General features: G+C 47.5%; 1 protein-coding gene, 1 long non-coding RNA gene and 1 other non-coding gene across 9 annotated transcripts; 2 read left to right on the top strand and 1 right to left on the bottom strand.

The window, feature by feature from the left end:
* Nucleotides 1-44,692: 44,692 nt before the first annotated feature.
* On the top strand, nucleotides 44,693-106,816 carry LOC133059462 (uncharacterized). Of its 7 annotated transcripts, XR_009693564.1 has the most exons (6): nucleotides 93,201-93,528; nucleotides 98,329-98,401; nucleotides 98,837-99,013; nucleotides 102,674-102,848; nucleotides 104,808-105,740; nucleotides 106,649-106,816. It is a non-coding gene; the product is annotated as an uncharacterized LOC133059462 (long non-coding RNA). The 7 variants fall into 7 exon arrangements; XR_009693566.1 differs by lacking the exons at nucleotides 93,201-93,528; nucleotides 106,649-106,816 and adding an exon at nucleotides 44,693-44,888 and having other exon boundaries at nucleotides 98,329-98,397; nucleotides 104,808-106,579; XR_009693567.1 differs by lacking the exons at nucleotides 93,201-93,528; nucleotides 106,649-106,816 and adding an exon at nucleotides 95,632-95,745 and having other exon boundaries at nucleotides 98,329-98,397; nucleotides 104,808-106,579.
* On the top strand, nucleotides 68,215-68,288 carry TRNAG-GCC (transfer RNA glycine (anticodon GCC)). The gene has a single exon. It is a non-coding gene; the product is annotated as a tRNA-Gly (tRNA).
* A 9,404-nt stretch (nucleotides 106,817-116,220) lies between the features above and the next one.
* FGD2 (FYVE, RhoGEF and PH domain containing 2) lies at nucleotides 116,221-142,657 on the bottom strand. Its single transcript, XM_061146597.1, has 17 exons — nucleotides 142,525-142,657; nucleotides 142,062-142,282; nucleotides 136,386-136,617; nucleotides 133,921-134,001; nucleotides 133,095-133,243; nucleotides 131,197-131,353; nucleotides 130,859-130,997; nucleotides 130,275-130,333; nucleotides 129,880-130,026; nucleotides 128,824-128,916; nucleotides 123,042-123,121; nucleotides 122,926-122,956; nucleotides 122,200-122,292; nucleotides 121,370-121,501; nucleotides 118,455-118,601; nucleotides 117,144-117,290; nucleotides 116,221-116,799 (listed from the first exon to the last, which is right to left on the bottom strand). The coding sequence occupies exons 2-17, from the start codon at nucleotides 142,127-142,129 to the stop codon at nucleotides 116,584-116,586; spliced, it is 1,971 nt and encodes a 656-aa protein (XP_061002580.1). The 5' UTR covers nucleotides 142,130-142,282; nucleotides 142,525-142,657; the 3' UTR covers nucleotides 116,221-116,583.
* Between the last annotated feature and the right edge of the window lie 1,004 nt (nucleotides 142,658-143,661).

Genomic DNA, 143,661 nt, shown 5'->3' with positions numbered 1-143,661 from the left:
ATAGGAAATTTGATGTTTTGATTCATCAACCTGTAGTTGTAATAATAAAAACAAGCACAACCTGTGATGTCTCAAAGATTCTAACAAAGAATCAGAAAAATCACACTAATAATTAAATGACAAGTGCTTTTGGAAAGATGAAGGCCGTGATTATGCTAGCAATTCTCTGGAAAGGAGAGAATTGTTTTATGTTTATTTGAACAATAGCCAAATTAATCGTTAGATGGTTTCCATATTCTACCTGAAATGGATTTAATCAAGGTATTGTCAAGAGAATGACTTCAGCAATTTCTGTAATCACAGTTTAGAAGAGGTTTGAAAGGGAGGCCTATTCACTATCTTTTAAAGTACTGCTGAGTCTACTTGATACACTTATATAACTAGGTCTCTATCAGTTTTTCTCTATAAATTATTGTCAATTAATTGAATAGAAATAATTTGGGTCTGCATCTCTTATTTCTCTCCTAAAAAGAAGGATTACTGAATTTTTTAATTTAAAGTTTAATTTTGAAAAAATGTATCATTATTTTTTATTTTACTCCTTGTTTGGTAAAATAGAAAGGAAAATTTGGGAGAAAGCTGCAATACACTTCTTTCTATATCTTAAAATGTCTCCAATTATCTCAACAGTTGTAAGATTATTTAGAAAAATTTAAATTTCACATGTGTGGAATATATGTGAAAACTCCCTATAAATCCTAAGACATGAAACAGTCTAAATTTAAAAAGACTGATGCCTCTGGGAATTCCTTGGCTGTCCAGTGGTTAGGACTGTGCTTCCACTGCCAGGAACCCGGCTTTGATACCTGGTCAGGGAACTAAAATCCTGAAAGCTGTACATGGCATGCTCCCTCCCCCCCCAAAGACTGAAGCCTTGATGGCCAATAGGCACATGCAATGATGCCCATCATCTCTAATTATTAGAGAAATGCAAGTCAAAACTACAACGAGGACTTCCCAGGTGGCCCAGCGGCTAAGATCTGCCTGCCAGTGCAGGGGGTACTGATTTGATCCCTGGTTTGGGAAGATCCCAGTGCCGTGGAGCAACTAAGCCCACATGCCACAACTACTGAGCCGAGCTTTGGAGCCCTTGAGCTGCAGCTATTGAAGCCTGAGAGCCTAGAGCCTGTGCTCTACGACCGAAGTCACTGCAAAGAGAAGCCCACACACTGCAACTAGAGAAAGCACTCACAACAAAGAAGACCCAGCCCGGCCAAAAAAAAAACCAACTACCATGAGGTATGACCTTATACCAGTCAGAATGGCCATCATTAAAAAGTCTAAAAGTGGAAACTGCTGGAGAGGGTGTGGAGAAAAGGGAACCCTCCTACACTGTTGGTGGAAATGTAGGTTGGTGCAGCCACTATGGAGAACAGTTTAGAGCTTCCTCAAAAAAACAAAAAATAGAGTTGCTATATGATCTGGCAATCCCACTTCAGGACATACATAGGGACAAAACTATAATACAAAAAGATACATGCACCCGTATGTTCATAGCAGCGCTATATAAAATAGCCAAGACATGGAAATAGCCTAAATGTCCTTTCACAGATGAATGGATAAAGAAGATATGCCTTAAAAGAGAATATATTATAATACTCAGCCGTAAAATACAGTGAAATGACGCCATTTTGCAGCAACACGGATGGACCTAGAGATGATCACACCAAGTGAAGTAAGTCAGAAAGAGAAAGACAAAGACCATATGATATCACTTACATGTGGAATCTAAAATATGACACAAATGAATCTATCTATGAACAGAAACAGATTCGCAGACAGACTTGTGGTTGTGGGGGGAGCGGATAGATGGCGAGTTTGGGATTAGCATATGCAAACTATTACATATAGAATGGATCAACAAGGCCCTACTGTATATAACACAGGGAACTATATTCAATATCCTGTGGTAAACCATGATGGAAAAGAATATGAAAAAAAATGTATATATATATGTGTGTATAACTGAACTACTCTGCTGTACAACAGAAATTAACACAACATTGTAAATCAACTACACTTCAATAAAATAAATTTTAAAATAAATAAAAAGACTGAAGTTTCCTTTTTAAGTTGTAGTGCTTGTGGTAGTGGTGGACAGCTAGGAAATCCAGAATGTCCCAACAGCAGAACAGTCAGGAAATCTATGAAGTCAAGTTAGAACTGGTTCTTGTCATTGATAAGATGTGACATTTGTTTCAAGTTTATAAATCTTCCTTAGTCAGCTTCCAATTTTCTCAGCAAGGTTGGAGAAAGAAAGGGGTTTTGTTATTCAGTAAAGTATATGTAAATTCATTACCAATTCATTTTTTTTTAAAGAAATAAAACTAACCTAGATTTATTTTTTTATTTTTACATATTTAGTACTGACAGTTTGAGTAAAATTAATTGAACATGCTATACACAAAGATTTTATAGTTCCTGGGTATTACTGGATAGGTAAAAACAAAAAAGAGCGGCTTAGAATGTACAAAGGCTACAGGAAGCCTGGAGACTGTTATAGAAATACCTTATTAGAAGATGAGGAAAATGTATGCTTCAGATCAAAAACAGGCAAATGCACCAAAACTCTGCATGTTTAACTGATAAAGTAGAGGGGCTGTGTGTGAGAGAGAGAGACAAAATTCACATGTATGAAAGCTGATGAAGGGACTGTCTGTCATTTTCTAAAAAATAGAATAAAATTATTGATGCAAGACTTGGAAAAGCCACAAAGTGCACCTAAGTAAAAGAAAAAAAAATTCACTCGAAAAGATTTCATGGAACATCGAAACACTAAAAAGATGGTAAAAAAACATTTGTTTATTGTATATCTCATTTATCATTTAATAATATACAGCTTTATTTTTTTACATTTGTTTAGTCTCTATAACTAGATTATAAATGTACTGAGGGCAGAAACCATTCTTCCATTGAGCATAAAGGCTAAGGGCTGACAGTGGGTCAAGTGAGAGGGGCAAAAGAGAGACTGTGGTAGCAATCAAAATTGAACGTCAAAGATGTGCTAGGGGACTTCCCTGGTGGTCCAGTGGTTAAGACTCCAATCATCCAATGCAGGAACTAGGATTCCCGCATGCCCTGTGGTACGGCCAAAAAAAAAAGGCAATTATGGTAAATGACCAAGCCTATTAATCAAGCAAATATTTAAAAAACAAAGCAAAAACGAAGATGTGCTGGGTGTTTTTCTAAGCACTTTACATGAATCCTTATATAAATCCTGTGACATGGGCAGTTTTACTATCTTCACTGGCTTATAGGTAAGTAAACAGAGAAACGTAATTTGCCATAGCTAAGTGGCAGAGCCATCCCCTCCCCATCACGCCAAACTGCTTTTTCAAAGAACACAAGATGAGTTTAAGGGATTTAACAAGGTAAGTTATGATTAAGTTCTAGCTGAGAGTATATCATCCACAAGGGCAGGGTTCAGAGGAGGCTGAAGAACTCAAGGAAGGATATAGAACTTGATGTGAAATCTTGAAGGATGAGTAAGATGCAAATAGATAGGAGAGACAGGGGACTTCCCTGGTGGTCCAGTGTGTTTTTGTGTGTGTGTGTGCGCTCTCAACGCAAGGGGCATGTGTTCAACCCCTGGTTGGGGAACTAAGATCCCACATGCTGCATGGCGTGGGCAAAAGATGCTTTGTGTGATGTTCTCTGTATTCCCCTATACTTGAAAAGTGAATGAATAAAAGTTTCTTTAAATAAATGAAAAGCAGAAAGCCAGAGAGAAAAATCAGTGGGACCTCCTGACGTCATAAGGCAAAATGTGAAAGAGATGAAAAAGATGACAGATTTTATTTCAGTCTTTATTGAAGAAGAAACTAGGAAGAGTCTCTATTCAAATCATCTCTTGAAGCTTATGGTTTGGGAATAGTAGCTTACACTGTGGTTAACAAGTAGGGTGTTCAAGATTCAAATGACAAAGAAGACATGCATTAACATGATTGGATGAAATCCACTTGATAATTTGGAGAAACTTACATTTTCAACATATACTTCCTCTTTTCCAACTCTTGTTTTAGTTCTCTTTTTAGGTTAGGTTCTGCTAAAACAAATATGGACAGCTTACCACAGCCAGAACTAGAAAACTATACTGTAAACACGGAACCATTTTTTATGGCCTTGGTCTTCAGTGTATGTCAACATTTCTTTGAATGTCTCGGTTAGATCTTGGGCTCAGTTTAGAGAGCAAGTGAGTTGTGCTGTCTTCTTTACAGAAATAGTGTTACTTTTCCCTGGATAGGTTAAGCTTGTTTCTGTGTTCAGTGATGCTACATTATTAGAGGGACACCCACTCACCACGTAAAAATCAAACATCATTGGCATTCATCAGAATTTCTCTGAAGTCACTCTTATGAATGGGAGTTATGTTGGCAAAGTGCCCGTCTCCTTGTGCAGGGCTGTAAAGACAACACAGATTACATACTTTAGCCCAAATTACATATGTATCCCTGAGTTCGGCCTATCTTTACAAACCAACACAGAGCCGTTTGGACTTCTTGCAGCTTTCTGATCATTGCAGCCAATAATTTTTAAACTCACAGCAATTAGTGTACTAGTATTTTGCCACAATCATACTCTTCTGTTATCTAAGTGCTCACTGTCTTCATAGCATCATCTTTAAGAGTAGCAAGCATTACCTGAGTGTTGGCCATGAAAGGATTCATATTTCTCCAATGAGACCATAAGCTCTTCAAGTGCAGAGTTTATATTGTAAATTTTTCAAGATCATGTAGCTCCCTTTGGTAGGTACTAAACAAATAGGTTTTTTTTTTTAATGGAATTTAAATAAACCCCAAAGAGAATACGTTTAAGATCCTGAGTTTCCCTTGCCTTAATCTTTGCTTCTGCTATTTTTATTGTATATATTATAGCGACAAAACAAGTGGCTATTTGTGCTTTCAAAAATTAAGACTTCAGAACAATTTTTTGCCTTTCTTAGAAAAATACTTAAATTTTTCTTATTTTTAGCTGTGCTGGGGCTTCATTGCTGCGCTCAGGCTTTCTCTAGTTGTGGCAAGTGGAGGCTACTCTCTAGTTGCAGTGCTCGGGCTTTTCATTGTAGTGGCTTTGCTTGTTGCAGAGCACAGGCTCTAGGGCTCATCCACTTCAGTAGTTGCTGTACACAGGCTCAGTAGTTGTGACACATGAGCTTAGTTGCTCCCTGGCATCTTCTTGGACCAGAGACTGAGCCTGTGTCCCTTGCACTGGCAAGTGTATTCTTAACCACTGGACCACCAGGGAAGCCCAGAAAAGCACCCAAAGCTTAGAGAATTAGGTACAGTCTAATTTATAGGGATAATACTTAATACTAGTTGAGCACTAACTATGTGCTAAGCACTAGTCTAATTAATTTTATGTGCTATATATACTCACACATTAATATATGATAGATATTCATATGGCATATATATATATATATATTTTTTTTTTTTCTTCAATCCTCTTGGTTATTATTATAGCCAGGAAGGTAAATAACTTGCCCAAGGCCCACAGGTGAGAGAGGCACAAGCCCTGATACATAGAACATGTGCTGATTAAGAGATAGACAACGTATGGGGTAGCTCTTTGTGCTTTAGAGGTCACACTCAGAGCACAGAAGGCCACAAGCCAGATTAAATAAAATCAGGAAGCAAGGTAATGAATGGAAAGACAATAGAGCCGGTGGATAATTTCCTTCGATATTGTGCCCAAGAGAAATGAATGGGGATTGGAACAATGTTGAAAGTTAACGGTGTGAGTGAATGGTGACAAAGAGGAATGACAGCTGAAAATGAGAGCTTCTGGTAGTCAAGCATGGGGGCTAAGGGTTAGCCTTAGGGTGAGGGAAAGCTATAATCTATGGCTGTGAGACAAGTATCTCCTGTGTCTTGCATGGGTATTGACTGATACAGTCAGTTAATCTATAAATACTTGCTGAACAGCTACTATGTTCAAGGCACTGTGCCTTGTATTCTTGGAGATAGGTAGAAGCAAAAGACACAGTCCTAGTTTCCTCTTATGAATCTTTTTATCCTGATAAGGCAAGACATATAGAATCATGAAGATTGAGCTTGAAGCATAAAGATGAGCTTGAAGGAAACATAAAGAGCTTCTCATCTAATTGTTCTAGTTTTACAGATGACCAAAACCAAATCTCAGGGGCAGGAAGTGACTTGCCAAAGTTCCCATAGCCTTTTTAGAACAAGGGTAGAAGCCAGACTTGATTACCACTCCAGGCTCTTTCTATTTTCTTATATAGATGTAATTAGTAATGAAAGGTAGTATTTGCCAAGCAGAAAATGAATGGTATAGGCAATGCATTGTTTCTTACCGTAATATGTTTACAATTAAATGCTAAAATTTTTTCTGGGGAATTTTCAGGGGCAGAGGGACTTTCCCAGTTGTCTCCTCAGCTGCTTTAGCATGAAAACAGAAAAAGGCCCTCCGGCATGCTCTCGGAGCACCTGTGCCACCTCAGTCATATACATCACATGTGATCTTGACCCATCTAGTCCAGTAGTTCTGAAAGTGTGTGGTCTCCAGATGAGCAGCACCTGGAAACTTGCTAGAAATGCAAATTCTTGAGCCCACTCCAGATCCACTGAATCAGAAACTCCGGGGGTGGGGTTCAGTGATTTATGGTTTAACAAGCCATCAGCTTGCACTGATACACTTTTTTTAAAGAATGTATATATAATTTTTATTTATTTTTGGCTATGTGGTCTTCATTGCTGCAAGGACTTTTTCTCTAGTTGTGGCGAATGGGGGCTACTCTCTAGTTGTGGTGCTCTGGCTTCTCATTGTGGTGGCTTCTCTTGTTGTGGCTTCAGGGCCCAAGAGCACAGGCTCAATAGTTGTGGCTTATGGGCTTAGGTGCTCAGCACCATGTGGGATCTTCCTGGATCAAGGATTGAATTCATGTCTCCTGCCTTACCAGGCAGATTCTATAGCACTGAGCCATCAGGGAAGCCCCACTGATGTGCTTTTGAGCTTGAGAAACTCTATTTCTCTAAATGGCTCTTCAGAGAGCTTGTGAGCTCCTTGAAAGCAGAGATCATGTCTTCCATAGTTTATATTTTCCTAGATTATTACCAAACCTTGAATGCAGTGGTGAAGGTGAAAGTGTTAGTCGCTCAGTCACGTCCAACTCTTTGTGACCCCATGGACTGTAGCCCACTAGGCTCCTCTGTCCTTGGGATTTCCCAGGCAAGAATACTGGAGTGGGTTGCCATTCCCTTATCCAGGAGATCTTCCCAACCCAGGGATTGAACCTAGGTCTTCTGCATTGTAGGCAGTTTCGTTATTAATTGAGTCACCAGGGAAGATGGCCCTGGTGGATGTTCATATGAACACAGTGCATGTTTATAAATATTTCTGAAACAACTATGAGTGTGCACATGATAAGGCAAAGCATGCCATTATCCAACTTTCTTCCTGTAATGATTAGCACCTTTCGATTCACTTTATGTTATGAGCTGATTAGTGTCTCTCCGACCCCCCAAATTCATATGTTGATGACTTAGTTGCCCCCCTTCTGTACCTTGGAATGAATATTTGGAGATAGGACCATTAAAGAGGCAATGAGGGAAATCCCCTAGTGGTCCAGTGGTTAAGATTCTTTGCTTCCAAATCAATCAATGTGATACAGCACATTATCATATTGAAGGATAAAAACAATGATTATCTCAATAGATGCAGAGAAAGCCTTTGACAAAATTCAGTACCCATTTATGACAAAAAACTCTCCAGAAAGCAGGCATAGAAGGCACATACCTCAACATAATAAAAGCCATATATTATAAACCCATAGCAAACATTATCCTCAATGACAAAATACTGAAAGTATTGCTGCTAAAGTCAGGAACAAGACAAGGGTGCCCACTCTCACTATTCAACATAGTTTTGGAAGTTTTAGCCACAGCAATCAGAGAAGAAAAAGAAATAAAAGGAATACAGATTGGAAAAGAAGAAGTAAAACTCTCACTGTTTGCAGATGACATGATCCCCTACATAGAAAACCCTAAAGACATCACCAGAAAATTACTATAGCTAATCAATGAATATGGTAAAGTTGCAGGATATAAAATTAATACACAGAAATCCCTTGCATTCCTATACACTAAAAATGAGAAAATAGAGAAATTAAGGAAACAATCACAATCACCACTATGATGAAAAGAATAAAATACTTAGGAATAAATCTACCTAAAGAAACCAAAGACCTATATATAGAAAACTATAAAACACTGATGAAAGAAATCAAAGATGACACAAAGAGATGGAGAAATATACCATATTCATAGATCAGAAGAATTAATATAGTGAAAATGAGTATACTACCCAAAGCAATCTATAGATTCAATGCAATCCCTATCAAGCTACCAATGGTATTTTTCACAGAACTAGAACAAATAATTTCAAAATTTGTATGGAACTACAAAGAAACCTCAAGTAGCCAAAGCAATCTTGAGAAAGAAGAATGGAACTGGAGGAATCAACCTGCCTGACTTCAGACTATACTACAAAGCTGCAGTCATCAAGACATTATGGTACTGGCACAAAGACAGAAATACAGAACAATGGAACAAAATAAAAAGCCCAGAGATAAATCCATGCACCTATGGGCACCTTATCTTTGACAAAGGAGGCAAAAATATAAGTGGAGAAAAGACAATCTCTTTAACAAGTGGTGCTGGGAAAACTGGTCAACCACCTGTAAAAGAATGAAACAGGAACATTTTCTAACACCATCAGTTCAGTTCAGTTCAGTCGGTCAGTTGTGTCCGACTCTTTGCAACCTCATGGACTGCAGCATGCCAGGCCTCCCTGTCTATAACCAACTTGCAGACTTTACTCAGACTCATGTCCATTGAGTTGGTGATGCAACCCAGCCATCTCATCCTCTGTTGTCCCCTTCTCCTACCTTCAATCTTTCCCAGCATCAGAGTCTTTTCAAATGAGTCAGTTCTTTGCATCAGGTGGCCAAAGTATTGGAGTTTCAGCTTCAGCATCCATCCTTCCAATGAGTATTCAGGGTTGATTTTCTTTAGGACTGACTGGTTTGATCTCTTTGCAGTCCAAGGGACTCTCAAGAGTCTTCTCCAACACCATAGTTCAAAAGCATGAATTCTTCGGTACTCAGCTTTCTTTATAGTCCAACTCTCACATTCATACATGACTACTGGAAAAACCACAGCTTTGATTAGATGGACCTTTGTTGGCAAAGTAAAGTCTCTGCTTTTTAATTTGCTAAGTTGGTCATAACTTTTCTTCCAAGGAACAAGCATCTTTTAATTTTATGGCTACGGTCACCATCTGCAGTGATTTTGGAGCCCCAAAAAATAAAGTCAGTCACTGTTTGCACTGTTTCCCCATCTCTTTGCCATGAAGTAATGGGACCAGATGCCATGATCTTAATTTTCTGAATGTTGAGCTTTAAGCCAACTTTTTCACTCTCCTCTTTCACTTTCATCAAGAGGCTCTTTAGTTCTTCTTCACTTTTTGCCATAAGGGTGGTGTCATCTGCATATCTGAGGTTATTGATATTTCTCCCAGAAATCTTGATTCCAGCTTGTGCTTCATCCAGCCCAGAGTTTCTCATGATGTACTCTGTATATAAGATAGATAAGTAGGGTAACAATATACAGCCTTTATACAACAATATACACCCAGTCTGTTGTTCCATGTCTGGTTCTAACTGTTGCTTCCTGACCTGCGTACAGATTTCTCAAGAGGCAGGTCAGGTGGTCTGGTATTCCCATCTCTTGAAGAATTTTCCAGAGTTTGTTGTGGTCCACACAGTCAAATGCTTTGGCATAGTCAAAAAAGCAGAAGTAGATGTTTTTCTGGAACTCTCTTGCTTTTTTGATGATCCAACAGATGTTGGCAATTTGATCTCTGGCTCCTCTGCCTTTTCTAAAACCAGCTTGAACATGTGGAAGTTCACGGTTCACATACTGTTGAAGCCTGGCTTGGAGAATTTTGAGCATTACTTTACTAGTGTGTGAGATGAGGGCAATTGTGCAGTAGTTTGAGCATTCTTTGGCATTGTCTTTCTTTGGGATTGGAATGAAAACTGACCAAATTTTCCACCCTGTGGCCACTGCTGAGTTTTCCAAATTTGCTGGCATATTGAGTCCAGCACTTTCACAGCATCATATTTTAGGCTTTGAAATAGCTCAACTGGAATTCCATCACCTCCACTAGCTTTGTTCTAACACCATACACAAAAATAAACTCAAAACCATACACAAAAATAAACTCAAAATGAATTAAAGATCTAAATGTAAGACCAGAAATTAAAAACTTCTAGAGGAAAAAAAACAACTTCTAGAGGAAAACATAGGCAAAACACTCTGACATAAATTACAGCAATATCCTCTATGACCCACCTCCCAGAGTAATGCAAGTAAAAGCAAAAATAAACAAATGGGACCTAATTAAACTTAAAAACTTTTGCACAATGAAGGAAAGTATAAGCAAGGTGAAAGACAGCATTCAGAGTGGGAGAAAATAATAGCAAACAAAGCAACTGACAAAGAATTAATCTCAAAAATATACAAACACCTGATGCAGCTCAATACCAGAAAAATAAAAGACCCAATCAAAAAATGGCCAAAGAACTAAACAGACATTTCTCCAAAGAAGACATACAGATGGCTAACAAACACATAAAAAGATGCTCAACATTACTCATTATCAGAGAAATGCAAATAAAACCACAATGAGGTACCATCTCACACCAGTCAGGATGACTGCTATCAAAAAGTCTACAAACAATAAATGCTGGAGAAGTATTGTAAAGTAATTAGCCTCCAACTAATAAAAATAAATGGAAAAAAAAAAAATGCTGGAGAAGGTGTAGAGAAAAGGGAACCCTCTTACACTGTTGGTGGAAACGCAAACTAGTACAGCCACTATGGAGAACAGTGTGGAGATTCCTTAAAAACCTTAAAACAGAACTGCCATATGACCCAGCAATCCCACTGCTAGGCATACACACTGAGTAAACTAGAATTGAAAGAGACACATGTACCCCAGTGTTCATTGCAACACTGTTTACAACAGCCAGGACATGGAAGCAACCTAGATGTCCACAGGCAGATGAATGGATAAGAAAGTTGTGGTACATATATACAATAGAATATTACTCAGCTATTAAAAATAATGCATTTGAATCAGTTCTAATGAGGTGGATGAAACTGGAACCTATTATACAGAGTGAAGTAAGTCAGAAAGAAAAACGCCAATACTGTATATTAATGCATATATATGGAATTTAGAAAGATGGTAACGACGACCCTATATGTGAGAAAACAAAAGAGACACAGATATAAGGAACAGACTTTTGGACTCTGTGGGAGAAGGCGAGGGTGGGATGATTTGAGAGAATAACATTGAAACATGTATATTACCCTATGCAAAACAGATGACCGGTCCAAGTTCAATGCATGAAACAGGGCACTCAAAGCCGGTGCACCGGGAAAACCCAAAGGAATGGGACGGGGGGGAGGTGGGGGGGTTCAGGATGAGGGGCACATGTACACCTGTGGCTGACTCATGTCAGTGTATAACAAAAACCACCACACACCACAATATTATAATTAGCCTCCAATGGAAAAAAAAAAAAGATTCTTTGCTTCCACTACAGGGGGCACAGCTTCAGTCCCTGGTTGGGGAGCAAATATCCTGCATGCTGCATGGCCAAAAATAATAATAATAATAAAATAAAGAGGTAATGAAGGTAAAAGCAGGTCATATGGGTGGCGTCTAATCCAGTATAAGGGTTCTACTTATAAGAAGAGAAGATGAGGACACAGAAGGGATGCACAGAGGAGGGAAGACCACGTGAAGACAAGAAGAGGGACTTCAGAAGAGACCAACCCTGTCAACATCTTGATCTCAGACTTCTAGTCTCCAGAATTGTGAGAAAAATTGATTTCCATTGCTTAGGCCACCAGACTGTGGTATTTTATTATGACAGCCCTAGCACAGTGAATACAAATTGTTAAAAAGCTTCTACAAAAAACACTGGAATCCAGAACTTCCATCCAAGCCTATGGCAAGACAATATTATTTATAGATGACTCTATAATCATCTTTAGATGTTAACCATTAAAGTGTTTGTTTAAGAAATTTCTCTTTCATGCTCAATATGAACATGCATTTTGGAGTCAGACAGAGGTGGGTTTAAATCCTGACTCAGTCACTTGGAAGTTGTGTAATCTTGACCTCTAAAGACTCAGTTTCCTTGTCTGTAATTTGGGGCTAATAATAGCTCCCTCCTAGACATAACTCAATAATTGGCAAGTATATCGTAGGCACTTGGTATCTGGTGACTTAAAAATGATAATTAACCAAATTATTCATGCTAGCCTTTTCTGGGAGATGGAATTACAGCAAAATTTTACTGGAATGCTTGAATCAGTTCAATAAACATAGTACTATGGTGACTTCTTAAAAGTCTGGATGAAATGACTATTTTTCAGCAGAAATGTATTGAGTCAAGGAGAATAAAAAAATTAAAATGTCACGAATGCAACAGAAAGATAATATCCAAGAATAGTTGAATTGTCTCAAACTGATTAATAATTAGAATGTATGAAGGTAGGAATTGCTGATTTTTTCTGGTGTTCCCAGAGCCTAATATGACACCTGGCACTTACTATAAGCTCAAAAACTAATGGTTGAATAAAAGAATGAGTGGCCTTCTGCAAGGACAGTTGTACAAATTATATAAAGATAATTCAACCCAAGAACATTTACGCTGAACTGGTGGCTCTGTAGCATTTTGGTGTCATGGAATCAAAACTTTAATTTTAATCTGGGAATTCCTCTTTGGGGAAATAACCTAAGAAAATAAACCCAAAGGGGAAACAAGTTTTTTTTTTTTTTTTTTCTTTTAATGTCTACAATTGTAGTAATATGCAAATTCCTGCTTCCCCTAAACCATTCTGACCGTCTTCACAGCCCCTCTCACCTGAGTGGCCCAGTGCCTCTTACTTCTGAGGCTTTGGGATCAGTTTCCCTCATTAAAACCTATTTGTCTTTTGCCTGCTTATCTTTGGGGCTCTACTCAACCAAGGAATATGATAAATTGATTTATACTGAAGTGCTAGTGAATGATAATGGTTGAGTGTGAGTCGCCTCCTGGATAACAATTGCATTTCAGCAGTACCTTAACTCTGAACAATAAGTAATACATTTCAGGCATGTGTCCTGGCCATTGGGGGAAGATATTTTAAGCAGGGGGATTTCCTCAAACCCCTCAAATTACACCATGGAGACAGCTGCCTATCCCACATGATCTGGCCAACTCCTTGGCATCCAGTTATCAGCACTCAGGGAACACTAGAGGAAACAGGCCCGTTCCTCTTCTTAACCGAACTTGGAAACAGTGGCTGGACTTTTTATGTCACTTAAAGGAAAAGGGCATTTACTTTGGAACCTATCCAGAAGGCACACATTCCCTGGGCTTAGGTGTAGACTCTCCTCTGCCTAATTTCTGGGGATGGCTGAGTGGTACCTAGATTAACCAAAATGAGTGAGCTCAGATGTGGAAACACTGAGAAGGGACTGGTAAGATACCGTTAAGCTTCATAGGTGAAAAGGTTCCTAGACATTGGTAAGAATTTACATGAGCACACCCATGAGAAAACATTGAACCTGATAATAAAAAGAGCTACCTTTTATCAGCTGTTAACTATATTAACTGTGCTAAAGTAGTTATATATTTTGAAAGATTTAACCTTCTGATATTGAGGAAAATTGGGTTGCTATCCATTCCAGATAGACACTGAAGCAAAGATAGGTTAAGTGGTTATCTCAGAGTAAATCTGGGATTTGAAGCCGTGTCTTTGAACTCCCAGGTTCTTGGTTGCAGTAGAATCTTAATTGTTGTTCAGTCCCTCGGTCTTGTCTGACTCTTTGCGACCCCATGGACTATAGTACACCAGGCTTCCCTGTCCTTCATCATCTCCCAGAGTTTGCTTCAACTCATGTCCATTGAGTCGGTGATACCATCCAATCCTCTCATCCTCTGTCATCCTCTTTTCCTCCTGCCCTCAATCTTTCCCAACATCAGGGTCTTTTCCAATGAGTTGCCTCTTTACATCAGGTGACCAAAGTATTGGACCTTCAGCCTCAGCATCCATCCTTCCAATGAGTATTCAGGGTTGACTTTCTTTAGGATTGACTGGTTTGATCTCCTTGCTGTTCAAGGGACTCTCAAGAGTCTTCTCAAACACCACAGTTTGAAAGCATCAATTCTTTGTTGCTCAGCCTTCTTTATGGTCCAGCTCTCACAGCAATACATGACTACTGGAAAAAACCATAGCTTTGATTATATGGACCTTTGTCAGCAAAGTGATGTCTTTGCTTTTTAATATGCTGTCGAGATTGGTCATAGCTTTTCTTCTAAGGAGCAAGCATCTTTTAATTTCCTAAGTGCTGTCACCATCCACAGTGATTTTGGAGCCCAAGAAAATAAAGAAGCTTAATAGCCTTCCATATTTCAGAATCAAGAATCTTAAAGCTGAGATCCTAGATACATCATTCTTGATTATCTAGACCCTAATTACTGCTACTAAAAAGGAGTTTGTTGCCTCAAGAGCCAGCTGGTTACATACAACTATACTTGTTTGGAAGCTTTTAAATGTTAAATTAAAATCTGTTTCTTTGTAACTTTAACTTGCCTTCTTTTGATCTTAATCTGCACTCTTGGAGAACTCAAAACAAAGCTACTTCTCTCCAAGAAGCCCTTCTGATATAGAGACAGATCCTGCACTACTTCCCCTCCCATGTCTCTGGGGTAGTCTCAGTCCCAGGAGATCTCACTTCTTACTGCTCATCTGCTCAACTGTTAGACTCATCAGTAACACAGGAAAGCTCCAAAGTGCCACCTATGTCTTTCAGAGACTCGGGGTCTAAATTTGGATAATAGGTTTGATCCCAGTCGTTTACTCAGGTGCCTGTGAAACATCACCTCCGTAAGCCAAGTGACCGCCGCCCACCCCCCTGCAAATAAAAGTGTGGAATTAATCTAATATAGCAAATAATCACTAGCCTTCACTTTCTATGTGCCAAGACCAGTGTTAAGTTCCTTATATACACTTTCCCTGGGACCCCTCCATGAGGCAAGTACTGACATTATCCCAGTTTTAGAGATGAGGAAACTGAGGCTCAGCTATTCTGAGGTCTTCTGCTCATAACTGCATATCTTTCTGTCCACATTAGTGTGAGGGTTGGATCAGGGCAGGATAGAACTTGTCCCCAGAATGAGACTTGTATTTTCCCATCTCTCTTTGCTTATTCATTACTGGCCTCTTTCTTCACAAGCATTTGATGAGCACCTCACACGGTTCAACACTTGCCCAACAGTGACTACAGTAAGGACAACATATGCAAAGAAAGCGATGACACCTTCTAAATCTGAACTTCAGGGTCAAGGAAGGCTTTTGAGAGGAGGTAGCAACTGATGAGGGTCTTGAAACATAAACAGGAAGAAAAGAGTCAACCAGTCAAAGGACAGGATGGGGAAATTCAAATTTCAGCAAGAAGGAACAGCATATGTCAACACTCAGAGGCACGCATTTGCATGGACAGGAAAAATACATCATATGGTAGTAAGCAGGGTCCAAAAATTTTGTAAGCATAAAATCGAGGGAAAGTTTGCACTTCTGTGAGGTTAAAGAAAAATCATTGCTTTTCAGTTCAATCTGTCCTGCCACAAAAAGCACACAAGGTAAGGAGAGTGAAACATTAGGTACACAGCTGACTGCTCACTGAAGTGAAGTCCAACAGATCATAAGGCAGGCACTTTCCAGCTGCCCCCCACAATACAGAGATCTGTAGTCTGCCCCTGTTTGAGAAAAGGGAAGGGTGCTCCGTAGAGGATTGATAGTCAATTACAGTTACATCTGAAATTCACATGATCACAGACAGACGTTTATCTTGTTGCTGAGTATGGCCCCTGTGATGAAAAAAGGAATGCAAAGAAATCCAACTGGACAGGTAAACACAGGGGATTATAAAGAGCTGTGTAGGGCTTCCGTGGTGGCTCATAGGTAAAGAACCCTCCTGCCAATGCAGCAGATGTGAGTTCGATCACTGAACAGGGAAGATCCCACACGCCGGAGAGTAACCACCAGTGCTCCACAACTACTGAGCCTGTGCGCTAGAGCCCGAGAGCTGCAACTACTGAAGCCCATGCATCCTAGAGGCCATGCTCGGCAACAACAGAAGGCATTGCAATGAGAAGCCTGGGCACAGCAGCTAGAGGGTATAGCCCCCATTCTCTGCATTGAGAGAAAAGCCCATGCAACAGTGAAGACTTAGCACAACCAAAAATTAAATAAAAAATAAATAATGTTTATATATATATAAAATAAAGTTGTATATGTTATATATATATATATATAAAGACCTGTATATGCCATCTGGTCGAATATTGATTTTATCAGAAGGATGATAGGAAGCCATGAAAGGATTTTGAACAGATCCAACGAAAGTGCCACTTTCTGTAAAAGCATTGCCTGGCCTCCACATTTGGTGGGGAGTTCCCTCAACTTAATGGCTTATATTTTTCCGTCTCATCTCTCCTTAGATCCAAGGTCCTGTCTTATATTTATGTGTTTGTGTCTGCGTTCTACTCATGGATACAGTGTGTGCTGCAAATATGTTTGTCATCTGAAGGAAAGAAACAAAGGGAAAGATGTCATTTGGGTTTCTCTTATTTCACAATTTTACCTGTCAAAATTGAGTTCATGATGTGGAAGAACTGATGAAGTTGGATAGAGACAACACAAACTTTTTAATGTGTTTATAAATATGAATGTGAATTATACAAGCATATTTATTCAAGCAAAACCTTTACTTCCTTTTTATTTTGGCTGAACCACACCCGGCTTGTGGAATCTTAGTTCCTGACCAAGGATTGAACTCTTGGCATTGAAAGCGAGGAGTCCTATCCACTACACTGCCAGGGAATTCCCAGAAATGTTTACTTTTTAATTTGCTTAATTCTACTGAACTCCAAAGTGCTTGAGACTGTGAGGGATGCAAACCAAGTGTATGCACTCTTAACTGTAATGTTAACCGTGAATGGAATTGACTTATCCAGTAAATATGTTTTGTAAAATAAGTGACTGTGCTAAGGTTCATTTCTAGGGCTAATCCCAGCTTCAGAATCCCAGTCATAGCTCTTAAACCTCTAAATCGCCATACCTCATCCGAAGGGATGATGCTTAAATTCTACAGAAGTCAAACCAAATTGAAGAAAGATCCCACCCTACAGGCCAGTGGTTCTCCAAGTGTGGTCCCTGAACCAACAACAGCAGTATCTGGGCACTTGTTCAAAATGCAGAAACGCACATCATCAGGCCTCGCCCCAGCAAGCCTACACAGTGAGAAATTCTGGGGTTGAGTTCTAGCAATTTGGGTTTTAACAAGCCCTCCTTGCAATTCAGATGCGGGAAGCTTGGGTTTCAAAACCTCGGCTTCCGGTCACTCTGGCTGGCTGCCCTTTGCCAGGGGAGAGTGGAGATGAGGAGTGCGGGAACCTATTCCCAATTCTTTAGGGAACTTTATTATCTATTGGTTTCCTTTGCCATTACCCTAATACAGATGGAACGTAAAGCCCATTAGACAAAACATGAACCAGACCTGTTCCACAGAACTGTGAAGTCAGTTTTCCTTGGCGTTGCCTGTGGTCATTAAAAAAAAAAAAAAATTGCTTCACTAGCCACTCTTGTCTCTGAACTTTTCCCTTTTCTAGTAAAAGTACAAATTCCAGCTGGAGCGCTTGACCAACAACATCTTTCTACAGAAGTTTCTGCCTTCGATGCTTTGCTGAGTTCCAGAGATAAGATAAATAATTTACCAAATGTAGGTTTCTGATTACTAACTCTATTAGCATTTAGAGCAGAGAGCTCTGGCCCCTAGGGAGTTTCATTCGTTCAGATGCAGCCCATCTGCTTTTGTTTTCTTGTGGGGAGTTTTTTTTGGGGGGTGGGGTTGCCTGGAAAAGCCAGGGAGCTCCCAGCATCCCACACATACTTTAAGGATGAACTGCTTAAATCTTATGGGTTTTACTGGAAATTCTGGGGAATGCTATTTTCTTATTATTTAACAAAATACACAGCTGCTAAGACTCTTTCCCCCCCTCCCTCTCTCCTCTATTTTTTTCTAAATGCTGAGTAAAAACTAAACTCCACAATTCATTTTCAAATATTATACAAAACTCGATAGCTTCATGAAAGGGTATTTTCAATATTGTGCAATTTATTTATCCTAAACCCATACTGCACACTGCAAGAGTAATTTCAGGGAATTTTATAGAAGGGATTAAACAGAGTTTCTCCTAAATCAAACAAAACTGGAGAACAAAAAGGAACAGCCTGTTACATCAAAGCATCATTCTTCACTTATACAATTCCTGAAGTATAGTACCAATATCAGTAGAGATAGATACAATATGGGAAGTTTGCATCTGTAGTTATTTCATGGGCTTTTTTTTTTTTTCATGTCATTATTATTTTATATAGGTCTTAAGAGTAGACTGGAGTAACAGAAGAAATCACAGCAAAAATAGCAGTCTGTGGATGGTCCATTACAAATATAGAGGAAAAGCTTGACAGAAACCCAAGAAGTGATGTGTTGGATATGGTAAAAAAAAAAGCCTTACTAATCCCTTTGAGATAACTTGATCAACAAGTTACTTTATCCCTTTTGAAAAGACATACTGAACCATGTGTCTGGATGGTATTGTGGGTCTTATTTTGGTAATCTCTGTGAGATAGAAATTGCATTTCATTTCCCAGGTAAGATTTTTGTATTTTCATGGATTTTCTTAATGCAGAACTAAGACTGCACATCTGACTTCCTATGGTGAGCACCCTGTGAGTAAGTTAAACAATAACATGATGTCATCTGCCTACAAACCTGTTTGCCTGCCAGTGATTTAGTACTAAAGTGATCGGCTCCCAGTACCAAGTTACATCGAAAGTCCCTTGCATGAAATGAAAGTTGTTGGTTGGTTTGGGGATGCCAACTCACTGAAACAAGTTAGCTGGGATACAAAAACAATGTCTTAGAACAGGGGACACCTCTAAAAGGTGAGGTGAGGTAAGGACACAGAAGGAATTCCTTGTGCTTCACAGCTCTGGGTTTGAAGCCATTAAAGAGTGAAAGGTGTAAAAATCCAACTTGCTACCTATTTTGTGTTTCTCTGGGAGATTAACCTACTTTCTTGCCTCATTTTCTTCTTTTTCCTACATCAGTTGGTATAAAAGCTGTGGTAGCTGGCAGCCTCAGATGACTCCGTCTGCATCTCTTAGCATAGTTCTAGGTCTCTCTAGGATGCAGAGAGTAATTTACCTCTATTTCCTTTGGTTTTCCCCCACAGCAGGTAGCAAGGCTGTCCTGTGACAGCCTGATGTATTCTCCCCTAGTCCTAAGAACTTGCAAAGCCAAGGGCGACTGAGTTAACAGTCGGAGTGTATGCTCCTTCTCGCTTTTTCCTGTCTTCTGACAGATTCAAGAAGCTGTAGAGATAAATCTGAGAAAAGTGGCATCTAAGTACACACAGACAGACAGACAGACAGACAGACAGACACACTATGCAAGAACTCGCACCCAGCCACTCACTCTCCTCTCCAGCTTGCCGTCTGCTGCATTTTAGAAGGTTTCATGTTGCTTCTGCAACATTTTTTTGGTTGGTTGGATGGCTGAATGAAACACAACCTTCTCGGCAGACATCAAAGCCTGTCTCCAGCATAGCAAACTCTCCATCCAGCCTTTCGTCTCTCCGGCTACATTCCAATTTAACCCGGGCTGCCTTGCATGATAATCAGGCCTAATTACCGCTTCATCCCCTGATTGTTGTGCTGAGTTTGGGGAACTGCAGAGTTCTCGCCTCAGTTTGGTCCTGCCAAACTCTCCCTCCTGGTCTTCAGCTCACCCCTTTGAGTTCTCAGCTCTAGCCTTTATAATTAGCAAATAGGTGAAAACAAGGACTCTGCCTTTGGATATGGGCGCTCTGTCCACTTAGTAAAACGAATTCCTTTTACAACTGTGGGAAGACCTCCCCGTGTCCAGGATCTTCTGAATACCACAGGAGCTTTAAGAGATTTATTACTAGGTTAAAGAGTAAAATAAAGGCCGTGAGACAATCTCCTCATTCCCCAGAGGTATTTCCCTACTTTCTCTCTTAACACACACACACACACACACACAATCTTTTTTAAAGTGTTGAGACCAAAAAAATAATAATAATAATAATAAATAAAGTGTTGAGACCAGAAGGAATATGAGGTGAACCAGGACTTGTGGAAACTTTTTCCTGATTCTTTCACTCGGTAGGATGCATTTGGATGCCGTCATTTCTCTAACTGAAAAAGGAATCATGGGAGAAGAATTGAAAAAATGAGAGATCAGATAATCTCCAGTTTAAACCGTCCAGCTTATGTTTCACTTTAAAATTCTTTTTCATGTATCACTGTAAGCATATACTGAGTGCCTGCATGTACCAGGCCCGGTGTAAGGTACTGGAGATTCAAATACAATATGACACAAGTCTTGCCCTTAAGACTTGCCCTTAAGAAGAATAAACGGAGCCTTAAAAGACTGGAAGCAGCTAAGCAAGGGAACGGAGAAGAGGGGGGCAATTAGATGCCAAAGTTTTTCAAACATAAACTGAATGAAACAAGGTCAACCTGGAGTTGATCTTTGTTGAGGCTGGTATTGAAACTTGCTGGGCATTATTACTATTCAGTCTATTGTTTACATGTTTAAACGTTTCCATAATGAAAATTTTAAATATTTAAATATCTGGGGACCATTAACTGTAGAACTACTGGGAGGAAGCTGGCTGAAATACAGAACTTCTGGCTCCACTGCAGTCCTACTCAGAGCATTTCTTGATTTCACGGGGTTCAGGAATCTGCATTTTAAAAAAGCTCCTCAAACCAGATCTGAAAGAGACACGTGCACCCCAATGTTCATCGCAGCACTGTTTATAATAGCCAGGACATGGAAGCAACCTAGATGCCCATCAGCAGATGAATGGATAAGGAAGCTGTGGTACATATACAGCATGGAATATTACTCAGCCGTTAAAAAGAATTCATTTGAATCAGTCCTAATGAGATGGATGAAACTGGAGCCCATTATACAGAGTGAAGTAAGCCAGAAAGATAAAGAACATTACAGCATACTAACACATATATATGGAATTTAGAAAGATGGTAACGATAACCCTATATGCAAAACAGAAAAAGAGACACAGAAATACAGAACAGACTTTTGAACTCTGTGGGAGAAGGTGAGGGTGGGATGTTTCAAAAGAACAGCATGTATACTATCCATGGTGAAACAGGTCACCAGCCCAGGTGGGATGCATGAGACAAGTGCTCAGGCCTGCCTGGTGCACTGGGAAGACCCAGAGGAATCGGGTGGAGAGGGAGGTGGGAGGGGGGATCGGGAGGGGGAATACGTGTAAATCTATGACTGATTCATATCAATGTATGACAAAACCCACTGAAATGTTGTGAAGTAATTAGCCTCCAACTAATAAAAAAAATAAAATAAAATAAAATAAAATAACATTGCATTCCTAGGATAAACCAAAAAAAAAAAAAAATTAAAAAAAAAAAAATAAAAAAGCTCCTCAAGCAAATCTCATGGTTCAAGCAAACTCCAAGAGATAGTGAAGGACAGGGAGGCCTGGCGTGCTGCATCCATGGGGTCTCAAAGCTTCAGACACGACTGAGCCACTGAACAACTGAAACTCGAGTTTCTTGGCAGAGGAGGCAGTAAGTGCCTGGAGGGGAGACGTAAACAAGAAGGGAAATCATTTATCAGAGAAGAAAAATCTTCCTTGGGAAACACTTGATGGGATCAGACAATTTCAGAACTAGGAAGAGGACCTTAGAGATCCTGAGTCTAGGCCAAAGCATCTCAACTTGTAATGTGCACAGAGATCACCTGGGGATTCTGTTCAAATGCAGCGGGTTTCAAGGATGCGGCCTGGAATCCTACATTTCTAACTAGCTTCCAGGTAAGGACCACACTTTGATCAGCAAGAAAAAGTGTTCGTCACTCATTCGTGTCCGACTGTTTGCGACCCCACGGACTGTACCCCACCAGGCTCCTCTGTCCATGGGATTCTCCAGGCAAGAGTACTGGAGTGGGTTCCCTTCTCCAGGGGATCTTCCCAACCCAGAAATCAAACTTGGGTCTCTTACATGGCAGGCAGATTCTTTACTGTCTTAGCCACTAGGGAAGCCCTTGATCAGCAAGGATTAGTATTTTATAGACAAGGAAACTGTCAGTGCATCTTTTTGTGTTGCTGTTGTCTTGGAAGGCTGAGCCTATGTAGGAGCCTGCTACTAGCTGGATATGGGGAGCAGGCTGCTCTTACATGCAGACTACCAACATGAGCCAGTCCTGGAGCTGAGCTATGGTACAGATTTCTCCTCAGCACCATAGGGATGGTCTGAGGAGCTACCATGTGGCCGTTCTGCCACAGTCTGTTATTTCTTATCATCCTCATTGTACCTACCAGGTATTCTTGGGATTCCAGGAGACTTCCTGGGCAAGCATGAGATCTATTGAATACATGACTCAATGTCCTCACAATGGACCCAGCCATTAGCATAGTTTTGGTCTGATGCTAGTGCACTGAGCAAGTTAGCTAACTCCTGCGAATTGCAAAGATGGTATGGATTAATAAACTGTTAAATATACTCCCTAATATAGGAAATCATGTTTCACACGTTGATTAGTAAACTTAGGGAACTGATTATCCCAGAGCTGGTACAGATTCAAAAGAGCTTTTACACCCTCCCTAAAGGATGGATAAGAAGCGAGTTTACTACCCTTAATGAAAGGGGATGCTTGCGGGAATTTCCTAACCTTTGAGGTTGAAGTCAAAGAAACTGCCCCACCCTCTTTTCCCTATCAGTGATAGAACTCTGGAGGAGTCAACTAAATAATTGGCCCAGGGGACATGATTTGTAATTGCTAACTTCCAGGTAGTGAGGAGCTACAATAGGATATTTCAACTCAAGAAATTTATTAGCAAAAATATTACCAGAACAACCTCCCTCCACAGACATACCCACCTACCATTCACTCATTCTTTGCCTATCACCTCAAATAAAGGTTTGTGGGTTTTTTTGATCAAACTGCTTGGCATGCACGATCCTAGTTCCCCTGACCAGGACTCGAGATCAAATTGGAGCCCCAGCCCTTTGCAGGGAAAGCAGAGTCCTCAAGTCCTAACCAGTGGACTGCCAGGGAATTCCCCAAATAAAGCATCTTTTCTTCTGGCCTCCGAACGGTTTCTGTCAGAAAGGAATGTCTCTGGGTTAGAACGCTCTGGGATCTTTCCCAAAGACACACACTTGTCTCCTTGAAACATCACATGTTACATTTTTATCTTTTTCCCCTGATCCAATGACACATTTTGCCTGAGCCCTCTTATCTAGAAATGCCTAAGAGGGCACAGAATAGTGGTAGACAGAATCTCCTAGGCTTCGCTAGGAGCTCCCCTCAGAGTGAAGTCTGAAAGCTTTCCTTAGGGGCAGAGTCCAGAGTCCAGGGAAAAGTTAATTTTGGGTTCTGGGCCTGTGGACTTGGGTTTTTGCGCCCGCGAGGAGTTGAGGACGTGGACTGAGAAAACTCTTTGGAGGCCGAGAGTGGGGAGGGGTGTAGGGCCTCCCTGGAGCCTCCGGGCCATTAGTAATCTGCTTTGTGAATGGAGTTAAAGGGGGAGGGGGATGCACATACTTGGAATTCCTTTATCTGGGTGGGCTCCTTCTCCACAGACTTTCAGGATGTGGGAAATGGAAGATGAAAGAAGCTGAGTTTTCAGCCTATCAGGTTACGGCGTGTAAAATGGAGAGGGAAAGCGGGGGAGGGGGCGAGAGGGGGACCAGAGAAGGCCGCTCGGGAGAGGGACCAGGGAAACCCAGTTTGGGAACTGGCCGGGGAGAGTGAGAAAGAAAGAGTGCTGGGCGTGCAGATCATATTTCACATCACATCAGAGCTGTGGAATTTCCTCTCTTCTAGGGGGAGGCCTGTGAAGAGAGAAGTTGGTTTAAGGTTAGTCGGTGATGAATAATAGCCGAGAGGCGACGGGTTGAGGGTGTTACTAAGTGACTGGTGTTTACAAGCAGAGATTTTTGTGGTGGGGAAAGGGAGGTGGGAGCCGGGGCCATCTTCAGTCTGAGCAGTTAACCAGATTCTGTGACCCCAGGATGGAGTCCATGTATGGATTTTATTTGTGTCTGACCCCTGTGGTATGCAGAGCCTTGAGCTGCGGGCTGCGAAGGGGAGCGAAAGGAATGGGATGGTAATTAGAAAAAGCAGGTGAGGGAATCTGGCGACCTGCGGGCACCTTCTGAGTTCTCTGTCGGGGAGTCCCCGGGGCGGTCCCGCCAGGACTGTTTCTGTTTGTATCAAGACACGTGTTCCACACCACTCAGCTGTCGTGGCCCCACTCTCCGAGGACCCTACCTCCCAAGAGAGGAGTCTATTTTTAAAAATTCCACCCAGGCGCTGTCCTTTCTTGTCTGTTATGAGAGAGCACCCACCTCAGAACCTCCACCCTGAGTATGAAAGTTATTCAAGTGAGGGTAAGTGGTTCCTCAGGCCAGAGACACCCTTCATTTTTTTTAGGGAAGAGTAAAAATAGTAGATGACCATCGGGTCAAGTCTGAACCGAAAACAAAATCCTGCTGTGGTAGAGATGGGCATAAAGTGTAGGGGGTGGGAACACAGAAAGAAAGTGCGTTGAGAGAAAGGAATGCCTCTTAAACCCCGATACCATTAACAGGCAATGTGTTGTTCTAACAGGATGATGGGTAGAAAGTTATTAGATGGCATATAAATCACCGCATACACAGATGACAGAAATATTGCTTGTTTTGGAAAAATTAGAATACGATAAAATGTGCTTGTCACAAACCATACCAAGCTTCATTTAATCTTTTTTTCTCTTGTTTCAGAAAGCTGTTTGGGATTTTTCAGTCTATCGGGGTCATCATTTTCAAACATCTGTTAGCGCCAATACTGTAGTCTCCTGTGAGGCTCAGTTAATAAAGAGTTCTGGTTGATAGATGGCTGGAGTGGACTTTTGCACTCTTCTTTGAATGCGGCTTTGGGTTGGGAGAGGGAGAAGGGAGAAGCCACTGACTCCAGTATTCTGGCCTGGAGAATTCCATTGACTGTATATAGCCCATGGGGTCGCAAAGAGCTGGACACGACTGAGAGAGTTCACTTCACTTCAACCATAACTACACTGAATGCACCTTAAAAATATCATTTTACAAACCATACACTCACATTTTCCCTCTCCTTTCCAAACACCCTGCCCTCTGCTACTTTATAAAAAAAGAAATATAAACTATTTCCTTTTCTTTGCATTATCTGCTCTCAGCTACCTCTCCAACATGAGCTGCAGCCGTGACTGGGCTTCCCTAATCCATGCTGTTCCTTTCTGATGACCACAGTCATTTTTTAAGTCTAACTTTTTTTTATTTTTGCAAGGTGTATTAAATAGGGGATGGGTGCTATTACTTGAACTGGTCCTTCTGGATTTCTTAGTGGTTTCCTAAGAACAGGTAAGGGTAGTCACTCAAGAGATATTTCCTTTGTGCCCAAGTGCAATAGCCAGCAGCGTGTTTTTCTATTGTTAGTTGAAATGAGAATTAATTTTCCGAAAGTCCTATAGTCAGCTTAGTCCATCGTAACCTGCTGTTGACCTTAGTGGTGGAGGATCTAAGGGCTTGAATGTTAAAATTAGAACTGACTTTGAGTACTGGCCTTATTTACCATCTGGGCACCTTATTTTTATTTAACGAACACTTCTGCAGCATTTACTATGTGCCAAGCGCTGTTGTAAGCGTTTTATAAACATTTGCTCGGCTAATCCTCATAGTAGTGTTATTATTATATAACGCTATTATAAAGTGTTATTATTATCCTTACTTTACAAATGAGGAATCTGACGCACAGAGACGTGAAGCCGTCTGCCACTTAATGAGCAGGAGTTGACGCTTGCCTCTGGAGCACATCCCCTATTAGGTGGGAGCTTTTTTTTTTACAACCATCAGCTTGCAACCTAGGACAAGTCCTTCGGCAGTGCTGGGGGCATGTGAAGGGTGTGAGACCCAGCAGCAGGGAAGACAGGGCCTTCCACACGTGAAAAGTCAAAGAGCAAAGCCAGAAGGAAGGGAGAGTTCAAGGGCTGCCCCACCCCTCCCATCCCCGCGTAGCACAACGCAGCAGGTCTCCAGTATCTTCTTATAATTCACTTCGCAGTTTCAGTGCCCTGCTGTTTCCGTTTCCTTGAACTGCATCTAGACATGACTCTGGTCCCCACCAGCTTCTGACCTCATTAGTCATTCTGTTTACAGGGTGGCCTCACCCTTCAGGCTGCTCTGATTTCCCAGATAGGAATTTGGCTGCCCTCATTGACTATGATTCAGATTTTCGCCCCAGCCACATTGCACCAGCCCTCCTGTGTACACAGCCCCTCTGGTTAGACTGGTACCCTGACATCACCCTTCTCTGTCCCTCCCTGAAACCCCTGTCATGGGTAAGACAGGGCTCTGGGATTCTCTCCACTCCAGAGAGCGGAGGCAGGGTTAGGAAACCCTGGAATGAAATTTGGGGGGAAATCACCGGAGGGTTTGGAGCTGAGGGGGGTTAAGGTGACGAGGAGGGCTTCTGAGGAAGGTGAGGAGGCCGAGCAGAATAGAAGGAAAGGCTGGAGGCAGGGGCGTCCGTGAACAGATAGGGTGATAGACAAGGAAGGCCTGAGGTGACGTGCCCGCTGAATACGGGAGACACATGACCTCACAGCACTTGGTCATTGCCTGGATGTGAAGGGCAGGAGGGTGGGGAGGCTCATGCACTGTGATTCTTCCAGGTTTCTCATCAGAAGCTTCTGGAAAGCTGATGCCTCAACCCACAGTAATGAGGTAGTTGTGAAGCAGAAGAACCTAGAATAGTGCCAGGTAATTTTTCTTTTTTTTGTGTGTGGGAGGGGGTGGGTTGTGCTGCATAGCACGCAGGATCTCATTTCCCGGACCAGGGATCGAACCGTGCCCCCTGTGGTGGAAGTAAACCGAGTCCTAACCACTGGTCTGCCAGGGAACTCCCAGTGCCTGGTAATCGATTATAGATCCAAGAAGTGTTTACACGGACTTCCCTGGAGGTCCAGTGGTTACGAATCCACCTGTGCAGGGGACATGAGTTCCACCCCAATCCAGAAAGATCCCACATACTGCCGAGCAACTAAGCCCCCGAGCCACAGCTACGGAAGTTCGTGTGCCCTAGAGCCCAGGGTCTGCAACAAGAGAGTAGTCCCTGCTCACTACAACTAGAGAAAGTTCACAGGCAGCAAAGAACCCCCAGCAAACACAGTAAAAAAAAAAAATATTTTCTTTTTTTTAAAAGAAGGAATAAAGCTTTGTTACACAATAAAGGAAAAAAAATGTTGACAGGATATATTTATGTTGGCTCTCCAGATATTGTCATTTAAATATTAATGTCCCATGGAGAGAGAAAACCAACAGCCTTGAACACATTTGTCTTAAGGGAAAGAGGAAAAACTGGTGGGAAGAGGCTGAGGAGGGGTAAAAGCGGGGAAGGAGGCGTTTCCTGTTTGAGTGCACCTGTTTGGGACATTGAGAGAGGAGCCCAGAAGCAAAGCCCATGTTTGCCTTTATTATTACAGTTCTCCTAGAACTTCCCTGTGTCAGGAGAGGTGAGGATTCAGGCTGCCAAGGCAGAGGGAGAGGCAGGGTCAACAGCCGACGGGTCTAGGGGACAGCCTTCAGTCAATCACTGATGCAGGAGTCTGGGGGGCACTGAGGGTGCCCCAGAAGGAGACCCAGGAGAGCACCGGCTGGGATTTGGGGGGGACGACAGTGAGCCCCGCTGAGCAGGCCATGGCCGGGGTTACCATTGTCTTTCCAGATCTGTTCCTTACAGTTGAGGTAGACAGCTAGCCTGTGGTCCCTCCCAACTCTAGAGAAATCCACTGCTATCCTATTACTCCGTTATTTCAGCCTCCTCCTCCTGCGTCACTTCATTTTCCGTCGGCTGTCTCCTTGCCATCACCCAGTTAATCCTTCTCTCTAACCCATGGTAACTTCTCCTTTTCGTCTCTCTCTTCTCCCTAGAAACTTTGGCCGGAATTATCATTATTATTATTTTTGAAACTTTGGCTGGAATTAAAAATGGTCTTCCAAAGAGGGAAAAACTCATTTTTATAAAAATGTTTTGTCCGTGTTTTTATCACATACATGTTTTTCATATGTCTTGTCTTTTAACCCTGGAGTATGAGTTGTTGGGAAGCAAGGACTGTGTCAGGCTCCGAGAAGGTGTTGTATTAATGAATAGGCTGAACCTTCCCTATAGATCACAGTTTGATTGATGGAGACAATAGTCCCAGCAGTCACCGTTTATTTGTCCCATGCTAGGTGCTGTGTTAATTGCTTTCTATTCGTTCTCACTGAATCCTCACAGCGACCCTGTCAATCACACATCAGCCTATCCCCATTGGACAAATGAGGAAATTAAGTAATGTGTCCAGTTAAAGCTGTGAGTGTTGGTTCCAAGCTGACATTTATTGAGCACTCACTACACTCCAGGGTCTGTAACCATGCTTCATACTGAATCCTCAAATACCACGAGGTAATTATTCTTACCATCCTCATCTTCCAGGTCAGGAAGCTGGCTCCAGGAGGTTAAATAACTTGCAAATATCACACTGCCAAGAAGCAGTGGAACCAAGGTTGTCACCGTGGGACTTCTAGTCTTTGCTCTTTGACCACTGAATTTAGTTGCTGAAATACCAAAAGAACCTCTGTGCAATTTGGTTTTACCCTTGCAGTGATCCCAGGGAAAGACCCTCGGGACAGCATTGTATTGAGGTTACCAGGTAAACTGTCTACAGAGAAGCCTTGTGGCAGGAGAGGGCTGGGAGGACGAAGTGGTTAATGTCTGAGAAGTGCAGAAGCAGCGAGTGGGGTTAGCACTGCCTCTGTGCGTGCCCTGGAAATGCAAACAGCCCTCGGCTTGGCTTCCCCCAGGCTGGCCCCGGGTGGCTGGCGGGAAGCCTGCTGGAAGGGAAGCCCCGTCCGAGGGAGCAGCCGAGGGACCCTGGAGCCGTGGCTTCCCCCTCTCTGACCTTTAGCTTGCGTTGATGAATTGGCAGCAACTGTGTGACATCAGGGAGACATTTTCTTCTCCGTGAGCTCAGAGCTTCCATTTAAAAATTCCTCGGTCACAAGACGGAGGTTGCAGAAGCCCAGGCACACTTGTGGGGGCGGCAGGTGATTGTGCACTTGCTCCAAATCTTCCACAAGTCTGCGTAATCCCAGGGATTCCGGGCAGCCTTGGGGACGGCCATGTAAGGTGCGATCGCTGGCCTGGTTTATCCTGTCGTGCTGCCAGCTCCAGGGGCCCTGCAGGGACTGGCCACACCAGGCAGCCGCCTGGGAGCTCCCGGCCTCCTCTGGCAGTTTCTTCTGTGGGCCCGATCTCTTCTTGTCCTTACCCCTGCCGAAAACTAGCACTGGGTTAAAATTAAGTGAGTTCAAGTGTTATCCAAGCATGTTTTTTGCTTGACTCTTGTGTATGAGATGGGGTATGTATGTGTGGATGTGTTCGATGGGGCAGGGGTGGGGGCCATGAGTAATCTGATGTCTAAAATTTCAGAGTGATAGAGGGGAACCATTATTTTAATACAGCAAAGATCGGAGCTGAAGGGAACTTAGAAATCTAAATACTGCAAAGCCCCATTTTACAGAAGGGCAAACTAAGCTCAGAGAGAGAGAGAGTGACTTGCCCGTGGCTTCACATCTCACTAGTGGCGGGGGCAGGGCTAAGAACCGTGTCCTTGGGCAAATTTGTCTTTCTCCGAGCCTCAGTTCCCTCACTGATGAAACGACACAGCGGGATTTGATGATGTTCAAGATATACTCCAGATCTTAAAACGTAAAACCATAATTGGGTGACTCTCCCAGGCTCCCTGGGGGATCCTAGCGGAGCAGGGTCCTAAACAAGGCAGGATGCATGCTAGGAAGGTGGGGATGGTTAAATGACTTTGGGCCAGGTGATTTCATCACCTCTAATACCACCTCTCCCTTCAGTCCCTCCCCTTGCCCTTGTCTTTGGAGACCAGCATTCGTCCTCCAGGAGCCACCCTCTGTGCTCAACCCACAGACATACATATTCTCTGATTTCTGCTAATTTACTGGACCAGTGTTACTCCAGCTTACGTGTCTGTAGCTTTCCTACTGCCTTCCATTGAGGCATCACTCACTGCGCAAAGGACTCCATGCTTCATGTTATCACATTTAATCCCCTTTCCTCCATCCTCTGACTTAGGTTATCTCATTATGTTGATGATAAAATCAAGGCTCATAGATTTCGCTACTTTCATATTCCAATAACTAGTAAGTGGTGAATCTCTAAAGTGACTCAAGTCGGACTAGAGACTTAGGCTTCACTTCTTATATTACCCCTCCCGTGTGGCCCACTCCGCACCCCCTGACATTGCCTCTCTGGCTGCCCTGAAGCTCTGACTGTGGCCTCTGAGTTCACCTGGATATGATAGGTGCTAACAAGACTAAGATCATTGGTGGGACTTCCCTGGTGGTTCAGTGGCTAAGACTCTGTGCTCTCAATGCAGGGGGCCAGGGTTTGACTCCTGGTCAGGGAAATATATCCCACATGCCACAGCTAAAGATCCTGCTTGCTGAAACTTAAGACCCAGCACAGTAAAGTTAATTAATTAAAAAGATTAAGGTTATTGGCTTTATTCTTGTAAAGACATAATCTTTGTCCTATATCAAAACCACAGACTGTTTGTACCCTTGAATTTGCCCCATTGTCTCACAATGAATAGTTGGGATTGGGACTCAGTGTAGAGAGAAGAGTGAGGATCTTTAATATCTTTTTATTGGACAAAAATCCGAGCAAACAATTATCATTTTGTTCCTCTGATCTTTCTAGGAGCTAAAGAGAATGCAAGCCCACCAAGTCGTTATCATTGATAAACTATGTCACACGAATTGATTGTGTAAGTTTCCTAGAGTAGCAGTTGGGGCACTCATCTATTACTGAATTCTGCAGTTTGGGTATTAAAACTATCTTCTGACCTCGATGAGTCATGTTCCTACGGCATCTCCAGCTGACCAGCAGGTCACATGAGGTGGCGTGGACTCAGCAGCTGAAAATGCAATAATACCCTGTTAGGCTCCAGGGATCCTCCAGGAGTGGTGATTCTTCTCCAGCAAGTGTTGGCAAGAGTCTGAGACTTGAGAAGCTCAGTGGGTAGGTTTTGGTGTGAATTATGCTGGTACCCTCAGGGATAAGCCATTCCTTTGTACATTCTTTGTTCATTCCTTCCCTAAACACCTACTAAGCACCCTTATGGGCAGGTTAGATCTGGGACTGCATTGGCCACTGAGAATTCCAAAACTGATAATCAAGAAGTTAACATTCTAACTGGAGGCCACCATGTACATAAGCAGTATTATACAATGTGAGAAATGCCATCAGAGCACTGTGGTCTCTTAATGGAGGAATAGTTTTGCTGGGCTGGGTGGGTGGGAGTGGGGGTGGGGCTGCTCAGGGAAGCTGTCCTCTGAGCCAAATCCTTAGATATGAGGAGAGGACAGTACATTCCAGACCCAGAGAGGAGCTGGAGCAAAGTGCAAAGGCTGGTGTGAGTACACCTGAATCAGGGGGTTGGAGCAGGTTCCACAGAGAGCCACGTAGACTTTTTATGCAAAGAACAGCTTTTGCAGGTGTCAGCCTATCTCATCACCATCAGCAAAGCTAACATGTAGAGAACTGACTGTGTGCCAGGCAGTCTGCTTACTGCCTTCCTCATTTGTTTTCTTTTTTTTTTTTAATTATTTTTAAACTGGAGGCTAATTCAATTCTTCTTTTTTAATACAAGAACCTTAAGAGGTAGGTATTATTCACACCATTTTTACAGGTGAGGAAACAGGTTTAGAGTTCTCTCTACAAGGGAACTAACCCAGGTTAGGAAGCATCTGTGATGTTAAACACTGCACTCCATTCCCACCTTTTTTTTTTTTTTTTTTTTGGAGGGGGGCACTTTTTTCTTATCCCTGGTGGCTCAATCAGTAAAGAAACTGCTGGCAATGCAGGAGACCCTGATTCAGTCCCTGGGTCGGGAAGATCCCCAGGCGAAGGGAATGGCAACCCACTCCAGTATTCTTGCCTGGAGAATTCCATGGACAGAGGAGCCTGGTGGGCTATAGTCCATGGGGTCGCAAAGAGCCAGACACGACTGAGCAACTAACACTTTTTTCTTAAGTGTACATGCACATCCAGGTCACCACTTGTGCAAGGGGGCACTCTTGGTGTGTGCCCAATGCACAGCAAGGCCAAACAAGCCAAGATGGAGTTTGGAGCAGAGAAAGTTTATTGTAGGGAGTATGGCCCAAGCCCTACAAAGCTCTTAGTTCCCTGAAGGATTTTGGCAAAGCATTTTTAAAAGTCAGGTGAGGGGGGAGTAGGTCGAAGGGTATGTGATCAGTTTGAGCACAGTTCTCTGATTGGCTGATGATGAAGTAACAGGGTGGTATCACAGGGGTTAACATTATCAGTCCTTAGGCTCCAGGAGGCCTGGGGCTATGTATATGTTCCTGGTTATCAAGAACTTAACATCTTCCATTTGGTGGGGGGTTTTCACATCTGTAAAACAACTTAGGGAATGTGCATCAACTGCTGTTATCTAGGTACTTCAGAGAGGAGACTGAAGGCAGGAGGAGAAGGGGACGGCAGATGAGATGGTTGGATGGCATCACCAACTTAATGGACATGAGTTTGAGCAAGCTTCGGGAGTTGGTGATGGACAGGGAAGCCTGACTTGCTGCAGTCCATGGGGTCGCAAAGAGTGGGACAGGACAGAGTGACCGAACTGAAAGCAGAGGAGGGGGGAAGGCCTGTCCTGAGAAGGCCTGTTTAGTCCTCCTCTGTTACACTGGGAGGTCACCCATTTGGCCTTGACCTATCTCCACAGTGTTCCAGCAAGTCATTTCTGCCTAAACCAAATCAAGCCTGAAGTTCCATTTGTTACTTTTTTCCATGAGAAACTGAAATTCAAAGAAGAACCAAAACATACCCATAAGAGTCTATTGTGCCCTTGCTACTGCTCTAGGCATATGCCTTGAGACCATGTTAGCAAAGCTGTGGTTATTATGGGAAAGTGGTCTTTTAAATGTGTATGTGGGGGGGGGGGGGGGCTACAGATGGATGTGAAGTAGGTTCAGATTTTGGAGAGCTTTAAATGCCATTTAGGTAGTTGGAATTTCATATTGCGGTGATGTGAAGAAAAAGGGGAGGGAGAGGGTGCCTGCTGTGCCCAGGCACTGAGCTAGCATCCACCTCTTCACAGCCCAACTTGGTCAGCAGTGAAAGTTTTTGAGTGGAGCTTGGATACACTTAGTTGAAGAAGATAAACCTGTATTGGATGCCTGATAAATTGGAAGGGAAACAGTTTAGCAGTGGAGATTCCATTGGAGAAGGGATAGTAAAATCTGGGGGTGATGGATGGGAAATTAGCTCCTGAATTATGATGGTGATTATGAACCGAAAAGGGACACTAATTTATAAAGATGCTAACACATGAGAAACAACTTTATAAATAAATTCTGATTCTGAAACATTTTTAAAATAAAATCAATTTTCCAAACTTGATGCTTAGATATTTGTTGTTTTCTTTTTAAAAAATTTTACCGTGGACCCCATTTGCATGGCTACAATACACACTCTTGCAAATCTTTTCTTTGAGTGCACTTGTTGCCTGCACCTGAAAGAAACTCACATACAAGCTTGCATCTGAGTCTAAACTTAGCCCCCTACCGACTTGGAGAAGAATCTAAACTTGGCAAAATGCCTCCATCTCTCTTCCAGCAGCAGTCTTAAAAAGTAGTTCTCTTCCTCCACCCCCCCACCCCCCACCTAATGAACTATATCTAATAGCCTCTCTTTAGAGAGTCCTTTGAGAAAGAGATGGCGTTTGTTTTTGACCTCATTATCCATTTCAGCCTGTCCTTGATGAAAATAATCGCCCCTTAGGCAGGTACATTCCTCACATGCCGCTCTCGGCTGGCGGCTGAGACGTTGTTAACCCCGGCGACCATGGGAAAATGCTGCTGTCGGCCTCGCAGAGTCTAAAGGGAGTTGGCACAAGATAACAAGGGGTGAAGAGGTCAGAGTGGAAGCCCCTTTCATCTTTTCAGGCTGTTTCCAACCCAGACAAAGGATGCCGTCCAGGGGTGCAAGGCCCACGCGGCTTTATTTTACGTCCTGGCTCTGGAAGGGGGTTGGGAGGGCTTTGCATGGTATCTGGATATTGTTTTGGAGGCGAATGCCTGGGTCCCGGGAAGTCCTCAACTCCTGGGGGAATGCTAAGTGGAAGGAAGGGCAGGCAGCCCCCACGTCGGCGGAAGAGACCACCCAGCTCCTCAAAGCAAGAGTGTGAAGGGTTTGAATGGAATGAGCTGTCCCGCAGGATTTATCATTCAGAGACAGTGAGATTAAGGGTGTGAGGCTGCTTAGCGGCTTCGCTTCGCGGTGGCTCCTGGATTTGCAGCAGGAGAGGAAAAGGGGGGGGGGGCAGTGGTGGTGGGAGGTGGTGGGGGTGGGGATAGGGAGGTGGGAGGTGGTGGGGGTGGGGATAGGGAGGTGGGAGGTGGGGGGGTGAAGATAAGGGGATTGGGATAGCGGGGTGGGAGGTGGGGGCGGTGGGGATAGTGGGGTGGGAGGTGGGGAGTAAGGATAGGGGGGTGGGAGGTGGGGGGTGAGGATAGGGGGGTGGGAGGTGGGGGCGGTGGGGATAGGGGAGTGGGAGGTGGGAGGGGTGAGATAGGGAGGTGGGAGGTGGGGGGTGAAGATAGGGGGGTGGGAGGTGGGGGGTGAGGATAGAGGGGTGGGTGAGGGGAGTGGTGGCAGCAGGGGACGGAGGGGTTGGATGGAGAGGTGAAGGCAGGGTCCAGATTTCCTCCAAGCTTGTTCACTCACTCACTTTGTGACTTTGAACAAGTCACTTGTCCCTTGTGAAATAAAGCGACTGGAAGGATACCAGAAGTTCCTCAAGAGACTGCGTTGGAATAACTGGAGTTCCGCTGCCCCACCTCCTGCCCCATTGGCTTTTTCAGCTTGCTTCATTGATTGATTGTGTTTTCAGTAATTGAAAGTCAGTTACTCTCAGTCTCACCAAAATCCTCCCCCCCCCCCGCCCCGCTCCCCAAAACCTCATACAATAATGACTGGGGTGGATTTCCCTTTGAACTTATTTCTAATATATATACTGGGTGTGGGTGTCTGTGTCTGCGTGTGTTAGTCGTTCAGTTGTGTCCGACTCTTTGCAACTCGCCATGCTCCTCTGTCCATGGAGTTCTCTGTGCCAAGAATACTGGAGTGGGTTCCTGCTGTTCCCGTCTCCAGGGGATCTTCTGAACCCAGGGATCAAATGCAGGTCTCTGTATTGCAGGCAGATTCTTTACCATCTGAGCCACTGGGGAAGCCCATATATACTATATATAATATATACTTACCTCTCCATAGTACGCCTACGATTTTGCATCATGGTTTTCTTCCCCCAGTAAATTCACGGTGCTGGATATCTTCTGTTTGCCCCTGCAAATTTTCTTTTTTTTTTTTTTAAATTTTTGCCCATGCAGATTTTCTCCCAGTAGCCTGCACCCTGCTCTGTGTCCCTAGAAGGCTGTTGTGCGCGCCTTTGCTCTCGTCTGGCTTCTGACTGGGTTGGAGGGATGTTTCCTGTCTGCCTCACTCCCTTCCAGATCCCTGCTGCCTAGCTGAGCCCCTCTATCAAAGGCACAGGTCCTGTCTGGGAACCTTCTCCGTGTTCCAGTGGGCCCCACTTACCCCTTCAGGTCTAGCCTGGAAGTAGACACAGCTGCCTCTGCTTTCCCAGTGCTGCCCACACCTTTGTAAATGCCCCTTCATTCAACTGTCTTCAAATTTTCCAGTTTTGAGTATGTCAGTTTTCCTGCTGAGACTGTCAGGGAATATATATTATTAGTACTTTCCAGATTCCTACACATAATCTATGTGGACTATAGCTGCATAGCAGTGTGTTGAGTAGATCTATATTACTGTGATGTTCAGTTGCCAAGTTGTGTCTGACTCTGCCACCTCATGAACAGGAGCACGCCAGGCTCCTCTGTCCTCCACTGTCTCCCAGAGTCTGCTCAGATTCTTGTCCACTGAGTCAGTAATGCTATCTAATCATCTTATCCTCTGCTGCCCCTTTCTTCTTGGCCTTCAGTCTTTCCCAACATCAGGGTCTTTTCCAATGAGCTCTTCGCCTCAGGTGGCCAAAGTTTTGGAGCTTCAGCTTCAGCAGCAGCCCTTCCAATGAATATTCAGGGTTGATTTCCTTTAGGATAAACCTGTTTGATCTCCTTGCAGTCCAAGAGACTCTCTCAAGAGTCCTCCAGCACTGCAATTTGAAAGCATCAATTCTTTTGAAAGCATCATTCAGCCTTCTTTATGGTCCAACTCACACCCATCTGTAACTACTGGAAAAATCATAGCTTTGACTATATGAACCTTTGTTGGCAAAGTGATCTCTCTCCTTTTTAATATGCTGTCTAGGTATGTCATAGCTTTCCTTCCAAGGAGCAAGCATCTTTTAATTTCATGGCTACAGTCACCATCCATGGTGATTTTGGAGCCCATATACAGTGTATATACATAAACCATAATTCACTTAACCTTATTTAATATGCTTCCTCTTTCTTCAGTATCAAAATCTCAGTGAACTACTCCCTAGACAAGAAGCCATGGTTTCTTTTCTTTTCTTTTTTTTTTAATAATTTATTTATTTGTATTTGCTTCCACTGGGTCTTCTCGGGCTTTCTCTAGTTGCAGGGAGCAGGGGCTACTCTTCCTTTTGGTGTGTGGAGAGAGAACCACTGCGTTGGCTTCTCCTGTTGCAGAGCACATGCTCTAGGGTGTGCGGGCTTTAGTACTTGTGGTGCAGGGGCTTTAGTTGCAAATTACTAAGTAATACTGCTAGAGATTCAAAGACAGGAGGGATGGAGATGAGGGATGGTTAGTTCAAAGAGGCCTGCTGGCAAGCAGGTCTCAGGATCAGGCTGTCTAACTGTCACCCTGGTTGATTTATCAATGTCCAGAAGTGGGCCTCATCTGATTTTGTTTGATTAGTATATAAAATAAGAATGCCAGTTTAGCTTACAAAGAGAAAAATGCCTATCAGCTACATCTGAACCTTTGCGTCAATATGTTCAGCATGTTATATCCAAGCAGAAGCCAGGTGGTAAATGGAGTATTATTTAGGGAGTACCAATTTTTCTACAAGGAATGATCAGATGACTTGAAAGCTTGAGGGCATCAGGCTGGCTATCCAAACTCACTCATACACAGGAGGGATGACCTTGCCTGTGGGCCTTAATATTCCAAGTCTGTTGGCCAAGACTCCCTTTCTTATGCCCTGATAGTGCTCAGGTGTACACTGTCAACTTAAACCTTTGTTAAGCTGCCTTTCCTTGCCCTTGCCCTTTCCTTTAAGGGATGATTTATAGTCATAACCTGCGCAAAAATCCTGTTAAATTGTTAAATCTTGTTAAATGCAGATTTGGATTTAGTAGGTCTGGGGTGGGGCCCGGGTGTTTGCAGTTTTAATGGATGCCAAAATACCTTCAACCTAGCCTTCTAAGCCACTGAGTCCTTCAAAAGAATGTCTTTCTTATCTCTGCTCTAATCCCCATTTCTTGGTAATGTATAATTTAATATTCAGATGGGCAATGTTTCAGGCCCTGGATGAGGAGCTGGCACTTTGTGGTGACTCCCTAAAGCAGCAGGGAGAGATCTCTGAGCAGGTGGGACCCCCACCTGGGGGTGGAAGGACTGAGGGTCGGCTGGCTCCAGCTTTGTGGTTTCTCGCCACTTCTCATCGCCCAGAAGCTGCAGACCAGCGACTCACCCTTCACTTTCATTTCAAGCAGGAAAATCTAATTTCCCCTTTTTACAGAGAAAGCAAAACAAAACTTATATGTTTTTTGTGAAATGACTTATATTGAGCCTTCAAAGTCAATCCCCTCACAATTTTTAATGAAGAGTTGAATCAGTTCAGTTCAGTCACTCAGTCCGACTCTTTGCAACCCCATGGACTGCAGCACGCCAGGCTTCCCTGTCCATCACCAACTCCCAGAGCTTGCTCAAACTCATGTCCATTGAGTCGGTGATGCCATCCAACCATCTCATCCTCTGTCGTACTCTTCTCCTGCCTTCATTCTTTCCCAGCATCAGGATCTTTTCTAAGGAGTCAGTCCTTCGAATCAGATGGCCAAAGTATTGGAGCTTCAGCTTCAGCATCAGTCTTTCCAGTGAAGAGTTGAATAGGATCAAGAAATTAATCACGAGTATATTATTAACACTTCTTCAACTTTTAAAAATATCTGACAGTTTCCAAATTATTTGAATATCCACAAGCTGATCCTTTCAACAATATTGGAAGGTAGAGTAGGCATTAGCATCTCTTTTCTGAAAAAATTAATTTTAATATTTATATATCTTCAGCTGCTTTGGGTCTTCATTATGGCACATGGGCTTAGTTGCCCTGTGGCATTTGGGATCTTGGTTCCCAGGCCAGGGATGGAACCCACATTCCCTGCATTGGAAGGTGGACATCAGGGAAGTTCCTATTATCTCTTTTTAAGTCTCCACTTTCTAGATAAAACAGCTTCAGAGAGGTCAAGTGACATATCCAGATTCAACTAGCTACTCTAGGTTCAGAGCTTTATTTTTTCCCTATGTACAACATAGTGATTCAATATTTTTATACATTATAAAATGATCATCACGAAAGGTCTAGATACCATTTGTCATCATTCAGAGTTATTACAGTATTATTGACTATATTCCCTATGCTGTCCATTACATTCCTGTGACTTCCTTATTTTATAACTGGAAGTTTGTACCTCTTAATCCTTTTCACCTATTTAACTCAGCCTTCCATCCACCTCCCCTCTGGCAACCAACCACCAGTTTGTTCTGTTTCTTCGAGTTTGGATTCAAAGGTTTTAGATGCTCAGCAGGCATTCACAACTGTTACCTTGTGTACTATCAGCCCCCATCCCTGACATGCATACCACATTTGCGCACAGAACGATTAAAAATTACCCAAGGACCCAGAGGTGGGAGCAGACTTGGGACTCAGACCCGTATTTTCCCTCTTTGTCTTCTCGACTTTTACCTTAAAAGAACTGCAGCAGTTGCTGCTTCAGGTTGTCTGTGATTTGACTCTGCAAATTCTCACTGCCTCTGTGCCCACCTGGGCTTTTCCCACCACACATCTGAATTAGTGCCAGAGCATTTCTCCAGGGTCTTCCGACTAGAACATGATGGAGCCCTACTATGTGCCAGGCCTTGTGCCAGGTTTTGAGAGTAGGGAGAACCTGCCCTCAAGGACCTTTAGGGAGACGGGAGAGCTGATACAAGTCGCGGCAAAAGTGTGAGGAAAGTGCGGTGATGCCGAGATATGCAGGGACCGAGGGGGAGGTGGTAGGCTGCTCCTTCCCGTTGGTCTTCTGGTTGTAGGATTCTCTCCCTTCACAGGCACTTAATGTTCTCTGTGTTCCCTGGTCAAGGTCCTTCAGTAATTTCAGCTTGGCAATGATTTTTATTTTTGTTTATTGAGATATGGTTGATTTACAGTATTGTGTTAGTCTCAGCCTGGCATTTATTGTCCTCTGTTATCCAGCCCCTGCATTTTACTATTCCCCAGGACAACCCTCTTTACCCTCACGACTTCCTGCTGACTGGCCCAGGCGCTTACTGCTGCATCTTCCTATGACCTAGTCAAAGAATCATAGCAATAACCCTAGCCCTACTTACTGCTTGACTGTGTCACCCCCCTCAAGCACTTTTTCATGTTATTTTTAAAAATTTACTTATTTTGTTGATATGTTCTCTTTTCATTTTTATTCAGCATAAGATTTTTTTTTTTTCGGCCAAGAGGCATGCAGGATCTTAGTTCCCCGACCAGGAATCGAACCCATGCCCCCTGCAGTGGAAGCCCAGAGTTTTAACCACGGAACCACCAGGGAAGTCCCTCATTTATTTCATGAGTTATCCTCATAACTCATTGTGGTATGTATCATCATCCTCATTTTGTAGATAAGAAAACTGAGGTTCAGAGAGCCTAAATAACTTGCCCAAGTCACATAGCCCAGAACATGACTAAATAGAACTCACCACCCCCCAACCTCAGGTCAAACCCAAAGTCACACCACTCTCGCTGTCTACTCTACAGAGATAAGGAGTGGGGAAATGCATACGGAAGGGGTTAGTAATCTTTCCTCACTCTCGCTGCTCCCACATCTGAAATACTTTCTCCTTCAGGGATCTCACTATTGCACTTCCTCAGAACAGCTTAGAGACCCTCCCTCACCTCAAGTTCCCTCAGTTGTTGCTTGTTCCCTTTATACCATGCGATCAGAAACAACTTAAGCTCCCATTGCCTCGGAATCGTTCTCTAGTGATTTCAGGGAGGTGCGTCTGAGCCTGACTACAAACTACTATGCTGACTTGATAGACGGCCAACATCCATAATAATAACTAACAATTAGTGTGGCTGAGAATGGAGAGAATCTTCCAGAACAGCAGCAGAGGCATTAAGAAGGCCTCACAGTGGCATTAGTACAGCCATAACTCTGGGCTACGGTTTCCTCATCTGTCCAGTGCGGGGCCTCCATCTAGATGTTCTTCAGTTAAGAAATAATCGTTGAGCTCCCCCCACACACCAGGCATGCCTCTAGGCACCAGGAGTAAAACAGACGAAATCCTTGCTTTCGTTCTAGTAGAAGGGGACAAGAGACAAAGTAAATATGTGAAGTGTGTGTGATGTCAGATGGTGGTAAGTGCGGTGGAGAAACAGAAAGCAGGGAAGGGGGAAAGGAAATGCCAAGGAGTGACATTATCTGACTTGCATTTTAAAAGGCTCACTAGCTGTTGGTGGAGAATTGACTGTAATAGGATAAGTGAATGAGCAGGAGACCAATGGGGAGGTAATTGCAGGAATCCAGATTGGGCGGGGGTGGGGAGGCTGTGGCTTGGTGAGGAACTGTGGTCAGTAGTGGTTAGATTTTGGATATACTTTGAAAGTAAAGCCAGCATAATTCACTGGAGGATTATACGTGTTGCTGATTCAAGGAGATCGGCAAGGTCTTTCTTTGTCTTGGAAGGAAGGAACACCTGAATGATGGAGTGGCCATTAAAGGCAAGGGGGAAGACTATGAGAGAGGCAAGTTTTGAGGAGACCCCCCCAAGAGGAAATATGGAGTGAGCAGTGGCTATGTGAGTCTGGAGTTTAAGGAGGAGGCTCTGGCTGGAGATATAAATATGAGGTAGTCATCAAGGTGTAGATGATGTATCAGACACCTCTTGTGAGCGCATGCTTAGTTGTGCCCAACGCTTTGTGACCTCATGGACTGTATGCAGCCTGCCAGGCTCCTCTGTCCATGGGATTTTCCAGGCAAGAATACTGGACTGGGTTGCCATTTCCTCCTCTGGGGATCTTCCCAACCCAAGGATCAGACCCGTGTCTCTTGTGTCTCCTGCATTGGCAGGCGGGTTCTTTACCCCTGGCACCACCTTAGGCATGCCTTTAAATCCTGTTGGTCCCACCTCTCCCTCCAGCTGATGTTGTGCAGCTGATGTTGGCCAGGTTTGCAATGGGTATGAACTGACAGTGCCTCACCCTTGCCTGCTCTGCATACCTCTTTCTTCCTGCCCAAGGCTGGCTGTAAGACAACAGTGGGAATCACTCAGCACTGCCACATGTACAACCAGAACCAGTGGTGCATGGAAGCTGGTGGATAAATGAAGATCCCTCTTCATCCTTGACTGACAGTTCTGAATCTCCTTAAGAGGGTTCTGTAGAGTCATGCATCAGTCTCCCACAGTGATGCTCAGCTCAGTAATGCCTCCTTGAATTTGTTTCTGTTTCTTCTCTGTCTCTCTTAGTCTGTCCCTCATTTCAGCTCTCTAGAATTTCATTCCCATATAAACTACACGCATGCAAACCTTTTATTAAGGTTCTGCTTCTAGGAGATCCTGGGATAAGACAAGCGGCATTCAACACTATGAGACTGAATGAGATCACCAACGGATTAACGAAGACTAGGAACAGATTCAGGGACTGAGCCCCAGGACCCTCCAACATTTATAGATGAAGGAGATAAGGAGGTCCTAGCAAAGGAGACCCTGAGAAATAATCAAGAGAATGTAGTGTCATGGAAGCCAAGAGAAGAAAAGTGTTTCAAGGAAGAATGAAGGGTCAGCTGATTCTTGCCGAGTGGTCGAGATGGAGTCATGATCATTCGGTTTAACCACAGTGGAGGGAACTGGTGACTTTAACAGGCAACAGTTTAGGTGGAGTTGTGGAGTGACCGAAATGGTTTTGAGAGAGAAGCTGGAAGGGATGTAGGGTCAAGAGACACTTCTTTTTTTCTTTGGATGGGAGAGACTATATAGAATATTTATGTATATGTATATGCTGATGGCAAATGATTCAGCAAAGAGGGAAAAACAGATGATGCAGGAGAGAGGAGGAAGCCTTGCTGGAGGGGGGAGGGGACGGGCTCAGCGATCAGTGCAGGTGTTTGCCTTAGATAGGCACAAACGACAGCTTATCCCCAAACTGCAGGAGAGAAAGCAGGGGTTGTGGGCAAATGCTCACAACCCACAACTCACCGATTTCTTGAATTGCAAAAGGTCATTAAGACTTTGAGTCTGTACCTCCCACCATCTCCTCTCACAGAGGAGACCCAGGGAGGAGAGACCTGAGTAGAAGCCAGGGCTGCTCTGCCCCACCCAGCCCCTTAGGGCTCTCCCCGTGGGCGGGATCCTGACCGTACTCTGTCACTTACCCCATTAGTCTGGTAGATCCCAGGAAGGATGCTGAGAGGGAAACAGAGAAACAGGCAAGCTTCACATAGGACCAACAGGCCACAGGGGTGAGATAATCTGAAGATCTATTGATGAGTTCATGGGATTTCCCTACATGTATATTGGAGTCGGGCTTCCCTGATAGCTCAGATGGTAAAGCGTATGCCTATAATGCGGGAGACCCGGGTTCGATCCCTGGGTCGGGAAGATCCCCTGGAGAAGGAAATGGCAACCCACTCCAGTATTCTTGCCTGGAAAAACCCCATGGACCGAGGATCCTGGTAGGCTACAGTCCATGGGGTCGCAAAGAGTCGGACATGACTGAGCGACTTCACTTCACTTTATGTTGGAGTCAGTGGTAATCACTGCAAGGAAGGAAGCTATAAGCTGGCAAACTGGGTTGAGAAAAATCTGCCAAAATGCAGGCAGATATGGGACTTCCCTTGTGGTCCAGTGGCTAAAACTCCGAGCTCCTAGTGCAGGGGGTCTGGGCTCGATCCCTGGTCAGGGAACTAGATTCCACGTGCCACAACTGAGAACTGGTACAGCCAAATAAATAAATATATTTAAATGCAGGCAAATATCATTAATCCCAATGCAAACAGAAGGGCATACATCCTTCTGGAATATAGATTCCTGGTTTCAAATAGTCCTTCAAGCCTTGTTCCCTAATTTGGGGTTTGGAAATATGGTCCCTCTCAGCTTAGAGTAAGCGCAGCCTGAGGAGGGAGCAGTGAGGTTAAGGGCCGGGCAGGATGGGGGAGCACAAACCTGCTGGTCACCTGAAAGGGCCTCACCAGCCTTGCCTTGACCTCCAGGAAACTTGTTTTTTCATTTTTTTCTTGACTTCCAGGAAACTTGTAAAACCACTACATTCTCTTTCCCCTAATTCCATTCATTTCACAAATACTCTGTGCTTTTTGAGCTAAGTGATGCAGGTATGTGGGGGGATGGTGGGGTGGGGATATATAGAACAGATGCATTGACAGATCCTACCTACAGATGTTTACAGACTTATAAGAATAAGCTCTTTACACATTTAGCTGTGATTTGATTCTGGACAGTCTCTGTTTTCCTGTTATTTCCTTCTTAGACAGAAGGGGTGTATAGTTTGGGATGATTATGTCTCTAGCCATTAAAAGCTAGCTCCCTGGCTGTGGACTCAAAAATATAAATTATGAACTGCTCTTGGGTACAAATTACTCCCATGTGAGCTTGCTGAGCGTGATCCACTTATCTCTAGGGTTGATTGCTAGTTAAATCCTGCCCAAGTAGCTGAAAGCCTGTTTGTTTTATGACAAACAGAAGAAAGGAGCCCTGCTGCAATTCGGGCCTAGGGGAGAACCCTAAGCCAACGTGCTACCTTCTAACGTGTTTGTTCGGGAAATCCTTAAGCTGGCACAGTCTGACGCCTCTCGTCCCCCTTCCCACCAAAGCCATATCCGAGGAGACCCACTTCTGCCGCTCGGGTGTGGAGGGAGGGCAAGCCAAGGGGACAATGAGGTGGATGTCAGCGTGTCATAAGCCAGGGCTGCTTCTCTGCAGAGACAATCAGGAACTCTTCATTTTGGTCTCCCTTTGCAGCTGTTTCCAAGCACCTGCAGTACCAGTGATTTCACAGAATCCTCACGTGTTCCCGGTGAGGGAGGTGGGGCAGGCTTTATCATCACTGAACTGCTGCTGAAGAGACTGAAGCTCCAAGAGGCCACAGGACTCGGCCCAGGTCACACGGTTAATAAGCAGCTGAGCTGAGACTCGAGTCCATGTCTCCTGACGGTGACTCGGACACCCGTGTGCCAGGGAGTCTCCGCAGCCCCTCCCCTCCCCCAGAGGGAGGGCTGGCCTTCCCTCCCAGGACAGGACGACCTCTTTGAGCCCCAGCTCTGCCTTCAGCAGCTGTATGACCTTGGGTGAGTTGTTTGAGAGTCTCTGGGTCTCTTTTCTCCATGTGCAAAATGAGCAGAACAATAATACCAGAGTCATAGGAAGAAATGAGATGCTGCAGCAGGGACCGAACACACTGCCTGGCACAGGGCAGACACCCAGAAGTGTTAGAGGACTTTCCTGGTGGTGGAGTGGTTAAGAATCCGCCTGCCAGTGCAGGGGATGTGGGTTCAATTCCAGGTCCGGGAAGATCTCACATGCTGTGTGCACCACACCTACTGACCCAGGGCTCTAGGGCCCTCAAGCCGCAACTAGTGAGCCCGCCCGCCCGAGAGCCTGTGCTTGGCAAGAAGAGAAGCCACCGCAACAGAGAGGAGCTCGTGCAAAGCCACGAAGACCCAGAAGCAGCCAAAAATAAAATTATTTTTTAAAATGGAAAAAAGAAGGCTATAGCACTTCTTTTTCCCCCCTCCCCTAAAAGTCTTTTCCCCTAAGGCACAACCTAAAGGCAGTTAAGAACCTTGGAGAAGCCTCTGTGCTTCCCTCCCTCCTCTCCTGCGAGCTGTCTCTTTGATAATGCTCCCTCCCATTTGTACGGCTCTTTTAACTTTTCAAAGTGCTTCCCCTACCAGCACCTCTTGAGATCCTCCCTACAACCCTGTAAGATAACAGAACCCGAAATCTTCTTAAAGGGCAACCAAGGTAGGAGAGGAGGATGGGCTGCCCTGAGGCAACGCCTCTGTTAGCTGGTTTCACTCTGGGTTACTGGGAATCCTTAATCTGTGGGTTTCCTTTGCTGCCTTTGGAAGTGGCAGAAAGGGACCTAACAATCTCTGTGAGCTCAGGATTACCCACAGAAGGAAAACAGTGCAGGAGAAAGTGGTTGGGAGTCTGGAATCCCCCCAGGCCATTCAGCCTCCCTGCCCTTCAAGACTTGGGACTGCCGGTTGGAAAGGCAACCCAGGCTAATGAGTAAATTCCAGCTGACTCCCTACCAGTGGGTGAGAGTTGAAAAGGTCAAAGGGCACTGCTCCTGCCTGAGATTCCAGCCTCAGCTCTGCCCCGGGCTATCTGAGAATTTGATATCTGACTATATATGACTCGTTCAAGGCACACCTCGGTTTCCTCATATATAACAAAAAGGCTAGATACATTAGACTGGACTTATAATAGGTATTGTCTTATCTGCCTTTCTGAGAATCTGAAAGGGACTTGCTTGAGGACAGCAGTGAACAATTAAAAAAAAAATTTTTTTTAATCATGAAAGTTCCTAAAACAATTTCAGCATCAACAGAAGAGTATTGTGAACCCATAGATACCCTCTGTACCCTCTGCCCACTTGATGGTTATTTTGTAGAGTTATTTTTTTCAGGTGAAACTTATAAACATTGACGTGCAGAAATCTTAACTGTGTAACACTGAGAAATCGATCTGCCCATGCAAGCTCCACCTCTATCATGACATAGAACCTTTCCACTTTCCTGGAACATTCTCTCATGTCCATCCTGGGCAAATGTGAGTTTAACACAAAGGGTTAGCAAATGCTCTCTTTTTGGGGCTGGCCTGGTCAGAGTCACATCTGTTGTCTTAAACTGTTATTCTGCTTCCTGCTTCTGTTCATTCCTGTCAGCTGTGTGTCCCTGGAGGTCATGGGCTTCTCCTGTCCGCACTCTGTGTCTAGTTCTCCTGTTACAAGGGCTCTACTACCCTGGCTTCAAATGCTTAGAAGCAGTTCTCTTTTCTTTTTCTTATATACTTACTCTTTCTGGGTGTTTCCTTGTGTTCCCCTCCATTTTCATGCCTATGACTGCTTCTCATACCAACTGCTATTTCTCTCCTTTGGAATAGTCTCACGTTTCTGTGTTCCCGTCCATCTTTTCTGAGCTCACTGTCCTTTGGTCTTTTGGTCAAGTCCTGGACACTTGATACTGAGCCGTAATTTCAGGGTCCAGCCCAAGGCACTTGGTCAACAGTGAGTGAGTGAATATACAAAGGGCCACATGGACTGGAAGCACCTGAGTCTAGTAACTATAACGTGGTCCACTAAGGACCGCAACCTGTCAGCCTTGCCATTTTTGGATCACATCTGTCTCTCTGTATCAAGCATACCACTATTTATCTGCCCCTTTGGAAGCTCCAGCATTTGAAAGGAAGGAGGCTGATTTCCTGGCAAAATGTGACCCAAAGGACCATCCTCCTCCCACCGCACCCCCGCCCATTCATTAAAATAAAAAAAAAAAAAAAAAAACAGAGCAAGCTGGGCTATCAGGGATACTTCCTGTTTTCCTCTCTTGAAAGCATCCTGGATAGATGAAACTGAGGGATCAAAGGGACTGTCTGCCTCTGGGGCTTGGGGACTGGCAGGATGGCTTTTAACCCTCTGCTGTCTCCTACTGTGAGTAGCATAGGCAGTTTAGGTCTTCTATTTCCTGGGAAGATTCAACTTCTTGGGGGCAAGGGCCTTGTTATTCATTCATCAAGCATTACTGTACCTACCAAATGTCAAGCTTTGTTTGAGGATCTGGATATTCAGCGATGAATATGACACAGTCCCTGGTTTCTTTCATCTCACAGCAAGGACGTCGAGTGCTAACATGATTAAGCACTTTCTCCATGTCAGGCACTCACTACACGCTTTTCATACATAAACTCACAACAAGTTTATGGGGTATTATTATGACCATTTTACAGATAAGGAAAGCGAGCCTTATGGAGGTTAAATAACCTGGTATGGGCGCATGACTAGCAGATGTCGGGGCTGATGTTAGAGTCCGGTGATTTGACAGTTGAACCCACCTTCTTGGCAGCTACACTATGTCTCACCCAGAGAACCTACCTCCTCTCTGAAACCTGGTAGTTACTCATGGCTAGTAATTTCTGCCAATGCAGTTTATCTCTAGACTTGGTCAGGTGGCTTCTGATGACCAGGATTCTTTGCATTCCACTTACTGTACTGAACTGGAATGAATGTAAGTCAGCCTGTGGCCCCTGAAGCCTGGAAACAAGGCTGAAAAACCAAGAGGCCATGTTTGACCCTGTTTGGGGGGCAAAGAGTATGTCAGGCTCTTACTTGCTCCCCTTCTCCAATTTCTGGAACAGATCAGTTCCCCTAGGGTTTGTTTGTTTGTTTTGGCATGGGGGGTGGTGATGGTGGTGTATTTTCTCCAAAGCCTTGAAAAAAACTTGAGGTGATGTTAGTAATAATAGTGACCAAGTGAACATATACAGAACAATTATTCTAGGTCTTTTGCATCCTTGCAACAATAGATAGTACTATTTTACTTATTTATTACCATTTTCTTTCTGGGGCAGATCAGAGGCTCAGAGTGATTAGTTAACACATCCAAAATCACACAGCTAGGCAGAGCCAGGATTTGATCCTGGGTTTGACCAACTCCAAAACCTACACTTTAATCATTGTGTCCCTGATGCCGAAACTTGGCAGAGGAAGGAAGGAACTCCCTGCTGAGGTTCCTGACAAATCATAAGAGGCAGGTGAGGATACAGAGTAACCTTGAGATCCACTGGGCAGGGATGCCTGGCACAAAAGGATCTTAAAGTGCTTCCGACTCTGCAATTCTATCTCTTTAAGACCCAGAGCTCCCATGCCAAGCCTACACCATGATCCTCAGAGATTTCAGGGGTGGGGAAACTGGATTGAACATGCTGACATACAACAAGCAAAAAAAGACCTCAGCATTTTTGCCTCGCCTGGGTGGCTCCAGCCCTTTTTTTTTTTTTTTTTTTTTTTTCTCCTCTCGCTCTCATTTATTTATTACTATGCTATTCCCTGGCCCCGCTGCTGTGTCAATACTGATAAAAGCAAATCGTCCCACAAACAGGTGCAGCTGAAGCTGCCCCTTGGACAGCTGCCAGGGAATGTGATCGCTCAGCTGGGGTGACCTGCCCCTGCCCAACCCCCTTCTCAGGTTCCAGTCCAGGGCATGTGTCCTTGGGCAGTTAATGTCAGTCTGCGTGTTCAGAGCCTGACATCTCAGTTGGCATCATGGACTCAAGCTGGTGGGTGTGGTGGGGTGGGGTGGGCATATGCAGGACTGAGGGAGCCTCCAAGAGTTATCAGCCTATCTATTTATTTCCTCTTTCTGTTTCTTCCAACAAATTCATCATCTGATAATCCTGTCACCAAGTCCCTCTTGCAACTATTTGAAAATATTTTCTAAGAATATCACTGCCTGATTGTTCTAGGTAAGAAATTTTTTTTTCAGACCTACCCACTTCCAAATTCACACAAACACTTGCAATTTAATGATCCAAAAGACATCTTCTGAGTACCTCCTAAGGCTGAGCTGAGAGGTCACCTAAACAAACATCTTGTGAGCCAACCTTGTTATCCAGAATGCGTTTTGATGCTTCCAAACCATGTGACTTGGACTTGTTTGAAAAAGATTATATTTCATTCCCCCTCCCCCATTCCCGTGTTTTGTCCCTAAGCATCCTTTCCCTACTTCCCTAGGGCACCCGCCTTTCCGGAAATGCCCTCGCCCAGCGGGCAGCCTCCAAATCCAGGGGAGGTAGGACTGGGACAATAAGGCGGTGGCTGGCGGGCCTGGGGCCGGGGGCTGGCTGGGTGCAGGGCAGGGGCTGGAGCCGCCAGGCCGCTGGACAGCCGCAGAGCAGCGCAGGCCGGGGAGGTGGTTGCCATGCAAATAAGGCGGCGCCGTGGAGGTTGGGGGGAGCTCCCCTCACCCAGGGGGCCTCCGGTTGCCAAAACAGACCATTCCCCAGAACAGTCGCCTAGAAACGGGCGCTGTCATAGCAGCCTGTCTAGAGGCCAGCCAGCCGCGCTGCCGGGAGGAGCTGGGTCAGGGGGTTCAGACCTCCGCGGCACCCCCTCCCCATTGAGTCTCTACCTCAGGGAAGGGAGTGGTGGCTTGGGCCTCTCCTTGGAGCTAGGGGAGGGCGTTAATTGGATTGGAACACTCCAGAAACACATCAGCTGCACCTCCCTGGGGGAAACGGGTGGGGGTTGCGGGGTGGGGGGCGGGCGGGGTGGTGGTGGGGGGAGGCTGCAGACTGTCTTTGTGATGACAGGTCTCAGCCTCACCCTCCCAGCTGCCACACCCTGACCTGGTCCGCACCAGCCTCTGCCCACCCAGAGCCTTTCTGGGGCACAATGGCAAGCTCTTCGTGTAGTGGAGGATGTAGGCGTGGGTCAGAGAATCGCCAAAGTGGAATCCAGCCATAATAAAGAGGGGTGCCTGATGCTCTCGGAATTCAGGATGGTGATCTGACCTGCTGTGAAGCAGTCAGATGGGATGCCGGTTCGCTGCTGCTGCAAGGCTGGTACCTTAGCTACTTAGTCCTTCAACACACCCTTTCTCAGCAGGCTTCCCTCATCTGACCCATCCTGTGCTGATATGCCATTCTGAACCTGGGAGCAGTGACTTTCCTATGTCATTTGTCACTAAGAGACCTTCTTGTCACTTAAGTGTGTTTCTTGTCTCTTGTCAACTGAACTATGGTATAAATCTCTAAGGGGGGCTTCCCTGGTGGCTCAGATAGGAAAGGATTCACCTGCAGTGCGGGAGACCTGGGATCAATCCCTGGGTTGGGAAGATCCCCTGGAGGAGGGCATGGCAACCTACTCCAGTATTCTTGCCTGGAGAATCCCATAGACAAAGGAGCTTGGCGGGTTACGGTCCATGGGGTAACAAAGAGTTGGACAGGACTGAGCAACTAAGCGCAGCACAGCACATAAGCTTCTGAAAGGCAGAATCCATGTAATTCTGCAATGCTACACCTTGACTGTGAAGAACAAGATAGATTTTAACAGATCCCTTTGAATTTAAGTGCCAGTGATCTTTATCATCCTGAGAGTCCTCTAAGGTTGCCTTTGCAGTAACTGTTTTAGGTTGCTTTCAGAGAATATTTGTTGTTGATTAGTTGCTCAGTTCTGTCTGACTCTTAGCCAGTATTGGAAAATACTGAATAAGAAAGAAAGAGTCAGTGGTGTCTGACTCTTTGCAACCCCGTGGACTATAGCCCACCAGGCTCCTCTGTCCATGGTGTTTCCTAGGCAGGAATACTGGAGTGGATTGCCTTTCCTTCTCCAGGGGATCTTCCTGACCCAGGGATCAAACCCATGTCTCCTGCAAGTCTCCTACACTGCAGGCAGATTTTTTACTGCTGAGCTACCAGGGAAGCCCATCTTTCCTATGTTTGTGGGTTTTCCCCAGATCATAAATCCCACTTCTCAAAGTAAAGGCCAGAAATGTGTTTTCTTAGACTCCCTTGCAGCTAAGATATAGATGTGTGACCTACGTTCCACCGATCAGATGAAACAATATGAGACTGATTTGGAAGAGGGCAACTGAGGAAGCCGGGACCCAGAAAAGGGGGCGGGAAAGGCACCTGGCCTTTAGAGTAACAGAGGAGATGCTTGGAGATCCACCCAGTTGAAGGGGATGGGTTGTAGAATTCATGCTGATTGACAGCTGCTATGGTAGCTTTGCTGGAAGAGCACCTCTGGATGGTCTGTCATCTCTGAATACTGGACCTTTGTAGCAATCATCCCTTATGGATTCTGTGAGCCTCTTAATCTTTTTAAGTAAGTTCCTTTTCTGTTAAAGTGGATTCTGTGGTTTGCAACTAAGATCTCTGTGACAGATGGTTGGACTGATGGATGAGCAGGTGGGTGGAAGTGTGGGTGAAGGGTGGGTGGGCACCAAAATATTGAGTGATTTTTCTGGGGGAGAAGAGATTATAGGCTATTTTCCTCTCTCTGGTTCTCTTGTTAGTTTCTTCTTCTTCTTTTAAACAATGGAATAATGTTACCAGTATAATAATAAAAAAGCTATCAGAAACCCAGACCTAGGCAAGCTCAAAGTCCAGTGCAGTGCAGGTCAGCACAGTGAACGTGGAAGCCAAGTCTGAACACTGGGTGTTCCAAGCCAGGATGAGCTCTGGAGATGCCATGACTTTGGACTCAGATCCCGCTGTCTCAGCCAGCCTGCCCTGACCACCAGCAAAGGGCCTACTTTCTCTTTCTTCCCCCTTCTGAACCCCACACCAAAGTCTGTGCCCACCACTCAGAGGCATGCACTTGGCTCATCTTGCCTTGTGACATTGTTCCTGTTGTTACCCAACAATCCCATTTTACCATGAGCAAGGATGACAAGCACATTTGTGACTCATCTCATATTGTTCTGCCCTCTCCCCGCTCTGGACTCCCGGCGGCACTGCCTGTCCCTTGGCTGGCAAGTACTACAACCTTGCTCTGCAGCTCTTTTTCACATGGGCACATCCCGTCGCCCAGCACAGACTCAGCTCCGCAGAGGCTGAGACTGCAATTAATGTGATTTTTGCACAGGTTTGCAGGATGAAGGATTTTATGATATGTCTATAGAGGTGAGAATCATATGGTTTCTTTTCACTTTGATGACTTCACCGTAGCAAAATTATAAGCTTTTGCAGACAGAGGCCTTTTCCTTCCTTCCTTCCTTCATTTGTTCATTCATTCAGCACATAGTGAGTAACTATCATGTGCCAGGCACTATGCTTTGTGCTGGAAATTTAATAAGGCATAAATCCTCTTCTTAAGGTGTTCACAATTTAATAGCAAGAAACAGATATATTGGCAAATAAACAGAGAAAAAAGTGATAGAAGAGTTCAGATAGGCAAGTGTGCAAGGTAGAGAAGAGAGTGACCAGTTGAGGACAGAAGGATCTTTTCCATAGGAATAATATCAAGTGCTCTCTCCAGGACAGCTCTGTCCTCAGTACAGTACTTGACCTATGCTCATTCACTTAATCCTTATAATTCAAGGCAAGTGCTATTATTACCCCCATTTTGCAGGTGAGGAAACTAAAGCCTCGAGAGGTTTAATATCTTAGCAGTTTGCATGCTGGTGAGCTGCAGGGCCGATCTGTGCACCTAGGGCTGTCTGCTCTAACAATGAGTGTAACTGTTGTGTTGTGCTGCCCTGAATGAATTCTGGAAAGGGGAGTTAGTAATCACTAAGGTGGCTTTCTACACAGGACAGGGCACGGAGCGGCTCATGCCTGTTCTGCTGTTCTGCTCAGGTGGGACATAGGTGCATAGGAGAATGGTGAAGTGCAGGGATGGCCACTCAGCGACGGGTGAGAACTCACTGCCGCAGTCTTGAACTTCGGCTGTTCCCTTTGTTTCTTGATGGCTAATTGCACTGGTTAATTGCAGTGCTGAAGAGTGGCAACCTAAACAAAATTGTGAGGTTGGCAGAATGGGCTTCTCCTCCTCAGGACTGGGATTAGGGGGACCCCTGGCTTTGGAGTCACAGGGACTTGGGATCCAGTCCCAGCCCTGCAGCTGACTGGCTAAGTGACTTTGAGCAAGTCACTCAACATCTCTGAACCTCACTATTCTTGACTGTTAACTGATGATGATAACCTCGGTGCTGACATAAGATTAAACGAGATAATGCATGTAGATCAGTTTAGAGCTACTGCCTAGCATGTAGCAAGCTGGCCAAAAATGGAATCTAAATTCCAATCCCTTATCTACAGCTCCAAAACCTAAAAAGCTCTGAAAAGGAAACACATTTGGCAACAAAACCTGTCCTGAACCAGTGCAAAGGTAAGTCTTTAGTTGCACCAGGTATCATTTGCATTTTCAGAAAGGGAAGTGCAACTGTACCTAGTATATTGATCCATGATCGATACACTTTATTACAGAAATATCAATGTATTTGAATATAGAATACAGCCCACTTCCTGCTAGAGGCATTACAAAATATGTACTACAGACACCGTGTTGCTTTTCTAAAATTAAAACCTAAAGCCCTGATTTACAGAGCACATCTCACCCCAAAGACACCAGATAGGGGTTTCGGATTGGGCATCAGCTTCCCTCTGAACTGCTCTCTCTACGTCTGATCTACTTCTTAATCCTGGTTGCTCAAATGGTCCTTGGCATCCAGAATCAACCATTTGTTCCAACAAATACATATCCATCCACACACCTTTTGGGCTTCCCACGGGCTTGCCTCCTGCAACCAAGTTTCTTTGCTCCCAATGACGCCTGCACTCTACTCTCTGACAACCCCATAGAATTTAGGGGCTCTTTTCTCCCATACCCTGATAGAGAAGATGGACTTCGGAAACGTGTCCTCCTCTGACCTGCTGTGGCGGTATGGTCTCAGCAAGTTATTACCTGCCCATGAGCTGCAGAATTATTGCTGGAAGTCCCTATTTGTGCTCCAAATATTGTCTGCTGACTGTATAAGCAATGTCTGGGATATAACTGTGCTGCTCTTTTCAACTATACTGAAGCTTTGGTTGTTTTCCTTCTATGAGTTTTCCACAGTTGACTAAAGCCCAAAATAACAACTCTCCTCATGTGCAGGATCACAATAATTTCTGATGGGAAAAAGGAGTCCTCATGTTGGAGCAAGCTGGAAACCCCTGAGCTGGGCTGTCAAGACCGCATGTCATTTCCCCTTTAACAGAGTGGGAGTCATGAGACCTGAGGTCAGGTTCCAGCCCCTCCCCTGGCTGGCTGGCTGATCTTGGGGGCAGCCCATGTGACTTGCAGAGCTTTGGTTTCCTCATCCTGGGGCAGAGATCATAGAAATTATTTGGCAGGATTGACAAGAAGATTAAATGAGATAATGAAAGGGCTTCGAAAGCTGAAGTGTTGCACAAACGTAAGGACTGTTGTCATCTTCTCACACATACTGTCAGCTTCTTAAGGGCAGGGGCATTGTCTTCTGTTTTTATTTTCAGTTCCCTCAGTGACGCTCCCCCCCACCCCCACCCCAGCCTCTATCTCCTGCCCTCAAACCAGGACTATGGAGATGACCTCGTGAAAACACTGAAGTGACTAGCACAGTGGCTTAGCACTTAGAAGTTGTTGAATACATGGCAACTGATCCCTACGTGTGCACTGTTGTACAGACAGGCAGTAGAGGGCCGAGGTTCTGTGCGTGGACCCTGGTTCGAGTCCTCTCTCTGCCACGGGCTGAGTTTGGGCAAGGTTGGCACTTACCTGCCCTGCCGTCCTCACCCCTTACAGGTGGCTGATGAGGACAGCAGCTAGTTCTTGAGGTGGTTGTGAGAACTGAAGAAGTTGAGACTATGCCAAGCCAGGCGCAAATCAAGCCCTTGTCGGCATCAGCTGTTATTATTATTTTACTAATTATATCCCGAGGTGGTGCAAGAAGATCATGAGAAAAAATCTAGCTCCTGGGTTTTGTTTAGAGTTGAAAAGGCCTTCAAAGATGATCAGAAGCTCAGGGCAGGTTCTTATGGTCAGCACAAATCATGTAGCTGTGAATACGCTTGAGCATCGTTCTCCCCAGGTGTGGGCTAGATCCCTAGACCAGACATTGTTGGGTAAAAAGTGTGCAATTTAGCTTTTGGATAAATATCACAACTGTCCAGCACACAGATGTTTCTGTTTGCATTCCTTCCCATCAGAACAAGAGAACCTGCTTCCTCATACCCCAGTGCACCCACATTTTTAAGTGTAAATCTTACTAATTTCTGACTTGCGAATATTTGCAAGATGCACAAAATTCAAAGAGGTACAAAGGGGCATACAGGAGCACACAGGGATTTCCTGTCCAGTGGTTAGGACTTCGTGCTTTCACTGCCACTGGTGACAGTTCGATCCCTGGTCTGGGAAGTAAGATCCTTCAAGTCACGGGTTGAGGCCAAAAAACAAAAACAACCACCTGAGTCGGCTCCCCAGAAACACAAACTTTAATCTCAGCCTCTCTGGTAAGTGGAAAGTGGTGTCTCACTAAATAAATCTCACTATTGTATTTATGTGAAAACAAACTGGAATGTATTGTAGTAGAATGTTGTATTTGAATGAACTTGAAGATAAAACTGGAGACTTCAAAGACATGCTCAAGGGTGGGGTGGAGTGGGGAGCTGCTTCCGGCTCTGCCCCCACCTGTTCTAGGGGAGAAACTTGGTACAACTCTGAGTTAGTCTATAAAATGAAAACCTGAGGATGCCCCCTGCTCCCTTTGATTGTACTGGGGCTTTCCACATCACCCCAGTCACCTGTTTGCAATCCTTCGCACTTGGCCACCACCTTGCTGTCTGACCCTGAGGCAGTCGCCTCTGCCCTGGGCTGCAGTTTTCCCTGAGGGTGGAATGATCTGAGAGAATAGCATTGAAACCTGTATATTGGTGGTTTAGTTGCTAAGTCGTGTCAGACTCTTGCGACCCTGTGGACTGTAGGCTCCTCTGTCCATAGGATTCTCCAGGCAAGAATACTGGAGTGCGTTGCCATTTCCTTCTCCAAACATATATATTACCATATGTGAAATAGATGACCAGTCCAAGTCTGATGCAACCCGGGCACTCAAAGCCGGTGCACTGGGTCAACCCAGAGGGATGAGACAGGGAGGGAGGTGGGAGGGGGGTTCAGGACGGGGGAGGAAACGTGTCCACCCATGGCTGATTCATGTCAATGTATGGCAAAAACCAGCACAATATTGTAATTAGCCTCCAATTAAATAAATTAATTTTCTTTCTTTTTTTTTTTTTAAAAAAAGGAAAGGTTGGTCTAGGCCCCCATTTCAGGTGTAATCTTCCAGGACTGTTCAACTAATTCACACTGAGGTGTAGATGACTGATAACAGCTTGATGTATTACCTCTCCTGTAGGTGGGACAATTTTAAGAGATGTAATTTCTCATCCCCAAAGAATGAATGTGCCTGTTGCAACTTCAGGCACGGTCACAGGTGAGGGGGGAAGCTATCGGGAGGGGAGGGGCACCTCTCCTGGCATTCGTCCAGGGGTCACTGGTTTTGGGCGGGGGCTGCTCCGGCCAGGGCGGGGGTGTCGGCCCTGAGGGGACGGACGTGCCCTTTGCTTTCCCTCCAGAACTCACATCACACTTGTCTCTGTCTGGCACTGGCCAAGAGTAGGATTTTGTCATACAGAAAAACGCTTCATCAGGGAAACCCTCGTGTGTGGCCTGGAAAGCTACCCTATCCCCTGGGGCAGGGGGTGCAGCGGGCAGGGATGGGGGGCGTTTAGCAGCTTGACTTCCAGGTTCGCAGGTCAGTTCTCATCCCCGGGGGAGTGGGCCGTCCATATTCTACCAGAGCAGGCGGTCCCTCCACACCTGGATCCGAGACATCTGCTTTTCGCCCAGGGAGAAAGAAGGTGCCAAACGCTGTCTGGTTTCATTTTCTGTAAGGAGGTTTGGTTTGGCTTCTGAATTTTCAGGGAGGGTGTGAGAGAGGGGGTGGGCCGTAGCCACCGCAAGCCCATCAGAAATAAGAGAAGCGTTTCTCTGAAGTCGAGGCCAGCTGGCTGAGCACAGAGTATAGTGCGTTAGCCCAGCGCATCTGCCTTCCAGTCCCCTCAAGAGTGCCACTGTGTCCCCACCCGCTGTCTGGGGCTCCAGGCAGTGGAAACAGCTTGGGGAGTCAGTCTGTGCTCTAGCCAAGGCTGCGGTAGGTGGGGATGGAAACCAGGGACGCTGGTCAGTGGCCCCACTCTCTTGGCAGCGCCGAGAGGTCTGGACCAGGTCCCCGGGGTGGACGTCCCTCGCTTTCCGTCAAACCCTCACCTCCACATCCCTTCCTCTTCTCTGAGCAGGTCAGTGTCTCAAGCCCTGTTGATGTTTAACCCATGAGCCTCACCGTGGACAACAGAACTCCAGGCCCTCCCTACTTAACTTGGGGTCTGTGACTAGCAGTCCTGGCCTCACTTAGGAGCTGGTTGGAAAGGTAGCATCTCAGGACCCACCCTAGGATACTGAATCCGAATGTGAAGTGTTACAAGATACCAAGATGGCATGTGAGTGTTTGGGAAGCCTTGTTCTAGATGCTGCATGTCCTGAGGAGGCAGGAAGGAGAGAAGGAAGTAGACACTCCCTGGGGTGACCTCCTCTGAGGGGCAGATACCCTCTCAGATCTGTTCAATGAGGGTGGGGGTTGGACCCAGCAAAAGGCTAAGAAAGGCCCTCTAGGAAAACACACAGAAATAGGTAGTTGCCTTTAATGATTTTTGGTTTCAACTTCATTTTTACTAGGCAATTCACTTACAAAGTTAAAATTCTAAGGTGCAGAAGGGTATGACAGACACAGTTTCTTTCCCACACTTATGTCCCAGCCACTTCCCCTCAAAGGTAACCTCTGTTACTAGTCTAGAGATATGAGATATTATGCAATAAAAGCACATGTGCGCGCTTGTGCATGTGTATGTGTGTGTTCTTAATCATCAGATCCTTTTTTAAAAAATTCAAATGGTAGATGACAACAGTGCCTAGACCTTGCTTTCTAAAATTATCTTTAAAAAATTATTTATGTATTTATTTTTATTTTTTGGCCTCACGACGTAGCGTGAGGGATCTTAGTTCCCCTACCAGGTATCTAGCCCTCATGCCCTGCCTTGGAATCATGGAGTCTTAACCAATGGACTGCCAAGGAAGTCCCAGTATATCTTTAAAAAATTTTTTTAATCTTTTAAAAGAATTTTGGCCGCTCCATCTGGCTTGCAGGATCTCAGTTCCCTAACCAGGGATTGAATCTGGCCAAGGCATTGAAAATGCTGAATCCTAACCACTAGACCACCAGTGAATTCCCGTACTTAATATATTTTGGAGCTCATTCTATATCCATATGTAAAGAACATCCTAGATTATATTTCAGCTGAATATTATTCTACTCTAAGGATACGTGCTAAGTCGCTTTAGTTGTGTCCAACTCTTTGCAACCCTATGAACTATAAGCCCACCAGGCTTCTCAGTCCATGGGGGTTCTCCAGGCAAGAATATTGGAATGGGTTGCCATACCCTCCTCCAGGGGATCTTCCCGATCCAGGGACCGAAACCATGTCTCTTACTTCTCCTGTACTGGCAGGCAGGTTCTTTTATCACTTGAACCTTCGTTTATATTGCCATGCCCCACTGATGTACTTTGAACACTTTTGTTTTAATGTAGCTTAATCTTAGAGTCTTAGAACCTGGGAGGTTATTCAGTCCTAGCTTAGAAATTCTTTCATAGAATCCTACTCCACTTCTAAGATAGGTCAGTGTTGCCTCCTCTGGGCAGCTCCACTTCCTTCTCCCATCATCCTGGCACGTACCTTTGCCAGAACTCTAATCACGTGATATTATTAAGGGAAAGGCATAACATTTTCCTTTTGTATTCTCTCACCCTGTGTTCCAACAGAGTAGGTACTCAATGGATGTGAATGAAATTGAACTGATCATCCCTGATAGGGAAACCCTCCACATTCTGCTTCTTGAATACCTCTAGTGACAGAGATCTCACTTCCTCAAAAGTACATTCTGCCTTTGAGAGACTGTATCAGAAGCAAAGTACGTTTCTTCTGTTAATAATACAACACAGAAATGTAATGGTTCTTCCAGATATATTTAAGATCTTTCTCCAAACCACTCACTTTCTCTGTGGGTCCTGCTTCCAAACCCTTCTCCTTCCAATAATTTCTTCCATACATTTTTGGGCTTATAACCCTTAAAAAAATGATGTGTGATCACTACCCACTTATTAGAATTTGTTGTTATTTAGTCATTAAGTGTGTCCAACTCTTTTGCGACCCCATGGATTATAGCCCTCCAGGCTCTTCTGTCCATGGAATTTCCCAGGCAAGAACACTGGAGTGGGTTGCCATTTATTTCTTCAGGAGATCTTCCCAACCCAGGGATCAAACCTGAGTCTCCTGCTTTGGCAGGCAGATTCTTTACCACTGAGCCACCGGGGAAGCCTATGATAGAGTGTGTATCTAACTCTTTGTGAATCTTTGGACTGTAGCCCACCAGGCTCCTCTGTCCATGGGGTAGAATACTACTCAACAAAAAGACTAAATTAAAAAGCAAATAGATTGACATACTTAACAACAATGATGAACCTCAGAATAATTATACTGAGTAAAATAAGCTAGATGAAAAATAACAAGCGTGAGTGCTAGGTGATTTCATTTATTTAAAATTCTAAAAAATGCAAACTGATAGTGATAGAAAGCACCTTAGTGGTTGCTCGGGGATGTAGAGGTGGGGAGGAGCAAGAGGAAGGATTATGAAGGGCACAAGGAAACTCTGTGTAGTGATGGTTATGTTTACTTGATTCTAGTGATGGTTTATACACCTGTCAAAATTATCAGATTGTATATTTTAAACATGTGCAGTTTATTGTAATTCAATGATACCGCGAGAACGCTGTTTAAAAAAAAAAGCCTAAGGAATCCCCCGGTGGTCCAGTGGTTTGGACTTGATGCTTTCACTGCAGTGACCTGCTTCAGTCCCTGGCTGAGACACTAAGATTCCATGAGCCCTGTAGTGCAACTGAAAATTAATGTCTGGAATTGGCCACATCCCCTCATTGACACTGATTGATGTGGTGCACAGTAGGACAGCTAGCTCCTTTGATTTTGTCACTATATTCTGTTGATGAAACCCAAGTTTATGTGAGTTTTTTTTTTTTTCAAATTTTTAAAATTTATGGCTGCACTGGGTCTTCATTGCTGGGTGGGGGCTCTCTCTAGTTTGGGTACTTAGTTTTTTCATTGTGGTGGCTTCTCTTATTGCAGAGCATGGGCTCTAGGTCTCGCAGGCTTCAGCAGTTGCAGCACTCAGACTCAGCAGCTGTACAGTATGGGCCCAGTAGCTGTGATCCACAGCCTTTGTTGCCCCTCGGCATGTGGAATCTTCCCGGACCAGGGATCGAACCCATGTTCTCTACATTGACAGGTGGATTCTTAACCACTGGACCACCAGGGAAGTCCATATGTGAGTTTTAGGAGTGCTATCACTGTCCTTTAAGTTCAGCAAAACTTATAAGACATTGACATCATCAATGCTGACAAGCCAACTCTCTTCCAATTTTTTAAATTAATTTATTTTTTAATGAAGATAATAGCTTTACAGAATTTTGCTGTTTCTGTCAAACCTCAGCATGAATCAGCCATACATATATCCCCTCCCTTTTGAACCTCCCTCCCGTCTCCCTCCCCGTACCACCCCTCTAGGTTTTTACAGAGCCCCTGTTTGAGTTTCCTGAGCCATCAGCAAATTCCCGTTGGCTATCTATTTTACATGTGGTCTCCTCCAATTTTAATGTGAATTGTGTCAATTATCCCATTTGATGTTCATTTCATTTTTTTTTCTAATAGAACAAGAGATGGCATGGAACAGTAGAAAGTATAATATGGACTTTGGGGTCAGATTCCTTTGACGAGATGTTCAGGGTGGATATGTTACTGAGCTTCTCTGAGACTCAGTGTCCTTATTTGTAAAGTGAGTCAACATTTGTGATCTCGCAGAGGTGTGACGATCAAAGGACACCTCTGAAGGAAATGAACTTAGTACTTGGTCCATCAGGGCACTCAGTGAAGAGAAGCTAATTTTATAGCTTTGAGATAGCAGGAAAGCGGGCAGCGCACAACCTTCAAAAGAATGAAAACAGTCATTGAAGATAGGGCAAAAACTGACTAGAACAGACTAGGTTCAAATGGCAGAAGATTCGCCTCTCAGTAGACATTGAGCATCATACACTCATTGTAATACATTAGCTAAATCACACCCCCCCAGGTGCCGGGACAGTTCCCAGGTGGGCCGTAAAAGACCAAAAAGTGAGCGGTGGTCCAATTCCTGGAAATACTTGCCCCTTCCCCAAAACAGTTGGAATAACCTTTCTACTCATTATCCCATGATATTACCCAGCCCATAAAAATGAACCACCCCATATTTCAGGGCTTCTCACCTTCTGAGATGGCTCACACTCTCTCTGTAGAGCGTGCATCTCCAAGAGCCACTCTCGCCTTTTGGGACAGATGGTGCTCTGCCTATGGAAAGTGTAGCTCCCTAAATAAACCTACTTCTTATGTGTCACTGACTTTCACTGAATTCCTTCTGCACTGAGACAGAAAGAACCTGAGCTTTGTTAAGTCCTGAGGCCAGGTGAGCAGTTTTAGCTGGCAGATTGTGGGTTCGAGGCCTGTTATAGCTTCATCACCCTGCCCATCACAGTATTTTAAAATTTTCATTCTCTGTGTGTCAGACTTCTCACCTTTGTAACATCTCAGTATCCAATTAGCTGACCTACACACCTTTAAGGGCCTTCCAGGAGGCACTAGTGATGAAGAACCCACCTGCCAATGCAGGAGACGTAAGAGATGTGGGTTCAATCCCTGGCTCAGAAAGATCCCCCGGAGGAGGGTATGGCAACCCACTCCAGTATTCTTGCCTGGAGAATCCCATGGGCAGAGGAACCTGGTGGGCTACAGTCCATAGCGTCACTAAGAGTTGGACAGGACTGAAGCGACTTAGCATGCACACACCTTTATCAGACTTTTAAATATGAACATTGAAATGGGCCAGGTCAAAACCAGCCTCATGACATACCACCACTGAGTTTCTCCAGACTGATCTGCACTCCTTGGGTTGGAAGTGATGAGGGTAGCCCTACATTTTAAAGTGTGGTGGCTAATATGCTGGCTGATGTAGGAACTGTTAGAGGAGCGTGGCATGAGAGTCAAAGCAGAGCAGCATAAAATAGAATCGCAGCTACTCAAAAATCAAATGTAGAATTATCATAAAATCTAACAATCCCACTTTTGGGCATATACCTGAACGAATTGAAAGCAGGGAATAACAGATGTATGTACGTCCAAGTTCGTAGCCAAAAATCACAGTAGCCAAAAGGTGGGAGAAGCCCAAGTGTCTACTGACAGATGAATGGATAAGGAAAAGATGGCCTAAACCTATAGTGGAATATTATTAAGTCATAGAAAGAATGAAGTTCTGCATGCTACAACATGGATGAACCATAAAGACATGCTAAGTGACATAAGCCAGACATAAGAGGAAGACATTATATGGTTCTACTTATATGGGGTCTGTGGAGCAGTCAAATTCATAGAGATAGAAAGTAAAATGGTTGGTTGGTAGGGGCTGAGGAGAGAGGAAGAAGAAGTTATCATCTAATGGGTACCATTCGAGTTGAGAAAATGAGAGAGTTCTGGAGACTGATGGTTGCACAACAATATGAAAGTACTTAATGCTACAGAACTGTGTATCTGGAAGTGGTTAAAACAGTAAATTTTATGTTACATTTATTTTTCCACCTTTTTTCTTGTTATTTATTTTCTTTCTCATTTTTGGCCATGCAGTGAGGCATGTGGGATCTTAGTTCCCCAACCAGGGACCAAACCCGCACTCCACACAGTGGAAGCTCAAAGTCTTAACCACTAGATCACCAGGGAAGTCCTTATTTTACCACAATTTAAAAACAAAGTGGAGTAGCAGGCTGTTCAGTGGTAGGGAAAGCCTGGCCCATGAGCTGGAGAGACAGCAGAGTTGGGATGAGCAGGAGTGGGGGTTGGCCTGGCCAGAACTGGGAGGAGATGGGAGAGGAGGTCAGCATGCCGTAGTGAATCCTGAAGTCCAGCTGAGGAACTGGGACTTGAGATCCTCACTGAGTCACTCCTTGGAGTCAAACCTTTGCCTCCTGGTTAAAATGAACACTTTCCTGGGGGTGAGTTAACCCAGGGACTCTACAGGGGCACATCAAGTTAATGCAGACGGGTTTGCAAGCCAGCCACTAGTGGTGGGTTTATGGTCAGAGTGGGGACAGGTTGTGCAGTCCTCTCGATGGGCAAGTCTTGAGCAGAAAGACACCCCCTCATTGTCCAGGACTGTCATAGCTGTGGGCTTATATTGCAATCCCTCCATTCAGGGTAGGAGGAATGTGCTGTTAACTGTTCTGTGCCTCAGTTTCCTCATCTGTAAACTGGAGACAATGTAACCTCGTGGGTCAGGAATAAAAAGAAAAAAGGTCCATGTGAAGAGTCTGCCACTTTCATTTTCTCCTTCCAAGGAAGAAGGCTGGCCTGTTGGCATGCTATTTCAGAGGAGGGGAGACAGGGCACAGCCCAGAGTGGGTCAAATTTCTTTAAATAAGTAAGAATGGGGCTTCCCTGGTGGCTCAGATGGTAAACAATCTGACTGCAATGAAGGAGACCTGGGTTCTATCCCTCGTTCGGTAAGATCCCCCTGGGGAGGCAATGGCTACCCACTCCAGTATTCTTGCCTGGAGACTCCCATGGACAGAGGAACCTGGCCGACTACAGTCCGTGGGGCCATTCATCAATAAGTAAGAATGAAGGGGGAGGGAGGAAGTAGAGACTCACAGAACCATTCCTCGTTTGGGCCTGTGGGAAGAGAGAGGCAGAGGTGATGGGCTCAGGAGTGGCACTTGGGGAGATAAGAAGACCCCTGTTTCGTAGATATACTTTCCCCATGGTGCATGTGCTTCCTCGGGAGGTTTTCAGAAAAGACCTATTGTGCTAATTTTTAAGCTGTCTTGGAATTCTGAGCTTCTTTTAAAACATTTTATTTTAAAAATTTAATTTAATTAAAAAAATTTGAGGGGCCACACTGTGTAGCATGCAGAGTCTTAGTTCCCTGACTGGGGATAGAACCTGGGCCCCCTACATTGGGATCACAGAGTCTTAACCCCTGAACCACCAAGGAAGCCCCTCTGAGCTTCTTTTGAACACTGTTCTAGGACTTGAGGTGACTCATTATATCTGGTTTACATTTGCAAAACACCCAGTGCATTGTAGGGGGTTCCACAAATGCTCCCAGTTATTTGGGGAGAAGACAGACCTGAGAGTTGAAGAGACAAGGGCTGGGTATTTTCAAAGAGCAGAACACTTCCTGAGATTCCAGGCCACTAGGTGAGGTCAAAGGAATGGTAGGCCCCCAAACCCTCCCTCCTCTTTAGAGCTGCACTGACCAGTATGGCGGCTACCTGTCACATGTGGTATTTAAATTTAAATTTCAAAAAAAGTTAAAAGAACTCAGTTCCTAAGTCAAGCCCAAGAGGCATTCAATAGCCACACACAGCTAGTGGCTACCACTCTGGCCCATGCGGCAGAGAGTACTTTCAACAGCACGGACTTTTCCATTCAGCCAGCTGCTCTAGAAAGATGAGGGAAAAGCCCAAGTGTAGGTTGATCTGTTTGTTTATACCCTGACTGGTTCCTAAAAGGATCTGAAGCAGCTGAGGACGGCCCGTGGCCCTGAGCCTAGTGCCCTCTGGCTGGAGTTGGGAAGGCTGGCGTGTGGGCTGAACTGGGTCACGAGTGGAGTAGCAAAGAGAAGAGGCCCCCGTGGGCTGAGCTCCGGGGCCCAGATCGGAAGTGGGAGGGAAGGCGGAGGTGGGGATGTTGTGGGAGTGAATGTCAAAGGACAAGGCCGTGAGCAGTCAGATGTTGAGCAATGCGAGAGCGAGGGGAAAGATCTCTGTTCCTCTTAGCAATATATGGTTATCTCACTTGTTTAATCAAGGAGTCCCCGATGCCCTTCTGTTCTCAGATGCAAATTCCAAATTCCAGCTAATCAGAGGCAATTACAGGATATGGCTGGCTGGGTGCAAGTTCTGACTGGCAGTACGCTGGGTAGGATGCCTGAATTCGTGCTCACCGCCCGGCTGTTGTGTTGGAGCAGCAGTCCCAGAGACGGCAGGGCCTGGAGACATCCTTCTCGGGGTGATGTGAGTGGAAGGTTCTCGCAGAAGGGGGCAAGGCCCTGAGTGTTTTCCTGTGGCACTTTCAAAGCAAAGACACTCTTTAGGGGGATGGATTCTTTTTGAGGGCAAATCAAGAGCTCAAGAAAAAAAAAATGTTTGCTCGATTTGACTTTTGTGTTAAACTCATTTCTTGGGATTAAGACAAGCCAAACATATATTAAGATGATTTTAATTTAAGCTTTGTTGGAAAGTTCAAAGACATCACAGGGCGAGATGGGGTGCCAAGGCAAGCAGCTTCTTACTGCTTAATTTGAGATAATATATTCCCATAGATTTAATTTTTACTTTTATTTTGAGGTGTAACAGACTTACAGCAAAAAGCGCTCATCTTTAATGTAGAGCTTGGTGAAATTTCTGCATATGTATGTACCTGTGTAGCCTCCACCCAGAATAAGATTCAGAACATTTCCAGTACCCTAGAGAGTTCTCTCACACTTCCTCCTGGTCAATTCCCCTTCCCAGAGGTAATTTCTATTCTGATTTCTACAGTGGTCAGTTTAGCCTGTTCTTTATTTATTTATTTATTATTTTGGGTTGCACTGGGGCTTTGTTGCTGCGCTCGGGCTTTCTCTAGTTGCGGCTAGCAGGGGATACTCTTGGTTTCAGAGCACAGGCTCTAGGCACACGGGCTTCAGTAGTGTCAGCACACAGGCTCCGTAGTTGTGGCTCTCGGGCTTGGTTGCTCCTCGGCATGTGGAGTCTTCCCAGACCAGGGATGGAAACTCATGTCTCTCATATTGGCAGGCAGATTCTTATCTACAGCCCCACAAGGGAAGTCCTAGTCTGTTCCTGAACTTCATACAAATGGGGTCATATAGTACATATGGTCCATGTCTGGCTTCTTTCACTCATAAGTCCATGAACTTTTTAAGGAAAATTTTATGAATACAGATCCACAATCCTTTGTCTAACACCACTGGGGCCTGATAGGTTTCGGAAATGCGGGATTTTTCATAGTTTAGAAAGGTGGCTTGATGAGATCACTTACACTGTATATATTATAAAATGTCCCCAGCAGGGTCTAAGGCAGCACTGGGTAAGCATACAAACATTTCTGAGCAAAGTCTATGAATATTCACACACTAAGTAGTGTAAATAAAGGCTGTAAATAGCCCCCCACCTCCGTTGAGGTTGGTTTTTCAGCCAAAGAAGTTCACATCGGGTCAGGCTTTGCAGTCAAATGCCTTATGATAAAACGTTTTCAGAGGTTTGGGGTTTTTGAACAGAAAAAAAGAATAGTGAACCTGTTAGTTCCCGGTGAGCCATCGGCTCTGTGGGAGGCAAGCACCCAGTTCCAGGGCTGATAGAAGGTTACAGAAAGCAGCCTCCCCCAGCCCCCTGGAAGTGTGCACCAAGTCGGGCCCATCAGGAGCAGACTTTCTTGGCTAGGGCTGTTGGAGTGTCCAGACATGAGCTTCCGACGCTGAAGAAGCATGTTTCTTGGGTATTTTTCTGAGATCTCTGCCTTTGCTTAGATTTTCAAAAGAAATCTACACAAATAAGGCTTACAGCTCAGTTAGAGGGTGCCCTTGAGGGTCAAAGTGGTGCTTAGTTAGAGCTCCTCTGCTTGGAGCTGGCTGTCTAACAGACTGCATCTCTGATGACAGGCTCTCAGTGACTATCAGGTGAGGCGTGAGAGGGCGCAAACATACACAGAGGTTGAGGTGCGGAGAAGGAGGGGGAAGGAGGAGAATTTAGGGTTGGAGTTAGGGATGAGTGTGAGGGGAGCCAAGAAGAAAATACACACAGGATCCTTCCCGTCCCCTGCGTATACTGTGTGGGTCTGAGCCCAGGAGAGTTTCTCCCTGGGGTTGGGGGTTATGTCTTGAGTTTAGGAGCCTACATGGAACATGTACTTTCTGTCCAGGGCTGAGGATGCAAAGACGAGTAAGAACTTCTCCCTGCCTGTAAGCCTGTGGGAGCTACATTGTACCCCTCTGAGGGCTTCCCCATTCCTCCCCTCTCCACCACTAAAGGAAACACACACACATACCCTAGGAGTGACCTCACAATGCAGGCCTCAGGCTCTAAACCTTTTGGGCTTTCCCCTACCCTCCTATCAGGACGCTCGAGTCCTAGGTCCCATGTTGATAAAGACCAATCGAAAGGAAGGAAGGCTTTCTTGGCTGACAGTGGCGTGCAGCCACTAAGGTGATGTGTTGCTCAGAGGTGTGGAGTGGCATTGCTGGCGTTTTAGTTCCTTTCCAATATCCCCCACTTTTTTTTTGGCCATGCCATGTGGCATGGGGGATCTTAGTTCCCTGGCTGGGGCCTGAACCTGTGCCCCCCACAGTGGAAGCTGAGAGTTGTAACCACTGGACCACCAGGGAAGTCCCATCTCCCCCACCACTTAGTTGTGCGACCTTGGACCAGTGCTCTGCCCTGAGTCTCAACTTCTTCATTTGTAGAATGACTCACTAGGTCTCCTACTCCCTACTTTACAGGATGTTGTGAGGATTAAAGGGAATAGTATGGAGGAAGTTGTCAGTGGCCAGGCTTGCACAGGTCTGGATTATGCTCACAACGTGTGTACTGTGTTCCCCCTCTCACAGGCAGCCCGCACTCAGCACCTTAAGTAGCAGTATGTTAGGGGTTGTCATTCTACCTGCTAGGCACCCAGGGGTGCTCCGGGGCTGTATGGCCTCATGGGTGACCCACTAACGTGTTCTCTGCACCCCTAAATGTGGTTTTACTCTCTGGTTGCAATAGTTCTTTGGAAAATAGTTGCTTGTTAATATGTTGATAATAGCCCAAGAAAAGTTATTTTTCATTATAGTCCCCAAGGCTCAATGCCTACAAGTGCTTTAGCTTAAGCTAAAGATTTACAGGGACTTCCCTGGTGGTCCAGTGGCTAAGACTCTGTGCTGCCAATGCAGGGGGCCCGGGGTTCAATCCCTGGTCAGGGAACTAGATCCAGCATGCCACAATTAAGATCCAGGGCAGTCAAATAAATAAATATTTTAAATAAATAAATAAGATTTTCAGATCCCACCCTCATCCTCTCAGATGCCCACTGTTGTGGGAGTGGGTTAAAACCCTTCCCCTCCATATAAGGGCTGGATGAGGAGCTCAGGCAAGAGCCACCAGCACCCTAAAACCTGAGAGTTAGAAATGGTCTTTCCCATGGACAACAGTCCTGCTTTTTGGAATGTTTCTTTACAACAAAGTGGGAAAGTACAAAGATGGTCATCACAGAGTTATTCTTAATAGCAGTTGACAGCAACCATAATGCCCACCCCGTGACAGATGCTGGGATAAATGATGGTGTCCACGCGAAGCTGGCTTCCGTGTAGCCACGACGAAGAATGTCACGGAACAGTACTTCTTACCTGAGGCTCCACAGACCCGAGCCCCAGGAGGATCCCTCAAGGGACTTCACAGTGAAATATGTCTAAGAAACGCCAGTCTCCTCCTGATGATTCAGAATACACATTAGTAAATTAAAGACTCTTGAAAAGTCCTCCAGGAAAGAAGCCCATTTAAACTGGCGTGAGCCAGTGCGTCCCAAACAGTCAGGGAAAGACACACCTATGAAAAGCAAAATGGCCATGGTGCTCTGTGAGACCAGTTTGGGGAACGCTGGTTATAGCAGACTCGCATGGGAAGAGCTGGCTGAAAAATGCAGGTTCTGAGAGTTTCTGCAGGATGATTCAATCTCACAAACCAACTGATGGTCTATATACAGATAGAAAAAGTCTAGCTGGACACATCCCAGAAAGGCAAGGGTGGTTGGGGTGGCGAGATTATTGGTGATTTCAATCTTCATCTGTTCATTGATTTGGGTTTTCTAAACTGCCTTTCTTTGCTGTGTGTAGTTTTTATAATGAGTTACAAAAGAAAAAAAAAAAAAATTGTTAAGAAGACGGAGTGATGGCTGAAGGCCCGTGCAGGGCGCTGCCCCACCTGGAGGAGCTGAGCGTCCAGCTTGGCTGGCGGCTGGCGGCGAGGCCAGGTCCTTATTTAGGCAGAGCCACCGAACTCGCATTCCAGCGGGGATTCTTCCCGGTGCATTCCTCCTCCAGCACCGCGCGTCCAGCTGCAGCCCGGCTCCTCCCTCCCAGGGCCTCCCTCGCCTTTGGTAGCCGCCGCCGCCGCCGGCCCGGGCCAGGCCAAACATCTGGACCTCATTAGGAGCCGCCGGCACCAAAGCCCGCACATCTGGCCGCCGCGCGGCGGAGTGCGCGTCAGGGCAGCAGAGGGGAAGGGGCACGTCAGGACAGGGCCGCCCGGAGCGCATCTGGACGTGGGAAGGTGGTGGGCGGCTGGCCGCAGACAGTACAGTACACTGCGGGCTGGTGGCCCGCGCCCCGCCCCGCCCCCGCCGGGCCAAGACGCTCCTTTCGGCGCTGGTAGAGCCAGGGGGCCCCTGTGACCTCCCAGACTGAGCCGGACAGGCCTAGAGGAGAGGCGGGGGCTCTAATCCAGGCAGGGTGCTCTCGTGCTCTCGCCCTTGGGCGGCCTGGGGCTGGGTTCCCCAGGGGAGCTTGCCAGGGCAGCTTCAGACCCTACTGCAAAGCAGAAATGGATAGGAATGGGGACTGCCTAGGCTCTCAGTGGCTGAGCCTTGGGGTCGCAGGTCCGGAGGCAGGGTCTTCTACATCAGGACTGTATGAGAAGGGAGGTGGGTGTAAGGAGACAAGATGGAAACATCATCCCCATTGCCTTGTCCAGGACACGCCCAGGTACCTGGCTCTGCCCCTGTGTGCCATTATTTGCCCCTTTGGGGCCGGCTCAGCCAAGTCTTGAGCAGCCTTGCTGGTTCTTTCCTTGAGACAGAGGCAGAGACTCCTGGTGTCCTTTCCAAAACAAGGCAGAGATCAAAGAAAACAGCCAGTCAATGAAACAGAAGATCTACCAGCTCAGTTGTTAACTCCTCCCCTTTGTCCTAGGGCCCCAGATCTTGGCTCCCACCTGGACAGTCCCTTCGCCCCAGGAACCCCCAAATTCTCCTTCTGCTCTCCCTGTCTCCGCCGCCTCTCACCCACCAGCCCCTGCCCACCGCAGAGAGTGGCTTACCCACGGGTCCGCATGCCCGCACGAGTACCCTCGGAGGAATCCTCAGAAAGCCCTGGTGGGTGCCAGTTGTAGGAGTGGAAGCCAAGGAGTACAGCAGAAAGTTCAAGGGCTTCAAACCCAACGACACGGTCCCAGATCCTGCTGACTAACCCCTCTGAGCGCTGGTTTTTTTTTTTTTTTTTTTCAGCCGTGAGATGAGGATAGTATCTTTTAGAGAACTGTTTGTCTTAAGTTTTATTTATTTATTTTTGTCTGTGCTGGGTTTTCTTTGCGGCTCAGGCTTTTCCCTAGCTGCCGTGAGTGGGGACTGCTCTTTAGCTGCAGTGTGTGGGCTTCTCACTGCAGGGGCTTCTCATTGCAGAGCGTGGGCTCTGGGTGCGTGGGCTCAGTAGTTGCAGCTCCCGGGTTCTAGAGTACAGGCTCAATAGCTATGGTGCACAGGCTCAGGTGCTCCACAGTATGTAGGATCTTCCCAGATCAGGGGTTAAACCCATGTCTTCCGCATTTGCAGGTGGATTCTTTACCACTAAGCCACCAGAGAAGCCCTGAGAAATGTATTAAGCTCTGTGATAGAAATATAATTCTATTGTATATTTCTCCAATAGAAATATAACATCAACACACATGTAATGGGAGAGGGTATTTTACACTTTCATTTTGGAAGCATTTTAGATTTATAGGAAAGTTGCAAAAATTATACAGGGAGTTCCAGTAAACTCTTCACCCAGCTTCTCCTAAGGTCAACATCTTGCATAACCGTGGTGCATTTGCCAAAACTAAGAAATTAACAATGACACATCAACTTTATTCAGATTGTGCTAGTTTTCTCAATCAAATGTAATTTTACACTTTCTACTAGCTACATTTAAAAAAAAAACAACAAGTAAGGGAATTCTCTGGTGGTACAGTGGTTAGGGCTGCTCGCCTCCACTGCAGGGGATCTGGGTTCCCGAAAGCCTCATGTCAAGATTAAAAATCAATCAATAAATAAAAATTCAAATTAAATAATTAAATTAAAAAAACAGGTAAAGTTAATTTTAATAATGTATTTTAGGCCAGCGTATCCAAAATATTGTCATAGCAGCATTAATCAATATAAAAGACATTATGAATGAGATAGTTGACATTTTAAAAATACTAAATCTTTGAAATCAGTGTGGATCTTATAGCACGTTTCAATTTAGAGACAATTTTTTTTGCTTGCTGTGTAGTAAGACTTCCACAAAACATATAGTTGAAACAGCACATTCACATACCAAAGTTGCTCCAAACATACTTGAAAGTTTTCTGATAACTGAATTAAAACTGAGTTAAAATAAAAATTTAGTTCCTTAATTGCGCTAGCCACTTTTCAAGTGCTCAATAGTCATGTATGGCTAGTGACTTCAATGTTGGACAGCTCAGATATAAAGAAATAAAATGATAACATATGAAGACTGGTGTCTAGCACATAGTAGGTATTTAGTAAATAATGTCTTTGCTATTATATTGGATTTTACCTAGATTGTCTAAAGGTAAAATCCAATTTTTTAAAAGATTTATTTGTTTTATTTGTTTTTTGACTGCGGTGGGTCTTTGTTGCTGCACTTGGGCTTTTTCTAGGTGCAGAGAGCAGGGACTGCTCTTTGCTGTGGTCTTAGGGCTTCTCACTGTGGTGGTTTCTAGAGCTCAGGCTTAGTAGTTGTGGCCCACAAGTTTAGTTGCTCGACATCATGTGGGATCTTCCCAGACCAGGGGTTGAACCGGTGTCCCTTGCACTGCAAGGCAGACTCTTAACTGGACCACCAGGGAAGCCACTAAAATCCAACTTCTAATCATGTCATCAAGACCATGTGTCCATCTGCCGAGTGTAATTCAAGGAAGCAGAGAGAGAGATAGAGGGACCAGGTAGAGGGACCCCCATCCCCCCGCCCCTCAGTGTTCTGGGTTCTTGCACACTAGCCCCATCACCCGTCTTACGTTCAGTGCTCCCGACAGTCTTCAGAGTAGGTACTAGGTACTGATAGCTATGTTCACATGTGAGGAAATCAAGATTGTGCGGGTGGACTCAAAAGAGGAGCCCTGAGTTCCCGCCCAGCTCTTCCTCCTTTTGTTCGCATATCTGGCTGCTCATTTTCCTCTCTGGGCCTCAGTTTCCCCAAATGGGTTAAGTAAATGAGAGGGAGGTTGGTTTGGGTTACTGGATCCACCTAGAACATTTTAGAATTATTTCAGGGAATTCCCTGATGGTCCACTACTTAGGACTCTGTGCTCTCACTCCCTAGAGCCTGGGTGCAATGCCTGGTTGGGGAACTAAGATTCCACAAGCCATCTGGTACTGCCAAAAAACAACAACAAAAAAGAATTATTTGTGCAGGCGACATGTGGCCGCCCTCACTTCTCAAAATTCACCCACTGCTAATTGGTCAAGGAAATAGATACGATAGAAAAAGACTTATTTTTCAATTCACATTTTGGGCAGGGGACCTGCCATTGTAGTTCTTAATATTTGTGTCCACAGATTGGGACACCCTCTCCCAGTCTCGAGGTGCCTAGGAAACCTAATTAATTATGGAATTATGGAGCGACACTTGTGCTAATATAGAATAGGGCCGAGGGAGTTAGGTGTCTCGGGGGATATTTATAACAAGCTGTGGCAGTCTGGTGAGTCACGGCTCTGCTCTCTGAGAGGACACACCTGCCTCCCAGGAGGGGAAGCTGCTGCTTGCCGGTCAGCCCCCCCGCCCCCGCTTCCCTGGCCGGATTAGAGACACACACACTGTTGGGGAGAGCCCTCCCTTCCCTGGGCTCCTGTGGGACACTGATCAGGGCAACCTGTCCCCCGCCCTCTTTCAGCAGAATTTCCCAACAGCCTCCCACTTCCCAGACTGAGGTGGTGCTGTCCACTGATGCTGCTGCAGACTGGCTGCACCCTGGGAACATCTTATTCCAGAGGGATTCCTTCCGGGAAGGCTTTCTACGGTCAAGTCCAGCTGTGCAACCAGGCTCTTGAGCAGCCTCCATCCGGGGCCAGTTCTTCTGGGATGCAGAGAGGCAAAGTCCAGAGTGGAGAGCGCAACACTGGGCCCTTTCTCTGTGTCAAGCCCTGGGGAGGGCCCTTGGCACCCCTCAGCTCACTGAAGTGATGCAATATAAGCTGAATGATGAGTTCCATCAACCCGTATTTCACAAACTGAGATTTACGGAAAAGCAGCTGGAAAGGAGCACACAGTTAAAAAGTTCTAAAGCCAGGATTCTAACCCAGGCCTAGGTCCTGTCTTATTTTTAGAAGATCATCTCAAGCTATTGGACTAATGGTACAAAATATGCATATATCATGTAACCCTTGAAATATTGAAAGGAGGGCCAAACTGAGAAAGTAGAATAACTTCCAAAATAAAAGAAGGGAAGCATTCAATGGCAATATATATAAAGAGGGAAAAAAGAATACAGGACTGATGGAACCAATAGAAAAATAGATTTAATCCTAAATATATTCACAACTGGGTCTTGCCAGGTAGCGCAGTGGTAAAGAATCCACCTGCCAATGCAGGAGACATAGGATATGTGCGTTTGATCCCTGGGTTGGGAAGATCCCTCGGAGGAGGAAATAGCAACCCTCTCTAGTATTCTTGCCTGGAGAATCCCATGGACAGAGGAGCCTGGCGGGCTACAGTCCATAGGGTTGAAAAGAGTCAGACACAACTGAATGACTGAGCACACACATATGAACACATATTTACAATTACACTAAATACAAATGGATGAAATGTTCCTGTTAAAAGATAAAGGTTGTCAGAGTGGATAGAGGACAGAGCCTGACTCTCTGGGGTTTACAAGAGATACATCCAAGGCATAAATAAGGGTTCAGAAAGGTAGAGGGCAGAGCCTAAGTCTACATCAAAGACCTCTGAGGCTGTAGGAACTGCCCTCTCTCCCAGATTTCAGCCTCCCAGCTGGTCCCTTTCTTGCCGTGGCCTCAGTCATCCTGTGAGCATGTGGTGTAGTAGAACGCACTCAGGTACTGGTATTAGATGAACCAACCATGTGACCCTGGACTTTCTAGGGCTACCTGGGCCTCAGTGTTCTCCTCTGTAAAATGGAACAATAACTAATACCTTAGAAAGCTACTGTAAGAACTGGAGACAATAGGTTCGTGGCAAGCGACACATTGGAGCTCTTATTATGTTTACCTTTTGTTCATATGGTGATCATTTTAATTGTGCCTATGTAATTGATAAGACCCTACGGGCTACCCTGACAGTGTGATAGAATTATGAAAACCTCTCCTCTGTGTTTTTGGGTGGTTGGGAGAGCGTGGTGGATGGGGAGTAGGGGTGAGCCCACTCTTGCTTCTGTGCTGGGAAGTTCCCCGGAGCCAAGATGCCCTGTTCCCATCTGCTTGCAAGCCTGACCAACTTGTTGCCCTGTCTTTGATTTAAGTCACACTCCTGCTCAGGCCCTAACCTTGGTGACTTCCCACCATCCATGTGTCAGGGTCCCTCTTGTCTCCAAGACCTTTGAAGTCTTGCTTTCTGCCCTCTCCTTCTGCCTGTGGGCTCACTGCTGCATTAAACAGCCACTCAGCCCTTCTCCTGCATGCCCCTCCGAGCCTGGCCCAGGGCTGTCCCCCTCCTCTGTCATTCCGGCTCACACTCCCTTTTCTACAATTATGGAATCCAAAAGCTCTGAAAATCAGACCTTAAAAAAAAAAAATAGGTTTGATATAAACTGATTTGGCTATGAAGCTGGTCTGCCCTGATGTGAGGCTATTTAAAGTCTTTATTGTGTCTCTTACTGCTCATACATCTTGCCGCAAAAGCTTTGCCGTGTTTAATTGAGGGTGCTGTCCAGACCCTGCCGGGTGTTCTGTAGCATCAGCACCCGTGTCATATGACCTTTCTGAAATCCGGAGAGCTCCAAAAACCCACAGGCGTCTGGACCCAGGGCTTCGGGTGAGGAGCCGTGAGCCTGCAGTAATGACAACCCTCTGTACGCAAGCGCTTAACCTATGTGTCCATCTCTCATCCTGGTCAGAGCCCTGTAAGGCGGGCGGTCCTCCGTCTCCCGCATCAGGGTACTGAGACCCAAGGTCATCCAGCTGGGAGAGTGGCTGCCCACGCTTTCTCCTTTGCATCTAGTTCCTCAGTTTCCTCAGGAGCTAGTCCCCCGACCCAGGCTTCCGCTCCCTGTTTCTGTCTTTCTGACGCTCCTGGAATTTCTGTATATACTAATGCCTAGTTTTACTCATTCGACAGTATCCATCCAGGGTTTCTCATACTCTGATATGCACACGAAATCTTAAGATGCTGACTCTGAATAGGTCTGCATGCGATAGTCTACATTCCTATCCAACTCTCAGTTGCTGTCAGAGCCCACTTTGAAGAGTAGGGGGCTTAGGGAGAGGTGGGGACACAGAGTTGAATAATATGCAATCCCAGCAGGACTTCCCTGGTGGTCCAGTGCTTAAGGATCTGTCTTGCAAAGCAGGGGGCTCAAGTTCTATCCCTGGTCGGGGAACTAAGATTCCACCTGCCACAGAGCACCTAAGCCCACGAACTGCGACTAGAGAGCCCACGTGCCATAACAAAAAATCCGCATGATGCAATGAAGATCCCGCGTGCTGCAGCTGAGACCCGACGCGGCCAAGTAAAAAGTAAATAATAAGTGAATTGATTTAAAAAAAGAGATTCAATCGCTGCTGTTATTGCTCCCATTGTAGAAGAGTTCTCTATGTACCTGATCCGGAGGTGAGTGCTATAATTATCCTCATTTGACAGATGAAGAAACAAACATGGAGAGATTAGGTAACTTGCCTAAGGTCACACAGCTCCTAAGTTGCAGAGTCATAATTTGAACCCAGTGAGTCTGTCTCCAGAGTTCACGCTGTTAGCTACTACACAACGTACAACTTGGAGAGCTGGGCCCTGTCAGTGCGGTGTGATGAGACAATCATTGCAGGCAGGATTGGCAATATGAGAGGGGAGGGTTAGGCTCCTTTTTGGCACATGGTCAATTTTCAGGGTAACTGAAACCCTCCCCTTTAAACATCGAAACTGATTTTCTTTAGAAGATCTTTCTAAAATGGATTGTACATCTTCCTGCTGTAAGTTGACCTTTTCTTGATAACTCAAGACCACTATTAGAATTACTGATGTTTGCCACAGCTTTATTTCTCACAGCTATTTCTGTGTGTGCTTCCAATAAACCGTGGGCTGAGAAACCAACTGACCAACCTTGTTAGAAGAATGTGTAAAGTAAGGGTCTGGAGGTGCAGAGTGAGGCTAGAGCAGGTTTTTTTTAAGATAAATATGTTTCATCTTTTGTGCATAACATTTATATGAGATTCAGTTTGGTTGCTTACTTACATATTTTTGCATATTACCTGGGTCATTGTTGTTTTTCTGAGGGTTGAGGGGACTGATTAAACATCCTCTATACCTGATTTTCAACCTGGAATATGATCAGACTTCCAGGGGAATTTTTAGAGCTGCCCAGAGTCCTCTTTTGTACTCTGAGGAGGGATGTGGGCCTCTGCGTTTTGAAAAACTGCATTTGGAACCATCAGCACTTATTAAGCACCTACTGTATCCTCGCAAGTGCTGAGTACTATGGACAAGAAAACCTGCAAACCCAGTCGTCATGCATTACAATGAGCTGAATAGACAAGTTGAAACACACGGCACCAACTCAGGCTCGTTCACCTTCAGAGAGAGGACTCGTGACAGCAACACTGCAGAGCAGTGAGGCCATCCCTGGGGAGGGAACAGGAGGCCACTTGGAGTGGTGAGAACAGCGTGGATATGGAGTCAGCAGAGCGCTCTCTGAGCTCCCTAACCTGCCATGAAACTCAGATTCTCCCTGAATATCAGTTTCCTCACCTATAAAATGGGAATAAGCTACTCTCCCTCCCACAGTTGTTGTGACAAGAGAAAGCCTCGGGAAGCGTCCTGTAAGCTGTAGAATACCACCCATATGGGTGGGTTAAGACTCCTGCAGCCTGCAGGGGACACAGACCAGCTCTGGTTACTTCCAGCCTTGACGGTCAGGCTGTGTGGTAGCCCAGGAGGGGGTCTCACCAGACAAACAGCAGCCCTCGGGGACAACCGAGTCCTCATTCTGGAGTCCTCGGGCACCTGTGTGCCAAACCCGATTATGAACTCTCTCTGCCTCGTGTCCTCTGCTGCCTCCTCCTTTCTGTCTCCTGGTCTCTGCCCACTCCCTTCTCCCCACAGATCCCTCACCTTCTGACCACTTAGCGCTGGTCTGGTTTCCAAGCATCCTGGTGAGCAAGCTGGCTTGGTGAGCCACTGTCCAACAGAGACGGTCCCCACTGGGCAGAGTTTTAGTGCTGGAAGGGCCCTCTGATCCGGCCCTCCTGCACACCCAGCCTGTGAAGGGCTGCCTTTGTGTCAGGTCGAAACTTGGCCTGGGCCGCTGTGGCCGGGGTGTGGGCTCCTATACCCCAGCGGTGCCAGGTAGCGTCTGTGGGGGCTGTGGGCGCGGCTTGCCCTCAGAGAGGGTAGTGCGGACTGTCCATCGCAGAATGCGAGCTATTTTTATGGCGAGAGCACAGCGCTGAGGCTGTTAATCTGGCCAGCAAGCAGCATCTTCCTGCCCACGTCTCGTGGGCCCCTCGGGGAGGGCCAGCCTCAGGACACACCGCGCAGCCTGTGAGAGGCTGTGGTGTCCTCGGTCTCCGCCTTCCACAGGTTTTCAGTGGACGACACTCTCTTCTCAGCGGCCTCTTCCCCCAGACACGGGCATGTCTGTGTGCGCCCTAATCCCATGATTAAAAACTGCCTGCAGCATTTCTGCACAAGAATGGTCACTGCAGTGTTGGATAGCATAGAGAAAAAATTAGCCCCAGTTTATTGTCTAGCAGTGGGGGAACTAGTTCCCTATTTGGGTATATTGATATGACAGTGTGCCTGTATGTGTTAGATTACGGTATCAAAGAAAATTTAATGACGTGGTGTAATATTAAAAGAAAGTGCCCATCTGGCATTATTTGTATGTGTGTGTGGGAATGTGTTTGTGTACGTTTATCTACACATGTATAAATCACATAGAAAAAAGACCCTGGCAGTCCAGTGGTTAGGACTCCATGCTTCCACTGCAAGGGGAGCAGGTTCGATCCCTGGTTGGGGAACTAAACCCCGCAAGCCTTGTGATGCAGCCAAAAATAAAATTTTAAAAGAGCAGAAGATTTTTATATAAAAATGTTAGCTTTGTTATCTCTGTGTGATATTCTAGAGCAAATTTTGTTTTGTTTTCTCATTTACGCTTTTCTCTTTTTGCACATTTTCCACAACAAATGTGTTACTTTTATTATCAAGGAGTGGGGGAAGAAATGTTAATATCTTTAAAACTAAAAACAAAAGCAAAACTCTGTCCTCAGGAAAGAAATTTAAAACTCATTTTGTATTCCATACTCTTAAAGGATTCGAAGCTCTCATGAGGGAGTTGTATTTTCAGGGAAAATGAAGCTTTCTGTTAAAGGTATAACGTCCTAATGGTGGAATTTCGAGTATCAGTGACTTAATAGAGAAGTGTTTGGAGGCAGGAGACTCCTAGTTGCCTTGAAATCCGCCCCCAGAGGCCTTCTTTCCTGGTTTTCCTCACAGGGAGGTGGTAGAGGCGGCCAGAGGTGAGCAGGGGTGCAGGTGTCCAGGGTGGACGGAGCCAGGACACTTCCCAGAAAGAGGCCCTTATCACCAACATATTTCAAAGGAATTAAAATCAAATGTTTATGTTGTCGGTCAAAACAGTAACTAAGTTTTTGTTTCACTTCTTGGGAAAATCACTACCCGCTTCTCTCCAAAAGAAAGAGAAGAAGGGGAGCCTTGCCAAACATTATCAGCCTGCCATCAGTGATGACCCCTGGGTGTGTGGGGGAGGGGACAGTTAGGAGCAGGGAGATGAGGGCATTTACTTTTTACCTTTTGTCCTTTATACAGTTAAAAAAAGAGCATTATGGGTGCTTTTTATTTTGTGCTTATGTGAGTCTTTTTTTTTTTTTTTGGTAGCCTTCAATTTTTTTTTTATTGTGAACACAAGGTACTTTAGTAATCAGAGGAAAAAATGTTATAATGAAAGGACCAAACAGATGTGGTTGGCCACTGGGTGGGCATCCTGCTGCTCCCACCTGCAGGCCACGACCACCCTCACTCACTCTAGGGCCAGCATCCTCAGGCTTGCAGCTGCCCACCCTTGGCAGGGGTGGGGCAGGGTTGGGGGGTGGGAGATGGGTCAGAGAGCAAGCAGCCTTGTTTTCCTCCCCTCTGCCCCCTCTGGCCTGTCTGAGCAAGCCTCTGACCCCTGGGCAGCAGACCAGGTCGGCTCATATCAACGTCACGGCCTTAGCTATGGCCCCAAGCCTGACTCTGTCTGTGCCTCCCTGCCCTGTGCCAGCTGCCAGGCCTCTCTGCTTAGCTGGACTCCAGCCCAGCCCCTTCTGACCAGCCCTTTCCCGGGCCTGGGAATGCCCCAGCGTTTCACTCACTGGCACAGGGTTACAGTACTTGGCTGGGTATTCGATGCTAAAACTACAGTCTCAAGAAAGGCATCTCCGGCCTTCACGAAGACTGTCTGCAATTTATTTGGCCTCGGAGATCAAGGCTCACCCTCTCGGTCAGCACAAGACGGACAGAGAAGGCTGAGTGAGACGGGGAGACTGGCTGTAATTCATGAGGCCACCTGCAAAAGCATTGCAGGATGTGGGGGCCTGAGACCAGTCATGCCTCCAGTGATTGTAATCCCAGCTGGGGGGCTTTGAACATATCTCTGAGTTGCGCTTCCCTGTCTGAAATGCAAATGATAATGATCTCTTTTATCCAGGGATTCCATCAGGAGCAAATACCTTAATGTATGTGAAAACGCTTTGTGAGCCAAAAGTGCTTAAGTGGTATTTAAAAAAAGCAACAACAACTTTATTTTTTTTTACAACTTTATTTTTATATTTTTACTATTTATTTATTTTTGGCTGTGCTGGGTCTTCACTGCTGTACGCAGGCTTTCTGTAGCTGCGGCGAGTAGGGGCTACTCTCTTGTTGCGGAGCACAGGCTCTAGGGCCCGTGGGCTCAGTAGTCGTGGTTCATGGGCTCAGTGACCCCGAGAAGCATGTGGAATCTTCCCGGACCAGGGATTGAATGTGTGTGGCCTGCATTGTCAGGCAGATTCTTAACCACTGGACCACCAGGGAAGTCCTTCAATGGTACTTTCTATGAAGATGTTACTTCACCTCATTCTCTGCTGTGAGCACCACTGTGAGGCTGCCTATTGCTGCAGTGGGATCTCTAACCACCTCGCTGACAGTCTCACGCTAAAGGTCTCGCACTAACGGCCCCATGCCAGCAGTCATGCACCTGCCCCACCCCTATTACAATTCCCCCCCTTTCTTTGATATTCCTCAATCTTGAGGAGAACACATGAGTATAATGTTTTGGATAGAGAGGTTAATCATAAACTTAGAAGAGGAACTTGGTTTTAGGGAGACTCAGTTTCAACCTCCAATCCTGTTTCATCCTTCCACAAGTCTTTCAAGAAATGGTGTGATGACCGCTCTGGCTGCTTCCTACTGAAATGGGCTGCTATCTTACCTTGATTTGGGAAATGGATACCTAGTTGGAAATATTCCTGAGTTCCAAGTCCTGATCCGAGCCTTGTATAACACTTTTATCTAAGGAGGTTTTAAACCTCTTGTTGTTCAGCCACTAAGTCATATTAGACTCTCTGCAACCCCATGAACTGCAACATGCCAGGCTTCCCTGTCCTTCTCTATTTCCCAGAGCTTGCTCAAACTCATGTTCATTGAGTTGGTGATGCTATCTAACCATCTCATCCTCTGTTGCCACCTTCTCCTCCTGCCCTTGCTCTTTCCCAGCATCAGGGTATTTTCCAATGAGTTGACTCTTTACATCAGGTGGCCAAAGTATTGGAGCTTCAGCTTCAACATCAGTCCTTCCAATGAATATTCAGGCTTGATTTCCTCTAGGATGCACTGGTTTGATGTCCTTGCAGTCCAAGGGACTCTCAAGAGTCTTCTACAGCATTCCAATTTGAAAGCATCAATTCTTCAACACTCAACCTTGGCACATCCCTACATGACTACTGGAAAAACCATAGGTTTGACTACACAGACCTTTGTTAGCAAAGTAATGTCTCTGCTTGTTAATATACTGTCTAGGTTTGTTATAGCTTTTCTTTCAAGGAACAAGCATCTTTTAATTTCATGGCTGCAATAACCATCCACAGTGATTTTGGAGTGATTTTAGCCTCTCATGTGGTATTAAGGTGAACATAAAGGGAGCTATTGGCCACTACACATGTCTCCTTTTTCCTGCTAATGTTACCAGAGGAGACCTTGAGGTCATAAGGTTGCACCTCCCATCTGCCAGCAGATGCTGCTTTGCAAATGGTTGGTAGCATCCCAAGCATGATATAGCTTGGGAAATTCAGGTTCTCAGCAATATGGGCATGAGTCTAAAATCACATCCACTATGGCTCCCCAGTTTTACCTTGGATGTCTGAACCACAGCTATTCCATTTTTGACTTTCAAATGTACTCCCCTCCTCGATGACTAAGGCAGATGTACAATGCATGTCCGAAAGGCCATAAACAGGCTGTTCTAGTCAGTAAAGTTCAAGTTAGATCATGTATCAGCCAGAACGACTTTCCATATCTCAAAATATATGCAGATTTTTCCATCATTTCCCTATATCTTTTTTTTTTTTTTTTTTTGGCTGTGCCACATGGCTTGTGGGACCTTAGTTCTCCCACTAGGGATTAAATCTGGACCCTGGCAATGAAAGGGTCAAGTCCTAACCACTGGACTACCAGGGAATTCCCTGTCATCTCCATTTTTAATTGCAAATTCTTCAGTAGACCAAAACATGTCCCTAGATGTTGGGGTGACTTAGCTACTTGCCCAGCTAAGGGTCTAGATCATGTCCCTTGGTGCTAGGCCTCCTTTATATTGATATTTGCCCAGATATTCACATCGGGGAAAACTGATCAGATATTGTGAACAGGCTCAGAGCTATGCTAATGGGGAAACATTTTGTATGTCATACATTTTGTCACTTATTCCCAACTGTTAACACAATCATGTGCTTTTAAAAGCAAGATAGTTAAAGCAGGATGTGTTCTTCACATATACGCCAAATAAAGACTAATTTGCTTGTAAAGTAAGCCTGGTCAATTGATCACTAGACCCCTCCAAAATGGTTTCAGTGAAACACCTCAGGAGTCTCAGACAATTCCCCAAAGGCTTCTTAAGGCCAGGAAATCCATGCCAAAGGCCTGCCGTCAGATTCTGTCTTAGTGGAATTCTTGCTCCCCAAAAATCAAGATTCCTGCACATGCCCAGGAGTCTCTAGTTTCTGGAGGGAGCAGCCGGAGAGAAAAGAAAAAATATTTTCATTTTACTCACAGAGGTATAATTTACCAAATTGCTGTAAGTCATGAGTAACTTGAGGGGTAGGGCTTCCCTATATCTGGAAAACATAGATCAAAATCAGTGACACGCCAGACAAAGCTCATAAACATTATAACCACATTCAGCAGTTTACTCAGTAACCAATCCTTTTGTCAATGTTTTATGAAGTCATTAGGTTTTCCATTAGGAATGTCAATTTCTTACCCAGTTCAATGGTATAGTCTGAAATTTATTAGAGACCTGTACTTGACAAAAAGTCCTTCCTATGAAACTTCTTAAAGATGAAGTATTTTTGCAAAGCATCAGACTGACTGTCTATTAAAGACTTAAAAATGCTTTCCAGGTTGTAAAGAAACCACCTGCCAGTGCAGGAGACTAACAGACATGGGTTCCATCCCTGGGTTGGGAAGATTCCCTAGAGAAGGGAATGGCAACCCTGTGCAGTAATTCTTGCCTGGAGAATCCCATGGACAGAGGAGCCTGGCAGGCTACAGTCCATAGGTTCCCACAGAGTCGGATAAGACTAAAGCAACAGCATGCACACATGCACAAGGACTTAAAAAGGCAAATTAAAGATTACAATGTGTTGACAAAGAAGCTTAATCAAGTACCTGTGATTTAACCGGAATTATGGCTGATAGATTATACCATGACATATCCGTATTTCAGAAACTTAATGTAATTTCTAGAATATCTATAGTAGTAGAATTTATCCATGGCATATTATCTGAGATTTATCACTCATTTGACAATGCTTCCCATGTAATTCACCATATCAAATAATACAAGTTAAATATTCCTCTCTGCGTTGCCTCAGGGGTCCTCTAAAACATCCCAAAGTCAGCTGGAAGTTAAAAGAAATATAATTAAAATTTGATATTTGGAACAGTTGTCAAAAAGTTTCAAAACACTTGGTCAAATAAGATCATAGGTCACTGTAAGACAATATTTATTTCTTATCCAAAGTAAGAAGAAAACTCAAAAACAAATACAGAATCCTTAAAGGTAAGGAAGTTCATATAATCTGTTATCAAATGTAGCATTCTAAGTAAACTTGTTCTCTTAGCAGAGAGGAACCAAATCTAGCCTTGTACTACCTAGTTTTAATAACAAAATCCATTTACCAAAATTTAATCTAATCTCAGTCTGAGCATACATAAAACTCTTTTTTAAACTCAAAACATATAAATAACTGTTTGTCATACCAGCATTTTCTGCTTGGAAACTTATGCTTTAGTTTTTCTCTCCTCAAAATGCAAAGGTAGGTAAACTTAGATTTGCCTAGCAACCAATGTTCCAATATTTTATCCTATTTGATTTTTTTTTTTTTTTTTTTTTTGGCTGTGCCATGCAACATGAAGGATCTTAATTTTTTGAGCAGAGATCAAACTTGTGCTCCCTGCCCTGGAAGAGCAGAGTCCTAACCCCTGGACTGTCAGGGAATTCCCTTATTCTATTTGAAATGACCCAGATAGTCACTGAATTCCTGCCATTTAACTTAGTTCAGTTTCAAGTTACCAAAATCTGGACAGGCTATTTTAGGTAAATATAAAGTTTTATCATATCAAGTTATTTTTCCTTGCTGACTAATTTGCAACACATATAAAGTCTGAGTTGATCTCTAATATACAAGACTGCCTGGAGAAATATCAATACCCTCAGATATGCAGATGATGCCACCCTTATGGCAGAAAGCGAAGAGGAACTAAAGAGCCTCTTGATGAAGGTGAAAGAGGAGAGTGAAAAAACTGGCTAAAAAGTGGCTTAAAACTCATCATTCAAAAAACTAAGATCATGGCATCCGGTCCCGTCACTTCATGGCAAATAGATGAGGAAACAATGGAAACAGTAACAGACTTTATTTTCTTGAGCTCTAAAATCATTGCAGATGGTGACTGCAGCTATGAAATTAAAAGACGCTTGCTCTGTGGAAGAAAAGCTATGACCACCCTAGATAGCATATTAAAAAGCAGAGACATTACTTTACTGACAAAAGTCCCTAGTCAAAGCTATGATTTTTCCAGTAGTCACGTATGGATGTGAGAGTTGAACTATAAAGAAAGTTGAATGCCAAAGAATTGATGCTTTTGAACTGTGGTGTTGGAGAATACTCTTGAAAGTCCCTTGGACAGCAAGGAGATCCAACCAGTCAATCCTAAAGGAAGTCAGTCCTGAATATTCATCGGAAGGACTGATGCTGAAGCTGAAACTCCAATAGTTTGGCCACCTGATGGGAAGAGCTGACTCATTTGAAAAGACTCTGTTGGTGGGAAAGATTGAGAGCAGGAGGAGAAGGCAGCAACAGAAGATGCGATGGTTGGATAGCATCACCTACTCGATGACATGAATCTGAGTAAACTCTGGGAGTTGGTGATGGACAGGGAGGCCTGGCGTGTTGCAGTCCATGGGGTCGCAAAGAGTCAGACAGGACTGAGTGACTGAACTGATTCCTAGGTAAAGCAGAAGTATTACACTAACAAACCAACAAGCTTAAGCTAACTCCAAAAGCAGATATCAATTCAGTACTGAATATTTCCAGAATCATGAGGACCTGAAATTCATTTTGGCCCATTTTGTAAATATCAGGAAGTCTTTAATTTGTAATCGTGTACTTTTAAGTCAATCAAATAGAGCTCATTTACAAGTTAACTCAGCAATATCGCAACTGAAAGTAGTCCAGTTTGAAGAAAGGACCTCAAGGGGCTGCACTTGGGAAACAAATTTGAATTTCCCAGCACACTTGCAGATAAGACAAATGCAGACATACACACAAAGAACAGAATCTAATTCCTGCAGGACAAAAAAGAGAAAGGTGAAGTCTAACAATTTTGTCAACTTTTTCAAACAAGTATCCTTCTTTTTAAACAACAAACAACACGCAACTGAAAGATAGGGAATCATGACCGCATGTGTCATGGCCATTCACCTGGCAAATGCAAAACCAAAAATAACAGTTGTCCTCTGTGATGAAAAAAAAAGAAAAAGAAAAAAAAACAAAACAAAAATAACAGTTGAAATAAGTTAAATTTACTTAGCTAACTTCAAGATTTCTCCTAGAAATATTTCTATTTTCTCAGGGTCAGAATTCTGAAAAAAGTATTCCATCAAGCCAGCTTTCTTTAACTGCATATGTGAAAAGAACCAGTTTTGGAATTTCGAAGGAGTTTCATCTTAACTAATTTTCCTCCAGAGTCTAAAGAATATAGCAACCAGGCAGTATCTCAACAAATCTTCCTGGCGACTCCCCTGGTGGTCCAGTGGTTGGGACATCACCTTCTAATGCAGAGAGTATGGGTTCAAGCCCTGTTGGGGAGCTGAGATCCCACACACCTCACTGTTGAAAAACCAAAACATAAAACTGAGGCAATATTGTAACAAATTCAATAAAGACCTTAAACAAACAAACAAAAATGATCCACATTTTAAAAAAAAGAAAAAAACCATCTTCTTCCTCTCTTCATTTAAAAAAAAAAAAACAAACCTCTCTCTCTCTAGGATCATACTAAAGATCTAGTTTTGCAAAATACATACTAGAAGAACTATCAGATGGAAAGAGGTCTGATTATCACGGCAGGTGTCATCAAATATCAACCAAACAAATGCACAAAAAGTGTCTCGAAGGATCACATTTCCCTAGCACCAAAAAGGGAGCTTTGCAAAAGGAACCATTGCAAAGGAAAAATCCCAACCAGCGCTCTAGCACAGGTGAAACCTGACACAAATATGGAAGGATACCTGGTGTCATTACACTTGAGCTCAAGCCCCGTTTTCCACCAAAGATGTCTCAGCTAGCCAATGCAAGTACTGATCCACACACATACAGCATACAGATAACTAGCCTAGTCCCACAGACAGAAGCACAAACCTGTGGGGTCACAAGCTCACCCCAGGGACTTCCCTGATGGTCCTGTGGTTAAGAATCCACCTTGCAAAGCAGGGGATGTGGATTTGATCCTTGGTTAGGGAACCAGGATCCCACATGGTGGGGGGCAACTAAGCCTGCAACTACTGAGCCCAAGAGCCACAATGAGAGAGCCCGTGAAGAGATCCTTCATGATCCAAGGAAGATCCTGCATGCTGCAACTAAGACCCAATACAGTCAAATAAATAAACATTAAAAAAAAAATTTTTTTAAAAGCTTACCCCCAAATGATGCACTCAAAAACACAAATAACAGATACTACAGGCCACACTGACAGACAGAGGAAGTGTAGTCTGCAATTCCACTTTCACTCCCAGACAGAGACCTCCACACCGAGTGGCCCAGCTTTCAGAAGAGAATGGGCCCAAAATGGTCTACTGCTCACAAGGGAAGCAACCCAATCGGAGTGGAGAGAATTCCCAGCCCAAGCAAGCTAGAGTGACTCACTCCGAGTGACACCGGATGTGACCACAGCTCTGGATGTTTCTCTGCTCCACACAGCCTCGTGCTGCGGGTGAGAAAAAAGTTTCACTGCTGCTTCAAGGCCTAGGCTGGGCCACTGGGCGGCCATGGCGAGGGCCCCGGAGCTCAGCAGGACACAGCCTGCAGCCCCCCGGCTCACCAGCCAGCCCGAGGACGGCGGGCCTGGAGGGCTCTGGGGAGAAGGTCACCGTCCACCTTTTACTGCACTCTCTGCCCGGAGGACCACGTTGAGGCTGACCACCGAGCGAGCGGGACCCCTAACCGTCATGCTAATGGTCACGAACTAACGGTCACTTGTGCTAACGGTCGCCGCGAGTACTAACGGTCGTCCGCTAAGTTTCGCGCTAACGAGACTAACGGTCTCTCACTAATGGCTCAGCGTGTTCCTTGTCCGTTTATCTAGCCCTTGGAGAAGTTTAACAAAATCCACTCGTTCTCAAGTGTTTTATTCCACCATTAACTACGTGTGCTTAGCACTCTGCTTAATCCACCTGGCAAGTCAAGAAATAGAAGATGCATCAGGCTCCTCACTGAGGACCTTGGGCTTGGTTTGGGGCAATGGAATGCTGAATGTTAGGTTTGCTTTCTTTCTGTCAATGACTGGGAGCTCGAATTAGGAGAACAGCCAGCCCGCAGGGAGATGAGGGCAAGGGCAAGACCCCCAATTTGGAGGGAGACGAGTCTGAGTGCAGACGGGGGCTCCTGCCTTCCCTGAGTTCCTTGAGACTGTGGGTGACTCAGTTTCCTTCACTGGGCATCAATTTCCCAGGGTGTAAACAAGGAATAGTGATGTCCACCCCGGTTAAGTTGTGGTGAGAGCAAAAGAAAGCGATAGGCATAAAGCACTTATCTTGGTCAATGTTACAAATCCCTCCAAAGTGAGGAAATCAACAAGGTCCCCCCTCCTTTTATTTGTTTATTTATTTGGCTGCGCTGCGAACTTTGTGGAATCTCAGTTCCCCGACCAGGGCCTGAAGCGTGAAAGCGTGGAGTCCTAACCACTGGACGGCTGAGGAAGTCCATCCCTTCCTTTTAAAATTTGTTTTTAATTCTTGTAAAAAGGCACATATCATCTTAACCATTTTTAATCCTACAGTTCAGTAGGGATAAGTATATCCACATTGCTGTGTGTGCAAGTTCTAGAACTTTTTAACCTTGCAAAATTGAAACTCCATACCCATTAAACAACAATTCCCCATTTCCCCCTTTGCCTTGTGCCTGGTAATCACCATTCTACTTTCTGTTTTTATGAACTTAACCACTTTAAATACCTCCCAGAAGTGAAATAACGGACTTTTTGTCCTTTTGTGTCTGGCTTATTTTATTTCTCATAATATCTTTGCGTGTCATCCATGTTGTGGCATGTGACAGGAGTTCCTACCTTTTGAAAGCTGAGTAATATTCCATGGTAAGTATATACCACGTTTTGTTCAATCCATTTATCCTCAAGGAACATTGGGTTGCTTCCACCCCTTGGTGGAATTGTGGACAACACTACAATGAACAAGGCTGTGCAAATATCTCTTTGAGACCCTGCATTCAATTCTTTTGGATGTGTCTACACCCAAAGTGGGATTGCTGGATCATAAGGTAATTTTATTTTTTGAGGAAGTTACATACTACTTTCCATAGCAGATGTATCATTTCAAAATCCCAACAATGGTATACAATGCTTCCAATTTCTTCGCATCCTTGCCAACACCTGTTGTCTTATATATATATATATATATTTTAAGTAGCCATCCTAATGGGTATGAAGTAAACAGGGTCTCTCTTTGCAAAATTATCATTTCTTCTCATCGGTCCAGCAATTCTGCAAATGAGTCTGATTGCAGGGTTGACCCAGCACTTGGTCAAAGGAGTGTGGTTTCTCTCAGAGAAGCAAGCCAAGCGGGGCAGGAATGCCGGTACTTTCAACCGGCTGAGAGCTGTCCACCGTAGCCTGTGACTCGGGCGGGGTCGGCGGGGGGCGGGGTGGGGGGATGTGTGCACACACTTGCTGCGAAGGCTGGCTAAGTCTACTACTGTGTTTGTTTTGGCTCCAAAGATGCCATCAAGGAAACAAGTGACCCTCCTGGGGGCCAGATCCCTTTGTGCGGCCCTTGTCATCCTTCTCAGTGACCTCTCACCACTGTTATCTTGCTCCTGACATGTCTCCCGAGATTCCCTTTAATGGAGACATTCTTGTTGAGAAGTTCAAAGCCAGGGCTTTCTGGCTGTATCTGATGAGCTTCGGGGGCAGTGCCTTGGATTACTTACAGAGACAAGTAGAGAGGTAGCTTACATGGGGAGCTGCGCAGATGAAAGAGGTACCCGCACTTGGGAAGCTACATCAGAAGCCCAGGTGAGGTGCAGGAGAGGGAGATGACCAAGAGGAGATTCCAGCCACGGTTCCCTGCAGAGAGAGAACCTCAGTCTATGAGGGGTGCAGCTAAGCAAGGATGCTGGTGCTTCCCCAAGACAGAGTGAGTGCACTGGCTAGACCATGGCTTGTGAAGTCAGAGGAGCCTGCGGTTTGAACTCAACTTGGCTCCACCACATACTGTGTGGTCTTGAGCAAGTTATGAAGCCTCTCTGAGCCTCAGTTTCATCTGTAAAATGGGAACAAGAAAGGATCTCAGTGAGTTATTATGAGATCGGCATTATTTGTCCCAGTAGCTACTGTTTATTAAGCCCCCAACTCCACCACCACCCTTTGTGCCAGGGGCTTTGTCAAGCACCTTCTAAGCATGCAGTGTGATACAGAGGTCAAGGGTGAAGGCTCTTGGGAACTGATAGAGCTTGGTTAAAAGCCCAGACCTGCTACTTGCTAACTGTGGGAACCCAGGCAAGACTGTTAACCTCCCATGGCCTTGCCCTGTTCATCTTTAAAATGGGGATGATAAATGGGAATGACAACGCTTGTCTCCCCAGGTATCACACGGTGCCTTTATTCAACAACATGGCTTTGTCAGTTCCATCCTCCCCGTGCAAATGGGAGGGGGTGGGATGGGGTGTCCTGAGGCTTTGAAACCGTCCTGGTGTTTACTCCAGCCCAGAGAAGAGACTCGGTGGAACTCGTGATTGGAAAGATCTGCAGGAGATTGCATGTTCTGGAATGAAGATGCCATCAGACTGTGACACTGCAAGAATGCTGACCTGATGTCCGGGGGCCAGGAGCAAGGACAGTTGTCCTGTTTAAAGGGGCGGGTCTCCCAATGAACCCACTGCTGAGTGCTCAGTCCCTCATTCCCCCTGGTAGAGTGTCCCGGCCACCTTTGTCCTTGCCTGCCTGCCAGCTGACCCCGGCTGCGGGCTACAGAACTACCTCTACCCAGCACCCCCTCGCCATCTAGCACGTGCACACCGCCTGCCTGTGGCCAGACTCCTGAGTCTTCATGCCCACTGCTTCCCAACCCCAGGTGCAAACCAGTCCCTGTCACCGGGGACTTTTGAGTGAGCCTCACACGGGGGAAGGGGGCTGAGATGGTCTCTTGTCATTACAGACAGAGCAGGAGAGGATTAGAGCTGGGGTGGGTGGGGGCCCTGGCTGAGCCTGAAAGGACGCGGGACCGTCCCTGGGAGTGTCGCTGACCTGAGCAGCTGGGCCTCAGGGCGCCGGCCTGGGCCAACTCTTTTCCCCCCTGCTTCCCCGCCTCATCCAGGGGGAGGCTCCGTGAACCAGCCGCCCAGCGTCTCCTCCTCCTCCTCTGGGCCTGTCACCATTTCCACACACAGCAGGGTCTGTGGGGGCGGAGGCTTTTTCCAGACATGTATTTAAGTGAGGAGAGAAAACAAGGCGAGTCGCCCAGGATTTGCCAAGTCAGTAGGCAGGAACACAACTCGAGAGGCCAAAAATAAGACGGCGGAGAGGGTCACCCTGCTCTTCTGAGCTGGGCGGGGGTGATGGCCCGTGCTGAGCATTCCACAATCACACTTCTGTCTGAGGGTGCCCCTTGATCCCGGGGCATCGGCCTCCTGGTCGGAAGGTGGCAGAGCCCTGATTGTGAGCAGTGAGTAATGGTGACTCAGGGAAATTCGAAAGGACACAGGGAACACCCCCGAAGTCATCTGGGGACAGGCCCTGGTTCCCCCTGCCGGTCAGGGAGCCAGGAGTTCTGGTCTCCCCTTGTAAAGGAGGAATTTCTGAAGTTTTCTCTGGAACTTTGGCAGAATCCTGTGGGATCTTTCAGAGGAAGCATTACGCTTTGGGTGTTTTTCTGGAGGGGAAATTACTAAGATTTCTTTCACCTTTGTAGCTATTTGTGAATTAGCTCCTCTTCTCTTTTAGCTCCAGATTATATTTGTCTCTTTATTCTGATTCGGCATCTGTTACCTTGTATGACGAAGAGTACTCCCGAAAGCAAGTAATGACAGTAATAATAGCTAACATTTATTCAGCCCTTATGGCATGCCAGGTACCCATCTCTCTGTGTAATTTTTGTGGTTCATCAAATCTGAGGCTCCATCAGTCTTCAGATATGCCATGTATGATGTACCACTAAAGAATACTGCCAATTAACCCATGGCATGCCATTGATTTTAAGACTGACTTGGCTTTCAGAAATGTTAAAACAGGAGCGTTGGAATCAATGAAATGCAGTAACTGATTCTCAGTTGTCATCCTTGCCTTACAGCCTTACCAAAAGGAACAGAGAGGTTGAGTAAACCTGCCTGATGCCACAGAGCGACTGTGTGGTGGAAATGGGATACGAACCCAGATTCAGGCTCCAAAACCTGGGCCCCTAACCACCGTGCTTCATTGTGTCTGAGAAGCGGTTTCTGTCTATCCCCCGGCAGGACAGAAGGAAGGACAAAAAACACAAGAGGGAAGGTTGGACCCCACCCTCTGCTCCCTCTTCCTCATCGCCCCCAGGGCCAGTGTTGATGCCCCTTCTAAAAACTGCTCATCCTCTCACTCCCAGCAGCTGGCTCCCTGGTTCTGTCCTTCCTTGCCTCTCTCTTGCCCCTGCTTGGACTTCTGCAGCAGCCTCTTAGCTGTCACCCTCCTCCGATCTTTCCCCCACACCTCCACACACACAGACACACACACTGAGACAGTCATCTTCTTAAAACGTGAATCTGGTCTTGTCGCTGTTCCAAAACCTCGGAGAGATCCACATCCTAACAAGCGATTCCTCACTCGTTTAGCTGTTTCAGCACCTACTCTGTGCGCGGCTCAGAGGATGGAAAGGTGAGCAACCCACAGCGTGGTCGGCAGCCACGGTCTCACGGAGAAGCGAGACTCCTCAGTGGGCTGGTATGACTCTGTGTGAAAATGTGTCCAGGGGTGGGAGTGAAGTGCTGGGCTGGTGGGAGGAGCACCTGCTTTGGGGACTCAGCGACCCCCGCATGGAGGTTGAGTGGGAGTTCACCAGGCAAAGAGCAGCGAGGATTCCCTGGCAGAGGGAACAGCAGGTACAGTGGGCCAGAGCTGACAGGCTGGAGCAGAGTATCAGTGGGGTGTGTCCCAGGTGAGTCTAGAGGGTTAGGCTTGGAGTGGCTGGGCAAGGCTGTCTCTAACTGCCAACACCTTTCCTTTGCAGCCTCTGCTCCCTTCTCCTCCTCTCCCCACGTATCTCTCTGCAGTAGGTACTCGATTCCCAGACAGGCATCTTCCTCTTCCTCCATCCTCCACAGGCAATGACATTCTGATCAGCAGACTCATCCTTCCAGACCCTCCCTGGTGAAAATAACCCTGACCCTTGACTTAGCTCTCTGGCCTCTTGAGCCAGGCAAAAGCCTGGAAAACTTGTCTTGCGCTCAAAGCGGGGGTGGGGGAGGTGGGGGGGTTGGGGGTGGATTTTGAAGAATTTTTAACAGAATTCAGCTGAGTAAAAGCCAAAGCTCTTACAAAGGCCTGTGAGACCCTGCACAGATTGGACAACCCGCCCCCCACCCCCACCCCAGCCTTGGACCCCGTCTTCCACTGTCTTCTCTTTGCCAGCTCTGTTTCAGCTACCCCTGTCTCCTTGCCGGTCCTCAAACACGGCCCCCATCCTGCATCCCTGCCCCACGTCCTTTGCACTTGCTGTTTCTGGTACAGCTTTCCCCTTCCTTATTTGTACATCTTCATCTTCACCAGATTTTGCTCAGATATCGCCTCTCAGAGCGGTACATCCTAATTCACTATTTAGAATTGCAACCCGTATCATGCTCTTCCCTCCTTTTTCTCCACAGCACTCACCATCTTCAAGAGCTCGTATGATTCACTTATTTGTTTACTGTCTGTCTTTTCCCATGAGAAGTGAGCTCCAGGAGGGCAAGGATTTGTGTCTGCCTGGTTCACTCAGTATCCTCAGCACTAGCAACAGTGCCTGGCATACAGTAAGTGTGCAAATGAGTAAATATTTGTTGGTTGAATAAATGAATTCTGAGTTGTGACTGTGTGCCAGGTAGGCTTGGCCCCGGCTGCCGTGGAGGCTGGAGGAACGGGATCTGGGCTTCTCCAAGGGTGCCGGCCAGGCTGGTTCTGGCGGGCAGTGGGACAGGTCCCTGACAGCAGGTGAGTCCTGGGTGAATCACGGCTAATGAGACAGTGAGGGCCACGCCAAGCTGCTTCCCACACGGGCGGCCGACAGGTCACTACCTGTCGCCAGGAAACTCCTCAATAAGGATTGAACAAGACCCTGGGCTGGGGCAGGAGGAAGTGCCCGCCACCCCTCGAGACCCCACCCATTCCAGAGGACTGAGTCGGCTCACCTGGGCTCCCCCCCACCCCCCAGGCCTTGGCGAGACACTGGTTTCTCAACCTTGGCTTTGAGATTTCCTTCCTAAAAGGAGTTTCGCTCGCTGCATCCCACGCCCCTCCCGGGTAGGGCCTGTTTGTCAGCTAAGTCTGTCTGGGTCATCCAGTCTGCAGAGGGAAGGCAGCCGGGCCTGGAAAACCCCAGGATCCCCTCTGGGCAGCCCTAGGGAGAGTAAGTTGACCAGAGTTTATTGAGTCGGGGCATAGGATCAATGCGGCTTTTAAAACCTGACTGAATAGTGTGGTGTGGTCTCCCTGACCGAATTCCACCAGGGTGCCTGCCTGAACCCAGGTGAGATGACTCCCTGCCCCGAGTCGGGGCACTGAGTTCCATGAGCCTCGGTTTCTTCATCTGCAGAGTTGGGCAAAGCCTTCTAGCCCGTGGGCAGCCCGCAAGGCCAGCATGAGATCATGGGTACACAGAGCAAGGAATGCAGGTGGGTAGCCAGGCCTCTGCCCCGAAGCCCAGAAGATGCGCTCGATGTGGCAGATGTCTGGGGAGGATGCTGGCCAGGCCGTCTCCCAGTGTCACCGAGTCTGGTCCCTCCCACATTTCCTCTTCAGTCGGGGCACTTGGTGTCCCTGTGGGCCCTCTGCCCAGAACCCAGAGAGCCCCTAGCTGAGTGGCCTCACCCCAGCCCTCTGTCTGGGTCTGAAATCCCCACCCTTATTTATTCATATCACAGTAACTTGTCTATCGCTTTCAATGAATATATTTATTGGCCAGCCATCAGATGTCCGAGGGGCAGTGCCCAGCTGCCAGTGCCCTGCCGATGGATGCAGAGATGGTGAGGGCTGGCCCGGTCTCAAGGGTGCACAGTCTTAGTAAATACACCAGCAGGGCACTCGGACACCCACATACCCACACAGGGCTCCGCAGGCACTCGGAGCAGGGAGTGGCTGGGGTGAGGTGGTGTTGGGCAGAGCCTCGGAGAGGAGCTGCAGCTTGAGCAGGGCTGTCCTTGGGCTTTGCTGACCTACATTTGCCATTTAACCCTCACCACAGCCCTGTGATGCTAGCAGCACAGGTATCATCATACCCATTTTATGAATGACAAAACCAAGGTTCAAAGAGGTGAGGGGACTTGCCCAAGGCCTGTGTGATTATGAGTGGCAGGGGCTCATCTGGAGTCCCAGTTTTCCAGTCTCGGTGCAGCAGTCTCCTGTGTCTTGCCTCGAGTTCTCCTCCATCATGAGTTCATCTGTACATAAACACTACACGGGTGCTTGGTATGGGCCGGGTGCTGTCCACAAGCTGGTGACTTAGAAGTGGCAAGGTACCGTCTAGGGGAAAAACCACACATGTACCCAGCTGCTGAAACCTTGCAGTCAGTTGTCCATTTAGGATTGCTCTGGTGATCTAGTGGTTAAGGTTCCACGCTTCCACTGCAGGGAGCACGGGTTCAATCCCTGATTGGGGGAGTTTCCCACGCCTTCCCACTTAAAAAAAGAAAAAGTCCGTTCAACAGGTTCACAGAAAACCAGACAGAACAAAATGGCCAAAGAGGACTGTCCTCATAGAGGTCTCCCTTCGGTAGGAAGGCAGACAGTCAGGTAAGTGAGCAGTGCCCTGAAGGAGCGTCACACAGGGTGAGGGAACTAACACAGTGGGTAGGGAGGGGCTTTCCAGAATAGGTCATACTTGCCTGTGGTTGTTTCTGAAATGACATTTGAGCGGAGGAGGCCTGTGGATAGCTGAGGAAGTGTGGCTAGCTGAGGCAGGGGGAACGGCAGTGCAAAGGCCCTGAGGCAGGAGCGTGCTGGGTTGTTCTGAGGAGCATCGGGCAGCTGAGCAGGTAAGGGAGGGAGCTGTGGGAAGCAAGGTCAGAGAGCTAATGGGAGTAGGGGCGGCACCGATCCTAAAGGCCTTGGAGGTCATAGTGAGGTCTTTGCTTTTAACCCTGTGTGAGATGGGAGCCATTGGAGGGCTTTGAGCTGAAGAGTGACCCAACTTGACTTAGGTTTTACAAGGATCTCTCTGGCTGCTATGGAGACAGACTAACGCGGCAAGGGACGGATGGGGACAGGGAAACAATGAGGGGCTACGGAGACCATCTGGGCGGAGATGGGCCAGGTTGGTGGTGGTGAAGTGGGAAGAAGTGGTCATTTGTTTCTGTTTTTAGGTCAAGCCGTGCAGCATGTGGGATCTAGCTCCCTGACCAGTGATCAAACCTGGGTCCCATGCACTGGGAGCACAGAGTCTTAACTCCTGGACCACCAAGGAAGTCTCAGAAGTGGTCATTTCTGATATTCTGAAACTAGTCCCACACTGGCTCCAGGACAGGAGGGCAGCTCTGCCCTGGCCTGGTCCCATCAGAGGTGCCACACCGTCCATCGGAAGCATGGCATGGGGCATGGCACCGCCCAGGGAGCTGTGGAGGCTGGACAGTGCCAGGCCCTTCTTCCGTCCCACCGTGTGGCCACATGGGCCTCCTCATTTCATTTCAAACATTGTGAACTGGGCCCAGCAACTATCATTCCCCTTCCTCCCGGGGCCGGGCCACCAACCTGCACAATGTTTTTGGGAAGCACATGGTTCATATGTATCAAGAGTCTTAAAATTTTCATGCCCTTTGACCCAGCAAGTCCCTTTCTGGGAGGTTCCCCTGGAGAAGTCACCTGAAATGCTGGCTGCGGTTACTACATCAAGAGCTTCACCTGTGCACTTGTGCTGCGCTTAAATTCATGTTTCCTGAGGATGTTCACCGCAGAAGGCAATGGCACCCAACTCCAGTACTCTTGTCTGGAAAATCCCATGGACGGAGGAGCCTGGTAGGCTACAGTCCATGGGGTCGCGAAGAGTCGGACACGACTGAACGACTTCACTTTTCACTTTTATGCACTGGAGAAGGAAATGGCAACCCACTCCAGTGTTCTTGCCTGGAGAATCCCAGGGATGGGGTCGCACAGAGTCAGACACGACTGAAGTGACTTAGCAGCAAGGATGTCCACGTCAAAGGACAACACTCATGCTACAATATCAAGCGGACAGAACATTGTGCAGGAGACACCTGTGCAAGGAAGGAAGTAGGCGGTGATTACCTCTGAGTGACTGGAACTTCCACTGAAGAAGAAACTTTGCTTTCTTCTTTACACTTTCCTGCTTTGTATGGATGTTCTAAGATGGACATGCTTTGCTTTCATGATAATTGGATTTGAAAGCAGTATTAAAAAAAGAAACAGAAAGGAAATGTGAGTTCCCAGAAGCTGAGGAAGCACAGCAAAGGCCAGGCCCGGAGCAGAGAACCAACTGGCCCATCCCTTTCGGGGAAAGGCAGCAGCCACGTGGAGTGAAGCAAGCCTGGTGCCCCGACAGCCGGACAGCCGGCCGCTGGGCTCACTTCCTCCAGCGCGACTGCCTGGGATAGAGCTGGAAACGGTGGTGGGAGTGAGCACAGCCGGGTCCACACCCCTTCCTACTGCCCAGGCCAGGGGGGTCTGTCCCCTTTCCTTGGCCCTGCAGCAGCTGGAGTTTGCCCCTCCATCATCTCTGCTTCCATCACATCTCACCAGAAGCCTGCTGCATTTATAATCTTGTGTCTCCCCCAAGTATGTACCCAGGGGTCCTCAAAATGTGGTCCCCATTCCAGCGGCATCAGCACCCGCCCAGGATCTTGTTAGAAATACAGATTCACGGGTCCCGCCCCAGACCCTCTGAATCTGAGACTCTGGCAGGTGAAGCCCAGGAACCCGTGTTTTAACAAGCCCTCCAGGGCTACAGTTTGAGAGTATGACACAGCCCCGCCGTGGTCCTTGGTTTACCTCAATTATGTCATCTTTACACATTGCCATGATTTCCACTTAAGAGCTGGGACTCTGAGACTAGACTTTATTTATTTACTTTTTTGAGCTCATACTTTTATTTCAACTTTTGTGCTCCATAGCTGCCTGGACTTCAGGCTCTCCTGTGGGGTCCAGGTTGGCGCTGGGCGTTCAGCATGCCACAGACACGGGTTGAGCCGGAGTTTGCACACGGTGGCATCAGAGCCCCGGCTGCTCAGTCGGGAGACCAAGACTGAGTCCCCAGGAGACCCAGTGGGTCTGGCCCCCTGTAGGATGAGGGAGGCAGGCTCCCTCCGGTGATGACAGCCGGTGGCAGTCAGGGTGGACACACACTGCCGTGGAGGGGCGCATTGCCACCTGCTGGCCAGAAGGACATCAGCAGCGATGCTGGCTGATTAACGCAGGGACCCACACTCATACACAACAGGGACACCATGACAAGCAAGCACGTGTCTCTTCCCACTGCGTGGGGGCGGACATAGCCACACGTGGATGTCTGGGCCTGTGGGCATGTGGGGCTCTCTGCCACACGGCCTGGCAGATAGCACTGAATTCACTCATGTACTCATTTCTTCCTTTACCAAACGTTCTTTCAGATATGCCAAGCCCACAGTTGCTGTCCCTGGCTGGGTGATGATCAAGAGACCAGGCGGTAACTAGAAGATGTAGGTAAGGGTCCCAGGAGAGATGTGCCCGGTGAGGTCGCAGAGACAGCCCCTAACCCATCTAGACTGGAACTGGGGGCAGGGACAAGTTGCCCAAGAGATCCAGGCCCTGCTGGGTCACAGCGTGTGAGCGGGAGATGGCTGGGTGAAGGAGGCGGAGGTCAAATAGAGCAAAGCCCAGAGGAGGAGCTGGAAGGGAGAGCTGAGACCCTGGCCACAGGGCCTTACACACAGGCCACAGAGTCTGGACTTCGTCCCCGCAGGCAGTGGGGAGCCATGGAAAGCTTCCAGCCGGGGAATGGCCCGGCCAGATTCTGGCGCCATAGCTTCTGACACGGCTGTACCAAAGCATAGGCCCTGAGGGTCTCTCAGCCCCTCCTAGGGCTGGGGGCCTTGCATGAGCTTTGTCCCTGGGTACCGCCTCTTCTCTCTTAAGCAGCAGCCCTTGGATGTGTCTGGGAAGGGGAGACCCCCCCGTCCCCCCGCAGTCTCCAGAGAGAAGCCTGTGTCCACTCTAGAAATGAAGCAAACAGCAGCCACCGTTAAGGCAGGCAGCCCTATGTGCCCAGAAGATGCCCATTTTCCACTCACCAGGCCGCTCGAGACAGCTCAGAGGGTGAGCGCTATTCTACAACATAGCTCCCTGCACCCCCTCGGGCGCCCCCAGCTCCCCCTACTAGAGGGTCAGCGCCTCTCTGCACGGACGCTAAGTGGCTGGCTGCATCGTGACGGGTGGAGAACACATTTACAGTGGGGGACGCTAGCGCTCTGACACAAGCAGGGGTCTGGGGTAGAGAGCCGGAGGGCGGCTGGAAGGGGACCCCGGGGCGGCTGAGGGGAGGGGAGCAGCGTGAGGACTCCCCAGAGAGGAGGAGGCAGGTGGAGCCGAAGAGAAAACCTTGGTGGCGTCCCAGTTCAGCTGGGCCACGGCTCTGTCAATGGCCGGCTCTCCACCGGCCGGGCCCCTGGCCTGGCCCCGGGCCTGCGGTTTTCCTCAGTAGAGCAGCGGCGGCAGCTTCCGAGAAACCCCACCAAGACTTTCCTGTCAGGGCAACTCCAAGTTCCTCTTCAGGAAGGGGAAGTGGGGGAGTTTCTCCTAAGGGCTTTCAGTTTCTTTCTAAGAAGCTGGAGGGTCCCAACCCCGCAGTGCAGAGCCAGGTGTTAAGGGCAGGGAGGTCCCACGTCAGGGGCTTTCCCACCTCGGGTCCACGGGTGGACCTTCCAAAAGAGGAAAGCAGGCCCGGGTTTTGCAGGTCCTTTCCTGAGCCCCCTCCTTTCTTCCCCTCCGGGCACACCCCCCTGCGCCCCTCCCTGCCCCCACCAACACGTGGAGCAAGTGCACAGAATGTGGCCTGCCTTCCGTCAAGGACCCGCCAGGTGGAAATTTATTTCCTCAGCCCTCCCAGCCAACGTCCTGGGAGCCCTGCTTCGTCGGGGCTCTGCTGGGTGACTCAACATCTGACCCAGACCAACGCCCAACAGGTGACACCCGCTTCTTGCCGATGCTGGGCCATAGAAGACCTCCAAACTTCTTTGAGGACACACTGTGGGAGCCCCAAGAACTGAGAGCCTGCCTTTTTTTTTTTAAGAAGGCCTGGCTTGGTGGCAAAGCAGAAGTCCTGATGTGATTATAAACAAGAGCCACCGTTGAGGCTAAGCACCTACCGTGTGCCAGCATTTTACATGAATATCTTCCTGTAACCACCCCCTCTGCCGGGGGCAATCCCATGACGAAGACACCATCGTTACTCCTGAAGTCAAGCAACCTGCCCATTCACCCAGCCCAGAAGCCCGTTCTTCCCAGTAGACCTCTTCTCAGAAAGGCGGAGAAGAAAGACTATCAGGCCCTCAAAGGAGCTGGCTGGGAAGTTGTGATCTCCAATATCACCGATCCTCAAAGCAAGCTCTGAGTGGTGACGAGCCAGCGATCTAGTTACCGCGGGCTTCGCAGCACGGCCACGGCTGGGGGTCTTTCCGGAACATCACAAACTCCTGTTTCCTCTTCTATTTTCCTCTTACAGGCATCGTGTTAGGGTTTCTGCTTTGCCAACACATGCGTTATGGGGACAGTGTGGGGATTCCCCCAAACCATGATGCTGTTCTGCTCAAAAACATTTGCCTAGAAGTCCACAACTGTGTGACTCACGCTGTTGAGATGTCAAGAATATTCACAGCTGCAGGGCGGAGGGGCCGGACCCAAACGGAAGGGGGCTCTCAGAGGGTGAGCAGCTCGGGAAATAAAGATACAGGACACCCAGTGACATATGAGTTTCAGATCAACTACAACATTTGGGATGCCCTGATACTAAAAAAAAAAAAACCCAAAAAAAACCTGTTGTTTATCTGAAGTGAAAGTGTGTGTTAGTTGCTCAGTCGAGTCTGACTCTTTGCGACCCCATGGATTGTAACCCAAACCAGGGACTGAACCAGTGTCTCTTACATCTCCTGCATTGGCAGGTGGGGTTTTTTTGTTTGTTTGTTTGTTTTTTTAACACTGGCACCACCTTGGAAACCCCAAGGACCTCCTAGGCCTTGGCTTTTCTGGCCTCGTTGAAAATCTGCTAGAAGCAAGAAGAGGTGGGAAGTAGCCAAAGAGCAGGTTTAGAGGCAAGGAAGAGACAGCTCTGCTTGGAAAAGTGCTGTTCCTCCTATGCTACAGCACCCAAGGAGACTGGGGCGCTGGGACTGGACCCTGGGTGCCTGGAGGGATCCTCTGGGGTCAGGCCACCCAGCTTTTCAAACACTCATGGCAACACCTGAGCCACAGGTGTCTGGGATCATTGCTGGCTCCCAAATTAGAAAAGTATATTGTAAGGATGGCTAAATGGTCTACAAAATGTTAAGGGCGCGATTGTATCTCAGCTCCTGTACTTTATGTAAAGTATATGTGCTGTGGCACGTGGGTCCATCTGAATACAGTTGAGGGATGTTGTTCTTGTTCAGTTGCTCAGCCGTGTCCGACTCCTTGCGACTCCGTGAACTACAGCACTCCAGGCTTCCCTGTCCTTCACTATCTCCCAGAGTTTGCTCAAATTAATATCCATTCAGCCAGTAGTGCTATCTAACCATCTCATCCTCTGTCGCCCCCTTCTCCCCCTGCCCTTAATCCTTCCCAGCATCGGGGTCTTTTCCAATGAGTCAGTTCTTCGTATCAGGTGGCCAAAGTATTGGAGTTTCAGCTTCCGCATCAGTCCTTCCAATGAATATTCAGGTCTGGTTTCCTTTAGGATTGACTGGTTTGATCTCCTTGCTGGCCAAGGGACTCTCAAGAGTCTGCCAGCGATGTAACCTCTGAGAGTAAGATGCCCAGGGCTTTGAAGCTCCACATAGAGCCGTTCGAGAGATGTGGAGACAGCGAATTCCTCCAGACCACCAACTATATTCCAGGGTCTGATGGCAGTGTAAAGGTGACTCTTTGGAGATAGAGATGAGGGAAGGGCAGGTCTGGGAGTTGGGGAAGCCCCTTCAGAGAGGGTCCCGCCGGTCCCTGATAGGGGACCGCTGAGACTCAGCAGGGGCCTCGGGGCCAGGCTACAGCTCCCAGTATGGCTACAGTCTTGCCGGGGAACTGGAGGTCACATCTTGGGGCAAGCCCTGGGTGCTTCCCAGGGGGGATGCGCGCTGGAATTACTTCCTGACCTTTGCCTGCCAGAAAGGCCAGGGATGCTCACATGTAGCCTGCAGTGGTGGCACCTAAGGGCTGGGGTTACCCCAGGCCCCCTGGTCACCATCAGCTCCATCTCTCAGAGCCACCACCAGAGGTAATAGTCTTTGCTGTGGACAATGCATGTTTTCTCAGTCTTGCCTAAAAGTGTACCTTTAGGAAACTTGGTGAATTAGTTTGTTCAGGCCGCCGAAGCACAGGACTCCTACTGGGGAGGCTTCAACAACAGAAATTAATTTTCTCACAATCCTGGAGGTTAGACATCTGAAGTCAAAGTGTCAGCGGGGTTGATTTCTATTAAAGTCCCTCTTTTCCTCTTTGTCTTCTTGTGGCCTTCCCCCTGCCTACATCCTAGTCTCCTCTTCTTTCTTTCTTTTGGCTTTTTGTTTTTTTTTGACTACTCCATAGCTTTCCGGATCTTAGTTCCCCAACCAGGAATTGAACCTGCACCCTCAGCAGTCAAAAGCGTGGAGTCCTAACCACTGGACCGCCAGGGAATTCCCTAGACAAAGAGCTTTCTCTCTCTTTCTAATCTCTTCTTCTGATAAGGACACCAGTCATGTAAGAGTAGGGCTCACCTGTTGACTTCATTTTACCTTGTGTTTTGCTCAGTTGCTCCATCGTGTCCGATTCTTTGAGGTCCCCTGGACTGTAGCCCACCAGGCTCCTCTGCATGTGGAATTTTCCAGGCAAGAATGCTGGAGTGGATTGCCATTTCCTCCTCCAGGGGATCTTCCCAAACCAGGAATCAAACTCCCGTCCATCTCTGCGTCTCCTGCATTGGCAGGTGGGTTCTTTACCACTAGCACCACCTGGGAAGTTCCCATTTTACACTAATTATCTCTTTACAGACCCAATATCCAAATACAGTCAGTCTGAGGAACTGGAGATCAGAAGAACTTCAACATACAAGTTTGGGGGAGGACACAATTCAGCCAACAATACTTGGTGATTTCTAACTAAAATTGGAAGTGAAGACAGTGTGCTGGCTTTGGAAATGCAGGTTGGAGATTGGCCCCAAGACCAGTCCTCAGAGATGACCAGCTTTCCTTAGACATTCTGGAGCCTCCCCTGCCTACCCAGCTGTTTTGTTGTTGTTGTTGTTGTTTACAAGCCTACACAGTTTTGATCCTGGTATTTGGAGATGCAGCTTCTGGATGTGGCCCCCACTGGCCAGTGGACTGGGAGGGGTCAGTGTTGCAACCACAATGCTGGAACTTAGAATAGGGTGAGCAGCTCCCGACTCTATGATAAAGGTCTGGTAATCATAGTGCTTGAACAGATGTGGTCTTTAAAAACAAAGTTTCAAACTCTCTACCCTGAGCTGCTATTTATAGGATCATTCAAGAGTCTCTCAAAAAAAGAGAGGAACTCCTAGTGCTTGTGTTTTCACAAAAGTTTTTTTAATTGCTAAGTCATATCTGAGCCTTTGTGACCCCATGGACTGTGGCCAACCAGGCTCCACTGTCCATGGGATTTCCCAGGCAAGAATACAGGAGTAAGTTGCCATTTCTTTCTCCAGGGTATCTCCCCCACCCAGGGAAGGAATGAACCCAAGTCTCCTGCTTGGCAGGTGGATTCTTTACCACTGAGCCACCTGGGAAGCCCTTTTGCATAAGTAGTACATGTTTATCATTAAAAATGGACAAAAAAAAAAAGGAAAAATTAACGATAATCAGTAATCGGGCCTCCCAGAGATAATCACCGTTAACATTTGGGTTTCTATATCTATCTATATCTATTGATGTGTCTTATTAATCTCTACCTTCATCTACATTTATATAGCTGAATTTACTTTAAAGATAAGAGTAAGCTGTGCCATTTCATAACTTCTTATCCATTACTGTATCATGATCACCTCACTAGGCATTGAATTGTTTTCTAAAATGCTATTTTCTATGGTGGCAGATACACGCCATAAGCTACTGAAAAAATTTCCTATCGTTGAATAATTGGGTTATTTTACCATTTTTATGATATTGAATGAAGCTGCAACAACATCTTCATAGTTAAATCTTTGCCATGATTATCCACTATGAATAAATTCCTAGAGGTGAAATTTTTGAGTCAAAGAGAGAGCACTGTTTAAAAATTTCAACTTTATTTTTTAATGGATAGTATATTCACAAGGATATAGTATTATATCCAAATTTAAAAGGTATATCCCCATCTCTATTCCGAAGTCAACCAGTTCCCCTGCTAAGAGGCAATTGTTGTTACCAATGTCTTATGTTCTTTCCAGAGATATTTTACATATATATATATACATACACATGTATGCAGTATGTGTTTATGTGTATACACACACATAAAATAATATGCATATGTATCAAACCCAGGTCTCCTGCATTGCAGGCAGATTCTTTACTGTCTGAGCCACCAAGGAAGCCCTCTCTACATGTACATATATGTATATGTGTAATTTTTTTTCACAAATGGTAATATCCTCTGTATACTGTTTTGCACTTTGCATTTCTCACTTGAATCATCTTGGAGGGCTGTCCCATATCAGAACATAAAGAACTTCCTCATTGTTTTGAGCAGCTGCATGGTATGTCATTATATGTATGTACTTAATATATTTAAATAATTCCCTATTGATGGACATATAGATTATTTACTAATTATATATATTGTTTACTAATTATATATGAATTACATATATATTATAACAAATTACCCCCAAAATATATTGACATAAAACTACAACAAAAATTTATTTTCTCTTATGATTTCTTCCTGTCAGAAATTTGTGAAGGACTCAGGTGGGCACTTCACACTTGGGGTCTCCCAGGAGGCTATTGTTGACTGAGGCCGAAGTCATCAGCTGACTCACCTGGGACTGGAGGATCCTTCCGAAGTTTACTCACTTGTATAGCTGGCAAGTTAGTGCCATCTGTAGGCTGGGTGCCTCAGTGCCTCTCCACATGGACGTCTCCACAAAGATATAAGAACATCACTGCTGCCGTGTCTTGTCAGTTGAAGCAAGTCACCAGGTCAACCTAGATTCAAGAGGAGGTGAAATTGGAAATTCCGTCCAGTGATTAAGACTCTACATGTTCATTGTTTGTAAGGGGCACAGGTTCAATCCCCGGCTGGGGACCTAAGATCCTGCAAGCCAAAAAAAAAAAAGAGAAAAGAAAGAAGAGGTGAAATAGATTCCATCTTGTGGTAGCAGAAGCAGCAAATCCAGTTGCAAAGAGGTGTGAACACAGAGGTGCGGGTAATTCTCTGGGGGACCATTATTGTAACAATACTCCCTAGGGATGGTGCACAAAGTTCATACACTGGGTCAGCACACCCCACGCATGCACCCAGAGATCTGTGAACTTTGGCCTCACTCTTGGCAACAACCTGCTGCCTCCCAGCTTACTCCTCACCCCCTTCTCAGCCAGTCCAGCTCAGAAGATCTGCCTGAATATAGACTGTGCCTCTGGTTTGGGGCCCTGTTTATGCCCTTTGGCCTTGCTCATGCATGTGCGGACTTTGACTCAGGTTACCTGCCAGCCTTCCCGCTCAGCCTGGCCTCCACTCTGCTTCCTGGAACTCACAACCCCACCCCATCAGCTGTCCTCTGGCAGGGTCTGGTCTGCCTCCCCGCTGGGAAAGTTCATACACCTCCAGTGGATTCTTCTTGACCAATTTCCCGAGAAAACTGCTTAATACATCTGAAAGTACAGTATGTGTCTTTCATTCGCCCCAGCCAAATAAGCTCCAGTAATTCAGACCATTGAGAAATTCCATGCTTTACGCTCCACATTTTAGTCTTTTTTTTTCTCCTTTAGAACTCATGAGTTACTGAGAATATAAACCCATGATGTTATTTGATAAGAGCTATAAAAGGAAAAGATAATACCAATAAGATAGACTCTCACAAAATGGTTTATTGGTTGGACCAAGAAGTTAACATGAATCACATTTTCCTAATTGAATCATACTTTTTGATGTAGTAGCTGGACTTGTTGCCTAAAGACCCTCAGAGGGCTGTAAGACAGAGCATAGAATTATTTAGTAATCAAAGTTTAGATTTTTTGTAAGGGGAAGCCTTTTGGTAAAGATATTAATTTGCTGGTTGTTAAAATGATTTTAGTGTTTCAAAGAAACAAGGTGTACAACAATTGCAACTTTAGTGAAAAAAGATACATTTATTGTAAAAAGGGGGAGAATCTATACAACAAAACATAAAACATAATATAATATGTGTGTATCTCCTTTCTTTGGAAATATCTATAAGAAACCAGTAATATTGACTCTTCAGAGAAAAAAAAATGGGTGTGTGACAGCAGGGTAGAAGGAAGATTTTTCGATTTATCTTTGTTCCTTTTGAATTTTGTACCAAATTAAACCAAAACGGTGGGAGCAGATATCACCTGGGAGGGGACACAAGGGAGTTCTCCAGGGTGCTGGAAATATTCTGGTTCTTGATGTGAGTGGTGGCTATATGGATGAACACACACAAAAAGTTGTCAATCTGTACACTTAAAATCAATGCACTTTATTATGTTATACTTCCAAGAAAGCGATGTCTATTAATGAAAAAAATTAAATATATTACAAATAATTTTTTACTTTGTGCTTTTCTGGCAGGGCACACGACATGGCATGTGGGATCTTAGTTCTCCAACCAAGGGTCAAACCCACGCCCCCGGCAATGGAGGCACCGAGTCTTAACCACTGGACCACCAGGGAAGGCCCCAAAATAATTTTTTAAGAAGAAAAATAAAGCCAGACCAGGCAGGCTGCCAAAAAATAAAGTCAGACCTTGCCTTGCTCCACAAAAGTAGGTATGTTTCTGAAAATTTACTTAAGCCTGTTTCTATAAAGTGAAGCATAAATTCCAGTCGGCTTCCATGATAATGTCTGAGATGTGTTTGTGGACGTACTGTGGTGCTGGTCTTGATCTGAGCATTGGAATCCTGCTGCGGTAAATTCCCCACCCTCTGAGTCTGGGCTTGATGATTGTGAGAGAGGGACAGGTGATGAGTCTCCCTGAAAGGCCTGAGAAACAGGAGGCCAGCAGAGAGCAGAGGAAAAGGTTATTAACCGAGTGCCTCTGCGTCTGGGCCCTACACGCCCTGGCACAACCAAGGCAGACAAAGACCTCTTCTGAGAGGCAAGAGAGAAAATAAAAACTGGAAAACAAAACCACATATGAATAATCCACCCATACGCTCAGCATGTTTTAACATTTGCAAAGTCCTTTGACACCTATTATTTCATTTGACCCCAAAACAGCTCTATGAATGGACAGGGCACATGTTGGTCATCCCGTTTTACGAAGGAGGAAGGAAGCCAAGGCACAGAAAGCGAAGTCACATGGAGGCACCAGAGTCAGAACTCAAACCCGTGTTTTTACAATTCTATGTCCGATGTGACATACTGCCGCTTCCCAGAAAGGTCACAGAGTATCCGGAGTCAGTTCCGGCTTCCCCCACTTACCGGCAGTGTGATTTGGGGTGAAATGCTGAATCTGCACCTCCCTATTCCCATCTGTACAATGGAGCAGGTTTGCAGATTAAATGCACTGGCACTCTGAAATCATATAACAAGTGTTCATTAAAATTTAGCCCTTGTTTTTGTTCCTGGAGATAAAGAGAGACAGAATTAAAGTGCCAAAAATGAGAAATAAGAGAATCACGGAGAGAAGAGGGTGAGGAGAAAAAAGTCAGAGGCAGAAATGGCTCCAGTATGACAGTGACAAATGGCTCCAGCGTGTCAGTGACTCAGTAAGAACAGGAAGGGCGAGACCAGGTCGAGGTCAGGGTCAGGCCAGGAGCATCAGTAGCTAGGTGCCCTCACCTCTACCTTGGCCTTCGACGTGCAGAAGCTCATTGTTTGTATAGGCCTAAGGCCAGCTAGCAACTGGCCCAGGACTGAGTGTGAGGCCAGAGGAGAGAAGAGATGGCATCTGGGCCACCTTGAAGCTTGGGCCGGTGAGCAAGGTGGATTCGTTCAGCTACTTCAGGATTCCAGACCCTGTGGACAGTGGTATGCCGGCAAAAAGTAGCAACCAGATCTTTGTTGAGAGATGAGGAGTAAGAGAAGGACTGATTTGTCAATTTCCATGGTGTGAACACTCCTACCACGGCCGATTGCAAGAAGGAGTGGGGCCTTGGGGTCCAGTCACAGGGAAGGGACAGGCAGCCAGGAAGAACAGACAAAGGCGGGAGGCCACGGTCAGGGTTAGGAGACCTTGTCCTGGTCCCTGGGAGCATCCACAGAAGTACCACATGACCTTACACACACCCATTGCACCTCTCTGACCTCCACTCACCTCAGTGGAAGAGGAATCACACCTCTAAACAGCTAAATAAACCATGTTAGTGACCTGACAGCACTAGTGAATCTTGGCCAGAAGGTATTTCTTGGGCATTTACTATGTGCTAAGTTCTGGGATACAGAGATGAATGAACGAGCTCTGAGAGGTAGCCAGGGCCCAGATCATAAAAGGCCTGGGGGACTGTAGGAAGGAGGCATCACATGGACTTCTAACAATGATGCCACCTCTGGAGGGTTGGGACCAGGACCCTGGATTGGAGTTTCAGGTGGGAAAGAACTCCTATGTCTGATGTTTGGAGCGCGACCACCAAAGCGCTTCCCAGGCGGCACTAGTGGTAAAGAACCCTCCTGCCAATGCTGGAGACGTAACGGACGCAGGTTCGATGCCTGGGTTGGGAAGATCCCCTGGAGGAAGAAATAGCAACCCACTCCAGTGTTCTTGCTGGGAAAATCCCATGGACAGAGGAGCCTGGTAGGCTACAGTCCATGGGGTCGAAAAGAGTTGGACACGACTGAGCGACTAACACTGAAGGCAGAAGTAACTAGACTTGTGAACGGAACAGATTCTCCCAGGAATTAGCTACTGAGCGGGCATGTTTACTCAGTCGTGTCTGACTCTTTTCGACCCCATGAACTGTAGCCCGCTAGGCTCCTCTGTCCATGGGATTTTCCCAGCAAGAATACTGGAGTGGGTTGCCGTTTCCTCCTCCAGGGGCTCTTCCCGCCCCAGGGGTCAAACCCACGTCATGTGCATTAGCAGATGGATTCTTTACTGCTCTGCCACCTGGGAAGCCCACACAAAGAGCGTGAAAGTGAAAAGTGAAAGTGAAGTCATTCAGTTGTGTCCGACTCTTTGGGACCCCGTGGACTGTAGCCTACCAGGCTCCTCCATCCATGGGATTTTCCGGGCAAGAGTACTGGACTGGGTTGCCATTTCCTTCCCCAGGAGATCTTCCCGACCAAGGGATTGAACCCGGGTCTCCCGCATTGTAGGCAGACGCTTTACCATCTGAGCCACCAGGGAAGTTTAATAGCAACTCTCATCTATTGAACTCCTCCTGTGGACCAGGGGTTTCCCTGCATCATCTTTGGTTTTCACACCAAGACTGCAAGGGGGCATTGCTCAACCTATTTACATAAATAATGGAAGCTCAGAGAGTGATGTGCCCAAAGTCCCACAGCAAACCCACCACAGAGCTGGTATCTGAGCCTTTTAGACTGTCATGGTGCCCTTCCCAACATACCAGCTGCCCCTAGGACTTTGGAAGGATTAGAATACTGTCTGGCACATAATAGACACTTAAATGATTATGTTTGCAAAATATTTACTATTACAGGCCCTTATTTCATTACATTTATAAACTTCCGCCAGCTTTATTGAGGTATAATTGACAAATAAAAAATTGTATAGATTAAAGATGTACAACATGATGTTTTTGATACATTTGTCAACTTAAAAAAAAAGAGTTGTAAACACTACACACCCACCAGAATGATTAAAATTATAAACAACAACAAAAAATTATAAACAAACAAAAACAAAAGCCCTGACTGTGCCAAGAACTGGTGAAAATGTGAGCAATGGAAGTCTCGTCGTTTATGATGGGAGCGCAAAATGGTACAGCCACCCTGGAAGACAGCTTGGCAGTTTCTTTCTTCCTTTTAATACTCTTTTTTAAAAATATATTTTTAAAATTAATTAATTTTTTGGCCACACTGGGTCTTTCTTGCTGTGTGTGGGCTTTCTCTAGCTGTGGCGATCGGAGGCTATTCATTGCAGTGCACGGGCTTCTTATTGCGGTGGCATCTCTTGTCCCAGAGCACAGGCCCCCAGGCCCCCAGGCTTCAGTAGTTGCTGCTTAGCTGCTCTGCAGTATGTGGAATCTTCCCAGAGCAGGGCTTGAACCTGGGTCCCCTGCACTGGCAGGTGGATTCTTAATCGCTGGACCACCAGGGAAGTCCCAGCTTAGCAGCTTCTGAGAGTTAATCATACACTTAACCATATGACCCCGTGATCTAATTCTGGGTATTTACCCTAGAGAAATGAAAATGCATGGTCACAAAAAAAGAACATGAATGTTTATAGTTCATAGCAACACTATTCATAATTGCCCCAAACTGAAAATAACCCAAATTTCCTTCAGCTGGTAAAGGTAAAAAACTGTATATATCCACATGGGAGACTCTACTCAGCAATGGAAAGGAACAAAGTCCTGGTCCATGAACAACACGGGTGAGTCTCAGATGCATGAGGCTGAGTAAAAGAAGCCAGACTCAAAAGTCTCCATACTGTGTGATTCCATCTATTTGACTTTCTGGAAAAGACAAAACTATAGGTCAGGGAACAGAACAGTGGTTGCCAGGGGCCAGAGGGTGAGGGGAGGGGGTGACTACAAAGGCAGCAAAAGGAAACTTCTCAGGGAGATAGAGTTGTTCTATGTCTTTTTTTTTTTTAATGTCATTTTTTTAAAGGCCATGTCGTGTGGCTTGAGGGATCTTAGTTCCCCAACCAGGGATCAAACCCACACTCCCTGCATTGGGAGTGTGTCATCGTAACCACTGAACTGTCAGGGAAGTCCCTATCCTATTAATAAGTCTTGATTGTGGTAGTGGTTTCATGACTGTACCTTTTGCCAAAACTCATAGAACTGTTTTGTACAGGGTGGATTTACTATATGTAAATTACAGTTCAATATATCCTAACTCACGTAGTGCCACAGTAGGACCACTTCCCACACACCCCACTCAGATTCACCATTGCTGGGAACCCTTGGGGACCAGAGTCAGGGCTCCCAAGCTCAAAAACTGGTCCTGCCCTTTCTGAAGGGACTCTTCATCAGAACCACTGATGAACTTTAAAATGCTGATGTCACAGCCCAGTCTAAATCAGGGGATTCTCATTTAACGGCCTTGGGGTGCAGTCTGGGCACTGGGAGTTTTTTAAAATCTTCCCATGTGATTTAAATGACCTAGACACTGAGCTCCCTAAGAGTAGGGATTATGAGTTATTCAACTTTGTATTCCCAGATTCTCCATAAATATGTGCACTGCAGCACACAGAAGCAGACAGCAGAGTGTGACACCGTGAAAGCCTGTAATAACCACGTGTGGCCACCACTGCTCTGAGTGTTGGACACATAGTCATTCAGCTGACTTCTCCGAGCTCCCCAGGGAGGTAGGATCATGGTCACCCGCCCCCGCCCTGCTTTACCCAGCCCAGAGTAATGAAGTCTCACCCAAGACAACACAGCTGATAAGTGGCAGAGCTTTGTAGAGGCCTGGGCCCACTAACCACAGGGCATACTGCCCCCCAGTGTTGGCTAGGAGGAGACTTTGAGTCTGAGTTCATTACTGACAGGCTGGGTGACCACGGACAAGTTATTGAGCCTTGGCCACCATCTTCATCTGTAAAATGTGGACAGCTGAACCGATGCCAAAAGGCTGTTCCTGAATGAATGAAATGACGTGTGCGTAGGGCTCACTGTATAGTAAATACTCAGTAAGTTGAGCAATAATGAATGTGAGAAGCAATGAGTGAATGAATGAGTGGATGCCATTCCCAGAGCCCTGGAGTCAGCCCCGGGTGCTAGAGGAAGGAGGATTCCCCAGGAGGGAAGGCAGGGAGAGACAACGTCTTCCATTGACTCGGGGCCCCCTAGGCCCCCCAGAGATGCCCCTGCCCTGGCCTCTGCCAGCCTTCCCGCCCTTTCCACCCTAGATCCCCTTCCCATGTCAGGGCACATGGGTACTTTCAGCCACCAGACTGCTAGGCAAGCCTCCAGCCTTTTAGAAGCAGGGAGCTTCAAGGTGAAAATCTGAATCCCTTGGAGTCATCCCTGCCTGACGCAGCTCGTGAGTCTGGGACAAAGAGGGTCAACGGGTGACCAAAGCCAGAGTGAGGTCAGCCCGGGAAGGTCAGGGGCTCCCCCTACATCATAAGGGCTTCTCTGAGCTCTCAGGAGATGAGCCTTGGTGTCCCTGGCTTTCTGGTGGGACTCAGTTCTCCCAGGTCCCAGCTCTCTCCTACTTCCTGATCACTGCACATTTCCACATCTTCACACTCATTCATGGAATAATGAGTGACTCCATTCCAGCCGGGTACTTCCAGCTTACACTTCTTAGTGGCTACTGGGGCCACTGGAGCACGCAGTGGGGCACACAGCCTCTGGGTTCTGGCACTGATGCCAAGTAACCCCAAGCGGTGGCAGATCAGGTACCCTCCCAGCAAGGAGGGCAGGGCAGGTGAGTCTTCTTTTAGTCCTTCCTTTATTTTCTCCTTAACACAGGAAAGTCACTTTTGTTCTTGTGATTATAGAATAATATCTCAAGTTGAAAAAAAAAATTCAAACACCGCAGACACAGCTGAAGAAGACAGCAGAACAATCACTTGTAAAGTGCGTTGTGTACCCTTCAGTCGGTGCAGATGTAAAATATCTTCACCCAAGCAGGACCGGAGCATTCCACAGTGAGTGATTTGGAAAGTTGCCGCTTCCACCCACTGTTATGTGACCACAAGCAAGTTCTACTCAACCACGGATGCTTCAGTTTCCTCACCTGTAAAATGAGGATTTGGATATAGTATCTACTTCTAAGGTTATTAAAGAATTAAGTGGGACTTCCTTAGTGGTACACTGGATAAGAATCTGTCCATGCCGTTGCATGGACATCAGTTTGATCCCTGATCTGGGAAGATCCCACATCTGAGGAACAGCTAAACCGATGCACCGCAACTATCGAGCCTGTGCCTGAGAGCCCGAGCCTCAGCTCCCGAGCCCATGTGTCCCAGAGCCCATGCCCGGCAACAAGAGGAAGCCACCTCGCGCCATGAGAAGCCCAAACGCTGCCAGAACAGTCCTCACTTGCCAAAACTGGAGAAAGACTGCACACAGCAATGAAAACCAAGCAGCCAAAATAATAATAATAATAATTTCTTAATTGGAGAAGGAAATGGCAACCCACTCCAGTATTCTTGCCTGGGAAATCCCATGGATAGAGGAGGCTGGTGGGCTACGGTCCATGGGGTTGCAAAGAGTCAGACATGACTGAGCAATTGACACTTTCACTTTTTTTCCACTTAATGAGCTACTATTACCTTTGATATTTTTACAGCAAATATGTTCAAAGACCTTTTATATACTCATAAAACTACCTTCACAATAGAAGCTGCAGGACTTCTTGGTGGCACAATGGACAGGAATCCGCCTAACAATGCAGGGCACACAGGTTTGATCCCTGGTCCAGGGAAGATCCCATAAGCCATGGAGCAACTAAGCCTGTGTGCTACAAGTACTGAGCCCACACCTAGAGCCTGTGCTCTGCGGGAGAAGCCACCACAGTGAGAAGCCTGCACATCGCAACTCAAGAGTAGATCCCACCCTTTGCAACTAGAGAAAGTGTGTGCAGTGAAACCCAGTGAAACCAAGAAATAAATTTATTTTTTAAAAATCCAGATAAAAAATAAATAATTTTTTTAAAAGAATTAAGCACAATAATCTCCACCAAGGCCTTAACTCAGTGCCTGACATACAGTGAGTGCTTTAAGATGTTAGGTCCTTCTGTAGCTATTGTCCACTTAACACCTCGCAGGCATCTTCCCAGATGAGCTTGTTAAGATGGAAGCCTCTCACTGAAGAGCCGCACGGTTCTCCGCTGTGTGGACACAGCGCTTTGCCAGGAGTTCCCTCTCCATGGGCATAGGTTTATTTGCCGAGTCTCCTTTGGATGGATATTTACATAGTTTCCAGTTTGGGGGACCACCATACACAACATGCTTGAGTCTTATGGCACTGATCTGCCTCCTTGGGGTAAATTCTCAGAATTGTCACTGCAGGCAAAAGGGTTAGAATGTGTGTGCAGTCAGGACGTCAGGGTGCTAACACCTGGGGTGCCCAGGGTTCAGTCCATGGACCCCTTCCTTCTGTTTCACACACTCTTTAAATCCCATCTGTGGATGATCGCTCTCATGTTACACCCCCAGCTCAGACCCAGTGCCTGGGCTCAGATGCCTGACTGCTGGCTGAGGCTGTGAGCGGTCACCTCAGCGGTAACTTGTGCACGTCCCAACCTGCCCCTCCCGAGGCCTCCTCATCTCAGTTAGTGGTCACTCCACCCCACCCTCTTGTTCTCGGGTCAGAGGCTGTAGAGTCACCTCTGGCTCCCTCTCTCTCTCACCATAGTCACTGTGTTGGGGAGTTTCCACTCTACCTTCAAAATGAACCCAGAATTCGATCCCTTCTCCCCACTTTTCCTGCTCCAACCCTAACGTAAGCCACATCCCCTTTCACTGATACAGCTGTGACTCCCTCTCACCTGCTTCTGCCTTCATCCCTTTCAGTCTATTTCAGTGAGCAGCAGGACAGAGTCTTAAAATAAATCAGATTCCCCTCAAAACTCCTCATCTTATTTAGCCCTGCTCCCCGACCTGACCCTCAGTTTAGTGATGATCTGATGCCTTCTGCTCTGATCGCCTTCCTGCCCACTCCACTCCGGCCACACTGACCTCCCCACTGTTCTTTGCACGCACCAGGCAGGCTCTCACCACAGGACCTTTGGACTTGCTGTTCCCTCCGCCTGGAATGCTCTCCCCCCACTACCTGCGTGCTGCTCACCCTTTCTTCTTTTCTTGAGTTTGTTTTTCAGACACTGACTTCTCAGTGAAGCCTTCCTTGATTTTCCTTTAAAAATGGACACACACGCATTCCGGTCCCCCCTGCTCCTTTTCTTACTCCTTTTGTTCTCTCACCAGAATGACTAACCGTCCTGGTTTGCCTGGAACTGAGAGGTTTCCTGAGACTTAAGGTTTTCAGTTTTAAAACTAGGCAAGTCTGGATGGTTTGTCACTCGTTATATCCAATATGTTCTACATTTTATTAATATGTACTTATTTTGTTGAATAAGAACATAAACTCCATGAAGGCAGAAATTTTGTCTCCTTCATTGTTGTACCCTGGTATAGGAATGCATTTGGCTCAAAAAGATGCTCAACAAATACTTGCTGAATGAAGGAATAAACTTACAGCCAGGCCAGGCTGGTCCCCAGAGAGATGGTGCCAAGTAGGTTTTCTTGGGCTTTAAAAAATACCCTAAAGGGACTTCCCTGGTAGTCCAGAAGTTAAGATTCCATGCTTCCACAACAGGGGCCGTGAGTTTGAGTCCTGGTTGGGGAACTAAGATCCCACATGCCATGTGACTCAACCAAGAAAATTTAAAAATACCCTACAGAAGGGAAGGGGCCTCAGAATGTGGAGGGATGCTGGAGCAAACTGCTGGGCCAAGGTCTATGACTGGTCTGCTTCGCGTGTCAGGGCCCAGGCTGGGGTCCCTGGATGCGGGCTGCTGGTCACTGCCACCCCATGGTGGTCTCTTATGAAAAAGCAGCCTAACCCACCCTCTAGAGGGCTGGAGATGCTCCCCTGACTTCCCCTCCAGCTCCTATTACTGTCTCCCCCCATTTTCTTCACTCTTTCCTCCACTTCTCTGCTCAGCCAACTGCTCTGCTACCCGATGGATGGAGCTTTCACCTTAGTGCACTGTGTTAAAACCTGGCTCCTACATCCACCAGCTGGGGGGAACTTGAGCACTGACTAACTCTCTCTAAGACGCAGTGTCCCCATCTGGAAAGTGGGGATTGTAAGTCCTGAGAGTAAAGTGAGATGATCCACATAAAGCAACAAGAACGGTACCTGCCTCAGTAGGTGTTTGATATTCATCAGCATTATTACTCTCATGCCTGGCACTCAGCAGTTCGCTCGCTTTTTCCTTTATCCAGGTAACCCAGGCTGTACATCGGACTCACGGGGGACTTCCTAAAACATCCACATGCCTCCCCATCCCAGACCAGTCAAGTTAGAAATCTTTGGCGAAGGATACCAGCACTGGTATTTTTTGAATTTTTAACTTATTTATTTTTATCTTTATTTTTCTGTCTGTTCATGCATAGCCCTGGCTGAGAATCACCTTGGTGACCAACAGTCATGGGTTACCTGGGACTTTTCTAGTTTTAGAACTGAAAGTCCCACATCCGAGGAACCCCCTCGGCCCTGGTTAAGCTGGGATATGCTTCTTCACCCCCTCCCCAGAGGAACAGACCCGTGTTTTCGGAATCTCAAATCGGGACACACAGGCTGAAGACAGAAGACTGCAGATTGATTCTTTGAAAGCTCAGCTGGGGGTGGCGGGTCAGCCACAGCCTCAGCCCACAGGCAGTAGTGGGGCTCTGCGGAGGAGAGGGGCTGGCACGTGGCTCAGTCAGACAGGTCCTTGTCACCGGACTCCCCAGGGCTCCAGCCGCTGGCCGCCCGCTCCATAGCCTTCACCCAGCGGCCCTTCAGCTCCTCGCTTTCGGCTTTGAAGGTGTAGAGCTGGCCTGACTGCTGCAGTTGGAAGACCCGGGCATCCGCCTGGGGCCCAGCGGTCACCTGGTAGCCCAGCAGGGGGATGGAGGTGTGGGCCCGCACGTCCTGGGGGTGGAGATGAGGGAGGGAGGGGGAGCTGTGGCCGCTGCCCCAGGCAGTCCTTTGGAGGGTTCCAGCCACACGCCTGCCTCTTGCCTCCCCAAACACCCACGCAGTGGGGTGGGCTGGCAGGAGGGGCCTCAAAGAAGACTGGTCGTCCCCCTGAGCCAAAACCATCATGGCTTGGAGTCTGGGCCCAGCTCTGAAAGCTGCTGACCCTGTGTCTCGAGGGAACCAGGGCCTCATGGAGCCTCAGTTTCCTCATCTGACTTATGGGGCCAACAGGACTCACCCCCACCCCCCTGCCGACAGACACACGTGCCGCAAGGAGGGGCAGGGAGTGGTGTTACCTGAGGGGCAGCATAGACGTAGAGCACGAGGGGGTCGTCCCGGGGGATGGCACACCAGCCCCGGGACCCGCTCTTGCCCCACTTGTCCCCCAGGAGCTGCAGAAAGCTACATATGAGGCTCTGCTCAGACCCCGCCACGGCTCCTTTCTGAAACCAGAGAGAGGGACCGTCAGGGAACACGGCTTCCACTACCTGATGTCGGCTATCAGAAAGCACGCTTTCTAAACCTTAACGGCAACCCCACCAAAGGAGATGCTATTTGTCCCTGAGGCTCCGAGAGGCCCCATCATGGACTTGTAGTCACACGTCTGGCCAGTGGCAGAGCTGCAGGCAAACCCCAGCCAGCCTGAGCTTGGGGCAGGGGCTGGAGGGGTATCCCCTGCAAGTCACCCCCAGGAAGCAGAACAGGAGCCTGGCAAGGGGCAGAGAGCATTCCTCCTTTCCAGGAGCAAGCTATGTGGACCAGCGGTCAGGGAAGGTGTAGGCAGGGTCTGGGCCTAAAAGAATGGGGGAGGGTCAGAAAGCAGGCAGATGTGGTGGAAAGGATCACTTGAACCTGGGAGCTGAATTCAGGTGGAATAGGCTGGAGTCTTCTCCCACCTCTCAAGGACAATGGGATGTCAACCTGGCTTTAATGAGGTGGGGCGGTGCAGAGGGCGGTGGTGGTGACCAGCGGCTGGGCTGGGTACCACTGTATGTGTAGCATGAAGCTGGATACAGCTAGTGCCCCAGAGGTGGGAGCAGCCTGGGGAGCCCCAAAGGCAGCAGACACTACCCATGGCATAGATCAGAGACCTGGCTCCTAAGTCGCCATGTGACCTTGGGTGAGTCACTTCTCTGGGCCTGGGTCTCCCTGGGATAGAACCAGCCGGTCCTTGAAGTCCCTTCCAACTAGAATGGGGTCTCCAGTCCACCTCTTCCCTGCAGTGGGACCCTGAGCCTCAATCTCCCCATCTGTAAAATGGAATCAGCGGCATCAGCTCTCTTTACCTCCTGGGACAGCTGGGGCATGGGGACAAGAACAGAAGTGCTCTAGGGGGGCTGTGGGCTCACTGGATGGGGAGGCAGGGGAGGGGCAGGGAGCCCAGGTGACAGCCTGGAGCCAGAAGTTGCTTCCATTTGGTGACAGGCCCGGCTCTGCTTTATTTGGCGGGGGTAGGGGATGTTAGCAGGCAGGGGGTGGGGGGGTGTCCCTGGGCAGAGAGAAGGAGGGGGTGTGATCAAGGCCGGCTAGTTTTTCGGCGCCAAGGATAGCGCTAGCTCTGGGGAGGCCCTGCACACGTTTGCTGAGCGGAGGCAGCCAACCCTCACCTCCAGGATGCCCCGTCTCTTGTCCTCCTTTTCCTCAGGGAGCACGTTTCCCGTGAGGAAGGTGTAGCAGTCCAAGCAGACTCGGTTGGGCCTGTTGGCATCGTACTTGAGCTCCGCCCGGTAGTCCGAGCACCTGGCACACACCACCTGGGGAGGACAGGCAGGAGGGGCTTAGACGCGGTTTGTGCCTTGGCTTGGGAGCTGGGGACGTGAGAGCCCCAGGGACCAGGGAAGAACAGGCTTCAGGAGAGAGATGGAGACAGAGTGGGGCCTCCCCTGTCCTCATAGCCACCTGGCGGGGGTAGGTGGGGTGGCACTCAGGCTCCAGGGCCCCCAGCTGGGGGGCTTGGGACATGGGCCCCTCTGAAGGAGCTCAGCCTCTCTCCGCATGGTCCCCTTTGTGGGGGCAGCTCCTGATCCCGGGGGCTTGACCAGCACTCACCCCTTGCGTCTCATCACTTCTCTGAATACTCTCTCTCTCTTTCCCTTCTGCCATCCCACCTGACTTCCTGTGCCCCCAGCAAGGGACCAGCCTTGGGACTTTTACCCTCACTTTGCAATGAGTGGGCAGTGACTTGGCCAGGGCCACACCGCTTACGGGTAGCAGCCAGCCCTCCTCACGTGGAACGTGCCTTTGCAGTCCTACGGTTGAGTGTTAAGTCATCCAGGTTTTGCAATCCACTCAATCTTAGAGTCAAGCATGTTCTGATACAAAAATGGTGGGCTGGCAGTTTTTGCCAGGAAGACCTGCCATGTGAAGTCTGTGGAGGGGGGCCCGTTCCCCAGCCCACCCACCACTAAGTCGCCCCCAAGAAGGCCACAGCAGATCTGGGGTGACCGCGTGAAAGAGGCATGAGAAAACCTGGGGAGAAACACAGGCATGGCAGGATGCAACTTCCAGGAAGACTGGGGTGTCACAGTGAGTCCAGGAAGTGGGACTGGAAATGGGGGCAAGAGAGCGAGCCTAGGAGGAAGGGTAACTCCTCAGGGAGCCCGCCTGGGTGCCCAGCACAGCACGTGGCCTGGGAGGGACCCGTAGGAGAGGGCCTGGGCTTGCCCCACCCTCACCAGGATTCCCGTCTGGCAGGCAGGGAGGCAGAAACTGGGCACCCAACCACCGAAAGGATGACTCACAGAGTACAAAGTTTGCACGGGCACGAGAAACCCCAGAACCGGGCCAAGGGTGTCTCACAAAGCTCTACACACAGGGCTTCAGCTGCCTTGGGAATATTTAACTTGATTTTTTTTTTTTAGTTGAGATTTAATTTTTTAAAACATTATTAGAAACTTTTTATTTTCTTCTGTCTCCTCTACCAACTTTTTATTTTCAAAAATTTCAAACCTGAAGACAAGTTGAAAGAATAATACAGCGATACCCCCACCACCAGATTCAGGGACTGTGAACATGTATTGCCACGTTTGATGTCTCCCTCTCTCCCTCTCTCTCTCCCTCGCTCTATATTTTTTTCTGAACCGTTGAGGTTACAATCATCATGTGTCTTGTCACTCTTAAATGTGTAGCTTGTAGCTCCTAAGAACAAGGACATTCTCCCTACCCACAACGTTATGATCATACTCAGGAAATTTAATATCAACACAGTCTTATTAACAACATGTGCTTCATAAGCAAATATCCCTCAATGGTCCCAACAATGACTCCTGTATCTGGTTCTGTCTTTTCCCATCCAGGATTCAGTGAAGGATCATATATTTCATTCAGTTCTCAGAAGACTTTATTTCTTCCTCATAACCGGAAGGCAGGTACACGGGTGTCGCTATATCGTTCTTTGGGCCTCTCGGTATTTCTTAACTATTGTAAATAGCTTTTAAGAAATGACTTACAAAGTTACAAGTGTGAGCGAACTTGACTCATTTACTGATGTGACTCACCCAGAAGGGAAGTTCATCCCCCAGATCCTGTCTGTTTGGCTCTGGAATGGAACTCACATCTGAACACAGGTGTGTCCCAGTCCTGGAAATTTACTTTTGTCCTTATTGCAGCTTAACACATTCTGGGGACACCTCCCTGACTGGCCCCAACCTGCCCGGCTGTTCTCCTCCTGTTTCCCCCTCCCCCCGAGGTCATTAAAGGGCTCCCCGTGTTTGCGGAGTGAATGGAGAAGGTTGTAATGTCAACAGAGAACAGCTCAAGTGCAGCAGGTGCTTAAAAAGCAAAGCAAGATCTGCCTCTGATAACGGCCTGAGCCGATGAGAAGACGGAGGAGTGGCCTGGTTCCTTCCTCCATCAGCTGGCGGCTGCTCCTCTGAATGGTGCTGCCCCGACTGAGGAAGGGGAAGGGAAGGAGGACCAGGAGAGGGAAGGGGTGAACCTTCCTTTGCTGAGGTCTCACTACTGCCCAGGTGTTCTTGATTCCCATCCTACAGGTGAGGAAACTGAGGCCTGAACATGGCAGGCAGAGTTAGCTCCTGAATGAGTAGGTGCTGGAGGGAGTGCTGAGGATCCACCCAAGAAGAGGAGGGGACAGTTAGCTGAGGTCAGTCAAGAAGAGTGGATGGGGTGGGGGGTTGTGTAACAGGCCTGGGGCTGATGAGGAGGTGCGTTCAAGGCCTGCAAGGGGCTGAAGAGTCTGACACTGGAGACTGTTCCCTGGTCCTGGGCCCTGGGGTCTTGGGAAACAGTGGTAAGGAAGCAGGTGAATGAATGGGGTCGGCTCTGGGGAATGTCTTGAATTGGTGGCTTTAACCTGCCTGAGCCTCAGGTCGCAACTGCAGAAAGGGGATTAGGGGTCGGGGGAGACCTGCTTCACACATGGACACCGTGAGCTCCGAACGAGGTAATGCACACGTCTGGCCAGGTTAGCGCCCAGCGCTTCTGCACCAGCCGAAGCGGGCAGAGTGGGCAGGGACGGGAGGGCAGGGCCTGGGCTGGCAGATGGGGGCCGGGGGATACTCACGTAGCCACAGGCCCGGCAGTGATGGCGGCGGCGTGTCAGGGCGTTAAAGGGCTCCTGGCAGCGCATGCACATGGTCACCATCTTGTCCCGCACCCACTGGGGCGCCCGGAGGCCCAGCTCCACGGACTGCAGCTGTGGGGCAGCGGGGTGGGCACTTCAGGACCCCCTGCCCACTCCCCGCGGCCCTGGGCCCTCTGCCCACCGACTTGCGGCAGAACATCTGCAGTCTGTGCCTCCCAGCGGCTCCCCCATGAAGGGGAACAAACGGATGAAGACCACACTTGGGGGAAGTCAATCTCTCCACGTCCTGAGTTACAAGTGAGGAAACTGAGGCCAGAGAGGTCAAGGGACCCAGTAAAGACATCCATCAGGCCTCTTTCAGAGCTCAGAGCTGAAACAGAGACACTCTCTGTAACTGCCACCCCACCTGCCTTCCACTTTCTCTTGGTCTAGCGTTTTTCAGGCACTTTCAAAACCCCAACCTGCACGCGTGCGCGCGCACACACACACACCCCACCCCCCACAGCCAGAGTTATACTTATAGACCTGAAATCCTTCCTGGGAGCAGCTGCACAAAGAGGCTCCCATAGGACTTTCTTGCTAATGAGGGAGTCTTTGGCACTGAGTTTCTATGAGTAGGGCGATGCTGGGGTGTGGGGCTTCCCCTGATCCCTCCGAATCATTTGTGATGGGTGACATGTCCCCGCCCTCCAAGCTGCCTAGGTAGAGCCAAGAGAGGGAATCAGTCCTGTGTGAGGCTGGCGTCTCCAAGTGGGGTGGCGGGGGGCGGGGGGTGGGTGGGTGGGTAGAAATACAGAGCCTGCATTTACCTCTTGCTCCTGGGGGTCTCCCTCAGGGCTCTGGACTGCAGCCTTGAAGGTTTCATTCCGCTTCTCGATTTGGTCAATGGCAGCTTGGCAGGCCTGGTGCAGGGTCGGGGTGGGGGTGCAGGGCAAAAGGAGGTGGTTGAGGGGGAGGCAGAAGGGCCTTGCTCATCTGTGAATCCATCCACACGTTCAACAAGCACTGCTAAAAGCCTGTTGGGTGCTGGACACAATATTCCAAGCATACAGTGTCTGATTAAAGGGAGGAGAAACTATTTGGTCACCTGATGCAAAGAGCCAACTCTGGAAAAGACCCTGATGCTGGGAAAGATTGAAGACAGAAGGAGAAGGGGACGACAGAGGATGAGATGGTTGGATGGCATCACTGACCCGTTGGACATGAGTTTGAGTAAACTCCGGGAGATAGTGAGGGACAGGGAGGCCTGGTGTGCAGCAGTCCATGGGGTTGCAAAGAGTCGGACACAACTGAGCAGCTGAACATACAACAGATGTGAAAACTGAGGCTCAGAGATGATAAACGACTTGTCCCAGGCCATTCAGCGGCAAGATTTGAACCTGTCTGACACCTTCAACTACTACAGAGCTGAGGAAGAGCAGGTGGGTGCGTGTGTGCTCCCACGCCCACACACACACACACACACACACACACTCAGCACCCCTCCCTCCCCGCCAGTCACAACCCTAGGGGCCCTGGAGCTTTTGTTCCGATACCTGCAACCAGGAGATCATTTCCTCCTGAGACCTGCTCAGAAAGAGAACACAGGTGTTGAGGGGAGCGGCCCTTCCCAGGTTTCCCGTCTCTCCCCGCCCCCGGGCCCCCTGCCTACCGGGCTCGAAGCTCCAGGGTTCGCTGCTTCCCGGACACCAGGAAGGAGTGGGGGAACTCTGCGTCAGTCAGCTCCCGCACCTGCTCGGAATCCGAGGGAGAGGCTCAGACTCCCGCCCGCGCCCCCAGGCACTGTGGTGGGGAGGGAGGAGAATCGTGCCCCAGGGACAATTCAAACAGAGAGACAAGGATGGGGAGCTTGTTCAGTGGCTCCCCGTTCCATCCAGCCCAGCAAAGGTGCCCCAAGCTGGCCTCGATCTACAGAGGAGATGGGACCTGAGGCTCCTGGAACTTCAGCAGATAAGCCTGTCCGGGGGAGGCAGGGATGACAGCTCCCGACAAAGGGGTCACCAAGATGGAAACTGGCTCACACACTGGGTTTGGGAACGCGGCTTTTCCAAGAGCAGACGTAGGGCCTAGGATGAGACCCTCTGCCCCATATCATGAACGAAGGACTTGATCAACCAGCTCGACAGATCCGACAGATCCCCACCTCCTGTCTTCAACCATCCTCATCCCAGAACTCCGCAGGTTCCGAGGCCGCTGTGAAGGCTGCCGGTCACAGAGTGCTTCGTTGAGCAACCACACGTGTTTCTCATTTAATGGGCACAACAGCTGAACCCACTGATCAGTTCTAACACTTAACGGCCACCACGTGTCCCTGAGGGCACTGCCTGTCACCGGCTACAGTCCTTGGGCCCAGCCAAACCTGTGGTCATCTACCAGTTTCCAGGAAACATGGGGGACCGTGGGACTCACTGAATGATACCACTGGGGTGCAGTCAGCAAAATCCAGACTGAGAGCGACTCTGCCAGAGAAACGATCTGATTTCCAATTAATAAATCAGAGAAAAGTAGGAGAGGGAAGTATGATAGATAAAAGGGCATGTAAGAAGCATATCACAAATGATTCACACAGATCAGCTGTGAGAAGGCAATTACGAGACAGCCAAGGAAAACCAAGGGATCTTACTGTTGTTAAATAAGTATCATTAAGTTGTTAGATGTAATCATGGTACTGTTGGCATCTTTTAGGGCAAAAAAAAGAAAAGAGTTCTTGGGCCTTCACTGATGGTACAGTCTGAGTTTCCACTGCAGGGGACAAGGGTTTGATCCTTGGCTGGGGAACTAATATCCCACATGCAGCATGGAATGGCCAAAAAATAAAATAAAATAACTCGTTAAAAAAAGAGTTACTGTCTCTTACAGAGACATACTGAAGTATTCATAGGTGAAATGATTATGTGTCTGAGATTTGCTCTTAAATAATCCATTGGAAAAGAGGACCAGAAGGGGGGTTGCTGAAGAAACCAGTCTTGAGTTGACAATCATAACCAGGTGATGAGTATATGAAGTACCATTTTCTCCCCTTAAAAGTGTCCATCATAAACAGTGAAAGAAAATCTTCACAGCAATCTTGAGAGGCAGACATTATCAGCCTCATTTGGGAGAGGAGGAAATGGAAATCAGAGAGAGCAAGAGACCCGCTTGAGGTCACACAGCATCTAAAGAGCAGAATGAAGATTCAAACTCAGGGGTTTGGTCCTCACGGGTAAGGTAGAAGCACATCTCTTTCTACCCTACCCCAGAGCCCAGTAAGCACAGATGTCTCCCAGGCGGTGTGAAGATAGGGTCATGAAACGAAGTGAAGACGCAGACCTGGAGCCCAAGGGCCTAGCATGGAGGAACGTGAACCCATCTGACACTTGGCCCCTCTGCCAGCTCCCTGCCGCAAGGTGAGCAGGCCTTGGCACCCTTTCAGGGGGCCCACCACACCCACGAGAGCATGACTTGCTCACGTGAGGCCTGGTCTACCCGTTGGGCCCACAGAACCTGTCCGCTCCCTCAAAAGGGGCTGGATGTGATCCGCTCTTGATACCCTTGACAATGCGGAGGCTCAAAGGGTCTATATCAGGAATCTGGCAAGACTCCATGCCTGGGGGAGAGAGAGGGGAGAGGGACAAGAAGGGAGAAATCTAAGGGTTGGAGGCCAGAGCTAGGAAGAAACATGATGCTTTTCATAGAAAAGGGGAACTGGGGAGATCCCTGACCTGAGGGACCACCTCTGCAGGGATGCAGGATTCAGGTTTCTGGAGGACAGTTCCCTGAGCTGGGCTGTGCCCAGGCTCAACCACCAGACTTGGCTGTCAGGTCCCTGCCAGCCCATGCAGCGCCTTTGTGCTAATTAGAAAAAGACACCCCTTCCTCAAAACACTTTACTGACATCTGTTGGCAAACTGGTGAAATAGTCAAGAGCCTGGTTTGCTGAACCAGAGACTTGACTGCCATCTGCCGGACAATGAGAACCGTCCATATACAACCTGTGCTGTCTGCTGTGGCCGCAGAGTGCTCACCTCTGCTGGGGGGTGCTTCTGCAGCGCACAACCTGCACAGTTGTCCATGGAGACGCAGTTGTCTTGGGTCCATGAGTACCCAAGGGCCCATACCCCTTTCCTTCTTCCCAGGCTGGCCCTGTGCAGAATGGCGCAAAGATAGGACCCAGGCAGACCGGGAGGAGAAGGGGACGACAGAGGATGAGATGGTTGAATGGCATCACTGACTCGATGGACATGAGTCTGAGTAAACTCCAGGAGTTGGTGATGGACAGGGAGGCCTGGTGTGCTGGGGCCCATGGGGTCGCAAAGAGTTGGACACACGACTGAGCAACTGAACTGAGCTGAGACCCTGGGGGGTGGGAATCAGCTGCTGAGATCTAGGGCTCCCTGACACTCAGGAAGGAGGGGGCCAGGGGGGTATGGGCCAGTGGGAGCCATCACGGTGGTCAAAGACCAGACCTGCCTCCAAACCTCAGACTCAGAAAATGATTCCTGTACAAACGCGGCTGGGTGGACAGCTCTGCACCCGCCAGCCCCGAGCCACCCAGGAGGGGGCGCTGTGTGACCGCCGGACCACCAGACACGCCCTGCAGTGATTGTGTTCGCCCAGACTAGCAGACGCCAGGAACCCCGTGCACACATCCTGAGCTCAGACACTCCAGGGAACATATTTATGGATTTCCTCTTTATGACTCTGTTTTGGTCTCTATATTTCTTGGCTTTTCTGTCAACCTTTGCCTCTTTTTCTACGCCTGGGTCTCTGCCAGTCCTAAGACAGGGCTGCCAGTCTCCAATTTCTCTGTCTGTAACTCTCCATAACCTGCCTTTCTCAGGCTCACCCACCGCAGCTCCCAGATGTTCAAGCTCATGCCGGCTGTGGCCTCTGGGACATTCTGGCCATTGCAGTAAGAGAAGCTGGATAAGACAGAGTAGGGGGCTGCGTTCCCAAAAGACCTCAGTCTGCTGAGGCATGGGGGATGGGCTGGGAACCCCCAGAAGCTGCCTATGTCCTGCCATCACCTCAGGCTACACCCCACTCCAAATGCCAGGCAAGCCGAGTCAGGAGCAGGGGCAAGGCCCTCCTGCAGGGGCTCTCAGAGCTCAGGAGGTCTCCAGGGGCAGAAGTGTCCTGCCTTCAGCTCCCTCCTGGGGAAAATCCTGGGAGATGTCGTGTGGGGGTAAGGAGGGGGAAGGGGAGATGGAAAGGTACTAGGATGGGCCAGATCTGACTTCTGTTTCTTCCAGCCCCGGCCACCCGGACTTAGGAGGCATCAGAGATGGGGTGGCCAAGAGGGTTTTCTTCCCATTTCCTCCACTATGCCTGCAATTCCACCCTATGCTTTATCCCTCTGGGTTGAAGCCTTAATAGGAGACAGTATAGTATGCTGGTTAGATACAGAGGCTCGGACTCTGTTATACCTGGGCTTGAGCATGCAAATAAGGATTTGCTGTGTGACCCCCAAACAAGTTACTTAACCTTTCTGAAAGTGAAAGTCGCTCAGTCATGTCCAACTCTTTGCGACCCTATGGACTATACAGTCCATGGGATTCTCCAGGCCAGAATACTGGAGTGGGTAAGCCTTTACCACTGAGCCAGCTCTTTACCAGCTGAGCCACAAACAAGCCCAAGAATACTAGAGTGGGTAGCCTATCCCTTCTCCAGCAGAACTTCCTGACCCAGGAATCGAACCAGGGTCTCCTGCCTTGCAGGCAGATTGTTTACCAACTGAGCTATCAGGGAAGCCCTAACCTTTCTGCACCTTGTGTTGTTTTTTTTTTTTTAATCAAGTTTTTACGTTTGCAGCAAAACTGAGAGGAAGGTACAGAGATTTCCCATATACCCCCTGTGCCCATATATGCACAACCTCCTCCATTAATAACACTTCCCCACCAGAGTGGTACATTTGTTAGAATCAATGAACCTATCATTATTACCCAAGGTTCATAGTTTATATCAGGCTTCACTCTTGGTGTTGTGCATTCTGTGGGTTTGGATAAATGTATAATATCTGATATCTACCATTACATAGACAGAGAAGTCCACGGGGTCGCAAAGAGCCGGGCAGGACTTAGCAACTAAACAACAACAACCATTATAGCACCTACAAAGTAGTTTCACTGCCTTTAAAATCCTCTGTGTTCATCCCTCCCTTCCCCTAACCCCTAATAACCACTGATCCTCTCACTGTCTCCATCCAGAGACAGAATGCCTTTTCCAGGATGTCATACCATTGAAATCATCCAGTAGATGTACACCGTATGTATCCATGTAGCCTTTTTAGATTGGCTTCTTTCACTTAGTAACATGAATTTAAGTTTCCTCCATGTCTTTTCATGGCTTTATAGCTCACTCCTTCTTATCACTGAATAATATTTCACTGTCTGGATGTATCACTTTCCTTATTTTTGAAAATGGGATTAACTACAGATACCCTCAGACTGTACACAGTTATTTACTGCAGTCTCATTTGCAGACACTGACAGCTGAGAACAATCTAAACATCCATCAGTAGTGGACTGGTTAAACAAATTATGGTGCATCCACACACTAGGACACTATGCATCTATGTAAAAGGATGAGGAAGCTCCAAACAAACTGACTTCTAACCATCTCCAGAATAAGTAGCTAGTTTAAAAAGTCCAGCACAGAATAGTGTATGTGAAAGACAGTCTCACTGTTTACATGAAACACAAGGAAGGATGCCATAATGAATAGACTACCTCTGGAAGGCCTCACAAGGAGCAAAGGCTGCCTCTAGGAAGGAGAACTTGGGGATGGAGTGCCTATATGGGCAATACACGTTGCATATATTTTTTATATAGTATGATTTTGGAATGTGTATCATTTACATTTTTAGGTAATAAAATTATTTTTTAAAGATTTTTTAAAAACTAAAGAAATGCAGGGGATAATAACAGCCCTTACATCCCAGGGCTGTTATGAGGGTCCAATGGGATGATGCAGGGCCTAACCCATGGGGACCACTCAGTCAGCAGGCACCATTACGGGCTGCTGTCCCTGCTCATTCGTGGACATCTCTGGATGTGGACACATCCAAGTCGGCCACTGAGCTGTGGAGACCCTTCCTACTCAAAGCTGCAGTACTGGCGTCTGCCAGGAGCTGCTCAGAAATGCAGAATCTCTGACCCCACACCAGACCTACTGAATCAGAACCCATTATTTTAACAAGACTCCCAGGGGATTCACGCAGTCATAAAGATTTCAAAGCCCTGGTGTAGATGGTAGGGAAAGCAAAGTGAAGCTGGGCGCTGGGAAGGACCCTGGACAGGAAGGCTGGGAGCCCGGGTGGGAGAGATCTAAGCCCCATCTTTTCCGCCTTCACATTGCCCCAGACCTGCTGCACCTGGGTTCCTGGACTGAGTCGCCGGCGGCGGCTCCTGCTGCTCCCCACCCGCGGCCCGCCCCTGGGGGTGAAGCCCTCTCACCTTCATGCCGGCCACATCGATGCGGGTCCTGACCTGGAAGTGGGCGCCCACCTGGATGACCCTGGGTACACAGTACAGCAGCATGTTGTTGAACTGCGGGAGACACGAGCGGGTGTGTGTGCACAGCGGCAGGGGCGGCAAGCACAGGCGGGCGGGCTTCACCACGTGGGCTGAGCCCCCCAGGCCTCCCTCCCCTCTCGCCACGCGGTGGGCTGGCTCACAGGACAACACGAGTGTGACGAGGGAGGGGCGCTCTAGCCCCACTCCACCTGGGGTGCTCACCGAGGGGCTGCCCGACCTGTGGACTTCAGGGGACCACAGCGGACTTTGGAGACCTACGAGGCCTTTCTCACGGGGGTCAATGGTGGCAGAGGCTTATGAGAGATTGTAGCTCCCTCCCCCAAACCTCCAGGTGGGACCAGTTTCCAGATCTCCAGGAGACCCCTTGGCTTCCTTACTGCAAACCGGGGCAGTTCTTCCTAGCAGCTAACCTAATTCCCTCCTGATATGCACGCTCTCGGGCTTCCCTGGTGGCATACTGGTAAAGAATCTGCCTGCCAACACAGGAGACGCGAGTTCAATCACTGGGTCAGGAAGATCCCCTGGAGAAGGACATGGCAACCCACTCCAGTATTCTTGCCTGGAAGATCCCATGGACAGAGGAGCCTGGTGGGCTACACAGTCCACGGGGTCACGAAACAGTTGGACACGACTTAACGACTCAACAGCAACGACAGCCTGCCCGCTCTAGAGCACAGATTGATACCACAGGTTTTGGAGCCAAACAGACTGGGTTCAGCTTCTGGCTCTGTGGCTTCCTAGGACATGCCTGGGAACCCCCTCAGCTGGAAATCCCTGAGGCTTGGAGGCAGCATGTGATTTGTCCCAAGTCACCAGGGCGCCAAAGCCATAAAGACAGGGAAGCAGGCTTGTCCCTGCTCCCCTGCAGTGCCGGCCAGGAAGGTGCCAGGCAGGCAGGGTCTGGGGCAGAGGGCCCATGCCTATGGACGCCCCTCCCCAGTGTGGAGTGAGCCAGCTCCCCCAGCATCCCCCTACCAAGAAAAGGTAGCGCTCCATGGGGCCGCTGCGGCGGAAGGAGATCTTGAGGACGGGGCCCTCGCGGAGCAGGGTGTTGGAGGGGTCGACTATGTCGTCCTCCAGGCCCAGGCGCTGGTACACTTCCCACAGTTCCTGCAGCCGCTCCTGGGGGCGGGAGGGCCACCCTCAGCCAAGGTCATGCAAGACCCTGCCTGCTCCTGGAAGGCTGGCCTCGCATGGGCGGAGATGGGCAGTGGGGAGGAGGGCGGCCGGGGGCTGGGTGTCATGGGCAGGGTCAGAGGAGAGGCAGACACAGCGATCTGGGTGGGCTGGCAGGGGCTGAGAGCTGCAGGAGGAGGTGATAGGGCCCCGGGGATGCCCACAGCTCCTTCTCAGAGGACTGGGGCGCTCACCATTTCAGTGATGGCTGCATTGGAGTGCTGAGCAGCGGAGAAGATCATGTCAAGGGCTTCTGAAAAGGGGCCAGGGTTGGAGTTACCCCCTGAAAGTATGGGGCTGGTGGCTGAGGCAGGAGGCCCCTGAGGCTCAACCCAGTGGCCTCACAGCCTGCCCTGAGCACCCCAGGGGCAGCCCTTCCCCTGTAGCCTGGCGCATCCAGTGACTGGATGATGGGGGCCGATTCCCACCCAGGGTGAAGAGACTAGAGGCCTCTGAAAGACAGGGCCGAGGTGGCTGGCCTCTGTGATTTTCACTGCCTGCCGTATCCAGGAGTGAGGGCACGGTTTCAAATCCTAGCTCTGCTTCTTTTTGGCTGTGTGACTTTGAGCAAGTCACTTAACCTCTCTGGGCCTTAGTGTCTGTAGGAAAAAAAAATGACTAATGCTATAGAAAATGTCTATGAAGTACAACAGTCAACGTTGATGGTTGACGGTCATCAAAACCATCTTTAGCAGGTGCTCCATAAATTAGCGGAGTGGCTCCAGCCTTCCCAGAGCCCCCCCGCCACCCCCCCCGGATTCACTGGGGGTGTCCTCACTCTGGGCATCAGCCAGGTCTGGGGCCTGGTCTGGCAGCTTCTGGACATACTCCTTGAGCAGCAGCTCGTAGCGTGGGATTCTCTGCACAGGTTCCAGCATGTGATGCTGCAGGGTCAGGCTAGCTGAGGCCTCGCTGCTCTTGGGGAGGGAAGGGGGGAGAAGAGGGGGCGTCAAAGGGGGAAGGGGTGGGTCAGGCTGCCCCTGAGGATGGGGGGAGCGGGCAGGGCTGTGGAAGCCGCTGAGCTGGCAAAGTGCCCCAAATCGCTTGGGGAACTGGAGCCACTGCAGGCTGAAGGCGGCTATGCAGGGCTCTGCCCCGCGCCCACCCCAGCCTCACCTGGATGCGGGTGATAACCTCCTGGAAGGGTGGGGATTTGTCTGTCCAGGTGGCCAGCAGCTCGATGGCTCGCTCGAAGTTCTTGACATACTCACTGTACATCTTCAGGAAGGGTGCCAGCTTCTGGATCACATCACCGATGCGGGGGGTGGTGGTCCTGCCGGAGGGGCGCCAGGTACTGCCCTCGGTCTGGGGACCTCTTCTCTTGACTCCACACAGGGTCAGGAGAGGCGAGGCTCGCCTCAACCCCCCCGCAATGCAGCCTTTCTGCGGCACTCCTGGGCGCAGGTATGGGGTGAGGTGGGCACACCTGGGCACAGGTGTGGTTCACTCTTCCTTAGACTGTGGGCCCCCAGAGGGCAGATGCTGACCTCTCCTATGGATAGAATTCCCCTAAAGGCCCAGCACAGGCTCAGGCCCACAACAGGTGTTCAATAACCACCTGATGCTTGTTCTCATAACAATAACAAGGGCCACATGCCCAGCACTGCCCGAGACATGCTGCATGCCTCATCTCATTTAATTCTTACGACCCTGCACCGGGCAGGAAGGACAGACAGTCAGTGGCCCATCTTAGAGAGGAGGAAATCCAGGCTGAGAGAGGTAAGAAAAGGTCATTCAACCCTGGAATTGTTACAGTAGAGCATCAGTGATCTGGACCTGGCCTGCCTGAGTCTGATTTCCAACCGCACCACTTACTCTAGCCATGTGTTCTTGGGCCAATCACCTAGCCTCAACTATATCTCAGCTTTCCCATCTGAAAAAACTGGGCATGATGGTAGGCAACCTTACAGGGTTGTCTTTTTGGGAAAAAATTATTGAAAAAAATCTTGATCAATCATAAAGTAAAAAGAATATAATAACGAACCCTTATAGATCCATCAGGTTCCCTGGTGACTCAGATGGTAAAGAATCTCCCTGCAGTTTGAGAGACCTGGGTTCGATCTCTGGGTCGGGAAGATCCCCTAAAGAGGATGGCTACCCACTCCAGTATTCTTGCCTGGAGAATTCCAAGGACAGAAGACTCTGGTGAACGACAGTCCATGGGGTTGCAAAGAGTCAGACACGACTGAGCATCTAATGCTAACTATAGATACATCACAGGATTTAACAATTACTAAGATTCTGAAGCTGAAACTCCAATACTTTGGCCACCTGATGCGAAGGACTGACTCATTTGAAAAGACCCTGATGCTGGGAAGGATTGAAGATGGGAGGAGAAGGGGACAGCAGAGGATGAGATGGTTGCATGGTATCACCGACTCAATGGAAATGAGTTTGAGTAAACTCCAGAAGTTGGTGATGGACAGGGAGGCCTGGCGTGCCGCAGTCCATGGGGTCGCAAAGAGTTGGACATGACTGAACGACTGAGCTGAACTGAACTGAAAGATTCTTTTTTGCCAAGAAATTTTAAAGGACATGCCAGACATCATGGCATTTCTTTGGCAAGATACTAATTTCACCACTAAATACTTTCGTGGGTATCTCTGAAAGCATAGAGGGTTTCTGGCCTAACCACAAGGCCATCAGCACACAGTGAGCTAATGTGAAGACTAAGCAAGTTAATAGGTGTGAAACCCAATGCAAGGCAAGTAGGAAATCTTCAGTTAGTGCTGCTGGCTTCCACTGCCTCCTAAGTCACTCAGCCTAGTGAGGACCTGATCCATCCCCTTCTCCAGAACACACACACACACACACACACACACACACACACACACACATGCACATGACTCATTCAAGCCCTTCACTGTGCAGACAGAGCAAGCCCAGAGGAGTAGAGTCATGGCCACATAGCAAGGGCAGAGACCTAACAGGCCAAACCCAGTGTCCTGGAGGCTGCACCCCGACTTGGCCAGGGCTGTAGTCAGGGGGCCCCAGGGGCTCCTGCTGGACCTTACCAGTCATCCAGCCGCCGCTGCAGCTCCGGGAGGAAGAACTGCGAGTGGAACTGGTAGATGGAGGAGATGTTGGAGAAGATGAGCCTGACCACATCCTCAGGGAAGGCCTTGCCGCCGCGGGCCTCCTTCAGCAGCTCCTGGAAGAAGACCTGTAGCCGCCACTGGGTCACTGAGCCTGTGGCAGAGAAGGAGCCCCCCACCCCTGACACCAGCTCGGGGGTGACGAGCACAGTCCTAGGCACTTCGGGGTCCCTCCCCACCCAGCTTCCAGAACACTTCCACCTCCTTAACCTCCCAACATCCTCAAAAAACCCTGGGAAGAGAGACAAGGATTATTCTGGTTACTTTACAGATGGGCAAACTAAATGACTTGGCCAGAAGCTGGTAGCTGATGAATGCCAGGAATGGGCCCTTCTTGTGTCTGTCAAGGCCTTGGACTTCACCAGGCTCGAGATCCCACTTCAGTGATTTAACCTTCTTGCCTGAGAGCTCCTGAAGACAGTGTGAAGGGCTAAGAATGGTGAGGATGCTGGGAGCTGGGGTGATAGATGAGGATGCTGTGTGGGGCCTGGAAGGACCTGCTGGCATGGTCTCCGCTCCTGTGAGACCAGCCTAGGTACCAAGGGTGGAATCAGGAGCAGTGCTAATGAGCTGTATCCTGGTTTCTGCCCGAACTTCAGTCATCAGTTAAAGGACTAAGGCTTCCTAGAATCAGACCTGAGGTCCTAACTCTCAGCTCTTATGAGGTGGGCCAGAAGGGAGCGCAGGGGTAGGGTGCGGACCCCCAGGTGCCAAGGAGTGGGAGGGGGGTGTCCTGGCCACTGGCCTGGTCCAGCAGGTGGAGGCGTGCCACGTAGGCCTGCTCAGTCTCCAGCAGCTCCCGGACAATCTTCTTCTCCTCAGGCTCCTGCAGGGAAGGGGGGAGGAGGAGAAGGAGAGCTTTGGTCTCCTCTGATGGGAGCAGTATCCAAAGATACCCCAGGGAGCATAGCTCCCAAGACTCATCCCATGCTGCAGGTGCATCTGGGTTGGTGCTGGGATTGAGAGAATGGGACAGAATGAGGCTGTGCCTAAGCTTTAAGAGGCCTGGAAGCTTCCACCTGTGCTCTCTTGGGAGCCATGAACTACCATATCTAGAGGCCTAGCTGCCCTGAGGGAGAGGCCACAGGGAGAGGAGAGGCCCTGGAACCTCATGGACAGGAAGCCAGGGGCCCAGCCATGTCAGCATCCCAGAGGAGCAAGCTTTCCAGCTGTCCCTGCCCAGGCACTAGGCTTGGGAGATGCGCTATCATGGGCATTCCTGCTTCAGCCAAGATCTGACTTCAGACATGTGGGAGCCCTTGTTATGGACTAAATTGTGTCCCCAAGTTAACATGTTGAAGCCCTAACCTCCCGTGTGACTATATTTAGTAATTAAGTTAACTGGTGCAGAGGGTGGGGCCCTAACCCATCAGGACTGGTGCTCCTATAAGAAGAGGAAGGGACACCAGGAAAGCATGTGTAGGAGAAAAGGTCATGCGAGGACACAGTGAGATGGCCATCTACAAGCCAGGAAGGCAGCCTTGCCAGAAATCAACCCTGCCAGCACCTTGACCTTGGATGTCCAGTCTTCAGAGCTGCGGGAAAATGTATTTCTGTTGTTTAAGTCCCCTGTGCATGCTAAGTTGCTTCAGTCATGTCCGACTCTTTGTGACCCCCTGGACTGTAGCCCACCAGGCTCCTCTGTCCATGGGATTCTCCAGGCAAGAATATTGGAGAAGGGTTGCCATTTCCTTCTCCAGGGGATCTTCCTGACCTTAGGGATCGAACCCACATCTCTTACGTCTCCTGCATTGGCAGGTGGGTTCTTTACCACCAGCACCACCTGGGAAGCTCTTTAAGTCACCTATGTGCTATGCTTAGCTGCTAAGTCGTGTCCAACTCTGTGACCGCATGGACTATAGCCTGCCAGGCTCCTCTGTCCATGGGAATTCTCCAGGCAAGAATACTAGAGTGGGTTGTCATGCCCTACTCTGGGGATCTTCCCAACCCAGGGATTGAACCCAGGTCTCCCTCATTGCAGGTGCATTCTTTACCGTTTCAGCCACCAAGGAACCCAAGAATACTGGAGTGGGTAGCCTATCCCTTCTTCAGGGGATCTTCCCAACCCAGGAATCAAACCAGGGTCTCTTGAATTACAGGTGGATGCTTTACCAACTGAGCTACCAGGGAAGCCCTGAAGTCGCCTAGGCTGTTCTGTTTTGTTACGGCAGCCCGCGCTAAGTGAAACCAATCCCAAGTGAGACCAACAGAAGACCTATCCAATAACATTCCAATCAACCCACAAAACTGTCAGAAACAGCAAGCTGTTTGGCCCCTACATTTTGGGGTAGTTTGTTACATAGCAAATGATAACCAGTATACATAGTATGTACCCCTGTGATCACATCTCCATTTTCTCAATGAGGAAACAAGTATAGCAGGGTTGCAGAGACTTGCCCAAGGTCGCACAGTGAGCCGAAGAGCTGGGACATGAACCCTGGTGGTCTGGCTCCAGGGTGCAGAGCGTGCTGCAGCCGAACACTTCAACCCCATACACAAGAAAACTGAAGCCCAGAAAGGGGAGGTGAGCTACCCAGAACCAGCCTCAGGGTGGGAATCAGTGCTGACCTCTATTTTTAGTTGGCAGTGTTGCCTCCTTCAGTGGGTAACCTGAGGCTACTCCTGAGAGGGGACCAGGTCCCGAGTTGAGTGGTCTTGGACAAGTTCCTTAAGCTGTCTGAATTTCAATCTCCATGCCTTAAAGACTCCTACAGGACTTCCCAGGCGGTTAAGAATCCGCCTGCCAATGCAGGGGACATAGGTTCAACCCCTGATCCAGGAAGATTCCACATGCCTGGAGTGACTAAGCTTATGCACTACTGAAGCCCATGTGCCTGGAGCCTGAGCTCCACAACAGAGTGCCAATTTCTCCGCAACTAGAGAAAGCCTGTGCATGGCAGCAAAAGCCCAGCACAGCCAAAAGTAAATAAATGCATAATAAAAATAAATATATAAATAATTAAAAATTTAAAAAGACTCCCTCAGTCAGGGGTATGAGAAGTAATGTCAACAGCAGGTTGCCCAGTAGACACTTAATCAAAGGCCATTAAGGGTGGGGGTGCAGTGTGAATCTAGCTTTCAGTTGATCTCTGGACACAGAAGACCCCACCCACCCAGGGGAAGACTTGGCTCCAGCTGGGAGAGAATGCGTGGGGAGGAGATCAGAGGATGGCCCCCCAGCACCCCACTTCTTCCCCAGCCCCCCGGCACCTGTGTCCCTGAGCCGGGGCAGGTCCCAGGCTGGTAAGACTTCCTCCAGGCCCCGCTGGACAGCTTGTTCTTTAGGGAGCTCAGGTACCTCCTGCTGACCGTCCTGGACCTGGACTCCAGGGCCTCCTCCACGGTGGGCTTCTCCCAGGGCCCTGTGGGTGTAGGAGACCTGCACGCAGGCTGCTGATGCCCGGCCTCCAGGCCGTGGACTCTGGGCGCTGCTCCTGTCGTCCTGAGGAGAAGAGAACGGTCAAGAGTAGGGAGAAGAGCTGCACCTCTCTGGTGGGGGTTTGGGGGCAATTAAGGCAAATGCGAAGAGCCAACTCATTGGAAGAGACCCTGATGCTGGGGAAGATTGAGGGCAGGAGGAGAAAGGGGCGACAGACGGTGAGATGGTTGGATAGCATCACCGACTCAATGGACAGGAGTTTGACCAAACTCTGGGTGATAGTGAAGGACAGGAAAGCTTGTCGTGCTGCACTCTATGGGGTCGTAGAGTCGGAAATGACTTAGTGGCTGAAAAACAACAATGCAAATCAGAGGTGTTCACTGGCTTCTGAGTGTCTGGCACACAGAAGGAATTGACAGAGACGTCTACTTCTCTCCCGAACACCTTTCTTGGAGGGAACTCCAGTCTTCAAAATGAGTCAGTGAAGACTGTGTCTTGTTTTCCGGGGAACTACACACTTCCCTGTTTAAAATGCAGTGAGGAACCCTTCCTTCTGCACATAGAGGATTTTTTTAAACCTTTTATTTTGTATTGGCGTATAGCCGATGAACAATGTTGTGATAATTTCAGGTAGACAGCAAAGGGACTCAGCCATACATAGACATGTATCCATTCTCCCCCAAACTCCCCTTCCATCCAGGCTGCCACATAACATTGAGCAGAGTTCCTTGTGCTATGCAGTAGGTCTTTGTTGGTTATCTATTTTAAATATAGCGGTGTGTACATTTCGATCCCAAACTCCCTAACTCTCTCTTCCCCCCACCCTTCCCCCCAGCAATGATAAATTCATTCTCTGTGAATCTGTTTCTGTTTTGTAGATAAGTTCATTTGTATCATTTCTTTTCAGATTTTGCATATAAGGGGTGTCATACAACATATCTCCTTCTCTGTCTGACTTACTTCACTTAGTTGCACATAGAAGATTTTATGTACCCTCCCAGATCACCCTGGGCCTCACCCCAGGTTTTAGTCTCTCTATAGCAGGAAATCCCCTAAAACCCTAGTAACTGATACATGAGGGAAGAGTAGGAGCCACGGAACACTCTAAAGGGAGGGTAGAGCTGATAAAGCTGGGACTTTTCAGTGGGATCCTAAAAGACGATGCTATGAAAGTGCTGCACTCAATATGCCAGCAAATTTGGAAAACTCAGCAATGGCCACAGGACTGGAAAAGGTCAGTTTTCATTCCAATCCCAAAGAAAGGCAATGCCAAAGAATGCTCAAACTACTGCACAATTGCACTCATCTCACACGCTAGCAAAGTAATGCTCAAAATTCTCCAAGTCAGGCTTTAACAACATGTGAACCATGAACTTCCAGATGTTCAAGCTGGTTTTAGAAAAGGCAGAAGAACCAGAGATCAAATTGCCAACATCCACTGGATCATAGAAAAAGCAAGAGAGTTCCAGAAAAACATCTATTTCTGCTTTATTGACTATGCCAAAGCCTTTGACTGTGTGGATCACAATAAACTGTGGAAAACTGTGAAAGAGATGGGAATACCAGACCACCTGACCTGCCTCTTGAGAAATCTGTATGCAGGTCAGGAAGCAACAGTTAGAACTGGACATGAAACAACAGACTGCTTCCAAAGAGGAAAAAGAGTACATCAAGGCCGTATATTGTCACCATGCTTATTTAACTTATGTGCAGAGTACATCATGAGAAAAGCTGGCCTGGATGAAGCACAAGCTGGAATCAAGATCACTGGGAGAAATATCAATAACATCAGATATGCAGATGACACAACCTTTATAGCAGAGAGTGAAGAAGAACTAAAGAGTCTCTTGATGAAAGTGAAAGAGGAGAGTGAAAAGGTTATCTTAAAGCTTAACATTCAGAAAACAAAGTTCATGGCATCCGGTCCCATCACTTCACAGAAAATAGATTGAGAAACAGTGGAAACAATGGCAGACTTTATCTTTGTGGGCTCCAAAATCACTGCAGATGGTGGTTGCAGCCATGAAATAAAAAGATGCTTACTCCTTAGAAGAAAAGTTATGACCAATCTAGACAGCATATTAAAAAGCAGAGACATAAAAAAAAAAAAAAAAAAGCAGAGACATTACTTTGCCAACAAAGGTCCATCTAGTCAAGGCTATGGTTTTTCCAGTAGTCATGTAGGGATATGAGAGTTGGACTATAAAGAAAGCTAATCGCTGAAGAATTGATGCTTTTGAACTGTGGTGTTGGAGAAGACTCTTGTGAGTCCCTTGGACTGCAAGGAGAACAACCAGTCCATCCTAAAGGAAATCAGTCCTGAATGTTCATTGGAAGGACTGATGTTGAAGCTGAAACTCCAATACTTTGGCCACCTGATGTGAAGAACTGACTCATCTGAAGACTCTGATGCTGGGAAAGATTGAAGGCAAGAGGAGAAGGGGGCAACAGAGGATCATATGGTTGGATGGCATCACTGACTTAATGGACATGAGTTTGAGTAAACTCCAGAAGCTGGTGATGGACAGGGAGGCCTGGTGTGCTGCAGTCCATGGGGTCGCAAAGAGTTGGACACGACTGAGCAACTGAACTGAACTTTCAGTGGGAACTATGCCCTCCACACCTCTCAGTTTGGTTCAGTTCAGTCACTCAGTCATGTCCGACTCTTTGTGACCCCATGGACTACAGCATGCCAGGCCTCCCTGTCCATCACCAACTCCCAGAGCTTGCTCAAACTCGTGTCCATCGAGTCGGTGATAAAAAGCCAGTCTAGGGTCAGTTTCCTTCTCCCTCCAGGCACAAGCTTTCATAGTGTAGCTTTCTGATCCTACCTACTGGATCTGCAGACCAGTTAAATTCTTCAGATAACAGAGGCCAGCAGCAAGGGATATATCCAATGACATACATTGTGCCCCATTCCCTTTGGTGTGGAAAGGCTTGTGATGACAGTACAGGGTGGGTGGGCACCCTTGTAAGAAAGGCAGACAGGGAAACGGAGGACTAGACAGGTATAAAATCTTCCAAGCTCTGTGACAAAGCTTTTCATTACCCCCATTCTGCAACTAGAGAAAGACAGGATCTTGCAGCAGGAGGGGGCAGAGGTGGGATTCAGACCAGGCTGGCTGGCTCCTGAGCCTGAGCCCTAAACTGCCCTTCCCCATGTGAGTCAGGGAGAAATAGGTGCAGAGAGTCAATGTGACTTGCCCCACATCACACACTGGCTGGTGGCAGAGACAAGATTGTGACCCAGTCCCCTGTGGTTCCTCACTGGCTCTTGCACCCCAACAGCCAGTTCCTCAGCCCCTGGGCCTGCAGCTTATGGAGTCAGCTGAATCTCAGGCTTTCTGTTCTATGTTTGGTTTCAGCTTCTGCATTTCTCCCCCAGCGCCCCAGACCACTTTCTGCTTCCTCTTCACTCCCTCAGTTTCAGATCAGTTAGGGCACTGAAAGACCTCACAAGAAACCCCAGGCCAAGGCAGCTGGCCTCAGCCCCTCTCGTGAGAGTGAGGGGTGACCTCACCCTGCTGACAAGACCTCCTCTGATCCCACTGTGGTCAAGGGCTGCCTCCTCCTGCAAGGGATGTTTCCGAGGCAGAGCACATGTGCTGAGGGTCTCCAACTGGGCATGCCTGGTGTGTTGAGTGGGGTTGGTGTGATCTCTGCACACCCCAGGGGATGGTGGTCCTGGAAGGTGGCACCTAGAGCTGTCCTTGGTGCTGAACAGAACGTGCTGGCTGAGGCCTCTGGGAAAGGCGGGGTCAGGTCACCTGCTGCGGAAGCTGAACGGCCCTTCTAGGTCCACAGGATGCTGCCTCCACCATGAAACCCACACAGGAGGCTTTGTCTGCTCTGAGTGCCCTCGGCAGAGTGTCTAGGCCCCTCTCAGGATATCTGTTGGTCATGACCTGGCATCATGGTCATTCCATGAGCTTAGCACCAAAGACAGAAGTCTTCTGGGCAGGGATCATTCTCTAGGCTCCTGCGTCTGCTACAGGTCCCGTGCGATGCTGTGCTGTGCCATCCACACCCCTCAGGACAGAGGCACTCTTCCCCTAGCTGCTAGGGGCACGGTGGCTGAGAGGTTGCTGACTGGGTCCCTCCCTGGGAACTGCTCTCTCTGCAAGAGAGCAGCCTCATATAAGGTCAAGTCCACATCCAATGACTAGTCCATGTGGGGGTACAAAGACCTAGCCCTTTGCCTTGACTGCAACAGCCAGGGGGGGCCTCCAACTCCAGAACTCTCTGGAACAGGCTACGTCCTCTGGCAAGTGCATGGCAGTTCAACTTTTACCTGTGCCCAGTGCTGCCTCCCTTGACCCCAAATCCTCCCCAGTAAACCTCCTGAAGCAAATCTCTTATCCCAGAGTCTATTTCCAGAGAATCCCACCTACAACAGTCACAACCTCTAACACAATCCCGGGCTTAAGAAATGCCTGCAGAGTGGATTAATGTCACACACAGACACATGCTGGAGAAGGCAATGGCACCCCACTCCAGTACTCTTGCCTGGAAAATTCTATGGACGGAGGAGCCTGGTGGGTTGCAGTCCATGGGGTCGCTAAGAGTCGGACACGACTGAGCGACTTCACTTTCACTTTTCCCTTTCATGCACTGGAGAAGGAAATGGCAACCCACTCCAGTGTTCTTGCCTGGAGAATCCCAGGGACGGGGGAGCCTGGTGGGCTGCTGTCTATGGGGGTGCACAGAGTCGGACACGACTGAAGCGACTTAGCAGCAGCAGCATCAGGCACACGCAATGACTTCCAGCCTGTTCCTTTCAGAAGGAAGCCCCTGCTTTGCCCCTTGCCCATTAACTTAAAACACTTAAACCACCCCCCCACCACCTCTCTGTGCCTCCCCCTTTCTCACCTATAATATAGGAACAGAGATGGAACCTACCCACAATAGGCTGATAGATGATTAAATGAAATAAGTAGCAAACACACTCAGATCACTGCGCCATAGATAGGCTGACCACAAAATCTGCTTTGTCTGCAATGGTCTCAACCTCTCCTATCGTCCCCTCCCTCCTACCAAAAAGATGTAATGGCATCCTCTTTCAGTTTCAGTTGTGTCCTGGTTTGAATGATAAATGGTACGGTTATCCTCCTCCTCATAGGGAGTAAGCTCTTGATAAGTATTAGCTACTATTTCTGCTGGAGGGATAGTAGGTGGAGTTCTGCAGCCCAAACAGGGCATCCGGTCCACCCACACTCACACATCTAATTACACACGTCTGGACTCTCTCCAACACACCAACACACACACACACTCATCCCTGCCCAAACCTGGTGCCCCAGACACTCTTCCAGACCCTGAGAAGCCTGTGATGTGGGCACTGTCCAGACAGGAGGTGGGGTCCAGGACGAGGACACTGCTCACTGTCAGGGTTCAAGGCGGCCCCAAGCCTGCTCCTCAGCCAGGAGACTGGGAGGACCTGGGTTTCCCAAGGGCCCAAGGGATGCCAGACAGCCCTGATGACCCTCCCCACCTCTACTAGCCCATACCTGCTCTTCTCAAACACAGTCACCAGACTGGATACAGATGCCAGAGTTTCCTCACTCGCCCCCTCCATCCTGCAGACCTCCAGGGCAGCCCTCAGCTCCCCCGGAAGCAGGGCGGGAGGTCGCCAGCCAGCACACTCAGTCACCCCCACCTGGGGTCACAGGTGGGCTCCAGCATCCTTGGAGTCCCGTCTCTCCCGAGGGCTCAGCAGACCTGCTCCCTGCTTCAGAGAAAAGAAAGAGGAAGTGGTCCCAGAGCCACAGCCCTGAAGGGGAAAGGCCAGGGCTCCCGCAGAGGGAGGAGCCTGCTTGGGCCCCTTCCTTCCCACCACGGATGCTGACCTTTGACTCCTGTAGACCCCTGGTTCCAGAAGCCACTCCAAGGGGGCAACGAGGGGCTAGAGGTGGCTTCCGGAACAGGGCTCCTGGCCTGAGACGCTCACCACTCTGGCCAGCCACACTTTACCTCTCACAAGGTTCCCGGGGGATTTTATTTGGTCCTTTTTCCACAACTTCTCTGCGTCTGACCCTGTTCACTGCTGTAAGAAAACAGCTTCTTTAAGTAAAAACAAATCACAAGCCTATTAGGGGCTGGCAGAAAGAAGTAATGTGCTGTTCCTTCCTCCTGCCTCCCTGGGCTTCTCTTATTTTAATAACTGCTGTCCCCACTTTCTTGCCCCAGGGGAAGGCAACTTCCTCCCCGAAACTCTGATGTTAATAATAACAGACACACACTCTTTCTTAGTGCCGTACAAGTATTTTGTCATTTAACACCACAGCAGTCTTATGAGGTGGGCCCTATTATGACCTCCATTTTACAGAAGAAAAAACTGAGGCTCAGAGAGGTTAAGTAACTTGCCCAAAGTCACCCAGTAAGAAACACACAAAAAATGAAGTCAGATTTCTAAAGCAGAGGTCAGTGTCCTAAAATTTCAGCAGATTCGGTTGGGAGCCTGGATGACCAATTTTTGCTGCTCCATCCTCGGGCTTCCCTGCTCCCAGCCCACTGGGTTGTCTCTGCCTCCCTCCTTTATGACTTGGTCTCCCAGCCCTTTCAGAACAATGATCTCTGCTTCTCTTCCCCTTATTCAAGTCTCACAGTCCCTTCAGGGTTCTCCCACTGGATTCTGGTCTCACTTGCCCTGAGCCAGGGCCCTCCACTGAGACTGGTCTTTGTGCTGGAGGGTAGGGACTGAGCCTCAGTCATTCTGGCACCCGAAGCGCCTGGCAGTTTCACGCTCCAGCGCCTGTGAAACGCTGGGGCCCCCCATGCCCAAGAGCTTCCCTCCCTCAGAGTTTCGCCTGAGCAATTTCTTCTAGCAGATGCCTTCTCCTCTCATGCCTAAACCTCACTAACTCTCCTCACTTTCTGTTATGGAGAATTTGGAACATATGCAAAAGGAGACAGAATAATATAATACACCCCCATGAACTCATAACTCGGACCTAGGAACCGTCAACTCATGGTCAGCCTTGTTCCATCTACAGCCACATTCACCCTGCCCCTTTCCAGACCAGGTTGAAGTCAACCAGGTTGAAGTCAATCAGGTGATTTCACCCACAAATATTTCGGTGTGCTTCTATGATAAAAAGTAAGGAAATA

Source organism: Dama dama, chromosome 7 (assembly GCF_033118175.1).
Source record: "Dama dama isolate Ldn47 chromosome 7, ASM3311817v1, whole genome shotgun sequence".
NCBI classification, from domain to species: Eukaryota; Metazoa; Chordata; class Mammalia; order Artiodactyla; family Cervidae; genus Dama; species Dama dama.
Note: the sequence above shows the minus strand (reverse complement) of the source record. Positions and strands in the feature narration are given on the sequence as shown.

Bases quoted from the DNA above. Each gene is read 5' to 3' on its own strand.
- FGD2 (XM_061146597.1), bottom strand. From the start codon at position 142,129: ATGGAGGGGGCGAGTGAGGAAACTCTGGCATCTGTATCCAGTCTGGTG. The intron at 130,334-130,858 runs GTGAGGACACCC...GCCCCTTTTCAG, and splicing joins AGACCTGGCTGATGCCCAGA to AAGCCCTTGACATGATCTTC. The intron at 117,291-118,454 runs GTGAGGGTTGGC...CTCTGGTTTCAG, and splicing joins AGAGACGGGGCATCCTGGAG to AAAGGAGCCGTGGCGGGGTC.